Source organism: Aythya ferina, assembly GCF_964211825.1.
Source record: "Aythya ferina genome assembly, chromosome: 1".
In the NCBI taxonomy this organism is placed as follows: Eukaryota; Metazoa; Chordata; class Aves; order Anseriformes; family Anatidae; genus Aythya; species Aythya ferina.
In genome coordinates this window covers 90,708,334-90,827,238 of record NC_140296.1, presented here as the reverse complement: position 1 = coordinate 90,827,238, position 118,905 = coordinate 90,708,334, and the positions used below count along the sequence as shown (strand labels likewise).

Here is a 118,905-nt window from a genome sequence, read left to right as displayed (position 1 = left end):
TGCTCCTTGGCAAGAGGAAATCGAATGTTAGATTGCAGCTGTGAGCATGAGCTCTCAGCACCCACTGCAGATGCCTGAAGAGCTGAAATAGACTGGATTCAAACTCTTGAACATACCTTTCTGCATCTGTTTTTACCTTTTTTTGCCCCACTTTCTCTCTCAAAGAGCGACTTAATTCTGTTTCTTCTGGTTTTCGTTTTCTATTCCCATTCTTCTTTGTACTCTGCACTTTCCAAAGTCCTTAAAACTCTTGTCACGTAGTCAGGAGGCTTCGAAACCTCTAGAGGACTGAAGTCAGGGAATTCCAATGTGTCCTTGACACAGCCAGTATCAGTGCTAATCCTTCCTTACTATGATGCTCCAGCAATAAAAAGATATGCTATTGGTCTCAAATGCACTGTCAAGGCCAACAGAAATAAGATATCTTGGTTTTGAAGACAAGTGCAGAGAGGCTCAGTCTTTACGGCCATTAAGGTATACACGGAAGGCAATAGAAAAAAGGTAGGGGGAAAAGGTGCCCTGAAACCTCAGAAAACATTCTCCCCCCAAAATATTTTGATGGCAGAAGGTACTGGTGAGGAACAGGGATATGACCTGTAACTACAATGCAAGAAAAGATGGATATGCAGGTTCTGCTGAGAATAGACATCCTGAACTACAGTGGGAATCAGGACACTACTCTGCCTGGGGTTTCCAGTAATAGCAAGGAGCCCAGGTTGAGATGTGTGAGGAATCTCCACCTTTCCCCACGTGAGTTTTGCTGTGTGTATACCTGTGGTACAGCATTGTAGCTCAGAGATCCCAGTTCAAGGGGGTTCCTGGGCAGTGTCACTGACTTCTTGTAATACAGCATCACCACTTACTATCAGTTTTCCACTAGACTTAACCAAAACATGTACTTCCACTTTGAAGAGGAGCTGTTCTATGATTTCCTCCTACTCACCGCATACCCAACTTCAGCTGAAGGGGGAATTATGTTTGCATATTCCCTGATTTCCCACCTACCTATCTATCTGTGCTCCCAAGAAATGCTTGCTTTCAACCTATGTAACATTAAAATACTCTCTCCTAAATTCAAAGACAGACTTGGAGAAAAAAAAAAAAAAGTCAGACCTTCAGTTGCCTCAGGAAGGGAATAGGCACAGTTCCTCATCTCCTGAGCTCAGCAGAACACCTCGCCATACTATAAAATGCTGTGCCACACCATGCTTTCTCATTGCTCCCCTGCTACCTTTGAGACTGAAGCAATGAGCCTCTCTGTGTTGCCTGGTGCTTAGCTCCATCCAGCTGTATTTTACAGGCTAATTGGAGGTGGGAGGCAGCACGTAAATAGGATAATCTTGGGGGGCTTTTCTCTTTTTTTGTACCAAGTATAAATCCTTCAGTCACAAAGAGATGGCAGTTACACAGTCTGCAGGGGAGCACAAATGCCCCTTACAGCTCACGAAAGTGCAGGCCCTATGGGCTCTCTTGGACAAGAACCATGATCTGGAATATGACCAATATAAACAAGGAGATAGGGTGACATTATTACACTTCCCTTGAAGATTACTTTATCAGTAATCTGCCTTGAAATCATTAGGGCTATGAACCTTACAGAGAAGTATATACCAGCCACTGGAATACTTTGCTTGTATCTCATTTAATTGCCATGGCCTTTTTAAATGCCAGCATTGAAAATTTTTCTGTACTGAGATCTAAGTACTGGATGTGTGTTCAGACTCTGAGGCTTCCGAGGAGTGCAGTAATAACCATAATATCATTTTAATTGTATTCCAAGGTTTATTTCTGATTTCACTGGATTATGAATCATCATTGAGTAGCAGGCAAAACTACCAAAGCTAGACACATGTAGGAAAAAATAATATAATTGCTGAGATTTTCCATTTTGCTGCCTCATACATTTAAAGTATGTAGTTCTATCACTTTCATTATAAAAAAAAATATCCAGCCTCTCTGTCTCCTGGCAGGCAGTGTATGAGTGTATGTGCTTCTAGCCCCCTTCCCTCTCCCTCAGGGAGTGATACTTTGATGAGAGCATGATTAGATATTGGAAAAAGAACAGAAATCTTGCTACAACAGAACCGATGTCAAAAAAAATGTAATAAAAGATCACACTGTTCACATGAAAGAAAACAAACAGGTTCTTCATAGCATAGCTGAGACACATCAACCATTTCCTTGCTTTTTCAAACAAATAGTGACAATACAATTTGTCTTACAGTGAACACAGATCAAAATGCTAACAAGATGAAATAACTAACAAATCATGAAGCCTGAAATGTAAATTGTTGCTCCTGTGATATTCCCCTTTGGTATTTATTGCTGTTACAAATATTTAGAGGGAATTTCTATTGTAGAGCATTGATAATGTTGAAATATATCTAAAATTGCAACATCTAATGAATAATATTAGCACAGAATAAGATAGCATTAATGCTAGCTGCAGAATATATGCAGCGAAAACTCTCCTTTGAAATAAGCTATCTGATTTTGCATGTGTCATGTATGGAATTCATGCTGTAGTTTGCATCTGTAAGCACTCGAAATATTCCTTCGCAATAAGACATTGAAGTCTTACACTGTTTCTAGTGGACAGAACTGAGACATGCACTTCTCATCAGCTGAAGAAAGTCAGACATATACGGACAGAAAAGCTTTCTTTTTTTAAAACGTCTAATCATAATCAAAACAATTCCTCTCAGAAAGAATGTTGTCCCATACTTAGGAATTAATGACATCATTTCAATTTTATGCTGTATCGTTAAGCTGTCCACAGACATTAATATTCATTTATATTTTATTGTCACTTTTCTTTAGCACCCAGCGGTTAAGGTCTCTGGCATTTTTGCTCACTGATTTCCAGATCTTTTCTCCTTCAGGCCCATGTCACCTTGCACAAGTTCTGTAGGCAATCACATTTTCTGTAGATAATAAAAAAAATAAATAATTCTCAATGCTGCTTACAAGGCATGAGTATTGTTTAGTTAACAAATGTTAGCACAGAGTTCTAACTGCAAATTCTGCAAATGTGTTAGCTCAGTAATCACTTGCCACAATCTCACAGAACACCATGCTCTGAAGACAAACAGTTCCTCAGAATTCATTTACAAGTTAAGGAGAGTCATTTAAAAGCTTTTAAAATTCAGAATGACATTATTTGGTGACTTATAAGCAACCCTATTACCTCTGGAATAGGTCCCTGTTCATAATGCATTTCATAGTCAGTGGAATGATAAAGGCCATCAGGCTATGAATTTTGGAAACCATTTTTTTAAAATTGCAGTTGATGCCCATGGCATCATATTATCTAACCTTTGTCATTTGGGGAAAGATTATTCTGAAGAAGTGCTTGAATGCTCAATGCCATCTTAAAATATAAACCCCAGAGCCAGACTCCAATGTCTCCAAGGTTGAAAAGCTCTCCAAATCCATCAGCAAGTGTGCCCTGGCCACAGAAGACCCACTATATGCCCACAAGGCATATATCCATAGAGGAATTATGTTCTGGGCCTGCAGAGTCTCCACAGTTATCTTTATTAGAGCATGTCCTATCCACAGGTGACATACCTGTTTCTGTGGTCAACAGTCCTTTGGAGCTCTGGATACTTTGCACAGGCTGGTATCACGAACACTTTTCAGAGGGAAGTGAAAAACAAATTACAGCTCTTCCTAATGAAGAAATCAATCAACATCAAACAGCTGTCATGTCTCTATCCCATGTCTGCATCAATTAAAAGTCATTATATTCACACCTCTTCATACCTGTGCCAATAGATGTGCTATCTTAAACTCCTGTCACCATGAAGTCCTTCACCTAAGCTTTACGTGTACTTCACTGTGTTCTGTTCATAGCCAAAGCCTTGTACATCTGTGATCTCTTCTTCAAGCACAGCAAGCCACTGTGAAATTAGGTATTACAACACTGCCGTATCATAACAAGATGAGAACTAGAAACAAAATTTCTCAACAGTTTATAAGGCATGCCTACTGTTTACTTTACAAAGGCTTATTGCAAAGGAAAACATGCCTTGGAAAATTCTCGATGTGATCTTGAGAGATGAACTTTTAAGATACAGAACAGCGCCCTGGAAGGACTCTCTGGTTTAAGACATCACTGCCATCTGCCTCCCCATTCAGAGCAGCAGGAAAGATTGTTAAGGGGAGTAACAATAATGCATATTTTCCTGAGTTCCTCTGTACCTTCTGTCTTACTAGTTCCTCACATGAAGTAGCAATGTATCAGCAGTATCAGCAGTACCAGCACCACCTGCAATAGTATCAATGTGGCCATCATCCTGCCTTACCGAGGATCATTCTGGTCCTCCATCAACACATTGGTAATGTAAAACCCGCAAGTTTATTTCTGGCCTTTTGATCAGCCCAAATAAATACAGACACTACTGGTCAGTCCAGATCTGCAACACAGTTTGCACTAGCACTGCAACCTAGAAAACCAAGGTTTTAAGGTTCTAAGCATAGTGATGCCCTAAGGGCATGAAAATGGTGCTGGCTTTCTCTGGGATACAGTTCAAGGGTAGAAGCAGAGGGTTTTAAGAATTTGATTCGAAGGTGTATAAGGAAGTGGTTACATGCTGGATTCTGCATGATCTTTCACCATGTACCGTGGGACCAAGTCTACAGAGCACAAAGCCTCACAGCTGTGGAAAGGAACGCTAATCCACATTGTGCAACACCTTCTTTAGAGGAAAACCGGCAGCTGTTTCTCAAGGAAGTGCTTACTTGTAATGCTGTAAAAGCCAGCGTTCATAGGGATGCTGGTTAAAAAGGTACAAGTGTGTCAAAGAATCTCACTTCAGAATAAATTCCACCATTAAGCAAGCCTTGTGGTTACAGTTCCAGAGTCTCCTATGAAAATGTCAGTTAATTAATCGTGGTGTGTTTACTTTGCTTATTCTCTACTATTTTTATTAATCAGTCAATCCCAGACAAGATAAAGACTATTCTAATGACCTCAGGGTATTTGAAATCACTAGCCAATATTCAAAAGTCCATTTCTTTCTGCCATTGACAATACATATCCTCCAAGTAGGAAAGTATGCAAATATACTTGGTTTATTAAAATCTTAAGTCAGTGCTAAGGCTTTTATGACCGTGAATTCATAAGACCTGACTGACATAACTGCTTCAACTGCTTCACCTGATTGACACAACAGAAAAGTCACATTTGTTTGCCATAGTAATTACCAGATGTGGTATTTCTTGTATGTCTGTCCAGGTATCTCTGGGCAGGTATCAGTTCCAGAAACCTGGCTTAAACAAAAGTCTGTCTAACTTCAGTTAATTGCTTGCACACATTCATATTATTTTAATCTAAAATAATACAAGAAGAGCAAATAATTTTATTTATTTATTTATTTAAAGCCAGGAGTTTTACAATAGCAAGAAAGACCCCAACAAAGGCTATCAGAAAATAGTCCCTGACTCCAGTATGAATCTCGCACTGACTCCAGCAGTCAGTGGAACAAGATTTCAAAATAAGTTGGTCATTAAAAAATATGACAAGCAAAAGATGTGGCAGAAGTTGCAGGTGACTAGCACCTTCATACTGCAGCCTGCAATACTAAAAAAAATGCGAACAATCAAACTTATTTTATGACCTGTCTCCAAACTAGCAGAGAGTCATAGCAGGTGAAACAACCCACACCTGAACTAGCTATATGCACAACATAAACAAAAGCAGTAAGCAGTGCTACTGTGCTCAGAACTCATACAGGAGGAGTTTTCCTGACTGCTATGCTTACACTGCAGATACACACAGGTAACAAGAATAAGACTGAGAAAGTTCAGGCTCAGTCAGCAACAATAGAGAATGCCAATGATGGGGAACCTGAAGACAATAACACAAAACAAGACAGACCAAAAGGGTGTTAGGGAAGCAGACAAGATTTCAAAAAGTGTAGAAACTCAAATCAGTGCATGGTCTGATCCCAGAGCATCATTTGGGGTTCCGATAAAATGCTTAAAATAAAAAGATGTCTGTCTGAACAGACAAAGCAGATGGAAATAGCCTTGCTGAGCACCCTACTGAGGTGGCTGCAAGTACCTGCATATGGTGAGTTACAAAGGAGAAGCCCGACACACCACCACTAGATATTAACCACCCCCAAAATGGCATGAGAGAAAGCAATGGCCATAGCACACTGAAAGGGGGCAAGCAGTGAAATCCGTGTGGTGGGCCACCACACAAGGTTTAATTACAACAGAGAAATCACAGAAGGCATGCCTTGATTTTTTATTTCCATCTGCTGTTAATTGATAATTGCCAGAAGGCGAAGCATCACTGCAGTTCTTCTCCCAGACATGCAGACAGTAGGATTAGGTATGTGAACATGACATGCTTCACCCCTCAATATCAAAAGAAACTGTTTTCACACCACAACCTATCTAGATGATATTATAAGTTAAGAATCTAGCTTATGAAGATAGAGCTGGGTCAGGAGAGGTTTTTAGGTAAAATAGTTGAACATGCTCTCCATCCTTGACAAATCCATTCAATGTATTCACCAGCAATAAGAAATTAGATTTCCTTGCACTGAGAAATAGGAATGAGTCCCCTAGTGTGGTCCAGCTGGTTTCTCACAGTGAGAACTGTGATACACCTAAATTCAAAATATTTTGAATTTATTGAAACTAGAAGAGAAGATGGGCTTTGGAGATCTATAAACATAAAGTGAAAGCATCAGGCTCATTTTGCAGAAAAAAAAATACTTATGACTGATCCTGGCTGCAATGCAGGGCAGTTTCAATAAAAACTTAATCTAAATTTGCAAACTAGACTTATTAAAATAACCAAGTGTTTCAAAAGAAGCAGGCTATAAAATTGAAGACAATAATGCAAAGACAGACCTAAATACATACACAAAAGTTAAAAAGAAGACAGCACAATAAGCCCTACTCAATCTTAGATTTAGATTCTAGATTTTAAACTATTGTACAGCTAGCAAGTGCATATTTATTTATTTAATTATTTATTCTCTGGAGGAGGTTTGTCATTTATGAAAATGTTTTAAAGGAAGCATATAAGGAAAAACTGATGAAGAGCTGGACTTGGGACTTATAAGGCAATTAAAGATTTTGAAGAAAGCCTAGGCCTGAAAAGAATAAAAACTGCATAATGATAGAAAGAAAAATAGTATGAGTATGGAAAATCTATCCAAAACCTCAGGGAATGGGATCAAGTCCTGACCCCACAGGATTTAGCACAGAAATACTTGGATTAAACTCAGCATTTTGCAGGGCTGGGATTTTGAGTGTTTAGAAAATGCAGAGTGCAAAGGGCAATTACAAGATAAAAATTTGACTCTGGTCCAGCGTACAGCTAATGCTGACTGTCTGCATCATGGGTGCTTAAAATTTTTGCTATGATGTTAGTAATTAGCAAGGCCCTTGCCTTCCTGTATAAAGGGGATCTCCATGCCTGTTTAAGAAGCTGTATCAACTTTGCCTCGGGACACCAAAGGACACTAATGAAAGGCATGGAGGGTGACCAGCACAACACAGAGCCTTTGCAGGGGTAGTCCTAAAGTTCATGGAAGTGCCAGGAGTTAATCCAATTCTGAAATCACAGCCACCTGATGCTTTTCAGGAACAATGAGATCCTATGGTCTATACAAAATAACCCAAGCAGTAAGTTTCCAGGGAAGATTTGCACTGATTTCTCCCTTTGTTCTAGGTTAGAAATATTAGTTAGCACTTCTATCACAAAGAGCTACTCTCTGAGTAGCTCTTTACTCCCAAATTACATACTTGGCGTATAACTTAGTTTACTAGTTTTAATCATCTGAAAGGTTCACTAGTCTAACTCAGTTAGGTGTCCTTGGTGGTCAATGGAGAGAGACAGGAGTCTTGGGAGGATGCTTGTCTCATCTCTCTTGATTAATTATCTTAGCATAGCACAAATAAGTCTCAAGACCTATGTATCTCTTCCATTTCATAGAGACGGTGTTTGTCAGCCAGTACAGGTGGTTAGCATAAGACAAAATGAACTCTACCTCTAAAAACTATAACATTTTAACCCTTTCCTCTTCAAATCTAGATTTTGCACTAGAAAGCTAGAAAGCACATTTCCCTAACCATTAATTATTTTCAGAGCTCTTCACTGAAGCTATTCCAATTTACACAGAGCATTCTTGGACTATGGAAATGTGTATGGAAATGTGAACAACATCACCCTAGTAGTCACAGCAGCATTACCATATAGCAGATATATGTTAATATTTCATATATACATACATAGTAGCCTCCTCAGTGATAATAACCCTCATATTGATATATATATATATTTATTTTTTTTTCTGCAGAAGAAGAACGTGAGTCTTGTTACTGATGCTGGACTATTTTACCACTGCTATAACATTTAGGGAATGAAGTGTTAGAAGATTTACTGGGGACAAGACCTAATTAGACAGCGAGGATATAGGACAATGGCTAAAAGTGTATTATTTCCTTACGTGCTCTGAGTTATGTCATTATTAATTAATGCATGTTACATAGGACATTTATGTGAAGAAATTTCACTGTTGTAATCTGCTTTGCATCTTTAGCCTTTGCCCATTTAGGTCAAGAAAACAACAACAAAAGAGCTCAGACAGAAAAAAAAAAAAGATGTTACATAGCTAAGACTGTTGATCTTTAAGTCAGAAAATATGTCTTCTGCTTTCAAAACTCTGATTATTTTGGAGCAGTATCCTTCGATTACAAAACTAAATCTGTCTCTGTCTGAAGCAGGAAGATTATTTATTTGGACTACTCTCTGCCATTCTAGGTCATGCCCTGCCTGATGGTCTCTTTAACGTCATTTAGGCTAGAGGTAAACTGGAGAGCTTGGGGCACCTCATTCAGACTGATACCAATAGCAAACATCACCACAAACTTGCCAGTGAATTTATTTTGGAGTAAAATTTTGCAAAAGACAAAAATAATAGGAAATTGGAACACCCTGAACTATAGCTAAGTCAGAAACAGATTAACATAGTGAAGGGATGATCATGTGATAATGAAAATAATTTATGTTGGAGTTTAATGTTTTTCCCTTGCTTTATATTTATTTATATTTATATTATATATGACTAAATATGCATATACATGTATCATGTATAATTGTTAATTTGTACCCCAGCTGCCCATGCCCAGGCCCCCATTTCAGCCCCAGAGATGCCAATCCCTGCCCCAGCGAGGCCACAGCAAGACCCAGCTCCAGCTCCCCACAGCCCTGCTACACCATAGGCCCTGCCCAGCAGGGCATATCCAGGCCTGTCCTTGACCAGCCCTCGGGGAGGTGCATGGTGCTGGGGTTGGGGCTGCCCCAATGACCCCAGCTGCCATGCTCCTGGTGGGGTGTTGGAATGGGCCCCGGATGCCAGGCTGTGCCCTGATCAACCCCATGGAGACCACCAGTGGTCCTGGCCCCAGGGGAGTGGCTGGCCTTGCTGTGCCTTAGTACTTGGACCCTTGTCCTGCTCTTGTGCTGTGGCTCTGTGTACTCCAGAGAAACAAGTTTATATTTGTTCATCACATTTACTAATGGGATTAATGCTATAGGTTTTATGTTTAATGATGAGTCCTACTTTGAATGGAATCTGGCTGATAAAATATTCACGTTTTGCTTATTAGCTCTAGATTAATGTCAGACTGTTGTATGTTGGATTAAAAATCTTGGCTATTAACATTTAGGCTCTTAGGTTAACATTCTGTGTTAATCAAAATACATTTTGGTCTTGGCTGATGCTGCTTTAGGGTGAAGTGATAGACCAGACAACCTCCTGAGACTCCTTGCAGCACTTTTCATTTATTGGAAAGCCTGGCATGGAGCTTATGCTCATTTAATTGCACAGCATTTCAAAAGCACTGACATGTGCTCTCACAATTTCTACACTGATCGTTGTAGAGAAATTTGAAATTATGTAACATGTATGCTTAAAGTGTATTTAAACATGCCTGTCTTCTGTAACATCAATACTGAACAGAAACAAAGGTGCTAACTGGAACAGCTGCATAACCTCACTGCAGAATAGCAAGAGGTATCAGGCAATGTTCCCCATGCCTTCAAAGGTAATGAACCATAAGAACCAAGTTTACCAGGTGCCTGGAAGCACCAAGTCTCAGTATACGCTCGTGGCTGATGGAAGATGTAGTCTCACTCTTCACAACCAATCACTTTGTTATCTTTCTCTTCAGGCAGTTTTCCTGTACATGACTGTGACTCCTTAAGACTGTGTCTAGACTTACGTGTGCTCCTAAGCCTGATCCTCTGACCTTCAGACAGCTTAAAACCTATTGGGTCCTTGTGCCCTGTCTGCAGTTATGAAGGTCTGGGAGCTGTGCCAATAGTGTCCATCTAGCCTGTGTGCTCGAGCTGCCTCCCTGTGCTGTAGAGGATGGTGGGAAAGGGTGGGAGGCAGAACAAGTGCCCAAGGCTCAGAGATATGGACCTGTTACACTGAGGGTTGACATCTGGACCCAGGGTTTTAGAAGAATTCTTGGCTCTGATCATATTGCTGGTGCTGAAGCATGCTGGTGATGCAGGTGCTAATACAGCTTGCTGATAATGGAGGAATCTATTCTGCCTCTTTGGTTAAAGGCAATGTCAGTGTGTATTACCTGCCAGCAGGACATTTCAGCAGTGAAAACTGTCTCTTCCTAAAGCAGATACTTTCCAGCTAAAGACGATGAAGAGCAACGGTAACATAAATAACAGAAGGCTGGCATATTAAAAGCACTGCTATATAAGGAGCAGAAGCTGAGAGAATGTGTAATTTAGAATGCCACACTGGGTTTTCACCAGCCACTGACCAGACGGTCATGAATCATGAGCCTAAATTCTACCTCTTAGTCTTTGCAAATTTGGAGATCTTTGGCTTTGACCTCTACTCCATCATCTTTCCACTAATTTCTCAAAATGTAGTCCAAGGCTGTCAGTACATTTTCTGCCAGACAGTATAGCTATTTATGCTATCTCATTACCACAGTGTCTAAGCGCCTAACAAAATTTATGGTAACAATACACTTTGTACACATCTCAGACGAGTTCCCTTCCAAGCTGAGAAAATGTGGAGGCTTTCAGCTGCTCTGTTTTCTCAAAAAGTTTTGCTTTGCTTGTAACATCATGTATTCAAAGGATAGTGCACCAAAATCCAGGTAGAGGATTCCTTTGTTTGTTTAATTAGTTAGAACCACATGGGATTTGAGAAGTAATAGGGCCATTAAAAAACAGAAACAGAATACTAATGTGATTAGAAGGGCTGTTTCTGTGCATAAGCAAATCTTTTTGCCATCTAAGAGGCTTCATTAGAATTACATCTCCTGTTCTGGTCATATGTGTCGAAGATAAATACACTTGGGCTAAGACAGGTGTAGAAAAAGTTTGCTAGGATCAGCAAATGTGTCTACCTCCATGGGAGGATACTAATGGGTTTGACTAGCAGCAACCTTGTGAATAGGAAAACAGAAGGGAGAATATGATCTCTGTTTAAATGCATCGTTGTGTAAACATTTTTGAAGCAGAAGAGTCGTGGATGAAAAAATGAAGCTTTGAAATGGATTTATTGCAGGAGAGAGGAGGAAAAACAACCGACCTGGCTGTAGGAGAGATTGGCTTGCTCTAGACAGAGATAGATTTATTCACTAGAAGGATTATGTGTCCTTGTTGTTAGGAAACCAGACTTAATGACCCAGATGTTCACTGTATTGTACCTCAGCAACAGCCTTTTGATGGCTTGTGCTATCAAACACCCCCATGGACCTGCACATGACTCCAGGGCATGGACCATATAACCCAACTGCAGGCAATACAGCCCTTTCTTGTTCCACATACTCACATTTAAAAAGCATTAATTATTCCTTGACGTTCCATGAGGAAGATAGAGACCAGAAGAACACCAGTCCTAAGTGCTATGTATAGTGGACATTGGGAATCTGGGGCATTTGGTATTAGGCACATAAATGTAACCATAGCTATCCCTGCTTATTGACCAAATAAAATGATCCACTTCTGCTTTTGCAATAGCCTCCCTCACATATCAGTGTTTCACATGGGACTTGAAATAATCTCTGCAACTATTATTTCTGACAACTGTTTGATAATTTTATGTCTCTCAGCATGAAGAGGTCTTGGAATTTGATTTCTCCTTGAATCAGAGAGATTCTTTTTTAATCAGAATACATATTTCTGAGAAGAAACTCAACAATGGCATCTTGTGTTAATTCAGCCTCAGCAGCTTCCCATGAACTTTTTGTTCAGGTTGCTTGAATTTCTCTCTTCAATGTTAATCACTTCTCTCAAAAATAATGAACTTCTCATCAGTCAGGCAGCACTGTTTCAGACATGGCTTGTATCACTTGGAAAAACTGTTTTCAGAGGGAGATATTTATGATACTTTTAATGAGGTAAATGTTCATATCTTCACATAGCTTCTAGGAAGAAATAAAAAAATAAAAATAAAAATAAATAGATGGTCTCATCAGACTACTTCCTTTTGCAAGATGATAAGTATATGGCTTTAACAAGGAAGAGTTCACTTCTTAAAGGACACAAGGATGGTAAGTAAGCAGCTAGGCAAAATCTAGAGAACCTGGCGTAAGGAAATAGAAAAATAGAGAAGAAGTGAGGTGAGGAGCTGTGAGATTTTTTTTTCTTATTTATTTTATTTTATTTTATTTTATTTTATTTTATTTTATTTTATTTTATTTTATTTTATTTTATTTTATTTTATTTTATTTTATTTTATTTATTTTTACTGCAGGAGATGGGCACATTTACTGCTATCCATGCTCGCAATGACGTAAAACTGTCAGAGACAGCTGATCAATAAGAATGGAACAGAAAATTTCCTGGGCCCCACGTAGGGTATGTGAAGGTGTCACAGCTCTGCTGGGCTGGCAATTAGATGCAAACATCTCACAGCATCTCTCTGAATCATACACATGCCTGTCTTCCTACTGCCTCTGACACACACCAGGATCCAGTGCCTCCTCAGCCCCCCTAAAACACCACATCAAGGCCTCACCAATAAACACAAAGGCAAAGGGAAAAGAGAAGATGAGTCCATAAGTGATGAACTTTGTAGGTAATTGACCTAGACCCATCTTTATTCTGCCTCCAAACTCCCACATTTTCCTCATTCTCCTTAAAAAGGCAAGACTGCACCTGCTGTAGTCAATATTTGTGACTCCTATCATATCCGTCCCTGTCTCTGCACACCACAATCTATCACTCGAGTTATTATGGAAGAGGCAGAGGGAACCCTGTCCAGACTGCCATTGCTTACTTCCAATGTATGGCACCAAGAAAGAAGGAATGGCATAGACTGCCAAGCGTCTTTGGTTCGGAAGGGTCTTAGGGCTGGATCCTTTCTGCCTTGAGCTAGCTGAGTGTGGAAGGTCAAGTATAACTGACATAATTTCTAGATGTAATCTGTATGGATATATCTGGGGAAGCATGTTTGCGCACACCACCTCCAGTCTCTTGGAGCCTCAGTTATCGAGTAAAAATCCAAGAAATGGAAAAGCCTGTTGGATCTCTAGGGAACCAGCCTAAAGGCTCAAGGTGAATTTGTTGACGGAGTTATTTCTGGATGGGCCAGCCTTTTTCTCTCCAGGTCTGTCTCCTGAGGGTCTAGGCAGACGATGCTCAGCATATAGGCTGACCCCACCTCTCAGCAAGACTCTCTTGCACAGGTCAAACTGCAGCTGGCATGAGGTGCAGTTTATTTTGACGAGCTTTCAAGGAAAGCCCTGACTGGGGAGCGCAGTCACTTGATCCTACAGGTCCTCCAGAGGCGACAACTCCAGTGTTGGCTGCCGCAGGTTCCCGCTGGTGGCCCTGGTGCGTTGAGCAGATGCCGAGGACCCAGACCCCAACATAGCCTTAGGAGAACCAGCAAGCCCACGGTGACTACAACCTTGGGGCTGCGCTCCGCTACACCAGGGGCTTCTCTCCCCTCACCCTGCGGGAGATAGGCGAGGGAGAGCTGTATCCACCCCTCACCCGGGGCGGTGCGGTGCGGTGCGGGGCGGTGCTGCCCGCCCACCGCAGCCGGCCGGGAGACACCGCCGCCGCCACAGGGCGGGAGAGGAGCGGCCGGGCCGGGGGGGCAGCGCCATGGCAGAGAAATGCGACGTGGTGGTGATCGGGGGCGGCATCTCAGGTGGGTCCGGAGGGCCGGGGTCCCGGTAGCCACCCTGGGGGGATGAGATGAGCCCCGGCGGCCGCTCGGTGGGCTGCGGTGGGGATGGCGGCGCCGGGACTCCGCCGCCCCGGGAGCTGGGCGCTGCCCGGTGCCGGTGGGGGAGAGGGGCTGCGCTGGTGGCTTGATTTACCTGTAAAGTCACCGTCATCCAGGCTGAGTGTCATGTTGTGCTGGCTTCGTTTTATTATTTTATTTTATTTTATTTTATTTTATTTTATTTTATTTTATTTTATTTTATTTTATTTTATTTTATTTTATTTTATTTTATTCATTTCGTTTCATTTCATTTCATTTCATTTTTTTTTATCATATCTTAGCCTATTTTATCCTATCTTATCTTATTTTATCATACCTTATCTTATTTTATTTTATTCTTCTGGTTCTTCCACTGTCCAGCCCCAGCATCCCCCAAATCCCCCCCCAGTTCCTGCCCCTGGAAGTTCAGGGCAAACAAGGGATAGGTGCTTCTACACTATGCCCAGGAGCATTATGCAGAGCACCTCAGTCACAAATCACTAGTTTAAAATCCTGGGGTCTTTTCTGTTTAGAGCATTTTCCCATAAAGGGAAAATGCCAAAAAAGAGCTGGATCATTTTGCAAGTTTCTAGTTCCTCCCCCAGCACAGGTATGATGGATTTAAGACTGTGAATGGCCCTGCAGAAAGCAACAACAGGCCTGGAAGCCGTGTTGCACCGGGTGGCAATCTACTGCTTTTAGCCTAATCCTGCTGGAAGACCTGTGCGTGCTCACAAAGAAACTCGTGCATTTTATTCACAGATGCACGTGCCCAAATAGATCGTGTTATGTGCAATTGTTTCTTTCTTCTGTGCCTTCGCCATATCAAACAGCTGCTTTTTGGCCTGTGTCTGTTGGGAGGTGTGCAATATGATAGACCTGGTGCTAATGAAACGTTAATCTCATTAGTGCGTAGCGAATGTGCAGCTGTCCATGGATCCAAACAGCATCTCTTGCCAACCTGCAAACAAATTACTCAAAATGTGTCACCAAACATACGATTTAATTCATACTTTTTCTTTAATTGTGGCTTTTAATTTTTCCACTACTTATTCCTATACAGAATTTCTATGCAACCATTATATTAAGGTGTGCAGCATGGGATTATGTAGTGAATAATGCTGTGTTAGTTCCCCAGGCCTTAACCACAAGCTGGCAAGGCACTGATTATTTCCATAGACAGTTTGGTCCTTTAAACTCATTAGCATCATTTTCTAAGGATGGTTCCCAGATAAGAAACTGCTGAATAATTATTGAATGTTTAAAGTTTGTTCATGTGGTTAGCAAAAATTAACTTACGCTGTTTTGTGAAACATGACTGTAAGCACAGCATTATGGCTAATTTTTAACTTGTTTGACAATGACAGTATTACAGAAAATTAACCACTGGGAACTATCTATTCATGTCTTCTAAATGAAAACATCTTCAGTGGCATGTTTTTGTACAGATGCAACGCTACAGGTTCCTTCTCTTTAATGAGTTGGAGTCAAAGAGTTAGTGTAACAGATTTTAATAACTCGTTTTTCATTGTTGCCATGGGAATATTTTCATGGCAGGCCTGCGCTGCCTCCATATGTTTTCCTGAAAACACTCTTGGAGCAGAACAGAGCAGCAGTACTGTGTCGTGTTCAGTTGTGTGCTTTGCTCTTCTCTACCTGCAGCTAAAAGCAAGTGGCAGGGTGTTGTGAGGAACCAAATTTCTATTCACTTTCTTCTAAACAAAATCTTTTCCAAAGCACTTTGCTCTCATGGTGTAGCAACTTTTCTCCTGCCCCCACACAGAGGCTGGAAAAATAGATACACATAAAAATCAGTAACTGCCTTCAGTGGCTTTCCTTCACCTTTTATAAACCACTCCTGATTCACCTCTGTCTTCTATCCACAAGTTTCTTTGTAAAAATCATTGGTCTGGCAGCCAGGTGATAAAAATATGGTTTTCCATCTCGTTGCTCTTATTGAAAACTCCTGCAGACATGCCAGACTGCTGCTGAGATCTTTCTCCTGTTGACTGGAAAATGAAGCATATGATTTTTGAAATGGGTCACTCTTTGGAGACCAGGTTTGTTATTGCTCCAGATTTGATTTGTGCATTCCTTTGGAAAGTCGCTGTTTCTAAGCTGACTCAGGAGCAGCCAACTGAGACTTTGCTGTTAGTGCCTTTAGGTGAGGGAGGCATCAGTAGGTGCACTGATGTAAAACAGCGGACTGCTCCCTTGACCTTCAGAGTAAGTGTTCTTGAGCTAGCTGTTACTGCCATGAGCACAGAAGTTAATCACAGAAGAAACAAGAAGTTGCTGTGCTGATGTGAAGATGTGAATAAACATGCCACAGACACACCATTCAGTTTTCTGTTTTCTATTTGTTTACTATTTTAGGGTAATACAAACTCCATTTGCACTGCTCTCACCCTCTTTGGCAGCAGTTCTGCCCATCTTTTACTCAGATTTAGGTAGTATCATCTAATATATTAGGGAGGAAATATATTTCCTATATTTCCTATGTAGGGGAGGAAAAAAATGGCTGTGAAAAACCTAACAACATAGATGGTGGGATTGGGTGCACCCTCAGCAAGCTTGAGGACAACACTAACCTGAGTGGTGCAGTTGATATGATCGAAGTAAGGGACCACCCAGACCATCCAGACCACCCAGAGGGACCTGGACAGGCTTGAGAGGTGGGACCACGTGAACCTCATGGACTTCAACGAGGCCAAGTGCAAGGACCTGCATCTGGGTCAGGGCAGTCCCAAGCATGAATACAGGCTCAGTGATCAACGGATGGAGAGCAGCTCTGCACAGAAGCACTTGCAAGTAGTGGCGCATGAAAAATTGGACATGAGCTAGCAGTGTGCACTTGCAACCCAGAAAGCCAACCATATGCTGGGCTGCATCAAAGGAGGTCCCGTTTTATTGGTAAAATGTCTTCGGAAGGCTTTGACATCTTTTGTGAATGGCCTGAATTAAAAAGTAATATTTTATAAGAAAACTTCTCAACTTAAAAAATGCATATATATACAAAAAAAAACATATCCCACAAACTGTATGCAATATGATAGGTACTAAGGAATATTTAGTTTGGAAATGTAAAAAGTAGTTAGTTCCTCAGAGAGTTGAAACCTGCATGGTGAAAAAAAAATAAAAATCTTCTGTTTGTTCAGAAGCATCTTTTTTAATTTTTATTTTTTATTTTATTTTTACCATTATTATTGTGAAGGACTCCTGAAGCACGAGGATGGAAATGATTGAGAAAAGTATGGGGTTGTGTCATCAAACTTGCTTATCTTAATTAATCAGACACTGGTGACAGAAATTTTCTTAAATGAAATTTTGGAATCTGTTCAGATATTTCATTTAAAAACTTCCTCCACATGTTTTCAAAACTGCCTTCCCGTCCCTGCTTTTGCCATGGAGACCTCTTTCCTTTGTTTATTTCAAAAGAACTTAACAGATTTTAACCTAGTGTTGCTCCAGTCATACTTAAGAAAATGCTTCTTGTAAATTACCAGTGTGTAGATTTTGCAATCAAAGTGAGGTTAATTTATTTTTCCTCAAAAGTGAAATCTTTTTTGAGTTATTCTGGTGAATAGCATTTGTATGCGTAGTGTTTTCCTGTTCTCAAGAAGCCTGATGTGTTCTTGTAAGTTTAGAACCAAAACCTACTGTAACGTAAAATATTTCTGTTTAAATGTTAGGTTTATAAAACATTTACATACCTATCATTGTGTTACTGAGATACAGTTTGCTCTGTGCTCTTCGTAAGTCTTGCTCTTCATTTGCATGAAGGCTTAATACACTGTAATTACTGTATCTCTCACTCCATCTGTGAGACAATTTCAATTTACTTAAATAAAACAGGTCAAGTGTTTTGGGGGCTATTATCTGAAGATGTTCAATCTGTTTTAAAAGAGACTGAAGCCAAGGGCAAAATTCTTATTTGAAACAAAACTGAGACGTTGCAAGAAAAGTATCAATGAGATTCATAGCCTGCACTACTTAATTGATGTTTTCTTTTTGCTCCCTGGAAGAAATTTATGCTGTCATAGTAGTCATCCTTTGGAAAGATACAGTTTGCCAAACAAAGCACTATTTTTGGAGAACATACCTAATATAGTGGTCCTATACTAAACACCTATTTAAAACAAAACAAAATAAACACAGGCATGGATGAAGTAGCGTAGATGATGCATTGAGTGGGATGATGCATGTGGGAGGACTGTGACCATCTCCAAGTCCCTCTCAGAGGGATGCTGCTGTCTCTGGGATGCATCAGGCAAAGAGAATCTGGGATGTTTCTCTATCAGCTGGCACTGTGAAGGTCTTTGTTGATATTTTCAGTTGCCTGTCTCTGCTACCAGGAGTTCTTCCTTTTGGTTTCAACTATGTTCTTGGCTACTGCAGAAGAACATGAGGCAATTAGCTGGAGCTTACCACTTGACTTAGATTTATCACACAGTCCTTGGCAATACACAGCAAAAGTACAGAAGGCAGCTGTGTAATGTTTTGAGATAGTTTGGTAGCCTAGGAAGCAGGGGCAGTAGTTGTAAGTCACTGGCCGATAGATACCTCCTAATAGGTTTGAAAGTTGATTTGATAAGAAGCTTTCTGTTCTGTCTGCAGGAACAACCTCATCTCCTAAGGCTCAAAGCTGTACATCATTAAGAAAAGCTTTTCCATTAACTTATTTAACTGTTATGAAAGGGTGGTATTAGGGAAAGTTTGTTGTGTTTACTCAACAAAATGTGAAAACCACCTTGAAAGGAGCAATAAAGGTAAATCGGGATAACAAAACTTTGTGTAAGCGATTCCTGAGTAACTAGTATGTGAAGAACTGCTGGAGAACCCAAGTTTGCGCATAGCAGTTGATGTCAGTGTTACAAACTGCAAAGTTCACAGGGTTTTCTTATCTGTACTGCTGAATTAGATGTTTTTGACAAACAAGGTTAGACAGAGAGGCTGAAAGTCCTTTGTAAGAAAGTTCAGTGCATTGTTTACTTAGGCAAACACCTGCAGTGGTGCTTTTAGTTCAGTAGACTTGTCTGAGTCTAGTTTAGCACTGGACTACCACCTAACCACACCAGAGGTGGTAGTAGATATTCACATACATTAATGTATGGGTCCAGCTCAGTTGTGTGCCTTGAGCAGATTTCCTGATTGACCCTACTTACTGCTCTATGGCATGTATCACAGAGAAAGCTCCAAGCATGCAAATTGGATTCCTTTTTGCATAAGACCACATGCTCTAGGAGCTCACCATTTGAACTCCAAGCCCTAATGGGATGTTCAGCCTGTAGTCTATGAAGTCTAGTCTGAAATAAAGCACCTTTCACGGATATGACACCAGGTATTCAGGATACAACTGTTTTGCTCTGCAAATCTTCTCCTGTTGTCCCATACTATTTACTAGCATAAACACTGCAAACTTGCTTTCTTGGAATACTTTAATTTTTGCAGTTCAAGTGTAGTAACAAGGAGAGAGAAAACTGTTCAGTTTAGTGCTCTTCTTCAATGAAGGTGCAGTCAAAAGTAATTTAATTTGCCATCCTAACCACAGATGTGCACGTGCATCCCGTTTCCATCCTTAGTGTCTTCTCCTTGCCTACTTTTTTCTCTCCTCCCCTTCTTCCTTCTTTCATCTTGTAACATCAAGAAATTGCCAAAAGATCAAGTTCTGCATATTTATGAATTCTGATTTGTCAGTTTTACTTCCTGCCTTCATCAAGGACAGGAGTAATTTTAAAGACGCATAATTCAGCCTGCTTACCCCCAAGCAGTGAGTGACTGTAGGGTCTGTCTCCAGCAAATGGAAGATGTTACTCACCGCAGAGATAGAAGTCCAGGTCAAACTCTGGTGCCCGCAGTCCCAGAGGTTGTGACAAGGAGCTCGCTGCTCTGGCTCCATTCTTGGTGTGCTCAGGATGTCTGACATTTGCTTGGGAGTGTGCAAGGATTTATGGATAGCAGGTGGGTACTGGTTGTCTTACCAAAAGGTGGAAAACTGTGGCAAAAAGCCAGATAGGCTCATTTTACTGCTTTAGTAGACAGAAAGCCTGAGCAATGTAGGCTTGCACAGACAGCCCCGGTAGTCCCAGAGGTAAGCTTATAGCACCGCTTGTAGTATCATAAACCAGCAGAGAGTTTGCTCTATATTTGCATATCTCACACAGTAGCTAATGACAATGAATTAGGTCTTATGCATAATTTAGTCAATCAGGAAGGCTTTTCTTCTTCAGAAGTTACTATTGTGTATGTAAACAATCTGTGTGATTCTGGCATGCTTCCCACCACTCCATTTTGCTTCTCTGTAGCACAATTGACAGCTGTAGTGAAATAGTTGTGTTAATTAAAGATAAAAAGCAATAATGTGTCACTGCCCTTCTCCAGGAGGAGCTTGCCTTTGTGTTTTGTCTCCCTTCTGCAGCAGATACTTCACAGAGTAATACAGTGTAAATTTTACGTTGGTTATAGAAGTTTGCTAAGCGAAGCCATTGTGCATTGAAAACCTTTCTTTAGTTTCCCTTTACAGAGAACGTATCTTGATGTACTTACAAAGCACTCAGTTATACGATTTCTGAAATCAGTCATCATTCAATTGGGCTTTAATTTCATGAGGAAATTGCATTCATTTCATTACAGTTTCAATCATTTAATTTTTATATAGCCATCTTCGAACTTAACGTGATTTTCCTCCTGGGCCGATAACCTATTTCATCCTTGGAAACTTATGTCAGATATTAAGGTTCTTGCAGCCTTATGAGATGGTTTGTCAAAATGTGATCATTCATCCAATTGACTGGTTTATATACAGACTGATGGGTCTAAGGTTTATAATTTTGTAACGTATTATCCTTGTTTAAAGATACATTTTGCTGATTTCAATGGTCAATAGGAGCACACTATAGTACCTTGTTATATGAATCATTAGTGTCTTGTATTATTTTAAATAACCCATCCATGCACTTGTACTTTGCCCAGCTTCTGTGCTGTCAGTTTTCCGTGTCTCAGTTTTAGAGATCCTGAGTTCTGGGTGGCCTAGCAAAAGAGCTAATGCTGGAAAGCGCCTGTCAAGCCACAGAGATGTTGCCTTGCGGCTCTGGGTGGAGAGCAGGGGAACTGCTTAAGGACATGATGGGCCTCAGAGTTTTCTCAGGGCATTTGTGTCTGTTTGCACAGAAGAAGGAAGGGCAGGGGATGGGATGAGGGAACACAGAGTATAGACCATCCCTGGAAGAAAAGGCAGTCCAGTCTAGAGAGTTGAAGCTACTTTTGGTCATGTTATATATGGCTACATACATCTTATATCTGCCGATTTTTAACACCGGCTTTTATAATGATGTTATACTACAGAGATTGCATTAGTGAAATGGTTGATTAATTCTTTATTTTTATTTTTTACTGTTTATTGGTGCCATAGCTAAGAATAAGGAATGCACGGTGTAACACCTAGTCTCAGTGTGAGACAGAATGGTCCCTGCTTCGGAAAGCTTACTATGTAAGGATGAGATGAAACACAGACCTAAGCCAAAGCATATACGTCATCTGTGAAGTTGTACTGGCCTGGTGAACAGGCAGCACTGTTGGTGAACTGAAAAGTCTCTGGGTGAAAGCTAGTGGCTTGGTTAATTTCCATCTGAGTGTGCCTCAGATATGTCTTAAAAAAAAAAAAAAAAAATAACAATAATAATTTCAATGTATAATTTCAATGCTAAAGTTATGCTGTTATCTTGTATAATGATTTATATCTGAGCAAGGTGAGTATGTAGCTTTGCCCTTACTGCCTTACCTTTGCTGTGCTTACTCTATGTGCTCAGCAGCAGATGGAAGAGTCTGGCCTTGGTTCATTAGGGCCTCTGGCACCTTGCAGTTACAATGATTAGTTTATGATGGTGACCATTGTTTGACATCTCATACTTCGAGAGGTTAAAGAGTTTCATGAAGTTTTAATCCATTTGAAGCCTCCCTATCTATTTGTTTATGTCTGTACTGTTCATCACATTTTCTACCAATATACTCAGCTGAGAGTGAGAAGCAAAAAAAAACCTCAACCAAACAAAAATCCTTTGTAACCTCCTGCTGCTCAGCCAGCTAGTTTTTATATATGAATTATACCATCAAGCTAGAACATCAAATGTAGTCTTCTTGGTTGACTGCACACAGGAACAGCTGATTAAACAGCCAGTTCATACTATACATCCTGATGACCTGGGTAGTGTGCGTGTAAACTTGCAGTGTTTGCTCTAGTGATAGATCTGTGTTTGAACACATTGAATACTGGAGCAAGTCACCTCTTTTGTTCCAATATGAATTAATATTTATGAAGCTAGATTGCCCAGAGGCTAAATCAGTAACTTATGCTAAATAATGAGCACAGGTGAGGAGAGGAAAGAGTTGTAAAGTATTTTATTTTATTATCTGGGTGCTTCTTTGTACCTCTGTACTTCCTTCACCTTTCCCCCCCACCCCCCACGTGTTCTATCAGAATGGTTCAAATCTGATGATAGTATTTTTTTATGTCATAGCATAGATGTAGAATAAGTTGCTTAGCTCTTGTGCTTTCTCTTGCCTGCAGTTAGAGATGGAGGGAAGACAGTCACTTGGAAATCTTACTCAGTTTTTGTCTTTTGTGCTTCTCTGGATGACATCTGTGTTCTTAGCCCTTGGTATCTCAGCCCAATTGGTCATTTACTTCAGCCTGGGAATAGTTCATCCTGAGCTGGCCCTCAAAAAATGAAGTGATCTCTTGGAATATCAGCAAAGAGCTGGCAGGCATGCATGGTGTTTATACAAGGATGCTGGTCAATAGTGGGTTTCTTCTTCATTTTTCTGTTGTTTAAATAGATAAAATGTTCACTAATCCTTGTAAACTGTAAAGGCTAGTATTATCTAGGCTGTGTGTCCATGTGTGTACCTTCTTGTACACGTGTTATGTATAAGTAGATGATACAAGCTTCTATAGAGTTTCTAGGGCATGGCACAGTGAATATTTCAAAGTGACACTGACACTGGGACATGCTCTGGAAACATAAATCCATAATTATTAGGTGCAACTGAGTGACAGAAGTTCACTGAAGATCAAGCAAAAGATAAAGTAAAATGAACAGCCACAGAATGAGGATGTAGTTGCTTAGCTTTGCTATCTGCCCTGTGACTTGACCTTCTCTAAATGGATGCCTGTGAGTAACCAGCTACTGAGAGCTGTGAGAAATTATGTGCTACTCCTTAATGTCAATATATGAGAGTGGTAGTCTGTTTTTTTCTTTCTTATTTTTTTTTTTTTAACATCTAAATTCAAATCTATTTGATCAAGTGTTTTGAGCATTTATATTTTTCCTTAGGAGACTGAAAAAAAAAATAGAGAAGAATTCTTTGCTTGAGAACATGCAAGATTTAACAAAAAAGCATTTCTCTTTTGAGGCAGCTGCTCATAATTTTGCAGAATTTTCCAAACTTAGGTTAGTCTTTTTTTTTTCTCCATTTTCCTGTGTATGGAAGGAAGACGTCTTCTCCAGAGTAAATTTGGCTGGTATTTTATTTGCTTTTATATCTTTTTGTAACAGTAATACCTAAAAGGGTACTTTTAGTAAGCTATCTTTGTAGTGCCTCAGCCAGGAAGGGACTGAGTTATGCCCCGGTCATTGTGCTAAGCTTTGTTTGTTCTAATGCTAGGATATGTTTGATGTAGTACTACCTTGTCTTTCAGTTATCTGCGTCTGCTTTGCTTCTTTCCTCTGCCTGTTGTGTTCAGAAGCAACCTAAGTTGTAAAGTAGCAGGATAAGGGATGATTTAAGCTGAAGGAGGTCCTGGCGTTGAAATTGTGAGATAATACTGCACTACAGATAATAATAATAGTAATAGTAATATAATAATAATAATAATGCAATTGACATGAGCTCTTCAGCATATCTTGGGGCCGTAACAAAGGACATGCAGAATATTTATATTTATAGCCCATAATATGAACAAAATACTGAGTATATGATTATTCATCCTAGAAATATTCATCCTTTGAAATGCTGGAGTGCCCAGTTTTGTCAAACTAAAATTTCACTGAAAACTTTGAGTGTAAAAATATAACAGGAGCTTAAGAGAATTCCTGGTCAAGGGCAGGACAGATACGGTTTCAGTGTTTGAGCTGAGGCAGAATTGCACCAAAGACACTGGGTTTCCACACAAATGCCATGAACTGTCCTCATATGGCAGTGTTTGAGCTCAAGGGGCTACCACTTGGCTTGTCTCACTCATCGCTGGCTGGGCTCTGTATCACTTCCAAGGTGTGATGCCTGGAACAAGTTTGTATAGAATGATTTTAATGTTAAAGAACTCTACTTAATAAACACAGCTCCCTGCACTATGGATATGAATCATCTAGAAGCACTGCCAGAAGGAAAAGATCACAGAAAGCTGAGGGCTGGGACTAGAATTGATGCTCACGTAAAGTCGCATTAACTCAATGGGATGCTCATTCTGACCTCAGTGACAGGTTACAGAGCCAGCTCTCAAATGGAAAATCTCATAGCCTCAGCTCGACAATGAAATGCTAACAAAAGTAAATTATATTTATTCATGGAGTTCTGTATCCTAGTCAGAAATGTTATGTCCTGTGTAGAAATATTTTAAGTAAATGTACGTTTTAAACAGATAGGCAGATGGATAATGTCTTTTTTTTTTTTTTTTTTTTTTTTTTTTTGCTCGTTGGGATTTCAGAAACTGTTGCTTTAAGATCTTCAGTGTTGTAGGTGAATGGTATTCATGTTAATGCTATCAAGCATTACTACACAGTGATAAAGCTTAGGAAGACAGAGTATCTCTCCCCACACTACAACTACTTGCAGCAGAAGAGTTGCTTTGATACCTTTCACTGTGCTGTTCAGTGCACGGAGGTAAGGTATTGAGAATAACCAAGTTGACAATTTACAGAGACCCAGCTCTACCTTGTGCTGAGGTTCTGAACTATGATTTTGTCTCTTTCTTCCATGAGATTGAGTAAAATATCTAAAATACCTTTGTAGATATAGCCCAAATTGGAGAGGTGAAAAGGGTACCTTCACCCTGAAAGCATACGTGATCGAAGAGAAAAACTAAGTTAATAAAAGGTACTGTTGGGTTGCGGTACCTCATTATCCTTGTTGCCCTTTGCTTTTCAGAAGGATTACCATCAAGAACTCCTAGAGGGATCTGGATACTGCAGACCTTGTCTGCACTAAGGATTAAGGTTGCAATGAAGAAGGAAAGCTCACTCTTGTGCATTCTCACTGTTTCTGAAAGCACTTTGTCGGTCTGATGTGAACTGAGTTTCAAGCATTGTGCTCTTAGCTGTCTCTGTAGACCTCCCATTAGGATTCTGAGCATGTCCCTTGAATTTATAAAGGGAAAGTATTTTTCACAAAAGCAAAAATCCCTTGACCTTTCCGTGAGGCGAGGAAAGCTGCAAAAAACGCCTGTATCACCTTATCTCACCGAGACCCGGACCAAAGTCTTTTTTTTTTTTTTTTTTCCCTTACAGTCTTTACCTATACTGCCTTACAGGCATTACATTGTCTGAAGCCATTATTTCAATTAAAATATTTTAGCTGACTAATGATGAGTGACGGAGTTAAAGGTGACCAGTGCCAGGTTCAATCTCTCAGCAGCGGAGCAGTAATCAGATTGTGCTCATTAGAGTGGTCAACACAAACAAAAACAATGCTATTAAATTGCAGTTTCTGACACACTAATGCAATAAAGAAGCCATAGAAGGTTTCAAGGAGAAAAGCCACTGGTGCAAAATGGCTGCTTGGATGCAGATAAGAACACGTCTCTCCTCCGGTTGTAGTCTCCATCCCTTCTTTTACTTCAGTATCGCAGTGACATGCAAACTGTGTCCTGCTAATGGCACTGAAAATACAGGATGAATTGGGGACAACTCTTAAAAGGAGGTCAGAGAACCCTAAGGATAAGCAAGGAGGCTTTTTTTAATTTGAATTTTAGAGTAATTAGGTCTAAGCAGCAGCAAACAGAATTTTTCCATTAACTGATCTAATTTTTAGATGCTAGGAACTTAACACAGGAGATTTTCTGGTTGAAGGAGTGTTTCTCTTCTTCCCCCAGGATTTACCCTAACCGCTTAGGGCATATTCTTCTTTATTTCTTCCTATTGCCCGTAGTCAAACATGGCAATTATGCTAACCACCAACAAAGGAGTTCTCCTTGAAATGTCTTCTGTGGTGTATTTTGATAGTCAGGTGTGTTTTGTTTTACTGGACACAGAGCACCATTTTGGTCAAACTCATTTATTTGCCATGTGCATTTTGTATGTATTCCTGAGAAATACAACACCAGACCAGGTAGATAAGGGTTACTGTGTGAAGACATCTAGAAGCAGAGCAGTTGTTTCCAATTTCATCCCACAGCACTGTTGCTACCTTTGTAACTTTGTGGAGGTTTTGACAGATTTGATGTTTTGTTTGTTTGTTTGTTTGTTTTTGTTAACATTTCAGCTAGAATCATAGAATCATTTAGATTGGAAGGGACCCTTAAGATCATCAAGTATGACCATGAACCTAACAGTCCCAAGCCCACCATGAAACCATGTCCCTAAACACCCTGTACACTTAAATACCCCCACGGATGGCAACTCCAGCACTTTTCTGGGCAGCCCATTCCAATGTCTACTCACTACTTTCACTCTTTCTGAGAAGAAAATTCTTCCTAATATCCAAGTAAAACCACCCCTCGTGCAACTAGAGGCTGTTTCCTGCTGTCCTATTGCTCCTACTTCAGTTTTCATGATGATCTGAAACTCATTGCTTTCATTAGGAAAATAAAATTTCTGTGTCTCTGCTCAAAATAAGACTTCAAATCAATAAGACAAGTGCAAATTTTGAGGTTTCTAATGTAGCAGATTTTGAATGTCCATGGACCAAGGTGGTCTGACTAATATTTTTGAATGTCTCTGTTAAGAAATACTTGAGTTCATTGACCGTAGCAACCCTGAACTCAACTTTTACTAGTTTATATATAATCAGTTATGGTATTTTTTTATTTTTTATTTTTTTGTTTTCTGTTGGTCTCATGAAGAAGAGGACTTAAAGAAACATATCTTCAGCTTTGGACTGGAGGATGACTTGCAGTGTGGGCACACCTGCAAAAACACAGTGGAAAAATTAGAATTTGGCCCATGTTAAAACACCCATTGTCAAGGAGTAGGTACACTGTCAACAACGAGCTGAGCTAGTGTAGAGCTTGTTCACTATGTATATCCAAGTTGTGGGGGCTCAACAAAGGTAAAAATCAGCTCCTTGCCTTTTCTGGAGGCGGTGAAAATTTCTAGCTTACCTGTACAGATAAGGCTTGTATGCAGTGGCAAATGTCTGGTATGTGTTACAAATTTTAAAACTCCCCTGGCCAGTAGTGTGTAAACATACCTTTGATGCCAAAATAAATAAGTAAATAAAGAGAAAGGAATGTCAGCGATATTTATGAATTCAGGGAAATCCAGGTGTGAGTTGTGTAGGTGACTATGCAAAATCAGCGTTACAAATTTTCCAAGCAAGTACAGTACAAATATGATGGCAGCTGTTCTTCATTCTCAACCTATAGTTTTAGTTGGAGAGAGAAATTTTTAAGGTTATAAAAATAAACAACTTTCTGACAGTCATGTTGGAAAGTATTAAGTGAATGCCATTGGTTTAGAGACTTTTTTTTTTAATGTCTCCACACCCGGAATAAAAATTAAGAATTTGTGGGTGATTTTTACGATTATGTATATGAGAGAAGATAGATGCTTTGTTCCTAGAAGAGAGATAATATGATCTCTCATAGGATGATTTTTCATCTTATGAAAAAAAATAATGGAGGAAAAAGCAAATGTAATTTGGAGAAGTATCAGAGATGCAACTTCTGACATTGTCCTTTTATTTTCAATTTGTTTTATTTTATTTTATTTTATTTTATTTTATTTTATTTTATTTTATTTTATTTTGTGGAAATGCTAAGGTTTAAAAGGTATTTCAGTAAATTTGCTGATTCCAAGCAGAATCACAGCAGTGATACAAGATTCAGATCCATTTTTTAAACATGTGCTTAGAAATGCTTTTAAATAGATCTGTTTGACTCTAGGACTTCATTGCAGTCCATAATTCGTGAGGTCCAGAGGAAAAATGTGACTCTTGTCACACTTGTCAGTCCAAATCTAAGTATGGATTCTGCCCTAGTACAGAAATTCAAGATTACCATTTAAAAGACCAAATACAAATTAATTGCTCTCTTACTGTAAGGAAGGTGTGAAGGTTAGGAAGTGAGGTGGTAATGAAGCCGTCTAATCCAACGGTGCAGTTAGGGTGCTGAGTAGGCACAGAGATACCAGAGGGGAAAGAAAGAAGTTGGAAGTGGAGATGAAATAATCCTAGCGATTATTACATCTGGGTAAGATCTGCATGAATGCTAAGTGCTGCGTGATGGAGAAACAATTTTCATGGCTTGAACTTACGTTATAACATCCTCTGGAAGGCAATCGCTTACCAGTATCTCCAGTGGGAGCATTTAGATACCGGATTGCCATGGTAGCTGACGAAGGCTTCCCTGCTTTAACATAGTCTGAGGCTTCAAATAGGACCGTGCATCTTTGCTTCTTCATTGTCTGCATTAATTGCCTGCATGTTGCTTCTCTGAGCGGAGCTGCAGCTGGGGCTGCTTAACCATATACCATAACCACATACCATATACGTATTCTGTATATGAGGTTATGTTGCACTTCTGTGAGCTGTCCTGCCATAGATGCTGGACCAAATTCCTGTCCTCAGCCAAGTGGCAGAAGTGGTCCAGGCTTACATTGCAATTCAGATCAGGTTTGGTAGAAATGTTCCCGGGGAGGAGAGTATGGTGTCACTGTGTGGCAAAACATTGTATAAGAAATGGGAGTAACAACAGCACTAGTCACATTTTTGGATAAGCTTAGCATTCAGATGTGGTTGGTTTCATCCCTTTTTAGCAATGTGGACAATATAAAGTATATAAATAAATTTAATCTTCCTCTTGCTAGTGATGGAGAGTGACAGGTGAGCCGGGGACAGCACTGAAACATCTGAAAGATGTGCAGGGTTAAACTTCTCAGGATGAGACCTTACCTACAGGACAGTTGTGTGACAGATTTTTCCAGACTTCCTGACAGGCTTGGTGCATGCTTTATGGTTACTGGAGTATTGAGCAGAGAGAAGCCTCTCGCCCAGCCTCTGGCTCTTGGCCAGAAAAGAGATTGTAGTTTGTAAGGAGTTTCCCACAGCAATTCTTAATTTCTGAGGAGTGAGCCCCAGCCACGTGCCTGATGCTTGTCCACCAGTATTCATCTCCATTTTAATAAGCTTTTTTTTTTTTTTCTCTTCTGCCACCTTATCTGTCCTTGTATCGCTGTGGCTAAGAGCTCTCTCTCTGCAGCACCCAGCCCTCTCGCTGTTACTGCAGAAACACCCAACAGCCCCTTTGGGGGTCTGTGGTCCAGCTCCATGAGAAAGAGTGAAGGGGCAATGTGGCTGTACCTTGGCAATACCAGGATGACAAATGTATGAGATATGAAAAACAGCAAGATACCTAGCTATTGATACTGTGCTGAAATGTATTTGCAAGAGCAGTCTTGCCTTATCCAGTCTTGTCCTGCACATGCCGCAAGGTCTGATCTGGTTCTTTGTAGTGCCATCGGGACCTCCGGAGCCCCTGCCTTCACTTCTTCCCCCTTTATCCCCGGTGTTATGTGTTTGGCATTTCTGTTAGTGCTGTGGGAAAGGAGCTGGAGGGTGGCTGTGTCCCCTGCCTTTGGCAGCAGTTACCTGTGCAAACATCCACTTGAGTCTAGCCAACTCTCCTTTCACATGCTTCTCTGTTCAGCTCCTGGGAATAATCTTGTTCTGTTCCCAGCTGTACTGATATGTTTATTCATTAGATTTTCATAAAGAAAGTCAAATCTTATTCTGCTTAATCAGTGTTGGTCACTGACTATTATTAATTGATTAGTCAATATCAGTTAGCGTGATAAGCCAGCAGAAGCCTTTCCTGATAGCAGCCTTCAAATTACGTATTCATTCTGTAAATTATTAATAAATACTATTGGTCTTGTCCTGGCTGATCAAATATTTGTCTTTTCTAAAAAGCAACATTTTTACTTCTTTCTTTGCATAGTAAGCAATATTATTTAGGAGTTTTGTTGTCTATTTTTCCTTCTAGAACCAATCTCTTCTCAAAAGTTGATAGGAGATCTTTCCCATGTTTGCACACCATGACTATTTTAACTGTATGTTGTTCTTCCTTGGCATCCTCAAATATTTGTGAGGGTCGTCAAGACTACTGATTCAGCCAGATGTTTTTATAATATAATTTCCTCAATAAGGAAGTATGGAAAGACCTTGATAGCAGTGTCATTATTGATTTTCTCTACTCACTAGGACTTCTGTGAAAACCTAAGATAAATAAGTTCATGAAGCTGGAAATAAAAGCAGGATAAAATAATCTTTTAATGGAAACATCTACTGCCTTTATTTATTTTTTTTTCCCCAGAAAATGCTAAAGTCCTTTAAAAAGATAGGTGTACAACATTGTCTTTCTTTACAGGTGGGGAAGCGAAGAGCTTAAGTGATTTAACCAGCTTAGCTTGGTTGGTTCACTGCAAGTGCTGGGAACAGGACCTGGGTCTCCTGGTCCCAAGCCACTGTCTGACCACCAGGATGTTCTCTAGCACCTTTAGTAGCTCTCATTAATACTCAGTCTATCTAGGGTTGCTATATAAAGGCTGTATCATCGTCATGCCATTTCATTCAGTCGTGCCATGCTAGCTTTGCCCATCTGTTTTTCCTGCCAGTGCTTTTGCTGTTTCTTCCGTGGCTGCCTTACGCTTAGAACAATCTCCTTTGACTCCACTTTTACCTCCACCTCCTCAAAAACTACATGTACTAGGACATCAAGAGGAAACCAATCGCCTTCTGATGGTGACGAAGCAGAGACCCAGAAGGGGATAAATAAATTATGCTGTGTGAGTGTGGCTTCTAGCCTGGTCTGTGCTCAACTTTATTCAACGTATCCTACCAGTGCAAGAGGACCACACTACCTTTCAGAATGCATCTCTTGCTGTCCCACCAGAAAGTCATCTACATGTGACCAAAATGAGAACCTTGGTTGATACAAATCTCTGTTTATTTGTGATGAAGTGGAAGACAGAGGTGATCTTATGGAGCTGAGAGATGGCAAGTTGCATTCCCTCCGTGTTATACATCCTGTGTAGTTCCCATCATTCCCATAGCGTCTTGACTCTGTTTCTGGAGGGCCTGACTGATATTTTCTCTGCAATTGTAAGGATTTATGCCATCAAAACTAAAATGAGATGTTCCCTCCTGTATTTCCTTTGCTTCTTTTTTTGGTGTCTCAGCATCAGGAATAACAAGATGAAAGAAAAATGTGTGGAGAAAATGGATAAGGAATGAAACCAGTTCCTAGCCCAATTTTTAATCGTTTCTTTTCTTTCAGGTCTCTCGGCAGCCAAACTGCTGACTGAGTCAGGCTTGAATGTGGTACTGCTGGAAGCCAATGACAGGGTTGGGGGAAGAACTTTCACTGTAAGGGTAATTATCTCCAAACCCATTTGTGCTCTATTTATACACACATAATGTATACATGTATAATGAAAAATTATGCACACGTATGATATATATCTGTATATTATAAATATGCTATGTGAATAGTGTATATAATTTTATTCATTCATTTATTTAACTTCCCTGCTAGTGGTCCTACTTAAGGGAAAATTGCGAGAGCACTAGCAGGTGGGAAATTTCCTGATACTGTACAAGCAAGAGTAGAAAAAGAGAAGCAGAGTGATGGGACAGACTGTTCCCATGTGATCTGCAGGCTCTGGATTCATCACTCTGTTCCTCTGGGAAGAAGAACATGATTAGCTAAGTTTCAGAATCCTCTCCCAGGGAGAGATTCAGGTGAAATCCTTATGAAAAGACACCTTTAAAGCCAACTGTGCCATGAAGATACTCAAGCTGAACTGTAACACACCCTGTGGGGAGCAATGTTGGTTAAAGGCATGGCAGAGGTAGCTGGTGATTAGAACCAACCTGTCTCCTTCACTCCTTTACCGTGTGCCCTACCTGGACTCAGGAGATCCCTTCCCATTCTGCTTGCCAGAAAGCCTCAGCTTTGCTGTTCCCCAGTATAGTCTGTTTGAACTAGTTGCTGGTGAGACCAAGGAAGAACTGCACAAACCTCTCTAACTCTTTCTTTGTCTGCCTGCCAGGGTCTTCTCATTTTTGTTGAATAACCCAATTTTACATTACAGTCTTATAACAGCTGGTTATGAGCTCCATATCTGAGATTCTTGGTAATTGCCACTCCCGAACCCTTAACAAGAAAATGGAGTTTTCCATGGGGAGAGGAATCTTTGCCAAAATGCTCTAGGAATGTTTCCATTGAGTAATTCTTCCGGAATGCTCTTTTAATTTGTCTGGTGTTTGCAAAAGGCTTATTTTTCTAATCTTTTTTTTTTTTTTTTTTTTTTTTTTTTTTTTTTTTTTTTTCCTTTTGTGTGTTGTGTGTGATAAACTAGAATAAGCAAGTTAAATATGTGGACCTTGGAGGAGCCTATGTGGGGCCAACACAGAATCGTCTCCTGCGGTTATCTAAGGAGTTGGGAATAGAGACATATAAAGTGAATGAAGTTGAGCACCTGATACACCATGTCAAGGTAAGATGCTCTCAAGCCTGCTGCTGTAGACAGACAAGTTGTAGTGATCCCCTTTCTCATCATTTACCAGCTGTGCTACATTGGAGTATACCAGTTTCAGTATGCATCTTCTGAGTTTCTTGGAGAAAAATAAGTGTGCTGGTAAGGAAGAACTCCTACAAATTACTATATGCATGCACGTCTGGTTGTATATGCATCCTGGTAACTGATGTTTTGGTTCAAGTCTGAGCTATTAGTTAAAAGCTATCAAAAATCTTCAGTGTTTCTGAACAGTACAACTGTGACTGTTGTGTACATGCCAGCTTTCATATAACATGCACAAGGTATCTGAAAGGTCCTTTCACAAGTCTGGGAAATGAGAGTATCTGGAATCAGGCTGAAAGTTTCTGAGGGTAGGCTTTCTAAATCAAGGGCAGCTATTATCCTGACTGAAATAAACATGTCAGGATAAATCTGTTTTGTGGATGGGGAAACTAAAGTCCAGAGTAGCAAAAGGCATTGCAATTGGAATAGTGAATGTCTCTGGCAATCCAGTGTTCTTGTGTGGGCAGATCCAAACAGTCTGGGACAGGAAGCTACAGTAAGGCTGATAAAAAGCCTACATTTTCTTAGTCTTCATCCTATGTTTTATCCAAAAGTGGATTCTTCCTCCTTTTCTGTTACAGAGCAGTGTTGCACTTCCATAGAAAAGATACTTTCTATGTTAGTTCTGAGGAAGTTAACATTGAGTTTCATTATATCCTTAAGAAAAGACATTGTGCAATGACTGGCAAAATATTTGTCAGATGGTAGTTGGTATTTGATCAAAGGTTAAGGAAAATGTTGACATATTTAAACTGACAGTGATAGAGAAAAGGTGTTTTACCACCTGTTTTCAAGAACTTTTCCCTCTCAGTTTTTATATATATAAAAAAAAAAAGAAGTATGTTCTCAAAGCACTTTGGTACGATGACTACCAAAAATTACTCCTGGTGTGGTAGAACTGATGGGTACATCCTCACTGTTCTGTTAAGTATGCTTCTGGTATCATCATCAAAGACAATTTTTCTGCTTGTTCACACTATTTAGCCTTCAGAGTCTCCTCCAGCAGGAGGTTGTGCCATGAAGGGAAAATTAATGATAGAAGACAACTGACATGGCCAGTTTGGATGACCATCTCTTAGGACAACCTTGCTGTCCTAGCATGGGGTTTTCCAAAATACTACCAGAAGTCAGAGAATCACAGAATCACCTGGGTTGGAAAGGACCCACAAGGATCATTGAGTCCAAGGATCATTGGCTCCACATAGGACCACCCAAAAATCAAATCCTGTCTGAGAGCATTGTCCAAATACTTCTTGAACTGCGGCAAGCTTGGTGCTGTGACAACTTCCCTGGAGAGCCTGTCCAAGTGCCAGACCACCTTCTTGGTGAAGAACCTTTTCCTAGCACCCAGCGTGACCCTCCCCTGTCCCAGCTCCATGCCATTAAGTCACTGAAGCATACTTGGTACTGCCAACTCTGAAGCTGACTTGTGGGCCTCATCTGTTGTCAGCAGCAAGCACAAGCATGGCTGCTAGTTTTGTAATTCAGACCCCATTTCCTCTTTGGGTCTCTAGGAAGTAGGTTTTTAGGAGGGATACTGGTATTAGCATGCCGGTTGAAATGATGTTTTGTTTTCCAACAGGCTTTTAGAGTGAGGAAAACAGAGAATGGCACAAAAGTAGGAGTTTGGGCTCTTCTCAAGGATAATCTGTCTTTCGCTTGATCACAATTGTCTTATTACATGAATTGCCAGAGGCAGGTCAGTTTGTGCGTAGCCTTTTGCCATCATCTGTGGACACCTTTTAGCCTAGGGCTGGGAGTTCTGGAGTGAGTCAAGGCTCTCAGCCTTCCTCTCTACCCAGCACTGACAGAACTTGCTGGCATTGGGGGACATATCCAGGCTGGCAGAGGAGGATATGCCTTGGCTTTTTCTGTGTGTTGGGCAGAGAAAGGGCTTTGCACTGCTGCACTAAGGCTTATCCCCAGCTGAGGACTGAGTCAGCAGTGTCCTTACAGGCCTTAGGACTCAAGTCAAGAGAACTTATGCATCAGTACAAATCCTGTCTGGAAATCCAGAGTTGAGAGAAGACTGCTCCAGGAGGCATTAAAGTCATCCAAGCCTGGGGTATGGGATGTTTGTCACTTTGACTGATGCCTGCATCTGTGAGTTATAGCTGCAAGCAGTTTCTGGAGGATGTATGAGGAGGGCCTGGACTCACACAGACACCCATGTGCTTGTGCTGAGACCTGCAGGTAGATGCTGGGAGGACATGGGTGATGTCCTTAGGTATAACAGGGCGATGGGGCATCTGTGATAATTTGGTATAGGCAAGTAGCTTGGCAGAGTCCTGGCAGGTATGTGTGAGATTGGCACCGTGGCTACACAGACACAAGAAAACCTTCAAGGTTTCCATTCCAACTTGGGCTTGGATCAAGGTCTACCTCACAATTAGGCAGGTTTCTTGAAACTGTGCTCAGTCAAGTACTGAAAATCTCCAAGGAGAGACGTCTCACCTTTTGGTGGTGGCTGCTTGTGGGAGAACTCCTGAGGGGAGGCAAGAGAGAAGTGGTCAGAAAGAGGAGTGTGTGCCAAGACTCCCTGGTAGCCAAGAAGGAGTGAAAGAGGACATACTACACAGTCAGTAGCTACTCATTGGAATCTCCTAATTCCATTCATTTTTAATCTATTTCATTTTTGCTACTATGTTTACACAACTGTGGGGAAAGTATTATAATAGTTAAAGAATTGCAGTTAAAGAATTAGAAGACAAACACTATACAGTAAATATATGCATCATTGTGTGGCCAAATGAGTGTAATAACCTTCAAACGTCTGCATTTCATGTTACTGTAATCCATTCCTTGCAGGTCTTTCACTTTCAGCCATGTGGCCTGCCCTTGCTTTCCCTGCATATGGACAGTACTCTTATGTGCTCCCTGAAATCCTAACGGTACTCTTAAGTCATACCTTATAAAACAGATTCCAAAATATATAATGGTCTGTCACTCTGGCATGAATTTGAATTCACCTGCTGACCCAAGCTTTATGACTAGGGTCAAATTTAATTAAATTCTGGACCAAAAAAATCTCTCTGAATCCAAAAAGGCAATGAAACCTAAAGGTATTAATTCTTCTCTAACTACACTATCAGGCAACACAGTGCATCTTGTAAAATCAGCTGCTGTTTTTACATATACCCCAAGGCAAAATCAAGCCTTTCATAGTTAATTAAATTCATTTTAGAGGCTTTTTAATACAAGTAATATATGCAGCTTCTTTGTACTACAAAATGAAAAGAGTGCATTTTGTTGATCTCTGGGAGGGTCTCTGCTAATTAGGCTTTACCAACTTGATTAGGTTGTGTATTTTCTTCCCCTTTAATCCTTTTTAATGCCAGGTTCTATTGCTAGAATATTTTTGGCCTTGCTTATGTTGTGTTTGATATCTTCACAGAAACTCAAAATTATATTTCTTGCCTTTTTTTTTTTTCATTCCCTCCACTGGTTAAATGGCCTTTTTCATGGTCTTTGAAAGGAGATTAGTATGTTCTTTTCATTTGTGTAAGTGCTGGTTCATCAGCCTCGGTGAGAAAATTAGGATAGCTCTGCAAGTTGTATTTGGTAGGCAAATTGCTGTCTGAACACCATTGCTTTTTGATAGCATGACTGAAGTTAAGTTTGTAAGTCCAGATTAAAGAAGTAAAAGCAGAAGTATCTGAGTTGTCAGCATCTCCTAACAGTGATCTCACCGGACTGGTAAGCAGATATGAAATGCTCCTTAAATCAGATAATTTTTCCGTATCTACCTAGGAGAGGATTCAAGGCCCTACCTTAGATAGGTAGATCTGCAGCTTTTGAGCACTTTTTATTTCCCTCTCCAAAATGTCTTCGAAAACCAAACTAAACTTCATGCAGTCCAGGTAACTTTTACCTTTGCTATGTAAAAGTCTCTGGAAAGAGGTGTTAAAATATGAAAGCATATCAAATCATTGTATAGGTTTAATTGAGAACAGATTTACTTGGTTAATCCAAATTGCACTTCACTTCTGTGCAGTCCAAATAGCTATGCAAATTTACTGCACTTTAAAGCACAGACCTTGTGTTATCAAATGTGACACAGGTTCCTTTGCAAAGCAAGGTAACTATGGAAGTGGTTTGCTCTGCTACCAAAACTCTGTGTACAGAAACATTTGTTTGTATGACTGGATTGCTGAATTAATCTTTTTAGAGCTTGATTCCTTCATATACAGTAAGGTTGCTCTGCCTTTTGTCCTGCTGTGATGCTAGCTGAGCACACTCTGATCCCATTTTCACTGATGGAGAGCTTGCATGAAAACTCGGCAACACAGAAGGACGAGACTCCTCTTACTGCCTATGTGAGACCAACAAAACCTGTTTCTCAAAATCTGATCATTAGTCTGTGGTAGATCCCCCACTGCCATTGATGCTCATTGTCGTTTGTTTTTTCCAGATCTTTCTTCCACCACAACTGTCCATGGGGTAATACCGTGATCTTTTCTGGAATTTCCCCAGACAGCAGCATTGTTTTTAGAAAGTCTCTGTGTTTTCTCAGTGCAGGTAGTGCTAACAGCTAGCTAGGTGGCTAGTTATTTGGACAGTACATTGCAGGTGGAACATTCATCACGTGATGAAAATTGATATAAGCCCTGCTAGTTTTTTCCTTAGCATCGAAAGGCAGACGTAAATACTGTGTATGTCCAGGGAGATCTTTCAAGCCAAAATGCTGGGTGAAACATTAAACATCCCCTCTCTAGTCAGCAGACAGGATCTTGGCAGAGAGTTGCTGGTCCCTCATTACCACAGTTCAGTTTTCGTATGAGGATGGACTTTCGTCATGTTCCTCTGCCAGCAGCACTGGCTAGAGGTATCTGAATGCATGTCATGCCCTCTCCAAGGTTAGCGCAACCTTCATGTGTGTAAATACAACCTGGCAACTCTGAGGAGATTGCTAAGGTGAACTGAGTCTGCAGGATATCACTGGAGATGAATATTTAGTCTTATACACACAATACTTTTAACTAAGACCACAAATCTGCTCTAATGTTAGCAGGCTACATACTGATCTACAATAGATATGCAGAAGAAAAAATTTACAGCCCTCTTGGGTGTAATTCATTTTCAGCGCTATTGTGTTTATTAAAATGCAGTTTGCTGTGGTCTCATTCATGAATAAAAATGTGATGGCCCTGTTGTATTGGGATTTAATTAGCAGCAAGATAAGTGATTGCTGTATCTAAAGTTAGAGAATTTACTGAGGTTTCTTCTGTGATATCACTGATACATGCACTAAAGCTAGGCAACATGATTTATTTAAGCTTCAGCCCTGCTTCTTTGCAAAGCATCTCTTGGTATAGTATATAATACATACTGTAACAGCTTAAATGGATTTTGAATAACTGCATAAAAGCTCTTTCATTTTTCTTTTGTGTATCTTAATTAGAGTGCATTCAGAGAAGAAAAAGTATGAGAGACTGAGTTACCATCAGTTTAAGTGAGGTGAAGTGTCATCATATCTTTTTCTTTTTTTTTTTTTTTATTTTTTCCCTGACAATTTGTAAGCAAGAACTTAGGGAACTAGGGAGAATCATCTCAATCATGAAGAAGCTGGCCATTCGGTGTCTTGAAAAGGAAGCTAAGTAAATTTGAAGACACTGAAATTACTACTGGGCTTTGGCACGTTCATGTGTACTTGCTGGAATATGGGTCTGCACTGCTTAAACTCTTTCATAGATATAAGTATGCAGGCATTCCTGTCACAAAACACCATGCCATTATTCACTCACTGATAGCCTCAGGAGACGATCTGAGCATTGACTAGGCTGAGGTAGGTGAGAGTATGTGCTAGACTCACAAGGGATGTCCTCCATGCTGTGAATGAAAGCGATCATCAGCAGGAATATAGAAATGGCTGGTCTTGTTGGACCTGCCCTGTACATAAAGGGACATTTTCCCTTTTTTTGTGCCAGCCACCTGGCAGTAATTGCAACAACTTAGTTTGTAATTAGGCCTTTTTCTAATTAAAAATGGATAATATTTGTATTACAGCAGCCTAAAAGGGTCAAGATAACGTACAGCAAATCTGCAAAGCAATCTCTGCCAAAGGGGACCATAAAAAAGGGTCTTACAAGAGATGTTTATTGATCAGGAAAATTGGCTGGAAGGCTGACAGCTGTGACCTCATGGCAGCATGAGGATGAAAGCAGTAAGGCAAAATGAACTGGAAATAAAGTATGCATTTCTTAATTAAAACTGAATGCAAAGAAACTTCCTCAGTTTCAGCCCTCCCAGACCACAGGGTCTGTTTCCTAGGAGATAAGGAAAAGGAGCTCTGCTTCCACCTAGCTTATTTAATTCAGGCTGCTGGGAGAAAAGCTTCAATTGCATTTGATTACAAGAACTGATTTTTGTTTCCCTTGGGAAGCTGATTGAGGTCTACAGAAATACAGAATACATGTGTATTTCATACTGAAAGAACTGGCTGACACTGCTGGGTTTCATATGTCTGTAACATTTTATGGAAGGTTTCATTTTTTAGGTAAGAAATTTTAGAACCTGGAATATCTCAGAAACAAAACCAGTGAGTCCAATATTTTCTCCTGTGTTAAATACAGCATTCTTACAGCATTCTCATTTTGAGAATTTGTGCTCAGTTATGTTATCTGTGGGCAGGCAGAGAGCTGGCTTCATTGTTTTCTCCAAAATAAAACTCCTCTTTTCTCCTGTTCTTATGTATTTTTGTGCACTTATCTGCTTTTGGGAGGGGAAGGAGCTGTGGTTTTTTTAAGACAAACTCTAGAAATACTCAGGAAAGGTTTCTATTGATTTTATCCACTTTGTTGGGAGGTTTAATTCAGGTGTTGAAAGTCTTGTGCAGGTCCACTTTCAAAGAGCATTTAGAACCACAGTCCTTTGAAATATGTACTTCATAAGACACTTGAGCACTTTTTGTAAAAGTGTGTCTTAAATCTGTAAATAAGAAGTCTGGTTCTAGTCAACTTTTTTTCTCAGCTGGTTGGATCAAAGGATTATATTCTGTTTTAAATTCAGAGCAGAACCTCAAGTTTTCTTTCTAAAATACCTCATTGCTATTTGTTTTCCTTATTCTGCCTTTTTTCAGACAAGACGTATTCGAGTTTTTGACTTATGTGGTGGCAGAGTGAAGATGGACTTCATAATACAGAGGAAATACATTGTTCCCAATTAGCTCCTTTCCTTTTCAAGAGGCATGTTTCAGACCAATGTGTCTGGCTATACTACTCTTAAAATGAAATTACTTTTGATGATCAAATTTCACAAAACACACTGGCATCCAGAGCCGATGATCCAGAATTAAATACTGAAATATATTTAGAGGGTATTTTGGCACATCTTAATATTGCATATTTGCACTATTAGTTATCTGGATTTTCTTGCACTGCATTTATATTTTCTGATCTTTGTATCTTTTTATTTTTGTGATACCTGCCAGCATAGTAATCAGCTAAGTTTATGAACGGAACAGTTTCTCAGAGAAGGGAACTATTTACCTATTACTGACGGGAAGCTATTTACCTGTCTCAGCTGCTGGAGATTTCATTTGTTCCAGCTAGTTGCCACGTTTTACTGAGAATTATGATTAATCAAAGGCTGAGCCCCAAGGACATGCTATAGATAGTATGGATTAAAAAAAAAAAAGGGAGGGACAGTTTTCCATGGTGCAGCAGATGACAAACTGAGAGTGAGAAGGTCCTGAATTCCAGCCTGATGTGACTCCTTGCTATTTCTCTTTTTTGTTCTCATGACTTCGTATCTTACCATTTCTGCACTTTACATGAATGACAGGATTTTAAGCTGAGAAAACAAGGTGTGTGATGCTTATGAATCAGCAGATGGCACTACATGCCCGTGAAGCTGTGTAACCGCAGATTAACATGCAGACTGACATACTGGTGAAGTTAGAAGCTGCTACTCCAAGGCTTAGAGAGCTTAGCTGAGGGGGTATCTGTGCTCACTCACCGGTGCAGGGATTGCATCATGTGGTCTTATTTCCTACACTGAAATCTGGCTATATTCATGTTCAGTTCTAAAAACTTCACGGATCATTGGCATGAGGGGCTGCAAGTTATGATGTGGAATACAGCTTGGGTACTGCCTGGGTACGCAAAATTTAGGGGAGCACAAAGTGGTCTTGTGCCTGCAAAACCAGTCTTTCTTCTGAGATCTCAATGTGCAGTGAGATACTGATGACACTTTCTGTCAGAGGATGTCCTTTCTCCCCTAACCATTCTCTCACTCCCACTCTCCCAGGAGGAGGTGTGTGGGACCCGTCCCTATGACCTCCCAGGTGCTGGGGCTGATACTCAAGGGGCTGCTGGTACTCAGTTACCATGCTGTATATTTTCCCAGCTCTGTAGTAGTAAGCCATTTCTAGTTATGTTATCTGTTTGCCCTGAGGCAGAGCTGATGTCTGTAGAGAATTTATTTCCATACCACTTGGATTACATGGGTCTAGTGTAACTAAGCCAAACACTGGTTGACGTGACATTCTTCAAAACAGATAAATGAGAAAAATCTTTCAGGAATTGTAATATTTGTGACATCTTACATTGGATTCCTCATTTCCCTGTTTGTTTATTCCTGAGACAGCTAGGTTACTAGAATTTGCTCCCTATTGTTTCAGCTCCTTTAGCATGCTTTAGCCCATACTGCGGCAACAATCTTCTTAAGCAGCAAGTGACCCGTGCAATAGCGGGTAGACCTCCAGCTGCCAGTGCTGGTGTTCTGCTTTTGGAAGCATTGCACGTGGCATTATGAATCAGTTTCTAAAAACTATATATGCCTTCTATTAAATGCCACCGAGTTCACAAACAGTATTGGCATTAGAATGTTTTATCAAAATGTTTAGATGGGATGGTTATTATTACGGTTTATATACTGCTCTGATTTGGGTATTAAAAACATTTGAAGAGTAAATGTTTTGTGCATTTTTGAGCATATTTTTCATCCACATGTTTTGTTTTTCATTAGAGATTATGCAGCACCAATAGTTTTGTAGACTGCTATTCCCAGCAATATGATAGAAATTGGCAAATTTTGCCTAAGTATCAAAAAGCTTGTTGTACCTGCAAAAGTACAAATTCATCAGCAAAGCTGAAATGTTTTATTTTCTCAGAAATTACTCAGAAATATGTTGTCTTTCTTTGGTTGTGTTCTTTTTGTTTCTGTATAGATCGTAGTCTTACACTCTCAGACTGAGTTCTGCCTGGCAGCTCCTGGAGTTTTGTCTACATAGGAAATAAGGATCAGGCCTTACATAATGTCTTAGGAGCTCTTAAATGTAACATTCACAGGAGACTCCCTCACTTTAGTGATTATTTTTGTTTTTCCAGGTTGAGATTTGTTCTTGTGCTTTATGAGTATTGTTGCCCCAGATTTCTGCACAAGAGACATACCCAAGTTTTCCCTTTCAGCAGTTCAAATGCAGTGAAATAGAAGAATACTAAAACAAAGATGTGTTTTATGTGTCTCTTAGTCGTGCACTCATGAAAAAACACCACAGGGAATTCATAAGACTTGAGTTAACTCAGAGGGGATAACTCAGGTAGGATTGCCTCTGGCAGAGCAGGAAGCTCAGAACAAAATCAATAATTGGAATAACCCATTCTGATGCTGTCCTGGTTTTTGTGGGCACAGCAGTATACATGTTTCATAAACCTGAATCTGGGAAATGTTAGGTATTAAAAAACAAACCAATATATTCTTTCTTTGGAATACCTATGCAGGTTTGTATGCGTGTGAAGGGTAGCTCCAGTGCTCAGAACAAGGCACAGCAAAACTGACTTCTGGCTGCTATGAAATCTGTATGTGCCCAAAAAAGCTCATTGGTAGTTGGTGTTGGTAATTACCAACATGGTTCAGATTTCACTCGTTGGGGTAGGAGGTTATTTAGTCTGTGACCTATTGCTCTTTCAAAGCCCCTTGACAGTAGACCATGAAGATGTATCTCAGTTCAAATTATTTTCATTTTAACAGATTCCGTAATAGTACCAAAATGTCTATTTCAGGACCAAGTGAAGGATAAACTTGCTGCGGTTCATGATCTCCATCTATAGGCTTGACTCCAATAAGATGTATTTTCATATGGCTGAGCACAAGAGCTGTATAGATACACTTTGTTCCATGTTGAATGAAAGCAAACCTTTCCTGACATTTTCTGCAGTATTTCTGAACATGTGCTGTAATGTGCATTCCAAGATTGGAAATGCAAGGTTTTCAGCCTTGGTACCTCTGCTTCACAGAGTGACTGGGGATCAAATCCAACTATTATGAAACTGCGGATTGAAAACTTTTTTAAAATTGACATTTTGGCATGTTACAAACCATAATCTCTCCTCAAAAGCACTGCAAAATGGAATTGTTGTTTTGCAGCTACTTCTTCACATGTTCTGCAGAATTAATTCCTTTGTTCCTTCACTTTGCTTTCTTCCAAACTTTCATTACCTTAGTGTTTCTTACAAGAATTTCATTACAGTCTCATGGCCTTACAAAGACTACATGAAAAAAAAAAAAGCTTCTTCTTAATTTACTCTAACTTGCTGTGTTTTTTTTGTTGTTGTTGTTGTTGTTGTTTTTTTTTTTTGTTTTTGTTTTTGTTTTGTTTTGTTTTGTTTTGTAAATTAGTTTCTAAGTTGCTCTTACTCTTATCCCGAGGTTTCATTTCTGGAATTTCTGCTTTTTAAGTTTCTCTCTCTTTGAATTAGAAGTCCTCAAAATTATAAGTCAGCATTTTATAAGGTTGTGTATATTTTTGTTATTTCCAGACCAAGTTTTTAGTCTCTCAAGATCCTTTTACTCTCTCTTCTGGTGTTTGCAGGTTTGAATAATGTACTTTCTGTCCCTTCTTTCGCATTATTAATTAAGTGGCTAAATCAAACCAAGCTTGATGCTTCTTCATGTAAATGGTATTTGTATACTTATCTTCAATGAGACACAGTGTTTTTTGTTTGTTGTAACCTGGCTCCAAATATTTAATCCTGATGCAGCATTTCTTCTGAAGCCAGAGTGATCAGTTGGTGTGGCACTGTATCAATATCTATTAAAAGTTAATGATTCTACCAATTGGCGTTCATACTGATGCAGTGCCCTCTTAAATAGGTAATTTAAGTTTTGAAAAATCAACGATGGAACACAATATGGCCTTTATTGGTCATCAATTTTATGGAGTCCAGAATGTGTTGTGAAGAAATGAGTAGCCATACAATGCTAATGTGCATTTAATTGTGATTTTTTATATCTGTTATGTTGCCATACATATAGTAAGCCAAGGAAATCCCTTGCAAATAAAAAAGCTTTACAAATTAACTGTTGTCTTTTGCCCTTAATTAAACTGGACTTTCTGGACTGATAGTAGTGGCGACATTTATTGAATGTATTAAAACCTAACTATTAAATATATAATGATGAAATTAGGACATTCATGTTGGCCAGACTGTCATTATCGAGAATGTATGGCCAGAGGTGTGGTTGTTGAATGGGAGAAATAGTGATCATTAGTAAATACTACATTTTCTATAGGGCTGGGGATGTGCATGTTAGCTGGAAAGAGTTTGTTCCAGGAAGGTCTCTGAGCTATGATTTTAGTGTATAATAAAGCTCATCACAGCTGCTTTGGTCTGATTTTGAAAGAAAAAAAAAAGTCACTAAATGCAATTACCAATTAAGTTTTTTCATGAACAATTAGGAAAATATGTAACATATGTTTCTTGTTTTCAGGAAAAAAATAGCTGTTTTTTCATCTCAGTTGAGCAATACTGTTCTGTCTCATTTTTTCCTCCGATATTAGTGACTCTCCTGCAGGATATTAGTTTTATTGCCCAGAAGTATCCAATTTAAAACTTTCAAGATACAAGGCACTACCGGTTTTGCACACAACTGACTTAACTGTGTGTCAAGTTTAAGTTGCATACATACAATCCCAGAACGGCTGAGGTGGGAAGGGAGGCCACCTACTCCATCCCCTGCTCAAGCAGGGCCACCCAGAGCAGGCTGCCCTGGACCATGTCCAGGCAGCTTTTGGAGATGTCCAAGATTACACAACCTCCCTAGATAACCTGGGAGATTGCTCCATGACCTGCACGGCACAGAAGTGCTGCCTGGTGTTCAGATGGAGCCTCCTGTGGCTCAGTGTGGGCCCACAGACATCATCTGTCAGAAGCCATTACATGTATTGATTCAATTTTTGCTTTTGTCTAGTCAGAACGTAACCATTTGGTGTGGTTTCCCGCACATAGAAACTATCAGTACAGTGATTGTATTTTATTATTTATTTATTTATTTATTTATTTATTTATTTTCATCTTGTAGGGTAAATCTTACCCCTTCAAAGGTGCATTTCCTCCTCTGTGGAATCCTTTGGCCTACCTGGACTACAACAACCTGTGGAGGACTATGGATGAAATGGGAAAGGAGGTATGGCAGGAGGAATTGCAGCTGACCATTTCAGCTCAGCTTTGTCTCCGTGTGAAGCTGATCAGTGGGGCAGAGTGCAGATGGGACTAGGATGTAGACAGGCAAAGCTGGTCTAGCTTGAACATGCCTAGCTCTTCCCATGAACAGTATTAAAACATGTAATTTGGTATACATTGGTAGTCAGAGCACATTTATAAATGGCATCCTGGCATTCTCATTCTGAAAGCCATGCTGCTAAGCCTGTCTGCAGTCCTACCTCTCTCTTTTTTTTTTAATTTTATTTTAACGAGCATCAGGGTTTTTGCTTGTGATTTTAGCATTATGCTAAATTGAGTAAGCAGCATTTTAAGAGGCTTGTAGGCCTGTAAAATATGTCCTTCTCCACCCTCAAATTCATACCAACCATTTTAGTTTGTTACCATTAGTGCATATTTTCCATTGAGCTACAAGATTTTAAAAAGAGGTGGCTGTTACTGGCACAGATGAACAAGAGAGCTATAGAACAACCCAGAACCATTCCTCAGCACTGTGTTTTATCTTTGTAGCTCTTAACTCTAAAATTATTCTCTATTCTTATACCTAAAAATACATATATGAAAAAGAACAATCCTTAAAAGCATCTTCTGTTAAGTTCACTGTACTACCTGTCAGGAATTTGCAGGCAGAGTTATCATGTAAAGATGAGATTATGTCTGCAGTGTTGCAGATACTGAGGATAAAGCATAAATTCTGTTTGCTGCCTCTTGTGTTGCATATTTCTCTTTCATGCAGTCATTCAGCTTCTAATGTTAATTCTCTCCTTTTTTTCTTTGCTTGAACTTTTAATTCTAACCCAAAGAGGTAACTATTTCTTATGAAAATAACACATTCAGAATGAGTTATTAAAAAAATATATTAAAACACTATATCAAGGTTATTTTGACAATAGACCTAAACAACAGTCCAGACCTCTAATTTTAACCTGAAATCAACCTGTTCATTTTGTTGTCTTTTTCTTATGCCACTCATTCATTTGCTGATGAATACTATTTTATGTTACCTTAGATTCCTAATGAAGCTCCGTGGAAAGCTCCACATGCAGAAGAATGGGACAAAATGACTATGCAAGATTTCATAGACAAAATTTGCTGGACAAAGTAAGAAACTCTTTAATATGGAAGTAGATACAAAAGCTTATATTTATATACCTTAGAACTCCACGTAGACATTACTACTTGGCAAACAGGTATAATTACCACTAGGATACAGCTTTTTGAAGAAATGTGATAAGAAAATATTTTTACAGTAGAACACAACACCTATCAGCACACGCAATAGTTTCTGTTACATATCCGTAACTTTTTAGACTAATACAAAGATATAAGGAAAATGGGTTTTGTGGGAGAGGTTACTTCTGAATACTTGGGTAATACCTTCATATGTTACATATTACTATGTGTTTAAGTATTCAAGGAAAAATGCTCTGGCTACAGAAGGTTTTTGAATTATATTTTTGATGGAACAGCATACATCTATTCTGTAATGGACCAGCTGATTTTTCCGAAGTACTATAACATTTGTCTTGAAATGGCAATAAATCACTCAAACATCCATTGTTCTATTGTTTAACTGCTGCACTATATACCACCCAGGGAAACTGAGAATGCTTCCTGTTTTTATGTATACATCAAAGCAATTTTTCTTTACTTGCCATTCAAGAGCAGTTTGATTGGTTTTCTTCACACTGAAGCAAAAAAACATGAATTCAGCCTTGCTGCAAAGCAGATTGATTTCTACAGCAACAGTGTTAGAATTTCTAAGCATCAAACACCCTGCTGCAGGGAGCAGGCACAACCTTAGTGCAAAAGCCTGACAGCACCCTCTCAGAATGACACTGCCAGCGGTATTGGGGGGCATGTTTATGGTTTCAGCCAGCCTTTAGAGAGGAACATGGGCATTGCTAAAGAACAGGAGGCTCTTGTGCAAAAGCACTCAGTCTTCTGGTCATTTTGCTTTCATTTGCAACAAACGTTATAGCTGTACACAAACATTTCTCATTTATGCCACCATGCATATTCAGTGAAAGGAAATAGAAATGTATACTGTCCATCCTGCTGGCCTTTTTAACCTCTGATTTGGTAAGGAACTATGCGGGTTAGCAGAACACTGCACGTTGGTAGCTATTCAATATCCAGTAGGTCACAGGACTACAGTCATATTTTTTCAGACTCTCTGATGGAATAAGACTTGATATTTTACCTCAATATTGGCATAACTGTCAGCCTCCCTTAATTCCAAGATGCTTTTCAAATTTCATATGTGCATCTCAGCTTGATTTGCCCGGTTTGCTCAAGATGTAGATAACGTTCTGTAGAAACTTCCCACCCCAGAAGGTAGTCATCCAGAAGGGTAATCTTCTACTATTTCCTCTCATCTCTCAGGCTGTACAGATTTGCTTTTGGCTAGACTTGCATGCTGGAAATGCCCTGTTGAAATCATTCTGCCATTACTAGGTAAAACACCAGAAGAAACTGGGAAACTGAAATACTGAAAAGCAGTGGGAGAAGGCAGCAGAAACAATGAAGATTTAACCACTGCCTAGTACCTTCCGTCTATGAAATATTAATAAGTACATACACTAATTCTCCCATCTTTCAGAGCTGATCATATTTTTCAGTACGTGTTTATATAGATAAAAAATGATAAATATTTTCTGTATTATTTTTGGCTGTCAAGAATAAAGCCAGAATGAACCCATATTTTAGAAAATGAGGCAGCATTTTACTACAGCAGGGCTTTGTACGTTTTTAGCAAGGACATTAAACCCTTTTTTATGTGTAGAACTACAGCTGAGTTTGAAATATTATGTCTGAGTTATGCTTTTCTCTTTTTTTTTTTTTTTTTTTTGAAGTTCAAAGACTGAAAAAAGGAAGAAACAACTGAAAGTGAATTCTGTACTGGCTTTAGAAGTTATTGATTACCTAGTGCTTGGCATATGAAATACCTATAGGTACTCAGTCACTGTAGTTCACAATGCAGTTCAGCTGAGCATCTCCTGGTCATGTTCTCCATGTCACTCTTAAATCTTTCTCAGAGTGAGGGCAGAGGAAGTGTTTACTTTTCACAGGAGGAATATTTGCCTGAGCCTTAATTAACTGTCTTAGTTCACCTTAAAATATTGTACAGGTTTATACAATAATTTCCAGTAGAGCTGCCATTTTGCTTATTCCTGTAATGAAAGCACCAACTAGAGAACATAAAGCAGTGATTCTTCTTCAGACACAGGCCACTTTTCCACTTCTGTGTTCATCACCACTGGGTACCAGACCACCATTTAAAATACTGAGTTGTGTGACCAAAAGTATCCTTTCATTATTTATTTATTTATTTTTTTTTTGCCAAACTTATGCGTTAATCTGTATAAACTGCAACCTCACTTATGGCTTTCTACTCCTCTTCTTTCCTTGGTTTGTTCTTGCTGCAGCACCCTCCCAGAGCACAGCAGAGGAGAGAGCAGTAAGGGGTGCTGACTAACTAGAGAGTTTAGATAATTAGCTTAGATAAGATGCTTAACTTTTTTCAATGGCAAATGTTGAATAATTCATATGCTGAGTGCTTGAGGGACAGGTATTCAGGAAGTGCAAACAGAACAGCAGATCTTGAATATCACCCAGGAGCCATGGGAGGACGCATTGGTTTTGCAGTCCAGTGAAGACATCAGAGACTGCTTCCCTTAATCCTGAGTCTGGAATGATAAACTAATTTTGTATTGGTAGCATAAAAATGCTATAAGCTTTCATTGGCCTTTCTGTTTCCTGGAGCCCTAATTTGGCTGGTCTACAGCAGCACTTAATTAACATTTTTTTACAGGGTTCACTGAAAAATGTTCCATAAAAGCAATTGATATTTTTTCCTGTTTCCACTGAAATCAAGGAAGCCTTTGCCCTTATCTTCAGTGGAAGAAGAGATTGCCAAAGACAGTCTCTGCCCTACTAAAGAATGAGATTGTCACCCTTTTCCAAACTTTACATTTACTTACTTTCTTGTCTTTGCTGCAGTGCTGCCAAGAGTTTTGCAACTCTGTTTGTGAACGTGGATGTCACTTCTGAACCCCACGAGGTCTCTGCCCTCTGGTTTTTGTGGTATGTGAAGCAGTGTGGGGGGACAGCCAGGATCTTCTCAACAACCAATGGAGGGCAGGTATTGTCAGCCATCACCTTCTGCGGCTTGCAATGAACCCTTGTTTAGCTTCATTCTTCTGCTTGTTTATTTAAGTTCAGAGGGTGAACGGATACACCCATGACTTTGACCTAGTAGCACATTGGTAACTAGTTGCACGCATTTACACATTAATCAAACTCTTGCTAAACTCATGTTGAAGGCTGTTCCTGTGCTGAAGGCATTGGCCTAAGGGTCAGTAGATTTGTAACAGTTCCCGACTGTCTTCCTTTTGGGCTCTGGTTGGAATACATATTTTGTTTATTCATTTTTTAAACAAAGGAAAATATCATGTTTCCTTCTGGTATAAGGCTGAAGACAGACTTACTGCTTCAGAAATACTTCATGAGGATGGTAATGCTAGCTGCATCAGTGTGCAGAGCACTTCAAATCAATACTGGAATTGTAGCCTGGAGCTGGGTTCCTAAAGACACAAGCTTCCAAGAATTAAAACTGTAAAGATTTTAAAATCAGACTGAAGAAAATGAAGAGCCCTGCTTAAGTATAGTATTGCTCTAAAATGACTGCAAAACTGGTACCTTGGTGCTGCTTCTACATTTCAAAAAACTAAAGACTCTGTTAATGGTCTTCTACTTTAGAAATGCAAATTTTAGTGAATATGTTTGAAGTAATTATATTTTTACCAATGTAAGTTATTTAATCACAAATAAATACCCAAAGACAAAAAAAAAAAGATAAAAAAAGGTAAAAAATACAAAGATAAAAATTACAACACATAAAAATGCAGATAAACATGCATAGATACATCAGTAATTATAGATAATTTAATTGTAAATACAATGCATAAAATATTATTTGAATCCTCCGGTAAGTTGGAGGTTATTTGAGTTTAAGTTAAGTTGGATTACATACTTCAGGATATGTGATCAGTGTTGCTGATGCACACAGGTTTGTGGAATCCATTTGAAGATCACATGAGAGTGTGTTTTTTTTTTTTCTCATGAGGTTACAGATACTTCTAGTTTTGGCTGGTAGTCAGACATGCGAAGTGCAGGAGTTCACTGAAAGAGAAAATAATGTGGAGACTTTTTCCAAGACTGCTAATCTTCCTGAAGAAACTTTGTTAACAACAGAAGAATGAAGTTTGTTTTGAACCCCAAGCAAAATATTTGTCATTATATGAGCTCTGCATGCACAGCTTTGCTGATTCCTCTGTGCTGAGTCGTCATTTTGTGTCTTTCAGGAGAGAAAGTTTGTTGGAGGCTCTGGACAGATCAGTGAGAAAATAATGGAGCGCCTGGGAAGCCGAGTGAAGCTGAGGAAGCCAGTAGTCCGCATTGACCAGTCGGGTGAAAACGTCGTAGTGGAAACCTTAGATCATGAATTATATGAGGTGATGAAACCTCATACATCTAAACAACCATTTGTATTGGGACAGATAGAAAACTTTCAGTTTTTCCTTTTTGTCTTTTACAAAATCCTGTAAAAAAATGTAGCAGAGACCAAAGCGACTATGACAGAGGGTTGCGTTTTCTGACTGTTCCTGCGTAATAGCACTGACGGAACTGTAAAATGATATCTGAAAAGCAAAGTGTCTGTTGAAAGTCGTCATTCACTACCATATTTTCTTTGTGTTCAGTTACCTTCAGAATTAAAGGATAGTGGTAAGGTGAACATGATACTGTAGCTTAGTAATAAACTTCCTGTGAAAAAAGAAAAAATCAGGCTTTGCTTCCAAGTTGTAACAGAGGAGTCCAGATGGAAAGGCGACCAACGGACTCCTATAAGACAGAAAATCTCTCCACTGGATTTTTTCAAGTGCTGGGAAAAGAGCAGCTGCCCATCATTGGAACAGATGGCTGTTTACATAATGCTTGTTTGTTGTTTTAACAACCAGGATTTTGTGAGGGTTCAGTTTCGCAATTCTTGTACTAAATGCCAAAATTGCTTTAGAAGATACACCCTGCAACCTCTCCAGATGTCTGCTGAAATCATTAGAGCAATATAGTTAGGTTGACATATTTGAGAATGTCGTTGGCTTATGTATAATTTCTTCTGCAGGGCAAATATGTGATCAGTGCCATTCCCCCAGCTCTTGGTTTGAAGATTCATTTCAACCCACCTTTGCCCCCAATGAGAAACCAGCTCATCAACCGAATCCCAATGGGCTCAGTCATCAAATGCATTGTGTACTACAAGGAAACCTTCTGGAGGAAGAAGGGTATTACATTTTAATTAAAGGGAATAGTAGCAGTAGTAGCAGTTGAATAGAGAGGGAGAAAGTACATAGTAACAGAGTGGACTTTGAGTTTAGAGAATGGTGGTTCTTAGAAGGAGATTCCATATACTCCCATGCCTTTCCTTGAGAAACTTGAGGGAGAGTTTTGGAAGACTGGGAGAAGAAAAAGAAAGGGGTAGGCATGAAGGGAGAGGGCAAGGTACAGTCACGCTTGTTGCTTATTGCTTTGGTTGTTCTTTGTTGTCCTCTCCTTTTCCGTTGGAGATACCTGTTTATGAGTTTCTCCCACTCATACACTAATCTAAAGGTACAAGAAACGTATGATGGAGAGAGGTTTTATCCCATCAGCTGTCAGCCTGCAAAACCTCTGCCTTCTGACTGTGTTGGGCAGGATTCAGTTAGGTTGTCTTCCTTGTCTTCCAGTGGACATCTCCACCTGCACCCTTTATATGCTGAATACTTCCATTATGTTTCCTCAGATCTCGTTTATAACTTAGTCTCAGACAAACTGTGATGTAATAGCACCCATTTCTCTTCTGTGGTTATAATGAGTCCACACCTATTTGTCTACAAGTGTCACACACCCTTCATCTCTGTGAATGATTTTAAGAGCTCTGGATTTTGGCATATACTGGCCATTAAGTTTTGGGATGGATTGGCAAAAGGTAACTCTCATTTCCTGGTACAACCCATAGTTTGTATACTGTGCTTTGATAGCACAGTTTTTCTTCTTTTAAGAAGAATTTATTTTCTTCAAATTCTTCTTTTAAGAACAATTGCATTTTCAGAACAATTTACAAATATCTCTTCCTTTGTCTGACATAAATGTCACATATGGAAACAATTGTGCTAGAGGCACTTGAACATCTTCAGTATCTGAGAACAATCTGTTTCTCTGCAATTTCTGTGCAATCTTGCTAACTGGGTTGGAGTTTATTTTTGTATTGTGAATTCAACAATAGATTCCTTTACTGTCTTTCTGTTTTAAAGAAGAAGACAGAAGCTTTTCTGTTTCAAAAAGACTGCTAATTGTCAGCACATCTCAGATGCAAAGTTTCTCTTCAAGATAGGATCTAACACTTCTGTGAGCCAATGTGTGCTGCCTTGCAGATTGGTGAAGGTTATGTGCTAATTTTTGTCACTTGGTTAGGATCACTTTCTGTGTTTGTTTGGTTTTGTTTTGTTTCCTTCTTCTTTCTTTCATTTTCATATCTCCTTATATTAGAAACACAGAGTCAGAGAACAATATGGATTGGGAGGGACTTCTGGATGTCATCTAGTCCAATTCCTTGCTCAGAGCAGGGTACCTTTGGATCAGGTTGTTTAGGGCATTTTCCGGTCAAATTTTGAATATTTCACAGCTCACACATGTGTCCAAATACATGGATCCTAAATTCTTTTCCTCCTTGTGCTTACAGGGTATTGTGGTACCATGATGATTGAGGACGAGGATGCTGCAATTGGTTTAACACTTGATGATACTAAGCCTGATGGTAGCTTTCCTGCCATAATAGGGTAAGAGAAAAGATATCTACTTAATACCTCTTTATTTTGTCTTAGAGGCAACAACTGAAGCAGAAAACCTGCTACTTTTGAAGGAAAATCCTTTAATAAAATAACACTCCACAGATCATGTGAATCGCTTAAAACTCAGAATATTCTGATAGTTAAAGGGTTATTTCTCAGTGTATAGTGATTTTTTTTATGAAATTTTCTTTCCAAAAAATCCTCACTATGATTTAACAGGAAATTTTAAATGATGAAATTCTATTGCTTCTCTTTTTCTGCCTGTCATATTTTGCCTTGCCATGCACCAAAATATAAAAATGGAGAAACAGAATGAAATGAGAAAGAAAAAATGAGGTTAATGCACAAATTTACAGCTTTCTCTAAATATTTTGCCTCCCCAAAACTTGCAGTTCTTTAAATGAAAATTTGTTTTCTAGCATTACATTATTTTTATTAAAAAACTGCTTGATCGATCTTAGAAAGTTATTAATTTCCATGTCAATCCCAGCAAGCAATCCCAGGTTTAACCTCTTGTTATTATATGCCTGCACACACTCTTGTATAAAATTTAGGTCACTGGGACCTAATAACTTAGCTCATACAAATGAGCTCTGAACTTTAGAGTGGGTTCTTCCAGATAGTTTTTTTCCATAGTGAGTATAGCATATAATGTTACACAACAAGATAAAATGGATAGTTTGGATAGCGACCCAAGAACTAATATTAATGATTACATCATCTCATCAAAAGGTTTTGGCATTTTAAATAATGCAGGGAACATAGTAACATAATGGAAACAAATTGTTTTGTGGTCTTCTTTTTTTTACAGTTTCATTCTTGCTCGAAAGTGTAGAAGACTGACAAATCTCACAAAAGAAGAAAGGTAAGCACAAATGATAGAGATTTTATTAGACTCAAACTTCTGTTATAAACAACCAGAACAGGAAAAAGTGCCCTAATCTGAAGGAAGCTGTAACCTTGTGACTGTAGGTGGATGTGTCACTTAAAGGAAGTAGTCCTCTTATTTGCGGTGGGCTTTTTTTTTATTATTTTTTTTTTGAGAACTCTGTAAGGTCTTCATCCAAACTGGCAGCAGATGTGGCAGCCAGTCCTTGTCCAACAGATGAACTGCTCTAAGCTGCTGACTATAGATGTAGTGTAGATATCCTGCTGCCCTCACTGGGAAGGGCCAGGGTAGCCTCATCCCCGCTGCTGCCTCTCTGGCTTAATGCAACTGCACTGTGCAATTACAAAGCTTGTCAGAAGAGTTAGGTTTGTCCACTCTGCTTGATTTTGCTAGTCACCCTGGTGGGTCATTTCAGCATCTGTAATTTAGCACAACCCTTGCACTTCTGTAGCTGCTGTGAATGAGATCTCAGTATCATGAAGGGTTCAAAAAGCTGCTTCTAGCTCTCCATCCTCAGCTGCAGAAAAAAAAAAAAGCCTATCAGGCAGTGTTTTTTTTACTGTCTTGTTAAAACAAATCTGTGCATACAGTACTCCTCTTTTGTCTGTTATTAAATTAGAATTTACAAAGTAATGAGTTTTTTTTTTTTTTTTTTTTTTTTCCATCACACGGTTTCACAGTATCTGATCAAATTAAAAGCTACACATAGAGTATGGATGTAAGAAGAGCCTTATTTTGACATGGAAAAAAATGCATTTGTATTTCAAGCATGCCACAAGGAATACTGTGTCCAAGTAAACATTTTTACGGTAATAGCCAGCCTAACTAGAGAAGATGTAGTCATCTCAGATTAGCTTTGCAGGTAGTCTAGCTGTCTGTGGATAATGGGTCTAGATGGGCCTGTTAATATCCCAGGCTTTTGAAATGACAGCCAGGTACCACAGAGCTCCCTTAATTTTGGCAGGAATGGACAAGGCTCTCTTTTCCTCAGCACTCAGGCTTTGAAATAGACCCCCAGCAGGTGACTGACGATAAAAGCAGTGTAGGTATTCTGAAATCCAGCATGCCTCGCATTTTAAGCCATCATAAACACCAAATGGCATCTTACACTGTGTGTCAACATACAAGATATTACTGAGCATTTGCTGTACTTGAGAAGAGCTTCTATTTCTGTGAAATGAAGGGCTGTCCTAGCTATTTGTGAGGCACTGTTGAAGAAAGGCTACTCTTCCCTGGGCATTAAAAGTGTTAGCATGACCAGCTGACCACTGCTGCCTATGGTCAAGCTTTAAACAAAAGGATTTAGAACTCTTGTCTTTTGTGCAATAAATCTTAGAATAGGAAGGACTTCATTTTGGTAAAGAATGGACATGAAATGTGCGACGGTTGGTAGATGCACCCCGGTGCCAGGGCTGGGGGTTCCTCTCTGCCCCCTGCAATCCTGGTCACAGTCAGACAAGGCAGGAGCCTCCTGAACTGCAGCTCCTCCCCTGAACATCAGTACAAGGCTTCTTCACTGGAAACCAATCTTCAGGAGAAGACAGAGTGCAAAGCTGGGTCTTCTCCCACTGTAAGTTCAGGAAGCAAATGGTTTGTGTCATTTAGATGGGGCTTTGGTGTTTGCAAGGAGAGACTGCAGGAGCAGGGTGGACTAGCTGCCTTCCTGAGACAGTGCTCTCTTATCAGCAATAGCTGGGCTCTCCCTTTATCATGGCATGGACAATAGGGTTAGGTTTTCAGTACTGCATATGAGGAGTTGGATGTAGAGTCCATGGAAGCTATTTTAATTCCTGGCTGAACAGCAGTGGTGGGAGGGGATGGGAACTGCTTTACAGCTTAAGCCAGATCCAAAGGAGTGAAGCCCACCACTGCCTTCCAGCTGGCGTTCCCAGGCCAGGTGCCAATGACTAATTACAGTGTTTAAATTGTGCCCTACCTTTCGCAACTGTGCAACAAAGGCATCACACACAGCCTTGGCATGAAAGAACAGGGAGGAGAGATGAGTGCCTGCATGTGCACTTCATCCTCACTGCAGGGAGGAAGCACTGGGCATGGTGTCGGTCTCAACAGGATCCTACCTTGGTAGCTCCAGGCATAACACTCCGCCTATTTAGTTCTGGTGGTAATTTCACAGCTGAGTTCAAGGCCCAGAAATAAGGATTTTACTTGCTGCATATGCCATATATTCCATACGGGCATTAGCCACAAATTTATAAATATGAATTTATTTAAACTGCTCCAAGACAAAAGGTGCAGATGGTGCAGAGAGGCCACTGCATCTGCAAGGATTGCTTCTATTAAGGGGGATGTCCTCAGTGAAGGCTTATTGTTGGTACAATTTAGTCCTTTGGAAACTGCTTTTCTGTGTGCATTGTTCTTGTTTTCTTTCAAGTAATATCTCGTTATTGAAAAATAATTCCTTCCAGGGTTGAAGTTTCTTTGTAGTCTGAAGATGCCCTTGACCTGAAGCTTAATATTTTCTTTTACACAACTATCTTAAACTAACTTTATGCGTGTTTGCAACATAGTTGGCAAACAGCAGAGGGCTTGCAGTGTCTTGGAGCCCTGCTTGTGTCCATACATGAGAATCCCTACCAGTTTCTGCTGTGCCATTTCCAGGCTCCCTGGAGGGTCTGCAACCCACACGTGGAAAAGGGGCAGGGCACAGGCAGACCTGGAGGGATGCTCCTCATCCCTGTCATGGTGCTGGGAGGAGCAGAAGCAGATGGGTCCCAAGGTGATGCTCACTTTGCCATGAAGCCCTGTGGTGTTACTGAGCTGCCTTGAAAGCAGTAGCTGGTGAGCATTTGTGAGGGGCAGTGGGCAGACCCTGGCAGGGGGCTTTGCTGTTAAAATGGCTTCATTTGGTTCAGATGCTGTGGGGGTGCTGGCGCTCTGCAGGGCAAGGTGGTCACTTCACTTGGGGAGAGACAGAGGTGGAGGAAATGGGCCCTTCCATTATGGTTGTTGCTGGATCCCTGCCAACCCCTGACTGCAGAGAGATGTTCATAGTTAGATCCCGCAGCTCTCTGAGCCCCCTAGCCAATTTATGTGTCACCACACATTTCTGCTTCTGTCCTGGGGCTACAGGAAGGGGCTGCTTCCCTTCAACGCTGCCGCTGGGCCTGTCACGTGCCAGCAACAACACCACGCCAGGCCCACAGCTCTTCCCAAACAGCAGCAGCCTCCGTGTTTGCTGCTCCAGCCCCAGCCTGCACAGAAGGACACCTTCATTAAGGGCCTTCAGACCTTCCTATTCTTTTTCTCATCTTCTTTCCATAGCATTCTTTGAGCTCAGCTGCTTATGGGTATAGCTGGGCTGTGTTGTATGTCAGCATAAATATGGTTTCCTCATAGGCTTATAGAGCTGGAAGTACGGTCCCTGCAGAGCTGGGACTGCTGTATTGCTGTCCCTTGTGCCCAGCATGGCCCTCTGTGGAGGGCAGAATTTGCTTCCAGAAGTAAACCAAATAAATGTCTTTCCAGTGTTGTGTTTGTGTGTTTGCTTGGTTTTCATAATTGTTCATCATTATTTCATCTTGATCTTCTATTTGGAAATTGGTGTGGTACAACTAGCAGTAAGACCCAAAAGCTCGTAGGAATGAACTTCATTGCACTTGGGGCTTACTACAGCATGAAGTATATTCATGGATTTATAGACTCATAAACTAAAACAGGAGGAGATTTTATAGATACAGAAATAAAGTACTGATTCTCTGAGCCTCAGGCTACCAATACCTGCATCGTTGTAGGAACAAATTATAATTTAGACTATGTGCCAAGACCAAAAAAAAAGTGCGACGTCTTCCTTATTTTCCTGACAGTTTAGAGAATCTTTGTGCAGTATATGAACTTGGTCTGCTAGAGATGTCTTAAAGGAACTGCTTGCATAACTGCTGGTGAAACTGGCACTTACGCAGCATAGAAGTTTGACTGAAAGATCTCTGAAGTCATCTGCTCCAGAGTCTGAACAATTAGATCCTCAAAAGCTGGAACCTCAAGTTTGAGCAGATACTAATGCTTGTTCTCTTGAAACTGGAACATTAGAGGCAGTGTATTTTCTCTTTCCTTACACATAGGTCTTCTGTTGCTTTTCTCTTGCAGGAAGACGAGGCTGTGTGAGCTCTATGCAAAGGTTCTGGGATCAGAGGAAGCTTTACATGTAAGCACACAGTCTAAATCATGGTGTCTCTCATCAGTTGTGTTACAGAGGCAAAGGGGAGAAAGAAACTGGAATGCAGAAGTGCTCTGGCACAGCACTATGTAGCATTTTGCTAGAGAAGTACCTGCTCCTCTGGAGTGGAGAGAACGTTACAGCAAGCCTTGCTTTGTATTCGACGGTGAAGATAAGAAAGAGCTTATGAACCTGTTAAAAAGGCAAATCTGTCCTCATTCTCTGCCTTGATGAGGGTGGCATTCATTATGGTTACCACCATAAATCTCAACTGTTTCAAAATTCTCTCATAGTCCATATTGAACATAATGTTTCTTCTGTCTTAGCAGTTGCTAAGATCCATTGCTGCATCTGTTTTTCTTTTTGACTTTCCCTTGTCTTCTCTTCCCTGTAATGGTAAATAACTGATAGGATTTGTGTGAACTCACACTTAGATTGTGTGATCAAAGCCCTATATCGTTTAAGGGAAATTCTATGTGAGTTAAATGTTATAGACACCAATCTCAAGATTGCATCATTTTAAACACAATGATAATTGTACACAGAACCATGCAAGCACCATGTCACATTTTCAACAGTATGTGTTTGTATCCTGTGCATATATTACAAGTATTACACCTGTTTACAGCAGAGGTTAATTTTTCTTTGCATGGCCCAAAGCATAAATTTGTGCTCAAAGTGTAAATTTACATTGACAGATTAAGAGGATTATGTTCTACAGTGCCCAGATTAGCTTTAAAATAAATAAATAAATAAATAAAAACATCAGCTAGCAGTGTCTAAAATTAAGGTTTATTTTATTGTTTCCGATCTGTGCTGCATTAAGAGACTTGTTAAATGTGCTCATTATGTCAGGCATTGTCATGCAACAAATCATAAACTGTTCTTCACTGCTGTCTCCTCAGTTCTTTTATTAGCTTCCTTAGGACTTTGTCCTTTCCTTGAGTGAATTAATGTCTGTTTTACAGCCAGTACATTATGAAGAGAAGAACTGGTGTGAAGAGCAGTATTCTGGAGGATGCTACACAGCCTACTTCCCACCAGGCATAATGACTCAGTATGGAAGGTATGGTGTCTATTTATAGTGGATTTCAGAGTAGCAAGATAAGACCAAGTTAATAAATAATCTCAGAAAGGGTCATAAATCCTCTGTCATTCTGTTGGCTTTATACCTTTGAGATTGCTAGAGAATATTTTAAACAGATATTATAACCTTCCACTTGTCTCAGTTGGGCTTTATGATGGATGAGTACAGTATCATTAGGGTTCTTTTTTTTTTCTTTTTTTTTTTTTTTTTCCTTTTTGTTATTTCATGAATACAACTTAGTAGGCTTTTGGAAAGGAACTGGGAAGTTTTCATAATCTGTTTACAAAACAACCTTTGGGTATTTGAGATCAGTGTTACCATTTCCAGCACATCTTTAACTGGTGTTTTGTAAATACTGGTGGAGAGTTAATTCCTGTCAACATTGACAGTCAAGTGATTTCTTTGGCCTGTTCTTTTAGCAGACAAGGCTTAATACAGCAATCAGTGTGCCATTGTTTACAGTCCTCTCAGGCATAAATTTTTGCATGGAAATAAGATTTACCAAGAAGAAAAAGACTTACTGCTCAGACCAGTGATTGGCTTTCAGATATGTATTTTGTAATGCCTACTTGAAATACAAGTTTTCACAATTCAAAACGAATTTAGATCAATAAAACAGTTGTAATGAAGAATATATGGAGGCCTTAGTTTTTAAGGTAATTTTAATGACACTAATTGTGAATGCTCAAAAAAAAAAAGCTTTTTTTTTTTTTTTGGTTGTTGCTTAGATATTATGGGTATATGTTTTAGAATATTTTTACATTTAGAATGTATATATCTAGAATGTTTCACTGAAAAGTATGAAGAACGAGTAATACCTAGCACCGGTATTTAAGACACTGGCTAAAGTCTTGAGATATAAAAAGTCTCCTCTCAACCTAATTGTCTTTTACACCTACATGAACATTAAATTCACATCCAGAAATAGCACTGCAAGAAGTGCAGTGTAAATGTTTAGAAAATACCAACACTGTTGCACTTACTGTAAGAAATGCAATGTAATGCAGACAGCCTACCCATCCATCTCAACTCATCCAAAGTTAATATCTTTAAGTACCCATTGTTATTTTAAAAACTTCTATTCCAGTGTTCACCCAAGGATTTAATTTTCTTTCCTGATCTGGCTGACATGACTTATTGCTTCTTCCCCCTTAAGGATTCTTCGGCAGCCCATTGGCAGGATCTACTTTGCTGGCACAGAGACAGCCACAGAGTGGAGCGGATACATGGAGGGGGCCATACAGGCTGGAGAAAGAGCAGCCAGAGAGGTACAGGCGCAAACCCAAAGCAGGCAACACTGTCAAATATCTGATGGAAAATGAAAGATCTTCTTCTGGTTGGAGGCAAAATGAGACCTTCGTGTTGACATCTTCAGGCATTCTGGAAAAGGGTGAAGGGTGAAGAACCCTTAGACTTGGAGTGCTTAGGAGGAACTCTGTCCATTTGATCAAACTCTATTCTATTTCCAGCAACAAAATCCATTATTCTTCTTTAACAGAAATCCAAGATTCTCATCTAGTTATCATTCCCTCAGATGGGCACTTCATGTTAGTCACCATACTGAGAGATCACGGCTGTTAGCCTCACTGGGAACAGTTCAGTTCTGCAGGTTTGCAGACCAAGCCAGTCCCTTCAACTGTTTACAACATCGGCATTTATGTAGTGAAATACCATCAATATAACCTTACATATAGTCCTTAAGCCAGAATTTAAATACTTCACTTCTGAAAAAAAGCCAATTCCTCAAATATTTTAATAAACATTAGGTGTGTAGAGCAGCAAAAGGAATTTCATCTTTGTTTAATGAGGTGAAGGGGACCTTATGGCTAAAAACTACCATCAAGACAGGGATCATCTGTCCCTAAACTGTCCCATTTGTGAAGGTTATACCTGTTCTTGGAAAAAAATGTTCTTGAAAATCTCCAGAGGTAGTGCTTTATGACCTCTCTGATATAAGAATATACATTGCAGCACAATCTTCATGGATGTCACCAGGGAATTTGGCAAGTGAGCTTGACTGGTAAAAATACATTATCTTTCTTTCCCTCACTTGCTAGTGGAGAGAAAATATGTGTAAAATCCAGTACAGAGACGTTTCTCACTCTCTTTTATTGAAAAGTTGATAATTGTTCCTGAATCTTGTCTAGAATAAAAGCCCATTGTAAATGATGGCAGATCTTTTTAAATCTTCTAGTGGAATAGGAGAAACTTTTATATCACCACCTCCATTTTATTTTACTATAGAAGTTCATCTTTCTGTCTTTCATTACTGTCATTTCAGATAATTTGCTTTCCCACTCATCTCTGGTGTGTTTGGTGCTATAAATGGTCAGTTTTCCATTGTGAAGGTTTCCTTTTTAATCTTGCTTTTCTCTGGCTGAAAGTGGTGGTCTGTCATTACGCACAGGATTCTACATCCTACATCATGGTAAAACTTGGAAAACAAACCACTACTGGATATATTGGTTGCTCTTGTAGTAGCTGGTTTATGCATACCTCTCTTTGCCATGAGTGGATACTTAACTCTTAGTTGTATTCATATTACCCTATTCACATGAGACTAGTCAAATTCTGATATCACATGGAACAATTAAACATAGAAAGCTTTTTCTGTTACTGTTTCTATTTTCTTCTAGGAGCAGTGTCTTCTTAAATATCAAGTCTCTCTGGAAATGTGTTGTACAAAGATTGCATTTTCTTTAAAGTTTGGATACAGAAAGATTTATATGCTGAATTGTTATCTTAATCATGCTATTTTAAAACAAAAATTGAAAACAAGGCCTTTTCCCTTTCAAAAAATGAGTGGTGCTTACTAGAAAATTTTATTTATTTTCAGATACTGTTTGCTATGAGGAAAATCCCAGAAAGTGAAATTTGGAAGCCAGAACCTGAGTCAATTGTAAGTTTTTCTGTTAAGTGGATTACTATCTTTTCTGTGGTGTTGTCGATGAGTTAAAATTATTTATTTATTTATTTTAAATTATTTAAATTAAAATAATCTTTTTCTTACTTAGCAAAACTATCCATCCCTAAACAAACAGGAACATAACAGAAACCAAGAGAGGGTACCAATGTGACAACTCTGTAACATGGGATTAGAAAGAATTGCACTTTTAAACTAGGCTATGAATCCTTTTCATGTATCTCTTCCTATTCCTCTTAACTGAGTAGAAAACTTTGATGCCCTGTACTTCTTGGTAACACGAACTGCTTCAACCCAGTTCTTTCTCTGCTCAAGAATCTTTTGATTAACATTCTGCCTCTCACTGTGGAGATGTTATGATGGTAATGCTTGCTCTCTCCACAGGATGTTCCAGCTTTGCCCATCACTACAACCTTTTGGGAGAGGAACTTGCCATCTGTGCCAGGACTGCTAAAGCTGATTGGATTTTCCACTGTATTCACCTCTGTGGCTGTGGCAGGGTTATTTGCTTACAAAAAAGGACTTCTAGTTCGAAACTGAAAAAGGTGCCAACACAAAGCCTCACAGTTTTGTTTTTGTCAGAGGTTTTTTTGGCATGTACTTCCCTATCTCCAAAAACAGATCAGGACTGGGGAAGAGGAGAAAAGAGTAGAGAGAAGACATTAGAGTGGAGAGATAAATGGAGATCCATATTCAAAGGATTCATATCCTTTGAATCCAGGCCTCCTTCTATCAGTAACTTTTTTTGTTGTTGAATTTCTAGGAAACCCTGCCAAGAATTATCACCTTGAGATTTTTATCCAGATTTCAGAACACAGGTGACAAAATGCCTCAATAAAGCCTGTTCTAATGAGTTTTCCAGTGTTTTTTACACTTCTGAACCAGGCCCTGAACTCCAAGTCTTCTTAGTACTTCATACCTAGCTGGAAACAAAGCATTTCTGCCCTCATGTGTGACTGAAAAAAGAAATTTAACTTAAAGTGTAATTGATTAGTTCACACAAATTGCTGCTAAGGACCTTTTTAATGATTTTTTTTTTTCTCTCCCAGATGTCCAGAGCCCAGGCAGCACTTAGAGAACAAGTCAGGCTACCACCTGAAATGGCCATAGGTTGTTAGTATTTCCAATGGCATATTTGTCATTGCAAGTCACATCTGTCATTTGTCAGTGAGTTAAAAGACAACATTTTTACTGTCTCTGACAAAGGAGTTGCAATTCAGGCTCCCTGGCTATGTTCACACTGCCTGGAATGGCAGACCTCATGTCTCCGAGTTCGTTCTTGTGAGGGATCAGGTCTTCACAGCCAGCAGGCTACAGAGGACAGCCAGTATGTAGAGCAGCATGGCTGGCCAGGCTGTTGGGCCTGAGTGTGAACTGGGAACTTTGTGTAAATGTGATGATACAGATAAAGACTTCTGAATTTTTGTCATCTTCTCTGACATCTCTTTGCCTCCAGGGTTCACCTTTAGATCCCTAAAGGGAGCTGTAAGATAACAAGTGAACAAATTAACCTCTGCTTATCCCAGGAAGCTGTAGAGCTGCCCATACAAACTGTTTTACACCATTTTCTTATCTTCTTCCTTTCTTTTATCTGCTTATGTTTATACTTTGAACACCTTGAGGGTGTCTGTTGCCTAGTAGGGCACAACAGGCTTGGAAATGTACCTTTAGCATAGTAAATAATACCCTTATCTGTCTCTCAACGCTTACTTCATGCTGAACACAGCTCAGCTGATTCAGAGCTCCAGTCTCTCCTAACAACCATATTGATGTGATTAGCACTGCCACTTCTGCCTGCTGTGTGGTGTTGTACTGACTGTGCACTTTTGGTGACTAATCAAGGATCTTAATAATGAAGAGATCAAAGGTAACTGGGGATAGGAGACTCACATACCAGTGCTTCTGCCCTCCCTAGTTCAGAACCTTTCAAACAACGTTAACCAGAAAAAAAAAAAAAAAAAAAAAAAAAAAAAGGAGGGGGGAGAGGGCAGAGAGCAGAAACACATACACACACAAAAACAGCAGCCAAAAAAAAAAACACCAAACCACCCATACCGTAGGTGCCCAGCTGTCAACTAGGTATTTCTGCTGTTTAACATCTGTGCAGCACAAAAAAAGGAAGTCACAGGTGTAACTGGGAACAGGATGAGGCCCAGTGCACGTGGTTTGAGGAAAGTTACCTGGATGGAATTTTTTGGACCCCGTTTGCTACACTTCTGTCTTCAACCAGCTGTGATTTATATGTAAAAAATAGCATTTCAGTAAAAAGGTGTGGAGGGAAATATAATAAGTATAGGGGTGAGCAGACAGCAGAGGAACTTTACCATCAGTCTCATGCAGACTTTCTGGGCTAGCATCTGATCTCCTTGCTTGTGCTGAGTAGTACTTTACTCTCCAAATAGTCCCATGGAAATCCACCCAACTGCCTATAAAGTTGTAATATTTGTGAGCAGCGCATCAGTTTCTGGCCCTTAGGTTTCATTCTTTTTAACTTGATGTGCCAGTTAAAAATCTTCTTGTAGCAGCAGCTTGGATTTTATCACAAATGAATATTCTCATAACAGCCTTTTAAAATGCATGGGGGAACTTTTCAGACATAAAGATCTTTAAGTCAGAAGAACAGTGCAGCACTGTACATATGGCCTTTCTCATTGTATCACATTGAGCACTAATTGGCCGGGACATTTGCCTACCACAGAGTGCTTCTACGTGGGCTTTTTTTCTCCGTGATTTATTTACTAAATGAATTAAAAACCCAGAGCTGAACGGGAACTCTGTGAGTTCTGAGCTTTTGCAACTCAGACAATTCTCAGGCTGAAGATGAGTGTAGGAGCCTAAATTTGGGAAGGGATTCTTGAAGTCTTGCTCCGGTATTTCTAAGTGTTAGACAGTTAATGAATACTTAACATATAAAGTACAGCTGCCTTTGCAAATAATTTCCCTGCCAACAGTGGTTGGAATTCAAGTCCCACTTCTGCCCCAGAAATACTCTGCAGGTCTGGAAAGGGTAGCAAATCCATGAGACTGAAGAGGATAAATTTGTTTTGTTCATGTCCAAAAGGTATCTTCTTTTTTGCTCCTGAATCTGACAGAGTGTTTTCCTAGTCTAACAATAAAAAGCTGCATGTCATAGGAACAGAAAATGCAAGGAAAAGAAGAATTTAGGTGTAGTTAGAACTGGATTGAATCATAACAACATGAGGTTGTTATGATTTATGTTATGTTATGTTTTATGAGGTTGGTCTTCCTTTTTTTTTTTTTTAATGAGTGTATAGCTATAAGCCTTTCTTGTTTTTAGTTTCAAAATGAAACAAAAATGGAAAGAGGAAAAAAAAAAACAAAACATTTTTCAAGTTATTTTGCCACTACTAAATGTAGGGGTGACATGGAATCCCAAATTAAATTTGGATTCCCTGAGGTTTCTAACCTATACTTATGGAGCTAAGAGATCTGAATTGCAACATTTGTATTAGCACTCAGAAGTCTTTGACTTCTTCATTCCAGAGTACCTAAGTGTTAGGATTGGTCTCTTTGTCTCCACAGCCACATCTCTACATTGTGCTGTGGAGCTTGTGACCATGGTGTGATTAAAAATATATATGTTTGCTATTGTTTTCTCAACATCTTCTAAACAAAATGAGTATGTGGCATGCTGAATATGTGTATGCCAGTGTGATGAGAAAATTGACAAAGGTAGGTAGAGAATGAAGCTGCTTTCCCATGAAGAGAGGGAATTGCTAGCATTGGCTTATACTTTAAAATTCCTTCGTGCCAGCCCTTTAAAGAGAAGGATGAAGTCGCTTAACGGGTAACCAGTAGTGCTATATTTTAACTTTTTAACACATTTGATGAGAAATGAGTTTACCAGATTAGTAAAATGTATAGTAGGCCCAACTATGGAAATAATTGTATTTGTCTCTTACAAACTAATTTTTGTTATCACATATAGTTTTAAGGGTCTTAAGAGTTTGCTACAAAAAGAGGTTTACTTGCTTATATGCTGCTGCAGCAGTAACTGTATACTGCAAAGGATGTCAAGTCACGGAAGGAAAATCTGTGTTAAACAAAATACTTGAAAGTTAATTTTACAAACTACTGAACACTAGCAAGGAAATGAGCACTGTAAGGTAGCCCCTCGTCCTTCCTTTAACCAGTACATTTTTCTTCTCATGCAACTCTCGATTCCAGATAGCATATCTGCTGTCAATAAGACAATGACATTAATCACTTAAGTAAGTGTCTAAGCATTGTCCAAATTGGAACCCAAGATCTGGTGGAGCAGCTAGGGACTTCTATTAAAATAACCTTCCCATTTCCTCGGTGGGACTATTTTTCACTTACATTGAATTCACAGAAGTGCAGAAATTGTAAGATTTTTCTTTTGAGACATGAAAGAAAACTCTTTTTGTGGAAGAAGGAATTGTGTGTGCTACAGAAGTGCTTGGATGCAAAAGGGAGCCAGAATTAAATGACAACAGAACTGCTACTGCTCTCAGGCAAGGAGCAGACCCACTTAAATTGCATATTACCAATGCTCAGGAATAAGCCTGACCTGTGTTTAAATAGACTAACATTCTCTCTCACATCTCCACCTTAAGATCACCTTGATCTCACAGTTCTTAGAGATAAAAACGAGATGGCCAAAGCAGTCTTGTTTTCAAAGTAACTCTACAGTCAAATTGTTTAGGCGTTGTTATAGACTGCTTCTTATAGTGTGTCTCGTGTGACCATGTGCGGGTCAGTGTTAAGTGATGCCTGCCTCTGTGTTTTGGGAAAAAAAGAAAAAAAAAGTGACTTTGCTTTGCAGGAATATATATGCTGTGTGTGTGATGAATTTGTGCCTTTTATAACTGTAGCATTTTCTCAAGTGCCTCTGTGGTGACTGTCTCTATTGGGTTACATCTTAAGTTCCCTTTTCAATTGTATCTGCAGATATTTTTATCTGACAGCTGTAAACCTTTTTTTAACCTTAATTAGAATCAATAAATATTGTCATGTCACTTTACTGTTTGAGGTGTTTATGTTGTGGACACAGAACCTCCCTATCGATTTGGTTGTGATGGTGAGTATTATTTAGTAAAACAGCATTTCACATTTCATACCGAAGACAGTGAGATATCTTTAACTCTGTGAAGAAGGAAAACAACATTTGGCAGTAATTCTTCTTAACATATAGGTGGCCAACAGTCTTACACTGAAGAAGTATTTTTTATTGCTATAGGTGGGTTTGGAGTGTCTCCATCTGAACATGGGGAGAAACAGACCTTGTACCAAATACTATGTGGTGTAAATGTAAAAAAACTGGAAGGAAAGACAGGCAAAAAACATTGCCTTAATTTCATCCAGCAGCTCAGTATCAGTGCTAGAGAGAGAATCTCTTCCCAGCTGCAGTACAGCTCTTCATTTACCAGGACACAAATGAGGAGGGGCACATTTTGTAGCTGATGATAGGAGTCAAGGGTGGGAGGTACACAGCTGTAACCGAGGAACAAAGATGGCCTTGGGAAGAGACCTGTGCTTCACCAAAAGGTTGTCTATGAATACTGGGAAAAGCTTAACCATCCACATGAAAAACACATTGAAAGCATGCAGTGCTCTGTGTATGGGCTGAACTGTCAGTATTACTGACAAGTTATATAGGAACACCATGAAAGCAAATATCCTGCACTAATCCACTGTATGCTTTATAAAGCAAATGTCTGCAAATAAATGCATCAGAACCAACAATGCATTTCATGGGCCCTCAAAATGGTTAGCAAATGGTTGTAACTCTACAACATCGCTGCCTTGGGTCAAATTTAAACTCCTTCTTTAATTCTTTGCTCAAATGTATCCAGATTAATACAAAAATATATTTTTTGTAACATCTATGGCAGATACTAATATGGTTTCCTGAGAAACCAATTTAAAATCTCTCTCATTGCTTAGGAGAGGATAGAACAGCTACATGTTTGAAAATGATTTTACCAAACCATCCAAAACTTACTTTTAGTATGAGAATTGAGGTTTGGTCTTGGTGGGCATTCTCTGCATGTGAAGGGGAGAGATGGACTCCTTGCCTGGCAGCTCAGCCCATGCAAGGCTGGAGGAGGCCTATGAACACATCCTATTCTTGCTCTCGGTGGAGGACACCTAAATGGACCAAGTTTCCGGCTTCAGTATCTTGGTTCTGCACTTCAAATACATGGGAACATGGAATGAAATCAGTATAGGAGAAGGATTTTATACCCAATATGTGTGTTTCACTTGCTCTGCAAAGATATTAATAACAGATTTAGTTATTTTCAAGGAATATGTGATAACTACTCACCTAGTGAGCAATTCAGGAGCCGAAACAGTTGCCTGGTGATGTTCAGACATCTGAGGGCACCTTTTCTGGCCTTCAGCTGCTTCCTCAAAAGGCTGCAGGTCTTCCTGAGGCCTTGTGCCATCAACCAGCCATGTGTAGGTGGCACAGATGTGCTGTGGATATAAAGTAAGGCAGCTTCTACGTTCCACCAAATGCTGATGACAATTAGGCACTTAAATGCTTTGTTGGGATATTTAGCTTGGGAGAAATGCAAACAGGAATAATGTAGGTGCTGTGAAGCTTCTGTGATCCCAGTTAATGAACTGAATGTTAAGAGGTAGCTGCATATGCAGGATGTTAACACATAGCTACCCTCTGTAGAAAGGTTATACAATGATTTAGTTGGTCATTGGAAAGAAAAATAAAGGCATGGTATTCCAGTAAGCTAGGGTGTTTGTGGTGCTTGCTAGAAAAGCCATCAGTAGCTAAGTGCTAAGATAAGCTGTAAAAAAATACAACCGTGTAACAGGATTTGTAACTGATTTCCATTTGCATGATTTATACAGACAGCAGCAATAACCTATTCTGCAGCTGGACTAAGAAAAGCTCAAAAAAGAATTTTAAATAGCTCCGATAAATTGTAAAACATACATTAAAGATCTTGTCCATTGGGTCTTTACTTGGCATCATGCTAGCTCATCCCAGCTTTCCATTCTTCCTGGCACTGCTGAAAAAGGTAAACAATTGTTTTGAGCTTTTGCATCCACTGTAGGTTAACATCAGTCTTGCTGTGTTTTGACAGAATGTGAGAGAGACCTTTTCTGTTTTAGAAGTGATGAGCTGTTAGCTTTTACTCAGGTTTGTTTTTTGCTGTGCACATGGAATTTTCTGTTAGGAACTTTTACAGTCACTCTGTAGTGGAACTGCCCTAGTGAAATAATTACTACTCATCCAGCTCTATTTCATCTGGTGTCATCAGGTTCTGCAGACTCCAGCCCCATCTTTGCAGGGGAAAAAATTTCATCCGAGTCCAAGTGATCTGTTTATTTGACCTCTGGCAGAGTGGGGCAGAGCAAATGCATCCCAGCCTCTTCTGCACGTGGCCATATTGTCATTGAAAGCCAATGGTAACTTTTCAGGGTCTCGCTGGTGCCATTTCTGTAGCACAGAAGAGACTTGAAGAAGTGCTTGAGGACATGGTACCCAGCAGAAACAGCAGCCTTGGGCTCATTGGGTTTGTCAAATGGCTGCTGTCTAATGGCATTCAACACTGCAATCAAATATGCTCCGATGCTTAGGTGGGAATGAAGGGAGAAAAGGAAAGGTATTAATAATGCACTAAGGCATCCTTGTCAGCTCTCAGGCTGTTCACTAACAATTTGCATATGCTCCAAGTTGTAAGAAAACACTTTGCACAGCAGTGTTGCATTTAGCAGAAATTACATTATAATTTCAGATGTGGAAACTACTATTCCAGATCCAAGCTCCATTGGGCTGCGCAGTCATTATCTGAAACAATTGAAATGCGTGCTTGCACCTCATCAAAATCAAGGAGAGACATTGCTCCAGCCTGGGCACCCTCAAACAGAATGAGAATATTAAACTAAATTAGAAAGTGTGTTATTTCCCAATCACTTCTTTATGAGCTGGAGCTTGGCCAGAGTGCTTTCCAGAGGTGGCATATTTGAGCCACTGTCTCTGTCTATCCTGATAAAGTGCACTGCCCCGAAGTGATCCCTTCTCAGAGGAGGGGAGTGTTCAGATACATTTAGATCCGTGCTCATGCTTTTATTCCAGCTCCTTCATGCTGATGAGCAGCCGCAAAGACATAAGCGGCCCCTTTTGGGGAAGCCTCGAAGCTGGGGATCACTTGCATCCCTTTCCTTCAGTGTTTTGATTCCAGAGTTTTTGGTTACCCAACAGGACTTGTGAGAACATGCACAGAAACACCCACTGAGACCTTTCTGCTAAGCAAAGCTCCCAGATTTTCCTGTGAGGTGACAAACCGATGGGGTTATGCAGCCACCAGATGGCAGCCTTGATTTCAGCCTCGGCGGTGGCCAGCTTTCAGCACAGCTGTCTGCAGCTGGTGCTCATCAGGAGCTGTCCCCCTCAAACGCCAGGCTCTGCCTCCTCTCATTCACCGGATTTAGCTCATATTTGGATGAAAATGATGGCGTTCAGGCTATAATTGAAGGAGTTTTCGAGTGAATGGTCTGGACGTGGAAGGCCAAGCCCCAGCACAAGCAGTAATTACATCTTTTGCTTCCTTGTCAGTCCTAGAGGGAGGATGAGCTACCTGTCCTGCTGCACTGCACATGGTGGTGGAGCTTTTTCCTTTCCTAAGTCATGTGTTCTTCCGAGGGAAACACTTTTTTCCTTGCTACTCCTATATGTCCCAGGCTAGTCTGTCTCTACTATGTAAGAAAAAGCCAAAAGAAAATTTTTAAAAATGTAAAAAGAGGCAGACAGAGAACAGAAACTCAGAAGCCAAGAGCTACCAAAAAAAAAAAAAAAAAAAAAAAAGAACCGCAAATACAACTGGAGCTGAAAACATTGATTGCCAAGTGCAGGAGCTGAGTGGGAAAATAAAAAGTTACAGTTCACTAACAGCGAGCACATTTAATTTCCCCTTCTGGATTTTCACCAAGATGAAATTTGCTTTCTCTGTGTGTGTATGTGGAAAGTGACTCTTGCAAGGAACATTTACAAGCAAAATTGGTTGTTTCAAACAGCTTTGTGGAAGAGAAACAGTCCAAAAGGAAAAAGTGAAAAACCAACATAGATTATTTTTTCACAGAAAAGGACTCTCTGGATTTGTACATTTTTCTATTTGTTGGTGCTGCAGTTAGGAAATTAGAGCTGTGTTCTGTATAAAGCACACATAACCAGCATCCAGCTTGCCCATCGCATGGTTTGTAGCCAGAGGAAAGCACTTGGTGTTAAGCAGCAAACCTGATCAATAGGGCACTGGAACAGAGTGGCCAGAAACCTGCATGTTATAAGTGGGTAACATTGGGCACAGCCCTCTGGGCAGTATTTTTGTTCAAATATATAATGGTAATTCGTGCCTACAGTTGGAGGTGTGTTTGATCTGGGGAAGAAAGATCAAACAGCATGAAACTGGAGACTGGATCAAACACGAACTGGAAAGTCTCTCTGATGAATGACTATCAAAGAGACCAAGCTGAAGGCTGCAAGCACTTGCTTGTCCAGCCTGGATTTTAGACCTGGATGTGCTGCGTTTAGCATCCTGGGTGAAGGTGGGCTGACCTCCTCTTTGCCCCGTACAATGAGCATGGCTAGAGGGATGCTGCTCACACTGGTGGGAGGTTCACATCCCCCGAGCTGAAGCACACAGCCCCTGCAATCCAGTGCTTCATCCTTGTGAAGCTGGCACCTTCCCAGACCTCTCACATGGTGGGATTCCAGCCTCACGGGTCTGAGTTGCCAGCCCATCCTGCTCGGAGCTCCCCAGCCTCATGGGGCTGGTTGGTGGCAGCCAGGGAGGGGATGGCAAGGCCACCCTGCACAGGCAGGAGCTGCAGCCAAGAGGAGCAGGACTGAAAGGAGGTGAGCAGCAAGAGGTGGTTGGTGGCTTGCATGGGAGAGCTGGAGACTGACACCCAAACTGGGGGTTCTTGTGCCCTTAGAAATGTGCAAATGCAATTTAGGTACTTGGTGTGCTTGGTGTGCACCTTGGCTGCCCCATCTTTGCCTGTCTCTCCCATCTCACCCTTCGCTCAGAGAAGACAGAGCATCCCTCACATCTGCCACGGGGGTGCAGGGCTCTTCCTCCAACAAATGGTGCCCAAAGCACCCCCAGCCTCAAAGGGTTGTCAAAGACTTTCCCATCCCTTGGCCTGGTGAGATCTCCACTCCATTCCCAGTGAAAAGAGGTGTTTCCACGGTGTTTCATCCTTTTTAACGATGGCAACAGCTCGCTTCTTTGGGAGCTGTCAGTAGTGATTAACTCAGTCCCATTCTGCTTCAAAATTGGTTTAAGAAAGATGCCTGGCTGTTTAATATTTAAGCTAGATGTTTAATGTTTAAACAGGGAAATTGTTCTGATAGTCAAAAGAGGCATGAAAGCAGGTCTGTGATCTCTGACAGTCACAAACGTTGTCCTTTCCTGTAGCAGCACGGTGCCTGGGAGCTGCAGGAGTTTCAGAAATGCCAGTTTTAATCACTCTCTTTCATTTCATTCACCATTTACCGCTCCCACAGCAGTGAGACGTGCTCTTTTCCTGTGCAGAGAGGAACATTGTACCTGGCCCTCTTTGCCAGTGGTTCAGCTGGATTGCACTTGCATGTCAAAACCCAAACAAATTGCAATGGAAACGTGCAGGAGCGATGTGGAAAGCGAAGCTGGACAGTGTCAGGCCACGGGCGTATTGCATAGAAGCTGTTTATGGCCGTGAAATTCAGAAGAAAGCAGCAAAATGAATGGCTCTACCTGCCATAAATACATGTATGGGTGAATGTTTTGGAACAGGTATGAGCAATATTTTCCTGGTGGTGGGAATATTCCCAGGGGGAGCATGCATAGCAGTGCATAACCATTTTACAACGCTGAAGACGTCTCAGAAGACAGCCTGTGCTCCCCCCAGAAGCCTTGGGCTCACACTACAGCAATGCCAGGCTGCATGCACAGAGACAGTCCTGGTGCACAGGAACACCTGCATGGTAAGGGCTGGGTTAGGGGGAGAAAAAATGACCAGCTAATACCACAAAATCCAACATTGCTGCTTCCTATTGAAACTACTCTCTTCTTTTCAGTGGAGAAAGGAGCACAAAGTACATATATAAGTTCAAGGTAGATGTGAAAGCTGAAACTCAAAACATAGACAGTCTCATAAATAAACTGTCAGGTTTTCTTTCCCCCAGAGAAACTGGTAGGGGCTGTCTGATCCTCACGCAGCATGGTTGGGAACAATGAAGAAAGTAGCTCAGGAGATGCATACCAGCTGTACCTTTTATGTGTTGTGCTTGACTCCAACGCTCTGAGCACCTGCTCACATCTGAAAAGAGCCTGATGACAAGGGGCCACCTGAAGTTCTCCTTCCCTCTGGGAAGAGCTTCTGTTGTTAAGCCTGCTAGCACATAGGCTGAGATTGGTCTGCACTGAATTACAGGGTCTGCAAAGCTTTTGTACAAAAAAGTGAGAGGATATATGAAGGTAGTTGAAGAGATGGGCAGGAGTGACATCATCTTGCTGGGTACGTAGGTCTGTTTTATGTAAACTTTGTGTACACATACAGACCACGTTGAGCAGAGTGAGCGTTTGTTGGCTGCTGTATGTGATACATCCTGTGATTTAACACAGGTGCAGAGAAACCTTCCACAAACTCACAAAAAATGACACAAGAGAAAGAATATGAAGAAAAGTTTATAGAAGAGATCCTCTTATCAAGGTTTCAGGACTATTGAAAGGCACATTTCACTGATGTTGAATGACAATTGAGTCCATGGACACATACAATGGTCACATTTCATGGCAAAAAGACCGCATAATGACGGTACATTGTGAAACATATATTCTAGACTTCAGTTAACACTAAACTGATTATTTTAAGTGTGTCATGTACATAATAAGAGCGGAACAGGCAGATGCATCCAATTACTGTAATTTACAAGGCAGTAATTCAAGCCCCAAATATATTTCTCCTTATTGTAGGAAGGCAGTACGGAGTACGAGCGAAATGAGGGACAGTGAATTGACAGGGAGCCAGGAAACGGCTGATGTTCTGAAAATCTGCCAGCATCTGCTGCAAGTCAGAGGGGTTTCAACTTTGCTAATTCACTTCTTTCCACTTTAATAGACAGTGGCCAGCCTGGGTCAAATGCACTTGGGCCAGGAAGCGACTTGAGAGATGCTCTGTGGAAGAACTGCAGCAGCATGAGGCTCACTGCCCAAAGCACCTTTTGCAACCATAAAGTGTAGTTGCTCGTTCAGCAGCAGGTGGAACAAAGTCCATCCATGCTTCTCCTCTCGCTGTTTAGCGATCTACTTCATACTAATTATCTCCTTTCATCCCGCTCACAGTTAAGTTTCAGTTGTGATGATTAATAATTAATCAAATGCCTTTGGAAATTAATTTAGCAATTCTGTGTCTGATTGGCATGCTAATCTCTTGCGTGCAGCAGGGATGCTGCAGAAGTAACCTCAGATATTCTGAGACACTAACTGAGGTGAATACATAAGGGTACTTATTAACTCGTGTGGCAAAAAATAGAGCAGCAAGTGGAAATGAATGCATGATCCAAAACCTCTTTGCTTTTTGGAAAAGGTCCAATCTGCATTTTGTTTTCCCTATGTTAGGAATATAACATTGATATTAATGGGTCCAATCAAAACAAATGGACAAGGAAAAGGCAAATTTAAAAAATACCCCCCCAGTTGATTTAAGTTTGTTTTGCTGGTAGCAATTGCAGTAGATTTAATGCTTTAATTATGACACTAAAAAGAAAATCACAAGGAGAATACCTTTTGCCCTTTCCAGCTCACTTCATTCCAAAAATAACCCTCATCTGGTAAACGGGATGAAGAGTGAGTACTCAGCTTCAACTGGACATTTAGTCCACGCTAATTTCGAATTAATAGTCCCTTTTTATAGGCAAACAGCCCTGCAGCAGCCACAGAGGTGAAAAAAACAGTATTCCCAAGCAGACAGAGCAGTCCTGGCGCAGACGGCAGGTTCCTCTCCCAGAAGGTGGTGGTAAATGGTCGGGATGGGACGTCCTGGAGGAGAGAGGGATTTGTATGAACACAGGCTCTCCCTCACTGTGTGAGGGGTTGCAGTAAATGTCTCCCACTAGGCTGGGGAGATCACAAGTTTTTCTCAAGAGCCAGATAAGGTGAGGGAAGGTGTGTCATGGTTGTGAAACGTGTTTTGTGTTGGCCTGTAAGGCCACAGGACAGTCAAGGTGGAGCTACCTATGGGTCTTAGGTCATCCACCTCTTACGCAGAGGTAACAATACACCACGGACAAGTTGAAAAAATTAGTATTGTCAACACAAAAGGTAATTAAAATCTTGTAGAGGGACAGGTCCCACAGGAACCACCATCACAGAGACCGCAGCCCATCCAGGAGGTTCGCTCTTGTGGTGACAAGAAAGTTACTTACCTTTGACTCTGGCTCTGGCATCCAAATTTCATTTTCAGAGATCTTCCCCATACGGTGTAAAATCTAGAATTAAAATTGTTGGAACCACATGTGAAAAACCACACCAACTACTTTCTGGTTTGGAAAAACACAGCAAGTCAGAGCAAGCTGACACTGAGAAAAAGCATAACTATGACTAGCTGAACCAGAAAACGTGTAGCAATTTGTCTGCTTATATCAGCAAAGAGCGAAGGATGGAATTTTAATAGTTTGTGTAAAAATATGATAGCTGGTGATCAAATGGCTGTGTGTGGCTAACCAATGTTTTAAGAACACAAGGACAGTTTCACAGAGTCTTTCACCCTGTCTGTAAAAAGTAGGCCTTCACACAAAAATCCAAAGGAACTACAGCTTTTCCAGATGTTTATTTTTCTTCTGAGTACAAGTAAAAATGCTTTTTCACATGACATTTGAGAAATAGCATAGTCCCACGTGCTTGGGACACACAGCATGTTGGGAATGATGCTTCCTGAATCACAAACTAGAAAGAGGAGAGATTCAAGTCCTGGGTTTTCGAAGCATACTCTGATGAAGTTATCTCTTGGCTACACTTAGAACATACAAAGTTCATCGAGGTTTTTTTGACCATGGACTGGTTGTAAAAATCATGGAGGCTCTTGGGGGCAAATTAATGTCTCCAGAAGAGACAGCTAACTTTGTAACAGCTGCTCACAGGCACAGAGAAAATAAATGAGATATTAGGTTACTTAAAACAGAGCAAGCAATGAAGATTATAAGGTGAATTTGATACTCTGTCAAAGGAAAGCAAGGGGCTGATTTTCCATTATTTAACAACTCTGTGGCTCTGCCATACAGCAGTTTTAATTGTAATGTATACCCTTTAAAGATGTTTTTTTTCCCCTCCATCCAGACTGTTGTTAAGAGACTTTACTGTGACTGGGAACCCAGCCCAATGTGTGTCATTCTGAGATTTAGACATTATCAGAGCCACCCGTTATGGATTCATAAAGCCAAGCTCACTATATTCTCTGGTGAAAGGAGAAGCAGAAGGGATAGATCAAAAATCAAAATAATGCTCAGATTTCCAGATTGCTGCACAGGAAATAACCACACACATTTGTAATGTCTGAAATTGCTTTAAACAAACAAACAAACAAACAAACAAAAAACTGTGATTAATGTGATAGAAATTGTGGTGGAATATCTAAGGGATGCATTAGTTTGGAGGGTTTATTCATCTGGACATGAGCTATATAGCATGAGCTTTGTTTTAAGTCTCTAGTGCAGCAACATAATGTGTGATGTTCAGTTTCTTGTGAGATTTTGGCTGCACATTATTCAATAATAAACAAAGTAAAGTTTAAACAGTTTTTGAAGTTAAAAAAAGAAAGCCTTTGGCTCACTTTCCGTTCCAGGATTTTTCCCCACCAGTTCTAGGAACCCCAGCACAATTACAGTGTGTGATAGACCAAATGAGACCCTCCAAGCTGTACTTAATTCTTTTTAGCCTTTTAAAAGAGATGACCCAAGCCAACGGTCTGTACCTCTCTGGCTGCTCTCTCTCCTGCCTGCACGGCCCCCTCCATGTACCCGCTCCATTGGGTAGCCGTCTCCGTGCCAGCAAAGTAGATTCTGTCAGCTGGCTGGCGAATGATCCTTCAAAACAAATGGAGAATGTCAGATGACAAGTAATAAGAAGCTGATGATCCTTCTTAAAGCAATTCATTGGCTTTGATGGAGCACTCAACTTGGTTCCTCCAGAATCCCTGCAGACCAGGGCTGGGGAGCACAGTGCAACAAGATCTCCCTGCAAAACCACCCACCTGCCTCTCTGTGCACAAACACAAGATCTGAGAAAGAAAATCCAAGGGGTAAATCAGCTTCTGTGCAAAATAATACAAGCCTTATTTTAGTGCTGGGATAAGGGATAATCTTAACAGCCTCCAGAAATGCAGTGCAGCTGATAGGTTTATGTGTTCTGCATGGCAGCTTTGTTGTTATCCTGCTATTACAATGGGATGTGAATGATGTTTTCTCAGTGAGGGATCACCAATACCAGCTTCTCTTTAGGGTGTTGGACTTGCCTGGCTGCTTGCCAAAAGGGGCTGGCAGCTAAAGACATGCACATTTATGGATTTGCATCTGGCCCTGTAGGGTCATATAAACCAGCCCCTCAGCTGCACAAAGCTGCACAAGGATCCGGGTCAACTCAGCCATAGGGAGTGAGCTGCCTTTCCCAGAGAGGGACATGCTTGCTATAACAGTTCCCATCCAACATTCCACCCATGATGGGTGAGGCCAGAGACCCCACCCATGATGGGTGAGGCCAGAGACCTCACCCATCACTACCCAAGCTTTCAGTTTAGTTGATACAAAAACATCGGTGCATGGGATGACTGCTTCCCACTCGCATCTTGGCACAGAGACAGGGTGTAGCCCCACAATGGACAGTCTGAGGAGAACAAGCTAAAGAGCTCACACTGTCATGTGCCACATTATTTGCCTGGTCTTTGGTTTTGGATACGTGATTTGTCTATTTGTTCCCAATAGGTGCTGAACTGTGCTTTCCACAGTCTTTTCAGTGAAACACCACATATTAGTCGGTATTATTGAACATGTTCCTTTAGGAATACAGCAGTTCTGTGTGGGGAGGGCATTTTATGTCTTCCCCTGGTTATGTGATTCAATGGGCATTGTCAGAATCTGATGCTCCACCTACACAGTCAATGGAGACTCCTCCTGTGTCCAAGACGCATGTCCTCAAGGCCTCAGAAAGCATTAAAGGGTATAATGAAAACATGCAAATACTGCATAGTGGCAAATATTCTGAGTAGCCTGCCTTGTGGGGAAAGGTTTTGTAGCTGTAGCAGGTCCCTTTGTGACTGTGTTTTGTTTTCGTGAAAGTCACAAGAGAAACTGCTCTCATTAAAGTCGAAAGCAAGAGTCTTATTAGCTGGGTGCAGGGGAGCGGAAAGAGGGTTGGAGTTCCCCCAGAGTGCTACATGTCCTAAGTTTGTTGCACAAAGGGCATCATTGTAAATGAGTTGAGAAATGCAAAGTAGAAAGCAAAGCATTTTATGTTTTACCTTCCGTATGAATACATTATGCCAGGTGGGAAGTAGGCTGTGTAGCAACCCCCTGAATATTGTTCCATGGTCCAGTTCTTTTCTTCATAATGCACTGGCTGTAAGTATTAGCAAACATTAGAGAGTAAAACAGTGGCAAAGATACTGGATATAAAAGAAAGAAATAAACAAATTTCCTTTGAAGATGGAAAAAACAGGTTAAGGGTACAATGTCATATCATCTGATTAATGCTATCCATTAACAACAAACAAACATTTACAATTCTAGAGAAGCTCTATCCTCCCACAAAGAAATGCAGGACAAATTAAACCATGCACTGCCTTTTCTTTTCTTGCAAAGAGTGAGACTCCCAGGTCTTTTCTTCCTGTACTAGATGCTGCTGCCCTCACCTCTGGTGTACAGGTTCTATGGCACAACACAAAATTTTAGGTCCCAGGCTATTTGGCTTTATCCTCCAGAACAAAGTAGCAATGTTACCATACAACAAAGGTGAAAACAAATATTCATGTCTTACGTGTAATGCCTCTTCCATCTCCATTGCCTTGGCATATGACTCGCAGATTTTCTTCTTCCTATATGAGAACAAAAATATTCAGGAAAAAAAAAAAAAGTGGAAAAAGCCTCTAAGCTATTGCTCTTGATATTAAAAATAAAAAATAAATACATATTGCAGCACATTGGAAAGAAAGTTGTTTTTTGCTTTGCTTTTAAGTCTGATTTCCAGTTCTTATCTTAGTGTGCATATTCAAATGCTGAAGCATAACCGTGATACACAAAATGGACCCTGGAATGGGAAACGAAGGCCGATTTTGGCAATGAGCTCTAGAAAATAAATCTCTGTGCAGTTATTTTAGGATGTGGTGCCAATTCATTCTCCTGTTCACTGATGTAAGAGCAGAAGAGAAGTAATATAAATCAATGAAATCCTTACAGATTTACTACACCTGAGAACAAAATATGAGCCGGAGAATGCTACTCACATTCCTAAGCAGAACTCCTCTTTCACTTGCATGTATACTAAAATCACATTTAGAAAGTACTGTTTGTTCATATCACAGACTAATAGAGAAACCACACTGCTGTAAGCACGGAGGTTTAAAAATTTTGTTGCCCAGTCCGAATGTGAAAGACACCCACAACTCTGTCAGCGCTCCATCTCTCCCTGGGGTGAAGCATCATTCAGTGGGGTGCAGCTTGGGAACGTCTTCAGGAAAGTCTTATCAATGCACATGCAGAGCTGATAAGTCATAACATGGAAGCGCAGGCAGGAGTTCGAAACTCAGAAATAACCATAACTGCATGGATATTGGTGTTAGTGACTTGGCCAGTTTATGCTAAAATCTAAATTTTCACCCCGATTTCCAGCACTTGTAGTTGCACTGAGTATGTGCATATTTACACACACACACACACAAACCCACATACATGCCTGTGGGGAAGTATTCCAGACAACCGTTTTGTATCTAAAATATTTACAATTTCTTAACTCTTACCTCTCTTCCTTAGTGAGACTGGCCAGCTTAACAGCCTTCCTGGTAAGGATGAAACTGAAAAGAAAAATATGATACACAAATATCATACAATGTTGACACTCCAACTGATTTGCAAGATTTTGCTTGAAACAACTCTAAAAAAAAAGTTGGACAAAGCATTTTAATGGCATGTAATGGGCCTGACAGTTTTTCATATCCAATCCCTAAATTAAGTATAGGACGTGCAGGTGTAAGGCCCCTGTGGGATATCCTACATTCAACAAACTAGTCAGCATCGCCTTCCTTCTTATACTGAGTTCTTATCCAAAAAGTCTGAGACCCTGAGTTTTCTTGTGCTGTTGATGTCTCACAGGCAGCTGGCCATACCACTGTCCATGCTACTTGGTGTTAATATGTGCTGGTAGCCTGCTGCTCTGACAAACGCTGCACAGCACCATGGACCAGTCCTGTAAGAACTGTGCCTGATTTTTACTCAGCATGAAAGAAGCAAATCTGGTGACCAGTTCCTTTGACCTCAGTAGAAATACTTCTGGGATGAATTCGGTTCCTGCACTCCTTTAGAATGAAGCTGCAAGGAGAAATCCACAAGGAGAATGCAAGAAACCATTTGCCATTTGGAAGAGGTTTACCACTTGCAAGACGGAAGTTTTTAAGCCTTGAATATGCTCATAAGCATGTACAGTTTGGTAGAAGTGGCACGCTTTCCTTGCCAAACACTTCACAAGTGGTTGCTTGACATTTATATTGGCCTTTTTTGGCAGGTTCCCCTCAGATTACAGTGGAAACATTTGTAAAGATTGTTTGTTCATATTGGCTTAATTTCATTTTTAAAAGCCAATAAATGCTGCTACACATTTTGTCATCTGTTTGTCCAAACTCCAGCTCCTCTATTTTTTTTTTTTTTTATTTCCTCACTGAAGAATTCCGATTTCCTCACTGAGCAGCTGCTGCCTAACTTAACCACAAGCTGATGTTCTTTGCCCCTCCTCAGCTAGATGGGGAGAGGATGCAAACGATGATATCTTGGACAATTGCATTTTCATTTTGGCCTAGGTGTAAAATACAAGATCCTGACATAAGCAGAGTACAGGCTCATAAAACTCTCATAAAACTAGGTAAGTAAAGGATTTATTTCTAAATCTACTCAGCAGCAAAACACTGTGTGAATGCTTCAAACAAGCAAAGGTGAATTCAGCAACCCCTTCCCGACAATCACCATTGTATCAGGCTATTTGTAGCACAAGTTTCACATAAAAGCTTAAATGGACTAGAGAGGCACGAGGGGGCTGTTAGAAGTACTCTCCACCCTCTACTAGGGCTGTGGGAGTGGGCACCACTGATAGGATCTGTCCATTTTTCCTCTTCCTCCTCCTCCTCCTTCTCTCACTCCTTTATACAAAAAGAAATGCATATCTGTAAGTATGGGCTAGAAGCTCCTAACCCCATAATGGCAGGAAAAGATCCATCTGGTTTTGTGTCATCCATGGTTATTCCGATTGGGCATTCTTCATCCTCAATGAAGAGAGCAGCACTGCAACCTAAGGGGAGAAAAGAAAGCAAAATAATTGTCAGAGAGACCTGTTGATAATCTCTATACTGACAGCAGTGAACTGGGAAAACTATCAATAAAAGGAATTGCACAGTAATTCCTTGGTCACCAATAATAACTAGAAGTCTGTAACAGTCTTACCTCTCTTTCCTCTGACTCTGGGAAATTTTGTACACAGACTTATAAAAGTCGTATTTAAATTCCATTACTACTTAGTAAGGAATTTTTGTGGCTTGTTGCAAGTCCCTGTGGCTTTCTATATTGGGCTCAGTAAGCATTAAAAATAAATTGATTTAGCAAGAACTACAATGGTTCATTCCATAAGTAACTTTGGTTAAAACAACATCAGCAGCAACAAAACCCAATGTAATTATATCTGCTCACTGTGGGCTCAAATTTACAGTCTGTATTGATTTTATTGATGAGACGACTGTCATAAATGGTGTCCAGTAATGGTAATGCAGCATAAACATGGGTAATCCAATCTAGTATCACATCCTTGGCACCACCTACATGTTTCAGATGAACACACAAAAAATCCTGCACAGATAGAAATGTATAAACCTACCTGCATTTCTTTCTAATCCCATTTGGTGGTTGGCTTATGCCCTGAAACATGCAAAATTATATTCTTTCGATTAAGAAATATTCTCACCCAGTGCAACTTTCGGTGTCATTATATAGGAAGTGGAAACTAACCTGTTCATGCAAATAGCTCTAGAAATGGTAACTGATTTTTTGATCATTCTTTAACAGTTAAAGCTGAGAAAATTGTGATGTTGCAGTACTTGGAAAAATATCTCGAGTTAAACAAAAAGCTAACCTACTTTTCCCATTCCTCTGAGATACCAAGTCTGTAGAACAGAGGATTAAAAACAGGGAAAGGTCTCACTTACACCCAAAGATCTCACTGTCGTCTGCTGTAAATTCACTCTGGCTGCCCTAACTCTGTCTCAGCAGGGAGAATCAGGGACTTGCTGCTGCATGGCTGCTGTTTCTGTGCATTGCAGGTGGCCTCATAGCTTTCAGCAATACTTCCCAGGAAACCTGGCTTCTTCTATCAGGGAGCAGCTGGCAGCTCTGAGACTTGGGATCCTGCTGGGGTTTGAACTCTGCTTTGGGAAAAGGTGTATACTTAAGCTTGGACAAGGAGCTCTCCTTCCCAAAGAGCTTTTGCTTTTCTATGTGCTTAATTTGGGTGTTTTGCACATTTAATGCCCTCCTGGATTTATTCCCTGATAGACAGCAGAGCTTCAAAATTAGCATAGCACTGGGTTCCCAAGTCCTTCGCTTTCTCCACATACCTTTCTTCTGCCAGAAGGCTTCCTTGTAGTACATCATGCATTTTATGACAGACCCCATAGGCATACGCTGAATTAACTGGTTTCTCTTTGGTGGCAGTTCTGGGTTGTAATGGATCTTCGTTGTCAGGATGGGAGGGATAGCACTGATCACATACTTGCCCTGAAAAGTAAACCACAGTCAGCAGAGACAAGGCACTGCCTCACACTGGGGTTGCCCTGCAGGACACATTTGAAAGATGCTCTTATCCATCATTAAAGAGCTTTCCCACCCCTGACTTTCCTAATTGGCTTTCCCATACAGATATTTCCAGGTGGCCAGAAGAATTCTGCCATTTCAGAAAAAGAAGGTAAGGAAAATATGTTATTTTGTGATTATGTGATTCCTGACAGCTTTCTGAACACTACAGGACTACAGATGAAACCTGGCTGGAGACAGGTCAGGGAATGGGACAAGAAAGATCTTACAGCATAGGTAAAAGTGCCTTTTAATATTCCCAAGAAAATATGACCCTTTTTATTATAAAAAAATAAATAAATCACTCCATTGCATGTTCACAGTATTCTACTTCAGGACAGGCAACACTGGTGGTGATTTCAGCTTTCCTGAACATGCTCCTTTCCTCTCACAGGTCTGCATCTGACCAGAGTGACGAAGGATGCTCTGCTTCAGGGTTCAGGCTGACACTGAATCACTGCACTCACTGCTGCTCCAAGGAGTGCTGATACTGGCAGGGCCACTGAGTGCAGGAAGCCTGTCTGCTCTGACTAAGCTCAGCCAGCACAGAGGAAGAAGCCTGTGGTTTGACTTTGTGGCTAATAATCCCTGGGGGAGGGAGAGAGCCCCTCCTCAGCATATCCTCAGAGCAGTTCCTCTGTCAAACAGTCCCTTCCCTTTCTGCTAACTCTCTCTAAATATCCTCTGCACACTGCAGCTGATGAGATGGGTGTCTTGCAGGCGGTGGCTGAGCCCCACAAACCCTCCTTGCCCCTGCAGCAGGCTTGACTCTGCATTCAGAAGGGAGCTACTGTCACTGCATGGGATGGGGCTGAGCCTTGGCCTTTCGTATCTCGTGACAAGCTGACCTCACAAATCTTACTAACTGGGTTTGAAATGTTGCGTCCTTTTTTTTTTTCTTTTTTTTTTTTTTCCTGCAAACCACAAAATTCAATACAAACAGGAACCTTATTTTTCTTTATCTGAAAGAGTCTCAATGAGGAACTAAAATGTAAAACTACATAATCGCAAAAAAAGGTCAGATAGACAAAGCAGACTAATGACCAATTAGCAGAACACCAAGATGTGACCCAGCCATAAATAAATCTGCAAAGCAGGATTCACAGACTGTCCGGACAGTCTGAGAAATAGACACACACAAATAGGTACTTCCTGATTACATCTGGCTAAGAGCTACAGCAGATGTATTCACCCACTAAATGCATACTCTACTTTTATTTTAATCAAATTACCTCATATATTTCATGGTTTAGAGTCTCCACAATGACATTATCACCTGTCTGATCAATACGGACCACAGGTCTCTCCAGTTTAACTTTGCCTCCGAGGTGATCCTTTATTTTCTCTGATATCTGACCAGAACCCCCAATAAACTTCCTCTCCTAAAAAACAAACAGAAAAAAACAGAACAAAACAAAACAAAACAAACAAAAAAAAAAATCACAAGCATTAATCACAACGACATTGAACATGACTTCTGCTCATAATCAAGAAACTCCAGGACAAATGTACAAGTCCTAAGGATGCATAAAGTAGCCCAGACTTTCATAAAAGGTAAGACAGAAGCTTGAACCTCACTGGAGACTGATAGCTGAGACATTTTTACAATGGCTTTCTCAATTACCTGTCTTAGAGGCTCATGAAGCCCGCAGAATAAAGAAGTATAATGCAGCTATTTTAGCTAGAATAAACAAATCACCTCATTAAAAAGAAGTTTTTAGTATTTTAGCCATCACTGTGCTATCAAAACCCTCATGTGTGACAAAGATACCACCTTGCATCTGTACAGCTAAAGCCTTCTCAAGCTCAGAAGTAAGACAAATCTTTAACTGAGTCTGGCCTCGAGTGCAGCAGGCAATGAGCTTTATCTGTCCCTGGGAGGACACAGAGACAGTGTTGTCTGGAAAAAGCACAATTTGTGACACATATTTTTTGTGATGTCTGAGCAGAGGCCAATAGGAAGCACTAGCCCTCTTTTATCCATCAGCCACCATTGCTCTATCAAGCACCTCACTTTACATAGAAGATGCTGGTACAGGCAAGGAGGAAAGGAGCCACAAATTCTTGTGCTGAAATACTGAAATGACTGCCTGAAGAAGTTTTATAAGACTCATCATGGCTGCTAAGTCAGAAACACTTCTTTTTCTCAGCTGACTTTGATCAGGCAGAGGGAAGGAAGGCAGCAACCAAGGCAGCCTGACACACCCAGGCACAAAGAAAAGGAAGCGCTCTTCTCAGCCTAGCTTTCCCCTCTCCACGTCTTGTCTATCTAAGGGTATTTATTTTATTTTTAATCCTTACCACAACATCTAGCAGTTGCTGACATGGAACAGCAACTGTGGGTGAGAGGACCCTGTGGTGGAAGGCTCTTGGGTTTTACTCCTACCTGAAGGGCCTTTTGCTACCTACTTCCAACTCTTGGCATTAGAGACTTCCACAAAGAAAATAAAAAATGTCAGTATTTCAGTCTCAAGCACACTTGCTTTGAACTGTTGAAAACATTCAGATGTGGTAAGTATCCCATAGAAAACAAATTGGCACATAAAGGAGGAGGGGAAAAAAACCAAATCTGCAACAAAAGAACTATGTTGAAGTGAATGCAGGACAGAAAAATTAATTAAATTGTCCCAATTTATCCCACAGCCTAGCTAATGAAATTCCTCATTACACAGAGTTAGCTGAGTGGGCCATTCAGCCCCACGAGAACATAACTGTCTTTGGTGCCCCATAAACTTGGTGTTTTGTTCTCCTTTCATTAATTGCAGGAGTTTGGCGGGTACGACACTCCACTTGCTCTTTAAGGTTTCAAGGGGGGGAAAAATAGGAGACATTTTGTACCTGACCCCCATTGGTGACAGAGAATATCCTGGATGTGCCCCCACACTGCCTCACGTACCACAGGAACCAGAGAGCAGAGACTTCGTGCGGCTCAGACGTGACGTTGACATTCACAAAGAGGGTGGCAAATTCTTTACCAGCTCTGCATGAAACACAGGAGCAGAAACAGGTACTGAACAAATGTGGCTTCCTGATTGCTTTCATTATTTTTTCTTTATTATTCTCGATAAGGGCTGCTACCCCACTGTCAGAGAAGCCAAAATGATTTATATTTGCCTCATTTGTTAGCCTGGAGCTTGATTGTTTCAATGGTTATATCAGCGCCTCCCTTCCTTCCTTCCAAAGCATTTACCCATGCAGTTTGAAATCCTACTGATTTTACCTTAGTTATTTCTTTAAATACTTTCCCAGTCGCCATTCCTTTCATCAAAACAAATATTTTTCTCAACAGGAGAATGCATTTGGTAACCTGTTAGCGAACTTCTTCTGCATTTCTCCTCCACAGGGAGCTCATCAGGCACATCATTTCCAAGGTCTGATTGCTCTTCAGGGACTCAACTAGCCACACTGCTAAAACATTTCCCATCTCTGATATAACAGTGCTTTTGTAAGACCAAGAATCAGACACCATAAGTAACCCAGAAAAATCAAATTGTCAGTTATCGCCACAAATATAGGGGGAAGAACAGATGTCTAGTGAAGTAAATCCTCTGAACATAAACAGAGTTACACCAGCAGGAGGTGAGGACATTGCTATGTATGATCATTTGTTTCATTTGTAGCTACATATTACTAAAAGAATTGAAATTATTTTGCAAAGACAGCAAAAGGTCTTTGATTTAGATGAAGCTTCATAAAACCACATGGATTTATAACCATCTCCTAAAGGAAGCAACTTTGCAAGTTGTCCAGGCTAAAATATATAACTTTTAAACTTTTACAAACTAATTTCCCTAGGCATGAAGTCCAGTCACCTTTATTACATTAGCAAGAATATGAACACATAGAGCACACAATAGCCCTCTGTAACAGTCCTAAAAGCATTGAGATGCACAATTTCTGTTGCTTGAGAAATATGAAGAGTCTTCAGGATTAGTAATGGTTGATCTGTGGCACATGACAAATTACTCTTACATTGCAATCTTGACCCAAGTCATATAGAAAATGTTGTAAAAAAGCTTTTCCATTTAGGGTGGTACCGTTTTTAACTATGTTTAGAAAAATCTGGCTTGGCTTGAAGATTTAAAATGGCTTTTTGAACATGTTTCAGCTGAGTGTGTCCATTAAAATTGGAGTGGTGTCCATTAAAACTGGAGTGCCAGAAAGCCACCAGCAGTAGAAGCAGTCTTGCAGACAAACATGTTCCCACGGAGATCACTATAAACGCAGTTTTGCTTATACTTCGCTGACTTCCTGACTAAGAGGAACAGTAAAAGCTAGAAAAGGAAGAGCCAGTGCACTTGAAACAGAAAGGGTAGCTCAAAGTGACTGAGTTTGCAGAGAAATGGCTCATGAAATTTATTGTAAAGAAAACTGCAGTGCATCAGAGAGCAAGAGAAAGTCCAAACTGCTGCATATTGTATCTCACAGAGCCCGAGTAAGATTTAACCCCGCAAAATCCTTTCAAATGGAAAGTTTTGGTTAGGAAGCTGCAAGCACAGTGCTAAACCACAGTCAGCATGAAAAGGCAAACAGAGCACAGCCAAACAGATAAGATGCTGAATGCAAGGGAGGAGAGAAGTACAGAGAAGCACTGGGGCCAGAACAGCAAGCAGGGATACAGGTGCTAGCATGACTGTGCTTCTCTTTGCCTAATAAATAGAATTTATTGAAAAAGGAAATGAAGAAAAGAGTATTTCCAGCTGTTGTTGCCCCATACTGAACATTGTTCTTTTTTCCTATTCATATAGTGGGCTCCTTCATAGACGTATGAAATACACCGCACATTTTTTAAGCAATAGATCACCTGGGTCCCTGATGCTGAAAACTAGGGGAGACATTCTGTTGGACAAATGAGGAAGAACTGTTGGGTAATGCAAAGGTGAAGGGCACCCTTGGTTGCATGAGACTGTGGAGTCAAAGATCCTGAGAGGAGTAAGACAAACACTAGGATTACAACCCTGAACTTTGGAAGAGTGGATTTTAGCTTCCTCAAGGACCTGCTTGGCAGAATCCCATGGGAAACTACCCTGTAGGGCAAAGGGGCCCAGCAGAGCTGGCTGACACTCAAGGACAGCCTCCTGAGAGCACAAGGATGGTGCTCTGCGATGGCAGAGAGTTGAGCAAGCGTGGCAAAAGGCCAGCAGGGATGAAGACAAAGTTCCTGGCCAGGCCCAGGCATAAAACAGCAAGAGAGGTGAAGGGCAACAAGAAGGCCTTCTTTCTCTCCAAGGGTTAAGGCAGACACACACTATAATTACATAGGAGACAACATGGCCAAGAGTCAGAGGACATTATTCCTCAGCTCCTAGCCTGCCATCAGGCTGGGGAAGCCCCTTCTCTTTCTGCCTCCATTTCTATGCCTACAGGTGACTTCAATTCATATTTACAAAGTATAGTTATTTATGTGTTGCTTTCCCTAAAGACAAGAAAAGGCATGTTCTCACCTGAATTAAGTAGAAATATGGTGAGAAGAGCACACGCTGTCACTCCCATGTATGTGGGCCTGCAGGGGCAAACCTCAGGTTTCTCCAGCATCTTTAATCACATCTGCCAGCCAACACAAGCACTGTGTCCTACCCTGTCATCCACAGGCCCTCACCCAGCACCTAACAACAGTCCATCAAAAAGATCAATCTCATCTCAAACATCTCCTGCTCTCTCATCTCCTTTGTATATTCTGCTGTCTCTCATCCTAAACCTAAGCACTTTGGGTGAGATGCCATACATTTCTCTCATGCTTGCACAGCACCTTACTCTGTGGGTATGGGGTGAGTGAAGGGGGGTCAAAGGCACTAAAACAACTGATGATAATAAAGCTTAGCCAGCTCAAGTCACTGGTAACTACTTCTTTATGCTTTGTGGATGGCAAACTCTTAAGTACTCAAAAATGCTTTGGAAGACTTAGCTACTGGAAGAAATAGCTGCTGGTTTATGCCACTGTGATCTGTACGTATGCTCAAAGTAGATGTTCATACGCTAATCTTTTCTGCTAGTCCCTCATAGCAGAAACACTAACCACACTGAAGACCACAGGAATTTTCCCAGAAGATTTCATGTCACACAGTGACTCTTCTCAACTCCTCTGTGAAGACTTTTTCCAAACATCTAGTAATTTTCATTCCTCTTTGAGTCTGTCATAATTTTGCAGCCCCCTTTTTTTTTGTTACACTAAGAAGAACTATTCTTTTTATTTCCTCCATAGCTCTGAATAAAAAGTAACAATTGCTTATCTTGCTTTACCTGGGATACAGTGTTACAGCAGTATGAACTTTAAATGCATTCAATGTACTGTCCACTGTACATTTATTTTTTCTACTATGTCACTATCTATCATATGTTACCGTCATTGCCTTTGTCGATATGAACCGCATTTCATCAACTTGAGACATTTCTCAGGCTCCACAAGGTTTTTGCTGTCCCTCCTTGCCATGGGTACTTGGCTCAACAGAGATTTGATTATGCCCCATCTGAAGTCAATTGGAACATGAGAAAGCTCTCCACAAGAAGGCTTCATGCAGCTGTACTCCAGAATTTGCTAGGGACCCACTGTCATTCTGCATTTGGATTTCAGAATGAATGAAGAGTTACGTACTTGGTCCAGCAAGTCTTATTTATTAGCTCTTTCATGGTCATTTTGTCCCACTCTTCTGCATGTGGAGCATCCCATGGTGCTTCAAGAGGAATCTAGAGACAGAGGCAAATTATTCAATAAATTATTCAGCACTTTATCATTGCCAGGTCATAGCTAGTTTGTATCATTGCCAGGTCCCAGCATGAATCCCCAGGGGCTACTTTTTGTACACAGAGAGATCTGAAGTTGTACTACTTGAATTTTTGAGGCATTTGCTATTTAAGAAATTTAGAAATAAAATTACTCCAAAGAAAAATCAGAGCTCAGCTTGGCAAGCAACAAAGATGGCCCATCCATCCTCTAAAAGGCTTGAGCAGGGGAAGGGGAAAAAATCTTTCTACACCCTGCCAGAGAAGAAAACTATAACCAACACAGATTTACTTACGGTGACATGAGCTCTATAGGTAATTGGTGCAATTTACAGAACCTACCTCTTTTCCAAGTTTGTCCAGGGTCCTCCAGAAGTTATTGTAATCCAGATAAACGAAGGGATTCCACGTTGAAGGGCGAATACCCACGAAGTGGCGTGACTTTCCCTAAAACAACAACACAAGCAACTGAAACAACAGAGCATACCTGCATTAGTCAAGAACAGAGAAATCCCAAAGTTGTCACATGGTCAAACTTCTGGCCCAAAAGACCTAAATTCAAGCCTCTTTTTTTTTCCCTGCATACACGTATAAGCAGTGGAATGCATGAATCTAAGTATGAAGGAAAAAAAAAAAAAAACAGTTCACCTGACAATGCTGTTGGTTTTTCATTTGGGGTGGGAGAGTACATTTGTTCTGAGCAGATTCTGTCAACTTCTGGGCTAAGGAGTCTGAAGCAATGGACAAGGTGATATTCCTTGTTCCTAAGTATTCTTCTTTATTATATGTGAATGAATGTAGTGTTCACCCACCTGCTCTAATGTGCATCCTAAAATTTGCATGGGTTTAAAATTGCATGCATTTTAGATTTTCAGACTATCTAGCTGCCCTTATGATATGTAGCACCTTTAAAAATATATATATAACTCTTTATTGTTCCAAGTGCCTTGAGAGAAAATTAGCCTCCAAAAAATTATTTTGCCAAAAAGAAAGTATTTGGCTGCAGAAAAAAAATTCTGTACAATTGTAAAAATAGTTCCAATAATTACAGTGTGTATGACACATAGCAGCAACAGGAATAGAGACTGTTTGCAGATAATCCTGTGATATAAAGATAAGTGAGACAATCTAACAGCGGCTGGTTCTCTCTGATAACTTTAATCTGAAAGAGGACTGGATGAGCGGGCAACATTTTCTCTTATTAAATTGCTTTGAACTTTCTCCCATGTAAGTCAATGGCAAATTTCTCAACAGATCTCTTACGTTTGCTTTTCTAGGTGTGTCATAAGTTTGCATGAGGCCATGTGGCAGGATGCAGTGAATGAGCTGGACCATGGCAGGTAGGAGCTGTGGTGTTATGCCACGTGTAACACATTTTTTAGTGCAATGCATACACCGTGCTGCACCCACGGGTGGGATTCCCAGGCCAAGCGAGAGGCTGCAGTGCTACAAGTGCATGAGGTGCAGACCCAGGGGCAGGAGGAAATGAAGCTGGAGCCAACAGTGCCATCTCCACACTTGGTGTGAGATGATTTATCCATGTTCCCCAATGATAATTTTGTATGTGTTCACAGCTTGATAACTGACACAGTGATAATTGTCTACGTGTATATGTACAGCTTTCTGATATTCTTCAGAACATTTTTCTGCAAAGATGGCAAGAAAATAAAAGATGTAAGGTGAAACTCAGAATACTGAACAGAATACTGAACTCCCCATCCTCATAGACAGCAGCACCAAACACGCTCTCCAGTGTGCTCTAGGCACAGCAACCTCTGGGCTGAGCAAAGCACAAGGCTGTGATCCCACATTCAGAGACAAGAGCTTAAAGGTTTGCTTTTAATTTTCAACAGATGTTGAGTTTTCTGTTCAAGTCACTAGGAGGACTCTGGAGGTAGTTGGTTGCCTCTGGGTTTCTGGGTATATGTAAATTGGAGGGAGAGGTTCCTCCAGCCTTCTTCAGGTGCATGTGTGCATGCAAAACACAGTCCTGCCATGGCAAGAACAGAGAACATGCTCCTACAAACTACAAGTAAGGGAATCCTCTGCATGATACTGCCTCTTCCTTTTCCTGGAGCAGTATGCCATTATGTCACTGTGCGTTCAGCCTTAGAAGAGCAGACCAAAAAATGCATGCAGAGTGATAAACTGCTTGCTTGCAGCTTTTACTGTCATAAACTGATGTTGTATCAAGCATGGTAATCTTCACGCAAAGCTGTAATATATCATTAATATTTTTCTTCTTATTGCACAACATTTTGTTTTTCAAAAAGATCATTGCATACCACTCCTTCAGAGCTTATTTATTGCTACCCTTCTTATTCTTGTCAGGGATGCAGGTGCCAACAATGTGTCTTCCTTTATGTGCTTTAAAACTAATAATCCTGCCCTTAAGCAGAGACGAGGTGCAGTACTGTCAGGCCACCTAACAACAGGTGAAGACGAGTTATTACTGAGGTCTTGTGACAGCGATATTGCAAGGGAAAAGATAAACCCTCAGTTCAAGGCTATTTTCTTCAGTTTAAAAAACTTTCCTCTTTTCAGTAAGACTTCTGTCCATTCAGCTTGTTGAAAGAGTGACTGTGCTGGAACTGAGTGGTGTAACTTGAAAACGCCTCTCCTGTCCTTGGCTTACTTAACTCAAAAAAAAAAAAAAAAAAAATAAAATAAAAATCAGCACTTATTTTAATAGAAAGTCAAACAAAGTAATTTCTTCTAAGAATCCTCTCTTCCTTTTTTTTTTTTTTTTTTTTTTTCCCCCAGCCAAACCTACATCAGCCCAGAACATCAAAACATTAGCCCAAGAAAATCTCTCTCAGTAACTTTATGATGGGGTTTGTGCCAAAACATTTTTCCAGCTCCCAGTATTTACTCTACCATGTTAAACAGCTCCAGGTTCAGAAACTCCCAGACTATCCTGATTGCTGCAGATTTTTCCCTGCTGAGGCAGGGAGAACCTGCCCACTGCCTGGCTGCCTCATGTCTTCGTCCACATTTTCCAGCACTATGCTAGCTTTAAATCAGCATGACCCCAATCTGTTGAGAACTTATCAAGAAAACTTATGATAAAAAAATACTCCCACTTCTTTGGTCAATGGCATAGCCCAGGAGGATCAACAGGAAAATGTATTTTAACCACTCAGAACTAGCAATTTTCTACTGATGATAAATACAGTCTAAACCAGCATTACTTACTGGTCTCTTCAGCATGTAAAACCATAACTTTAGTAGGATTCAAGATCAAGGGTGGGAAAACCTTGAAAAATACAATGCCAACAGACCTGGAAGTGGCTAAATCAGAATTTATAGAGCCTGAAATAGTTCACAGGCATGGCATCTCCTTGTGTAGGGGTCTGGATCTGTAACAGGTTGGAGTGGATCAGACAAAAGTCCCAATCTAAGACATTCCAGCAGAGAAGTTCCCATTGTCCACCAGACAGACAGATTGACTGCCTTGGTTGTATCAGTTTTTCAGCCCTCTCTCTTGAACAAGTATTTCCACAGAAGGGACTAAATCCAGCCCAGATGACATGGGGCTGGTAAATTATTCATTGGTTTTTAATATTGGCTCCCTGCGAGGCAAAGGAGCTCTGTCTGCATGCTTCACAGAGAAGCTCACTGCAGGCAGGCAAGATCATGCAATAGTCTACTTTTAAACAAGTTTATAATGTTCTGGGTGGATTATTTAAGAACTACTGTTTTCTTAACTAAAAGGCAAATAACCTCCTGGCTTTGTTCCCATGCTAACACAAGGCTGCTTGGCTGACCCACAGAGTTTATCTAATTTTTCTTCCATTTCCTGGCATGTTGATTGCTTTCCCGTGGACCTCAGATTTGCATCCTGCTGCCTGCCTGGATTAGGTACACCACACCAATCCAAAGGAAATGTTATCCCCAGGCATCGTAGTTCAACACCTAGAAAGAAGGCCCCAGAGAGATACCATGCTCTGCAAGGTCCATCTTCTCTCTGCAGCTTATAGTCATCACCACAGGAACACAGCCCAAGCTGTGACACAAGGCCAAGAACAGACAATTTTGCCAGCTGGAGAAAAGCAAACGTGGCTTCTGCTCCCTGTGCTGAAACTATGAATCAGGAGCACAGAAGCAGTTCTTGTGCCCCAAGAGCAGGACTGCTGCAGCCCTTAGGCCATGCACAACATGCCTAGCTGGAACAACAGCTCCTTATGGTGTGAGCCCTCTGGCATGCATCCCTCCCCACTCGGTGCTTCCTAACCTCGCAGGCTTTGCAGCGCCTGGGACCACCTGCAGTTCCCTTGTCTGAACTACAGATTTACAGCAATCTGCACAGACTTATCTGCTGCATGCTAACCTCTTAATGTTACAGCTAGAGGAAGGAAATAGAAGGCTAGATGGCAAATGTGAAGCACTATGTACGAAAACTCTTTTGCCTTGTGTTGCCTTGCTCTGAAAATGGTAAGCAAAGAAAGAAGTAAAACCAGGCCCTATTTACCAGGGGTATGTACACTGCAGCTGAGTGCTGCAGCCAAGTACTAGAGGACTGCAGTTATTCGAGAAGTTTAATACTACACCAAGGCATGAATGCCTTTATTTTCTAACATCTTCTGCTAAAGAGAAAGTGAAAACGGAGCACGGTGTGAGCTTCAAGGACCTCTGTAAAAATAAAAAGCTATTTGCCCCTCTGGAAAGGGACAACTGCTGCACATTTGCCTTCTCTTAGTCCAAAAATGCTGTTTACGATCTACGGGAGAGCAGCCATGGAGCAATCTGGCTGGAAAGAAAGTGGAAAGTTGGAAGTTACAGATTTACCGTGACAGGACACAAACAATTTCCTGATTGATATCAAAGCAGTCCATGTTTCCATGTTAACCAATGGGAGAGAATGAACAAGCAGACCAAAAAAAGATAAACAATAATTACGTATTTCAACCTTCAAATAAAATGTGACTACAAAAGAAACCTGCCCACACGAAGCAATACAATTTCTAAAGCATGCCGCATGTGGGATTTTTCCACATACATATGGGAAAAATTCCTTTCAGAGCAGAGCAGCTCATGAAGTCCCCCAGGGGATTTCCACTTTCCCTTGGCTGCTTCCGCTCGTAGGATAAGGCTTCCCCACTTTCTTCTAACCCAGCCCGAGCTGTATCCCGAAAACCTGCAGAAAGAGCTAAACTGAGCCGGACCAGTGTGGTAAACAAGTGACCAAAAATCTCTTAGTCTGGAGATGCTGTGGATTGCATATGATTGAATGAACGACTATCACAAAAACATCTAAAGCCATGTTTAGCCATTCCTCAGCACAACTTTCCCTCTCACATCTGGCAAAACTGCTGCAGAGTCGCAGAGTTCAAATATATGCCCTTGGGATGAGACCTTCCTGTCTGCCTCTGGCTCCACATTCAGGACAGCCGCTAAGGGGCAGAAACAAGAGATGAGACATGAGGGGAGAAGTTTTTGGTCTCACTCTTCAAACTTCAAAGGCAGCAGCTGGCCCACAGCTAACAGGGTCCAAGAAGCTGAACAAGTCCCTCTTCTAGATTAATATTTAATTTCTGGAGTGACAGTCCTCCAATATCAAACAATTTCTTCACTAACACATTTTCTATCACCTAGAAAATATTCCTTCTGGTTCCCAAAGTGCCTCTAATGAATCTGAGAGGTGCACATATAGCCAGGAGAGCACACATCTCCACCTGGACACTGTCAAAGCATGACAACAGTATGTAGCTGGTAGGCAAAATGTACAAGTCCTAAGATCACTGAGCACTCATCAACCTAGCCAACAGCCCGGGTTGCACAGTTTGTTTTCAATAGGTTCCAAGAAGTGGGATTTAAAAGAAGACTTAGCAACAGATCCTTAAAACAAAGGACTTGGTGACTACATGAATTCTCAAGGAAAGAGTAAGGAGAAAAAGCAGTGAAAACCCATAGGGAAATTAAAGAAAACAAAAGGCCTGTAATCCATGGGAAAATAATGTGGGAGGAATGAAACAGACTGCAGTAAAAGCATAATTATTATTTATTCAGTGCTTAAGGGAGTCCCTTTGCTGAACCCCTGTTCCAACAGCTATGCCTCCCTTGAGGATCCTGGTTTGCTCAGCAAGACCACAGTGCCAAATCTAGAATTGATCCCCAGCCTGTGATCCAGATGAACAGCTCGTGATTCTGCCTCTTGCTTAGGAACATGCTTTCACTTCAAAGAAAACTTACGAAATTACATGGTCATTAGCAAGGACATGCATAATGTAATAAGGGACAAAAAAAGCTGTAGCTTCAGTGTCAAAATGGATTAAGGGCTCAAATTCATGTAACCCATTAGAGCCTTTTATTTAACACACCGAAGGTAAGTGCCTTTTAAGAAGCTAACAGTTCCATGTCTGAGCTTAAATTAAATACAGTGGGCCAAACACACAGCTGGTAAAATAAGCCCAGCTCCCTTGCTGTAGAATCACACCAATTTTACACCAGGTGGTGCAGTTTATTTTTTTGAGTATTGTGGAGTGGCCATACAATTGTTTAAGATGTGACTATCTTACAAGCATGGTATGAATCTCCACAGTATGAAGAAATTACATAGAGCCAGATCATAAAACTGTCCACCATGAGCACATTGTTCTAATTATAGGAAGAAAAAGCAGGAAGATGATAAAAATTAAATCAGTTAAGGATCCACCGCATAGCCTTGCCTCTATCATATATGTCAACTCTTACTCATATAAGCTTCAGGCCTTGTTCTGCTAATGTCTGGGAAGTACCCAAACAAAAGGATATTGAAAAAATAAATAAATGATGGAAAGTAGTTTGTGAGTTATGGACATAGACACTTTGCACCTTATACCTATGAATCTTAGGCCTCTCTTTGTCCTTTTCCCTGCCGCTCTCACTCTGTAGTTATTTTGGCAGTAGGTCCTCAACAGGACCTGAGCAAAAAAATGGTAGACTGAAGAACTAAGATAAGAGGCTAAAAGCTGTTCTGAAAATAGGTTTCATTCCAGTTCACATTAGCCATGTGCATGATAGTTGCCTACTCAGAAGCAGTCATCTGAGCTCCCTCTGCGCCACATCTCAGACATGAAGTTTATGGTGATCCTTGGGAGGTGTCTGTTCCTTACAGCTAGAGAATCACAACAAGTCTCAAATCCGACTTCCAACTTCTAGACATCCAATTTTTAACAAGATTAATCCCGCTGTAAGGGACTGGGATCTCATGTGAAGCTAGCAAGTGGACCAGGTACTTATAATTCTCTCAGTCTGGTCCCATAATACTGTTGTCTAATATTGTAATTTAATATTATCCAACAGAATTATTTTTTTTTTCTCTATTTAAATCGGGCTTGTATTTCTGAACTAGAATTTTCTCATTTTTTAAGACTTTTCTCATTTTCTCATTTCTCATTTTTTAAGACTTTTCAAAAGAAAACAAGAATCGTTGATCTAATTGCCAATAATAACAGAGTAACTACACTTCAAACAGGTGCTTCCTGAATTCCCAAAAGTGAGCTCTAAATGAAACCCCTTGAATGACTGCCAGCAGTTTCCAAAATTTAGTGTTATGTTTAGGTGTCTGAACATGAAAGATGTAATACTTACCGCCCTGTAATGGATGGCATAGCCATCTATATTCACTTTATAGGTCTCAATACCCAGCTCCTTTGCCAGACGAAGAATCCTATTTTGGGTAGGTCCCACATACGCTCCACCAACATCTACATAACCGACGTGCTTATTCTGTCAAAAGAAATAACACAGGAATCAAAAGCTCTGTGTGAAACTCCTCAATGTAAATACCTAGAATTAGGAAGAATTATTCCATGGTGAATAGCACTGTATCTAAGTGAATAGGAGACAAGGCATTCTGACTGGCTTAAACGTAGGTAGTGCTGAGCTCTGCAACGACAGACACACAAGAGATCACAGTGTCTTCACTCCACCGCATGCGGGTTTAACTTGTGTTTAAATCTCACTATACTTTTGAATATTGGCTTTGTAGTCACACAAAAGACATGAGAATATGAAGAAATATCCAACTAAATACTTTGGTTAAAAATCTAACACCACTTTCTCAGAACTCATGATACTTTTCTTGTCATCACGAAACCTTTCTCATGTTGAAACCACCTCCAGCACCAATGCTTGTTTTCCCTGTCTCTGCAGATACCTGCTTAGATTTAATACTGTAGATGCTGAGCATGGCAGTGCAGTATTCAAAGGGAGTAAGCTCCTTTCCAGCAGGGCACACCCTGGCTCTAGCCCGCTGCACTTGGGCTAGCAGCATCCACCCATGCCTGCCAGCAAAGAAACCCCACACACCACTCAGACCAGCATCATACTCACTTGGAAAGTGGAAAGAAAGCAAGTTTGAGGCACATACTATTACAAGCAGGCTGATTGCCCAAGACAGTAACTCTTGTGCAGATAGCTAACTTTTTAACACTGTTTATAGTGAGCAGTTTAAAATAGGCATTTTCAGTATCACAGCGGAATGCTGTTTATATCTCATGTACAATGATTTCTACTAAAACACCCCTGTTTACCTCTGGTTACCAAGCAATTGGCATTTGACTTAATTTAAAGCTCTCCCATTTTTAGGCTGGGAAGCAGAGGGAATATCTATATTACATTACCCTATGCCTCAGATGACTCATTGTTTCTTTCATTTTCTTTTTAATGGCATCATTTTAGTGGTGGCCCTTTGTTGGATTTTCTCCAGTATGTTCCATATTGGAACTGGCAATATTGAACATCTTTATTAAAAACATAGATTTGCATAGATTGGGTGCAACCTCAGCAAGTTTGTGGACAACAAGCTGAGTGGTGCAGTTGATACGATAAAAAGTAAGGGATGCCATCCAGAGGGACCTGGATAGGCTTGAGAGGTGGGACCACATGAACCTCATGGACCTGAACAAGGCCAAGTGCAAGGCCCTTCAAGTGGATCAGGACAACCCTGCTATCCACACACACTGGGGAATGAATGGTTTGAGAGCAGCCCTGCAGAGAAGGACCTGGGGATACTCACAGATGGAAAATTGGACATGAAACAGCAGTGTCTGCTTGCAGCCCAGAAAGCCAACCATATCCTGGGTCACATCAAAAGCAGTGTGGCCAGCAGACTGAGGGAGGTGATTCTGCCCCTCTGCTCTGTTCTTGTGAAACCCCACCTGGAGTACTGTGTTCAGCTCTGGGGCCCCCAGCACATGAAAGTCATGGACCTGTTGGGGTGGTTCCATGGGAGGGCAATGAAGATCATCAGAGGGCTGGAGCACTTCTCTCCTATGAAGACACGCTGAGAGGGCTGGGTTGTTCACCATGAAGAGAAGGATCCAGGGAGACCTTAGTGCAGCCTTTCAATACTTAAAGAGGGGCTTATAAGGAAGATGGGGAGGGACTCTTTACCAGGATGTGTACTGATAGGACATCTAAAGATTTAGATTAGATATAAAGTGAAATTCTTTACTATGAGGGTGGTGAGGCACTGGAACAGGTTGCCCAGAGAAGGCAATCCCCAACACTGGAAGTGTTCCAGATCAGGTTGGAAGGACTTTGGACAACCTGAACTAGTCAAATATGTCCCTGCCCATGTCAGGGGGATGGACTAGATGATCTTTAAAGGTCCCTTCCAACCCAAACAATTCTATGCTTCTGTTTCTTTTTTACTGGGAGTCCAGAGCTGGGCACAGTTCACCAAATGTGACCTCGTTGCTCTCCACAACCACCTGAAAGGAGGCTGTAGCAAGGTGGGTGTTGGTCTCTTTTCTCAGGTGACTGATAGGACATGAGGAAATGGCCTCAAGCTGTGCCAGGAGAGGTTTAACAATGACATCAGGAAGAATCTCTTCACAGAGAGGGTCGTTATGCATTGGAACAGGCTGCCCAAGGAGGTGGTAGAGTTGCCATCCTTGTAGATATTTAAGAGTTCACAGAATCACAGAATTTTCTAGGTTGGAAGAGACCTCAAGGTCATCGAGTCCAACCTTCAACCTAACACTAACAGCCCTCCACTAAACCATATCCCTAAGCTCTACATCTAAGCGTCTTTTGGGACATAGTTTAGTGGTGGACTTGTCAGATGATGGTTGGACTTGATGATCTTACAGGTCTTTTTCAATCTAAATGACTGTATGATCATTAACAAAGATGTTGAACAGGATCAGACTCAGTATGGACCCTTGGGGTACACCACTAGTTAGCTGTCTCCAACTAGACTTCACAGCACTGATCACCACACTCTAGGCCCAGCCATAAGGCAGTTTTCAATCTACCTCACTATTTGCTCAGCTAGCCTATACTTCATAGCTTCTCTATGAGGATCTTATGGGAAACCATGTTGAATTATTGAAGTCCAGGTAGACAGTATCCACTGCTCCCTCCCTGACTATCATACCAGGCATTTCATCATAGAAGGTTATCGGGTTGTTTAAGCATGACTTCCCCTTGCTGAATCAATGCTGACTGATGACTTTGTTGTCTTTCATATGCCTGGAAATTATTTCTAGGATCACCACTCCAGAGACTGAGGCTGACTGGCCTGTAGTTCCCTGGGTCCTCCTGCCTGCCCTTCTGGAAGGTAGATTTGCAAAATCACAGACCAGCACAAGCGACAGTCAGGCATCACAGGAAGTGCTTACCCTAATAGTGAATGTCCTTCCTCCAACTCTGTTCCGGGCTTCGAGAACTACCACACTGAGCCCAGACTCAGACAGCAACTTGGCAGCCGACAAACCTACCAGAAAAAGAGAAAGAGTGCTTTCAAGCAAGTGGCAGCAATCAATCACAATGCTCAAAAACTGAACCAGAGCTTCATGGTCAGAGATTTTAATACTGTTTTCAAAAACTCCTGAGAGAATTCTGAAACTTGTCATGGTTCCTTATCACAGAAATCATGCGACTGCTGCTTAGTTGCATCTGCATAAATAGCATTCCACAGACTGAATTTTCCTCCTTTGGGCTAGCATTTTGCCATTTTAAAGAAAGCAAAATCTTGGTTATTAAGAGCATGCATCTTATTCTTCATTTGTGCAGTGCAGAGAAAAGCCCCACCTTGAGGGACTTGCATGGCTAATGTGACAGAAATAATAATATACTAAATACAGCAAAGTAGGCTTCTGATTTCTTCTCTCGCTCCTCAACTCTCCACTTTATTGCCACCCATTGTCCTCATTCATATGCAGAAAGAAAGTCTGCCTCACTGTCAAGATTAATTTTAAGCAATGGAGTTTGACCATGGCAATCAAATAGCCTGTATATAGATACTTTATAAAAGGAATTACCGTCTTAGCAAAAATCATCTAATTATGGGACTTTGTGATGGAAACACTAGAGAAAACTGAAAATTCAACAGGACAGGAGTCCTCTTTACTTTTGACAAATGTGAAATGAAATTGTAAAAAGCAATCATGAGTTTGTGAAATCAGATTATCCCATTGTCCTGCAGGCCAATTTGGCACTGAAGCATTGTTTCTCTGGAGTTGTTTCCCCTCCTTAAGTATACAAAAGCCAGTCTTATTGATCAGAACTTCCAAGATACCCTGCAGTAAGGAATAATAATATTATATTCATGTTTATTACACTACTTCTAAATGTGATTAAAAGCAACCGCTCATGTGTCCACAAAGAATGCAAGCCTTAAAAGGCCAGATGAGAGGAATCATTCTAAGGTGCCGGGCAGTGCTAAGTATACTCATTTATTCTGAGGACAATACAGAGTAGCCCATAAACTTCTCTGCACATGATCTTTTAATGTGGAAGTTGAACACCACTCACTGGAAACCAGAACAGAGGAAGTTCAAATGTCTTACACTGACAAAAATGATAGATATTATTTCAGTGCTCACCAAAAAATGACTTCATGTCCTTTCATCATATTCTTTGGATTGTTGCTGTAGCAAACACATACTTAATTCTTACATCTATTTAATGTTTGAAATTTTAAAATTTCTAGCCATTTCTCAGGAGGAATGAACGTCTTTGTTCTAATTTCTTTCAATGGTTTTTGACTTTTTTTTGTTTCTGCATGAAAGACTACAGACAACACAGTTAATTATAGTTAATTCTTTAATCCTTTTGGTGAGTGTTCTCATCCTCGATGTAATCATAGAAAACACAAGTTTATAATGCTGGAAACACAAACTACAGCATATGCTTTTGAACACATGTTCATATGAGAAAAAAAATGTCACAAAAATGTGGATTTCCTACATATATAAAACACAAGGTGGAATTTCTTTGTTCTTTGTAAATACCATTGGACACTCAAACATGAATGATAATTCTTTTATAAGAAAGTTTAAATAGATAGATATTGAATAGATATTAGGTCTTCTGAAAATACATATAAGTAACATGAAGTGGAAAAAAATCTGTCCTGGGTTTGAAGAAAGTATTGTATAATCCTCTAACCCCATTAGTGTCAAAGACTGACAACCTTATCTCTTATTTTGTGCTATATGCAATAGCAATACACATGCCACAACTGTTTAGGAGGAATAATAGTTTCACTGGACTGGGTTGGAAGTTAACCTTAATGCTGGTTTGTAGCTTACTTAAATCATGTGTTCTAACAAAGAAGGGCAGCTAAGGAATGAAGAACATGAGGTAATGTGACTGAGGTTCTCTATTCTGTTTGCTTCTTAAACTCAACTTGCACTCCAGCCATACAGATTTTTAGATTTGTTATTGTTGAACCCAACAATGCTGAAATGTTGAACCCAAAGATGTTGAAGCGTCACTGTAGACTGATCCAAAAAACAGGCTTCAGAGCTATAGAGACTGGGAAAGAGCAAGAGATACACCAGGACAGCAATGACGTAACATCAATTGACAGAGGGCCTGACTGAGAAAAAACAGTGCCGATTTGTAAATTCAGGTTTACAGAAATTGAAAGGTCAATGACACAGCATAAAGAGAGGTGGTTATTGTTTTAAACTTCCTAGCATTGCAGAACTTAAAGTTACAGTTTAGACCTGGAAGGTCAAATTTAAAATTATGCATATTTAAACAAAACATTAAAAAAAAAATAAAAATAGAACAATCCAAGATGAAGATAATTTTGATTTCCCAATAGAATAAAACCACAAAAAAAGGCAGGGGATGGGGACTGGGGAGGAAAAAGTAGGGAACAAGTAAAATATGTCAATTGAAAATTATTACTATGCAATTATTTGTTTAAGGCTTAGACACAATTTTCTTTGAAAATGGAAGGCTAGCAAGAACACACATGCACACAGAGTATCTACATGCAGCTGTCTGTTGAACCCAACTCTTTGGCTCCATTCTGGTTTGAACTAAAGTGCACTGGGTTGAGATGCTTCCACATGCATCCCACAGGTCACAAAGCCTGTGTGCTTTTGATACGTGGGCATACTTAGCCTCAAAACAGACTGCCATGCCCCCCGCTACACATGTGCTCTGAAAACAGACACAATATCCTGTCACACTGTGGATATCCACCTTGTCCTACAAACATTGCATACCAGGCCATGCCAAGCAGCGGGCTATGACATCTCATGCCACAGCCAGGAATCAAGTGAGGTATTTTGTGATTCATTTGTGTATGCCTGTAGGACAGCAGCACAGACATTTCTATCACTACCACCCCACACAAGTTCACAGCCTGTCCCCTCTCGTCACACCATGCTTGGAGATGTCCTCCTCACCTTCCCATCCACACTGTGGCTTCCAGTATTTGAGGCTGGTGCGTCTCCCTGTGTCCTCCACCTCCTTCAAGCATGGCCTAGAGATAAAGCTGCAAGCCACCCAGATCACTGGCCATGTTCCTTCCACATATCACTCTCATTTTATGAGTTAGAAATACTATCTGCGTAAGTAAGATGAAAAGAGCCTGCCAAAACCATGCCTCATTTGAAGTATCTGGTTGGAGAAATTCACTTGTTATTAGATCAGAATAAACAAAGCAAGATGACTTATACATCCTCCACAAGGGTTTCTATGGCAATCTCATACCAAGCTCCCTCTGTCTGAAGACGCTGTACAAGGAAGCTCTTCTCCAATTGATTTTGCAGTGCTGTTAAGGGCCCGCAATTGCTGCTGTTGCAGATCATACTGCTGCTGCTTTCATTTTAGAAAATTGTCATAATCCTATCAAGCAAAGTGGTTTCAAGTGCATCAAAACACTGGATGCACCATTAAAAAAAAAAAAAAAAAAGAAAAGAAAAAAAAATTAAGATGAATTTATGCCGATCTGCAGAGTACCAGGCATACATCATGGCTGAAACTCAGTGATACTGAAGGATTTTATATGTAGCCAGATGGAAAATACAAGATAGCATGCCTGTACTTCATAGGAGAGAAAAGTTCACCCTACAGGTAGAGAACAAAACTGGGACTTAAGAGACTTGAGCTTGTCTCTCAGCCAAGCCGCATAATGTGGGAAGTGCTTCCTTATGAAATAGGGAGGCATTTATAAGAGAAGCATTTATGAGAATAATTCCAAGTTGCCTTAATACCGGGGTTGATAAAGCACATATAAACTGATACTGTAGCACAAATAAATGGGAGTTAAAAAAAAAAAAAAAAAGTTACCTTATTGGAAACGTGATAGTATGGAAAACTATAATAATTCTATTTTTCAAAATCTGCACTCTAAATCCAATACATCAAACATTCTCTGATACACCATGATGGGAAGCAAAAATCAAAACCATCTTTCCAAGAGACAGCACTTTTTACCTGATGGATGCTGAACATTTCCAAAATGTCCAAGGGCACTACCCATGCAGGGTAACAAAGGGTGGTGAAGGGAAGTGGTGATAATCGGAAACCACAAAAATACTACCACAGCAGACAGAGAACATTTCTGACTATCACAACAGCAGGCCCAGAAGTTTTAGAGTCTCTTCAGATTACTTGCATCACCCCAGCAACAATTAAATATTTGAACTGAAGATTGGCCCAGCTGCATTATGTATGAACAGGAGCTATGGGTGCTCTGCTCCATCACAAATATCCTGGACAGCACAGTGTGTCTCACACCAGGCACTGTCTTCTCAATGAAAAGTCATGACTTTTCACTGCAAACTCTATCTGGATTAGCTGCAGCCTGCATGGCGGTAAGGTTGGTTACATTACAGCACAGCCTTGCAAAGCTGTTAGAGTACCTCTGGACACTCGTATAGCTGGTGATGAAGATCATGCTATGGGTACAAAGTCTGAAAAGTACTATTGAGTTCACAAGGCATTTCAGTGTATTAGAGAAGCTTGATTTTTCAGGGACTTTTAACTTTTGAAACTGAGGCCTGCTACATATGTGTCCCATCGAGCAGACTAAAACAAAGGTGGAGAAAATTAACTGTTACTAAAGAAAAGGTAACTGTCTGTTGTTTTTCTGGATGTATCAGATGCTAGCTTCTTATAAAAAGTGCGTTTGCCTTCTATGCCTCCAATGTTGGGGTGTTACCAATCTAATGTTACCATAACCAACCTAATGTGACATTCCTTCTTAAAGTTTTTGGTAATCCACCCTACTATACATAAAGTGAGATAATTACATTACATGAAAGTCTACAAGCCTATTATTGTGCTGTCCTAGCAATCTTTAGTTGAATAATGTAAGGACAAAATCTTTATAGAATGTCTCAGCATTTTCTTGATCTTAACAGCAGAATGATTTTTAAACTTTTTCATTCATTATTCTAATATACATCAGTAAAGTAAGGTAATTGTCAATATATCCTCACTAAAGTTTAATTACAATGGCATGCTGATGCTGTGGTTGTTTTTTACTGTTCCACTGATGGAAAATAAAACTTTTCCCAAGTACAATTGAGTAATTAAATCTGGCAACAGTCACCTTAGAATCATTTCTCATTATTCGAGTAGTAGTCTCTTTGCCAAGAAAACATGAACTTGCCAGTAAGAGATGCAAAACATTTCTATCATGACTGTAGAGTAAAATCTCTGTTCCTCTCTTTTCTTCTACTTCTCTACAAGATTTTGCTTTTATTGAATTTTTTTGGGCAAAGGACTCAAGTAAGTTTTAAAATATAGTCAGAATGTACTTGGTTACATCAGATCGGCTCCAGAAAGATCACTAATGGACAACAACACACAGAAGGCTGATAACAAAGGAACTGTTTTCCTATCCAGACTAAAAGTTTGAAAGACCTAAAATTGCCACTGAAAACGAACAAAAGAACTTACTAATTAAATTACATACTTTAAATTTGCACAGAACAGCAAGAATGCACAGCACTGATCACATGTCTACATTCATTTCTCCTTTCAGTGTTGCCTAATACCATAACGACATTAACTTTCTAACTGTTGGAAACTATGTTTTGTTTTTCCACATGTTGTTTCATAATCCCTGTCATAGTGCAGTTGACAATGGGGATGATGGTGCGTTTATTTAGTTTGTCATTTCCAGATAAATATTTTTGTATATATCTTTCTTCTCCCCATCAAACATAGTCCGGTTGACTGACCTAAGATTTCAACCGAAAAAAGACCAAATATTTTCTGTTACAGAGTACATTGCTGAATGAGAGCAAGCCACTCTAACTGGTTTCAATGGCACTACTGTATAAATGCTTTAAACAGATGCAAACCTTGTCCTGGAGGGTACAAAGACTGTTTCTCACAGACAGTGTTAACAGAAACACAGTGGACATGAAGAGGGAATTGTCCTTGGAGGACAATTCCACTCCTACGTACACACCCACTATGATTTTTAAGAACAAAGCCTGCTGCAGTAAACACCTCAGCCCAGCATAACTTCCTCTGTAATCCCAAAATAAAAGCAGAAAAAAGTTATGTAGTTCAAGCATGGCGTTAAAATAGGAGCATGCTTCTTCACCTTACATATGAAAACGAGTAGCACCAATTAAACAGTTATTAAGCTGATGGCTTAATACTACTTGTCTTATGGAAACATCTGAGGTATTTATGCACATTTTCTAACTATTGCTAAGTGTATTGATCAGCATGAAGAATAAATTCTTATCAGTTAAACAGTGATCATCAGACAAATAAGTTTGTGAAAAAAAATATTGCTGTGACCCTATGAACAACATAATTACTACAAATACCAAGAACATCAGCACTGATGTTCCTGGGAAGGACACAACAGCTGTCCCACCCCTATCCTCACTGTACTATGATATTTTGAGATACGCCCTAATGACTTGGCTAGTTCTTTTGCTCACTGGAGTAAATAATACTCTTAAGACTTCAGAGCTACCTAGCCAACAGGAATGTTCTTCCTCACCTTTCAAGAACTTCCAGCTAAGCTGGAGGCATGGTGCAAAATCTGTCCCTCAGGGAGGAACCATAGATTTACATTGCTCTCCTAAGAACTCTGAATTTGCTAACCAATGAATCACAGTGGTGTACATACTAATTTTTTTTTTTTTACCAGAAACCAAACAAGCACATGCTTTATTCAGTAACAGAACCAGCTGTGACGACTCAGGTTACCGCCTGGGTTAGATAATGTTCATAAATGATGCATTTACCATAGAAAACCATACGAAGAATGTGAAGGAAGATGAAGAGAATAGTATTTGGCTATATAAGGAACATATCCCAACTATGTTTGGGCCAAAACTAAATATCTGTTATGGACTATAACACAAAGGAGTGTCTTAACAAAAAACAAACAAAAAATCATGCCCCATTGTCTCATGGTCAGAAGATTTCATATCTTTAGTAGCAAAACATTGGAACATATTACAAGCAAGAAGGGAAGTGGAAACTGGTATTTCTGCTTATTTGCAAGTATTGTCTATAATGCCCTTAACACTTTACATGGGGGTCTGATTGATTTGTGCCTGCAGTAAATTCTTCACGTAATGACATTCAGCTTGCTAGCAGTACATGGGGAACTGAGAGCCTTTTGAAACATTGCTGTTTATCTCTGCATCCAAAAGCCTGGCTTATAGGAATTTGTAGCACCAAGTGACAATATTATCACTGACTGCTGGATTTCCTGTTGGATACAGAAAGTGGCAACAGACCAAGGAGCCAGAGCCCAGCACAGGGTGCATGTAAAGAGAGACATGTCTCAGGGGGCAGCAACTGCATTCCTACAGGTCAAATTCTGGGTAAACGTAGAAGTAGTGTTAGCAAAAAAAAATCTATGGGAAACTACTACAGATTTACACAGGTGTAGCTGATTATATCTTCTACCAGTAACTGTGCGTTTGACAGTTTATCTGACACCACCACCCACCAGCAGGTTGGCATGCTGTCAAAATAAACAGAGCAGTATACAAGACAAGTTGTGCTGCCACTATAGCAAGCAAGGAAAAATCTGCATCTCCTCGTTATTCAGTATTTCACTCAGAGACCACAGCCAACGCGTAGGTAGCTCAGGCAGTAAGGTTGTCAATCACAAATTGTGGAGCAGGAGATGCCAAGGCAAAGTGCTCTTCCATGGAGGGGAAAAAAATAACCAAACTAATGGCATATCATATGCTTTACTTCAATATAAAGACTAATTACTATCATTTTTACATCCCAGCTTCTCCTACAGTTTGTGGCCCTTGGACTTCTCCTTAAGTACAACAGAAAACACTGCTGTTTTCTGCATGTGGCTGGCAAATCTAAGCATCTGTTTTCTTTAGCCATGAGATCTTCTTATTTCTAGCTATGAACAAATGTGGTTTTGTTCAGAGATAAGAACTTTCCCTGTCAAAGAGTGACGGTCCTCAGTACAAGCTTCAATTAGGGCTGTGTTTCCCTTGTGCCTTGTTCTCGTAACACAATGTGCTGAAAATTCTTCCAAAACATATCTGCATACAAGTTCCCTTGGACTTGCCTGCTCCTTTCTATATTTGTCCATATCTGACATATCTGGTTTGTATTACGGAGTCAATTAATCTTCATCCTCCACGCATTTTTATGATAAACTGGGCTTCCAGTGTCTAAAATTCATGTGTGAAGAGAGGCTGGTGTATGCATATACCTCAAACTTCCCACTGAAAAAGTATTTTGTTTAGACTTTTTTTTTTTTTTTTTTTTTTTTTGCCAAATATTGAACTATTTAAGCTTGAATTTTCAGGGTGTGGTTCTCATGCTGATTTTTTTTTTTTTTTTTTTTTGAAAATCTTGGTCAAAATTGGCTGGCTATTCCTAAATCTCTAGGAACAAACATTCTTCTACGGTTTTGAAATCTTGTTTGTTTGTTTTCCTATTTTGGAAGTTCTAGCAGCAACTTGAAATTTGGCAAGGAGGTAGCCTTTGAATCAACACAGCACATTTTGTTATCCATTGGAAAATATGGCCCAATAAAGTTAGTTAGAAAACTTTGAGGAATTACAAATCACATGTAAACTGTGGTCATTTTCTAGATCTTAAAAGCTGAAATACCTGAGTGTTTGGTAAACACAAAGCTTGGAGCACTCAGTGCTGTACACAAGGTGTGAGCAAACATGCTGGAGCCCCTTACAACCCACCTCACACATCAGAGTAACTGAGTGTGCTCCATCCTAAGGATATGGAGCCAAAATCTGAATTCCCTGTAATCGTGGCTTTAGCTTGGGGAACAAGTAGTGGGGCTGGGATCGGGACGATGTGTCAGGTGTGACAGTGATTTGCCTCATAAAGGGACAACTTCTGGAAACTGTCAATACAGTAGTTAGTCCACACGGAGGATGGCCATCTACTAGTCCTCAGCTAATGAAACCCTTTAACCAAAGAAGCTGAAGACTGTCTGATGTTACAACCCTGCCAATTAATTGGACGTGTCCATGGCACACCACATTCTGTCAGCTTGCTTCCTGGCAAATGGAGGAACAAGAGCCTAAACCAAAATGTGTAAGCGAACTGTCAAATTCACCCAAAACTGAGCAGCAACTTCAGTTCACTAGAAAATCCTATAAACATAAAATAGGAACAGGATTTGATTTGAGGCATATACATAAGAAATTCCCATGGGTACGAGGAAAGTCTTTAATTTCAGGTATCAGTTTTTTTAAGATGCTTGAGTATAAAATGTTATAATTACCATTAACTGTATTAGGGAGACACTATCCATTAACCATGATACAAACGTGTTCCTAGGGCTTTTTCTGGCCACCATCCACACTTTCAACATGCATGCCCATGTAAAAAGATGAATTTAGCCCAAGCTCTGCAGCTCCCTCCCTGCTGGGGTCCAAATGTACTTGCTTGGGCAGTCTGGACAGTTTGAACATGACTCCACAGCGTATGGCAGAAAGATCTCAGTCGCAGAGGCCACCAGAGCAAACTTCTTGCAAGAAGTGAAGTACTCTGTGCAGAAGCTTCCCTGGTCCCCAGCTTGTACTGTCCTACAGGCAGTCGATTCAATTCCCCTGTCACTGGCCACATACAGATATGTGTGTACAGAGTACAGGAGGATGGGCAAGAATAATGCATTCAGCTGTATAGAAACTGGCTCTCAAGACTGTTCCTTGCTCTAAGGAACAGACACCTCCAGAGGTGCCAGTCAGGATCTGAGCTTCATTTTGCTCAGTACTGTACAAATATTTTTAAAAGCCACAATCTCATCGCTGGGAAGCTCACCCAATATAACAAGCAGCCTGCTTATCCCTCATACACTTTTCATGTATTTCTATTAAAGAACTGGCTTATCCCAACATTTTCTATCCTTTCTTGTAAGCATTGGGTAATGTGTATTTAAGATATAACAGAAGCAGAAGAGACAGTAATTTTATTAGATGAAGCAACTGCAAATGTATCTTCAGAGGAATAAGCAGCAGCAAGAGTCAAGACCGGGATCACAGAGCCATAAAGGCAGAAACCTTGCCCATACTGGAGCATGTTTTACTATTTATCTCACTAGAACCAAAATTCTAGACCAAAAAAAAAAAAAAAAAAAAAAAAAAAAAAAAAAAAAAAAAAAGTTAGGGCTAGAAATCAGCACTTCTTATGTAGCTGAGGTGTAGGCATCTTGGTACAGAAACAGTAGTGGCAGAGAAGCTGTGTGCAAGGCAAAACAGACCAAGAGCTGACAGGAATTACTGTGCACAGCTATGAATGGTACTGTGTATTAAAGATGGATTAATTATGAAATAAGGCATTTGTTGTTCATTTTTATAAGGCTGTTTACTTAAAATGGTGTCTGTTCTAATTCGTAAGAGGTAAACACCAATTTCTATGCCACTGGCATGGCATTAAGGGTTTCCACTGGCAAGAAAAATGTTCCTATATCCCAAGAGTGCTGTGATTTGTCCTCCTAATGCCACCGTCAAATTTTCAGGGACTGCAACGCCTTGAAATTTCCTGCTTGGCTCCATTTCAGACTTGACAGTAGGCTTTAATCCAGGGAATAAGTGTTCTGAAGTAACTTACTGATGCTCTACTAGTGAGTAAAGATACCAGTTAGAAGTGCCCAATGCAATTTCCAAAATACTACTAATAGATCAAAAAGCCAGAGGAGCACGGTGCCCTCTGAGGACAAAGGGCTTCTTGGAGCCCTAGAAACCATTATAATATCACATCGCTATCAGCTGCACGCAGCATGGACAGTAATTCCCCAAGGGAACTGTGTGCTTTACAGGAACCTTAAGGATGAAGACCAAATGATTTGTGCTAGCAGGAGAATGCCCAGGCATCTGGTAAAACCAAAAAGCAAGGCAATCTCAGGTCTAAACTCTTTCTGTTTTAGGATACTACAGATTATTTACATAATTGCATTTTACAAGTAAATATTAGGAAAAAAATAATTGTTTTAGTAAATTAAAAAAAAAAAAAAAGTAAGCAACATCCTGGTTTGTGCATTAATTCATTGCAGATTAAGGAAAGGAAAGCCTCCAACTCCCCAACTCTAACAAAAACTAATTTCACCTAAAGCAATAGCAGTAATGCTTGCATTATTCCCGAGGTCACTCAGCCACGTAACTCACTTTTTCTGAATCGTTAGTGAAGTAAAGATCCCTGAAACCTGTCCAAAGCTGCTAACATGGCATTTATTGGATGGACGAACCAAACACGGATTTTCCCCAACTGTGCAACAGGCTCACCTTGCAGTACCTTTGGGTGCCCTAAGAGAAATGACTTCTCTTTTTGAGCACGAGGACCGGGGTTAAAGTAGATCTGGGAAGTGTTATGGGATGCACCATCCTGTCAAAGTGTAAAGAGCCCGTCGCACCTGGGGAACTTGGCTGTCTAGGGTGCAGCTCGTCTCAGGGTACCAGAACCCAGCCTGCCTTTACAAGTACTCCCCGACGCCTTTCTGCCGTATTTATCAGCGGGACACAAACCCCAGCACCCCAAGAGCTACCCAAAAACACGCGAAAGAACCCCACTATCCACCTCGGGACGCACAACCGCCACCCTGCACCCGAAAGCAACTTTTCCCTAGGGTCCCTCCCCGACGAGCGGACGCCCCCCGCGCCCCCACGCGGGATATTTCCCCTTCATTTATCCCCCTCCCTGCACCCGGAGCCCCCGGCGGGCACCCACGGGGCAGCGCTGCCGGGGCTCAGCGCCCACCGTGCCCACCTGAGATGCCGCCCCCGACCACCACCACGTCGTAGCTCCCGGCCACGCTGCTGCCCCCCGGCGCCGTCGTCTCCATCCCGCCCCGCGCCTCCGGCTCCTGCTCCTGCTCCGGCTCCAGCTCCGCGGGGAGCGCACGGCCGCACCGCCCCAACGCACCGCCCCTCAAGGCGGGGCCAGCCCCTCCCCGACCCGTGGGCATCAAGAATATGGGAGGCAGAAGAATAAATCTCCTTCCAAAATAAAAGCAGGTACTTGGGAAAGTCTGGTAGTTGTGCAGGGCTAGTTGAGTTTGGTGCGCTTGCTGCAGACACGCAAGTGCCAGGCGCTGTAGCAAAGCCAACAAACAGCAAGACCCCTATTTCTCTCAGGGAAACCATCTACTGACACAGGAGCTCATCGTCACCGACATTGCTGCTGCTTGCCTTACAAGGTGAGCTAAAAGAGGACAGCCTAAGAGGGTGAGATGTATATTCCGAAACAGAAAATGCGATGCATCAACAGCTGGTTGTTCTTATTGGGGGAAAATGTCTTTGCTTCTTGAGATTGGCAAGGCAGCTCTGCTGGCCCCACTGAACAGGTCACAGGCAATCTAACAAACAAAGAGCATCGCCAAGAGGCACCTCCCTTGTAATCCAGAGGCCAAGTTTGAAGGAAAGTAACAAAAACATCCTCTTGAATTACAATAGGAAACTTCTGTGTGTCTAGATAATTACCTGATAGATGAGCTTGGCAAAAAATCGCTGTTGCTAAATGAAGCCGCAACAGGCTTGTTAAAGAGCAATAGAGATTCAAGGAGATTTACCTAGAGCAGCTCTAATGATGAGAACTGACACCAAAGTATGAAATAGACACGTCGGGGTTGCTTCAACACTTGGAGTAAAGACTGAAAAACCTATCTAAGGGGCGACCAGCATTTACCTTGGGCATTAACAGCCTCCAAGCATAGCAATTGTTGTCAAAACTGTCTATCTGCTAAGCACTTAGCATCTCTATAATAGAGACCTTGGAATACTTCTACTTCAACCTATGTAGATCTGTGGACATCTAGGACTTGAAAACAAAATGAAGCAAAGCAAAATGAAGCAAAGCAAAGTGAAACAAGTAGATGCTGAAGCCTTGCTTGAGGCCAGGATGAATCCAATGGGAGATGATCAAGTGAATCTTGCCAATCTGTCAGCAGGGTCCATCAGGATGTGCTAAGGACCTGCTGAAAATGCAAGGTCCTTAGGGGAGGAAGCAGGTGATGAGAGTGATCCTCCTTCTAGAAATTTATGACCACACTTTCAAATATAAATTTAGAAGAGCTCAGAAATCAATGGGAAACAAATTAATTGAAAAAAAAAATACAGTAAAGGAAATTTTATTACAGCTCAATAAAATTTGATTTGGAAATAAGTTAATTGTTGCTCAGATCAGAGAGATTAATAATAAAGAAGTGCTCACCAATGGTCCTTGTTTCTTACGCACAACAAAACCAAACAAAACAACAACAACAAGAACAAAATGGGGCAACTCCGGAGGGTGAGTATAGGAAACCACTGTTGCTGAAATTGCATCCCAGCAATCTGTCTAGTTGAGTTATGTCTGCTGCAGTAAATGAGTTGTGGTAATGATTTACTGAGTTTGCAGAATGTACTTGATTGTTAATATGGAGGTATATGAAGTCACAAGACTGACACAGATTTTTCACATTCACAAGAAAAAATTTAAAAAAAAGGGAAAAAACAAAGAAAAAAAAAAAAGGTGCCAAAAAGCACAGTGGAGCAACCGAAGCAAGGCTTTCACTTAACATCACATCTATGTCAACAATGAAAAAATATTCATGTAAGAATGAGCCAAGATGCATCAATTTATTGGTCAAGCATCAGGAAGAATACGTATGCAAAGATAAATGTTGTCATAAAGTTCTTTATAGTACTAAATGTGTTTTGCCTATTGATTACTCATGTGCAGAAGTCAAACTTCTCAGGTCATGCCACCAATATTCACAAGCAAGTGTTATTTTTCCATCTGCTTGGTACCTCAGAAGATGAGTAGAATCAGTCATAAACATTGGAGAAGACATACATAGTGTATATTTCCTCCTGATTCCACTGCTGCTCTATTTTGCCAAAGCATTCGAATACAGGAACACAGACTTTCACAAAAAATGCTGGCATTAAAATAAATTACTTTTGTCAAAATAGAAAACATTTTCTATTTCACATTCACATGCACCATGCAATTTGTGCCTTTCTTCAAATATTGTTCAAATAATTTCTTTATTAGTTTTATGAACGTCATTTGGCAGGTAAATACAAAGAACCTTAGTGCAATAAGGCAAAAAATGCATTATTACTAGAACACTAATTGTCATTAAGATCATAATTACCAACACTTAGCTCCTTCTAAAGCCATGTAATTCCTGTGTCTTATCAATATCAACAGAGTTAGCTGAAATATCCTTGAAGTTGTCATCTTTGTGCCTGCAGAACAGACTGCTAATCAACAGAGATCATGAGTTAATGGCAAAAATGTGAGCTGGTAGTATTAAGATGATCTCAAGAGAATATGAGAGCTTTTGCAAAGCTCAATTGACCTAAATCTACATTTACACACATTTTTATTCTGGTGCTTATATGATTCGTTCTCTGGGTGACATCAAGCTGGAACATGAAAAACTGCAAAAAATTACCCAGACTCTTCCAAACATCAGACTTTGTAGTTCTGATGAGAGCCTATTAGCTGGGCAACAACATGCATGGATATGTGGTAACTTTGAGCCTTGGCTGTAGGTAAGACAGTATTTTGTAAGGACAGTTTTCCATTTTGGAACAGTATCTTAGACAATATCACACTAGATTTGGGTTCTTCAGTTAGATTACAATGCTAATGATGTTTACAGAGTCATTTGTTATTTTTTTTTCCAAGAATTTTATCAGTAACAGAAATGATGAATGTTAATATAGCACATGTAAACATACAATGCTGTACAATGTGAGTAGGAAAGTAAAGGAAATGATGTTCTATAAAATGCTTCAAGCTTTTGAGCACTTTCCTCTGAAACAAATAAAATCCAAATAAACAACCCTAGACCAAAGTCTATCCAAGGGATTTATGAAAGCAGGAGGGAAAACATGTTCCCAAGTTGATCAATTGGAGTAACCTTAATAGGGAATTTGCGAAGAGATTGTGTTAGAGGTTGGTAAAAAATGGTAAGAATCAAGCTGTGAATGGTGTTGTAGAGTATTAATGAACATTTTTATTGACTGTGATATATATCCTTAGCTTTTCAATCCACTTTCTTACTTAGGCATATATTCAAAGCTATCAGGAAACAATCACCAGTCTCATATGGTAAAATAGTCTTAACTGGTATGAAAAATGTTTTTGTACACAAAGATGACTATGATGTTTATTCATCATTATTCATTTTTATTGGCATGTTTTCAGCAATTATGGGGGCTTTATGCTTCCTGGCTAGCTCTATTTCAGGCACCACACTAAGCTTTAATCAATGAATCAGCATCTTGAAGCAATTTATCATCGCTCGTGGTTATTAACATTTGATTAGTTCTTTTTACCTTATAGTCATAACCTTCTGAAGAATAAATGCAGGTAATAAAAATTCAGTGCTCACCCTCTCCTTGACTCATGTTTCCCACTCCCTCAATTCCCAAGCACCCAGCAGACCTTCTGGTGTACTGTGTGTCCCAAGTGCAAGGCGGTGGCAATGGGACAGGACCCCACAGGGCTATGGGGAAAGCTAACCCTCACCTCTGGCAAGGTTTCTGCTCTTTGGTGACAAATTCGTACTAGACTTAATTATTTGTTTTCCATCTCCTGCACTGTTCCAGAGATCTTGGTCCCTGCTGCAATGCTGGATGCAGAATGAATCATCGATGTGGCTGTGCTGCATTTGAGGTCTTGGAAAGTTTTTGTAGGGATGGGGAGAATAGGGGACTGGATGTCAGGAATTTTCTTAAGGCCATGTAGAAAAGGTTGACTTTGATGTCACTAAGTAAATCTACTAGATTATATTTAAAACGTTCATCCAAATTTCAAAGTTCTGCTCTACAACAGAGGAAATAGAATAACAAAATACAAACTGATACTTATAACCTACAGGGGAATGCCATCAGCCACACACAATGAAGTTGGCTGTTCCCCCAAAGAAAACTCTTACATACTCACTGGATAAAGTCTCACTACCTCAGGCCATCAGAAGATATTTAGTCTTCACAAAGCTGTGATCTAAAGTTACAGGTTTTACGTATTTTTAGCCATCAAAGAGTTACATATACATTGTCTTTCTGCGAGAGGATACCATCAATAATTTAATTTTGTAAAATATTTCCAATTCCATGTTTCATTTTATAATACAACATACCCAGGCATATGAGGCACCAAGATTCAAAAAATAGTTTGGAAAGTAAACTGAATTACCTTATTAAAAAAAATGTAGAAGTAATCTTCCTGAATGGTTGTCCGGTCTGGCTAAGGTGGTTATTGATCTTTTAACAGAACCAAATTTTCCTCTTTGTATAAGTTTTAAAATTATCATAATTTTTTAAATGATGTAGATCTTGAAATTTTAAGAAACATATTATGAGCATGGGACAGGCTGCACCAATGGGTGAAACAAAGCTAAAATCTCTGTATATTGGGAAAACTCCAATATTCCCAGGCAGCTCTTGCACAAAGAAGTAGTTCTTTGATGTGTTTGCGGGCAGAGCAAGGATAATCTGCATTTTAGTATTAAAAGATGTGTACACACACTTTGGGAAGAAGTGGATGAAGTGTGATAAGCTTATTTTTCTTTCTGAGGACTCATCACTCTCCTATTTACAGCTTTTCTGAAAGAAAACAACTATTTTTAGGTATCTTTATTTAATACCTAGTTAAGTTCCATTGTAGTGGCAGCAACAGATTTCAGACAACCTCTTGATAAACATCTTGTGGGGGCTGTACTAGCAGATCACAAAATCTTATTGACGCCTTTAAAAATTTACAATTCCCACATGTGCTTTTTTAATATAAGATGTGAGAGAAACGTAGTTTCAGATATATGACTCATGCTAACTGCACAAATAGAAGCAATTCAAGTTAAAGTTAGTATGTGTGACTAAAAACATTACGCTGGAAACTCATTTTTAATCTCCTTAGCTCTCTAACCTTAGTCTTTAATTATGGATGTTAGTTCAACTGGTGGTGCTAAGACAGACACGAAGTCTTTCTCCCTCTCTCTAATTTATCTTCATGACTCATTTTCCTATAAAAGGATTTTATTTTAATAACTACAAGATAAAATATGTTCACTAGTTGTAGAAATAGGAATCTCAAACGTATATGCATGTCTTTGTTTGCTTTCAAGCAAAAGGAGCTCTGAATGTTTCAACAAGCTGAGATTAAATAAATGCATCAGGATATTTAGTTCTACTAATGCTTTCAGGGCTCCAGACTCTACTCAGGCTGCTGGAGCAACTTTTGCCTATCATCTCCACAAGAGAGGAGCTGGCAAGGTAGCAGCTGTGGTGCTTTTATTGCACAAGAGAAGGAGCGAAATGGAGGAGAAGTGGCAATGAAAGTGGTTTGGAGCATTCGATTGTGTCTGAAAGGAGCTGCCCAAATAGCTGCTAGCAGGTGATGTCTGCAAGGGTTTTGACCAAAATGCATGCAAAGACCCCATTGGGTGTGTAGGTGATGGCAATGAACAGCTGTGGTGGTGCAGCTGGAAATGAGGAGAGTTGTTAAACCAGACGTGGGTTTAACATTTAACCTGTACGTTTTAGGTGTACCAAAATCATACTGCTCTATTTCTGAGGGCATAGTAAACTGACTTAATTCCATAGTTAGTCTTGCAGACCCTGCTGATTTGCCTAGAGTCACACATCAGACACCATATGCATTGTACGTGCTTCCTGACCTTTGGAGGGGTGAGTGTTGGAATTACACAATGTATGCACCAGCTAGTAGATACGGCTTTATGCAAGGATCTGGACTTTGCTCACATTCGTTAAAGCACATGAAACAGGCTATACTGTATGCTGCCATAGCTGTTATTCTTTGTGTGCCCTTTACCACCACCAAGCTATCAGCTCATTTTTATGCATCATGTTTTACAATGCACTTTCAGTGATACTAAGAAAATGTTCCTCTGATTACCAGCTCCATAGAAAAGTAGTTCGTACACAGCTCATAGATTGCTGGTGTAATTCAAGATTAGATCAAAGCTCACGTAAGATATAACTACAATCTGAATATGATTGTGCATT

At 40.4% G+C, this 118,905-nt stretch overlaps 2 protein-coding genes across 2 annotated transcripts; one reads left to right on the top strand and one right to left on the bottom strand.

Moving 5' to 3' along the window:
• Window positions 1–14,054: 14,054 nt before the first annotated feature.
• On the top strand, window positions 14,055–63,271 carry LOC311444187 (amine oxidase [flavin-containing] B-like). Its single transcript, XM_084535159.1, has 15 exons — window positions 14,055–14,168; window positions 31,711–31,805; window positions 32,795–32,932; window positions 45,320–45,424; window positions 46,469–46,560; window positions 49,462–49,603; window positions 50,826–50,975; window positions 51,644–51,803; window positions 53,240–53,336; window positions 54,160–54,213; window positions 58,342–58,399; window positions 59,380–59,477; window positions 60,655–60,766; window positions 62,335–62,397; window positions 62,806–63,271. The coding sequence occupies exons 1-15, from the start codon at window positions 14,123–14,125 to the stop codon at window positions 62,959–62,961; spliced, it is 1,566 nt and encodes a 521-aa protein (XP_084391285.1). The 5' UTR covers window positions 14,055–14,122; the 3' UTR covers window positions 62,962–63,271.
• Window positions 63,272–74,083: 10,812 nt separating this feature from the next.
• On the bottom strand, window positions 74,084–112,804 carry LOC311429707 (amine oxidase [flavin-containing] A-like). The gene is made up of 15 exons (XM_084505864.1): window positions 112,652–112,804; window positions 100,837–100,931; window positions 97,799–97,936; window positions 90,569–90,673; window positions 90,099–90,190; window positions 86,345–86,486; window positions 84,739–84,888; window positions 83,272–83,431; window positions 81,860–81,956; window positions 80,419–80,472; window positions 79,440–79,497; window positions 78,925–79,022; window positions 77,383–77,494; window positions 75,839–75,901; window positions 74,084–75,452 (listed from the first exon to the last, which is right to left on the bottom strand). The coding sequence occupies exons 1-15, from the start codon at window positions 112,725–112,727 to the stop codon at window positions 75,297–75,299; spliced, it is 1,596 nt and encodes a 531-aa protein (XP_084361990.1). The 5' UTR covers window positions 112,728–112,804; the 3' UTR covers window positions 74,084–75,296.
• Window positions 112,805–118,905: the final 6,101 nt, after the last annotated feature.

Coding starts and splice junctions, on each gene's coding strand:
- LOC311444187 (XM_084535159.1), top strand. CDS start 14,123: ATGGCAGAGAAATGCGACGTGGTGGTGATCGGGGGCGGCATCTCAG. Junction 31,806..32,794: donor GAAGAACTTTCACTGTAAGG/GTAATTATCTCC, acceptor GTGATAAACTAG/AATAAGCAAGTTAAATATGT. Junction 49,604..50,825: donor CAACAACCAATGGAGGGCAG/GTATTGTCAGCC, acceptor TGTGTCTTTCAG/GAGAGAAAGTTTGTTGGAGG.
- LOC311429707 (XM_084505864.1), bottom strand. CDS start 112,727: ATGGAGACGACGGCGCCGGGGGGCAGCAGCGTGGCCGGGAGCTACGAC. Junction 80,473..81,859: donor TCTTTTCCTGCCATTATGGG/GTTAGGAGCTTC, acceptor TTTTCTTTTCAG/TTTCATCCTTACCAGGAAGG. Junction 75,902..77,382: donor GAGAGAGAGCAGCCAGAGAG/GTACAGACCGTT, acceptor TTTTAATTCTAG/ATTTTACACCGTATGGGGAA.